The sequence below is a fragment of the Canis lupus genome, chromosome 7, assembly GCF_011100685.1.
Source record: "Canis lupus familiaris isolate Mischka breed German Shepherd chromosome 7, alternate assembly UU_Cfam_GSD_1.0, whole genome shotgun sequence".
NCBI classification, from domain to species: domain Eukaryota; kingdom Metazoa; phylum Chordata; class Mammalia; order Carnivora; family Canidae; genus Canis; species Canis lupus.
This window is the reverse complement of record NC_049228.1, coordinates 18,451,584-18,591,827: the sequence shown is the minus strand read 5'-3', so window position 1 is coordinate 18,591,827 and position 140,244 is coordinate 18,451,584. Positions and strand designations below refer to the sequence as shown.

Genomic DNA, 140,244 nt, shown 5'->3' with positions numbered 1-140,244 from the left:
TAGATTGCCTTTTCAAATGGTTGCACCAGCATGTGCTTCCTTGGATAGTATTAAGAGTCTCTATTCTTGCCAACATTTGGTATATATAACCTTGTACTTTTTGCCAATCTGGTGTGTATAATTTAGGAAGTTTTTAGTTGTAATTATCATTTATCTGATTATTACTGACATTGACATCTTTTCTTATGCATGTTACTCATTGGGGTTTCCTCTTCTGTGACTTGCTTATTCATATCTTTTTTTTTTTTAAGATTTTATTTATTCATGAGAAACACATAGAGAGGCAGAGACCCAGGCAAAAGGAGAAGCAGGCTCCTGAGGGAAGCCTGATGCAGGACTCGATCCCAGGACCCCAGGATCATGACCTGAGCCAAAGGCAGATGCTCAACCACTGAGCCACCCCGGTGCTCCAATCTTCAGTCCATTCAAACTTTATTTTTATAGATAGTATGAGTTAGGAATCCAAATTTATTTTTCTCTACCTAGTGAGACTTTAGTTCCCTAATACTATCTACTAATAATCCATGCCCTTCTCCATGTTTCTCATATACTGACTCTATCATGCCAATTTCCCATTCACAAGGGAGATGTTCTGAGTTCCCTTTCTGTTTCATTGATATAGTGTATGTTTCTGTGGCAAACCTCATTTTTATTATTGATTGCTCATGTACTATAAAGTATTCCCTCTTTTTTTATAAATTTATATTTTTGTGTACTTTTATTTTTCCATATAATTTTTAATCAATTTGTCAAAAGCTCTTTAAAAATCCTCAGATAATTTATTAAATATACATTGAGTACATACCTAATTTAAAGGCAGCTGACACTTTTAAAATCTTAAATTTCCTCATAGATGAATTCGATGTAGTCTACTATTTAGCACTCTTTTCCTTTGTAACTTTAAATAGTTTTAAAATATTCTCCATAGGGCAGCCCCAGTGGCTCAGCGGTTTAGCGCCACCTTCAGCCCAGGGCATGATCCTGGAGACCCAAGATCGAGTCCCATGTCGGGATCCCTGAATGGAGCCTGCTTCTCCCTCTGCCTGTGTCTCTGCTTCTCTCTGTCTGCGTCTCTCATGAATAAATAAATTTAAAAATATATATTCTCCATAAAGATCTTGTGCATTCTTTTTTTTTTTCTTTTTTCTTTTCTTTTTTTTTTAGAGAAAGAGAGAGTATGTGCAAATGCAAGTAGAAGGGAGGGGAAGGAAGGGCAGAGGGAGGGGAGAGAGAGAATCTTTTTAAATTTTTAAAAACACTTTATTTAAATTCAATTTGCCAACATATAGTATAACATCCGATGCTCATCCCATCAAGTGCCCTCCTTAGTGCCCATTTCCCAGTCATCCCATATGTCCACCCTCCTCCCCTTCTGCAATCTGTTGTTTGTTTCCCAGAGTTAGGAGTCTCTCATGGTTTGTCTTCCTCTCTAATTTTTCCCCACTCAGTTTCCCTTTCCCTTAGAGTCTCTTTCACTATTTTTTATATTCCACATATGAGTGAAACTATATGATAATTGTCTTTCTCCGATTAACTTATTCCACTCAGCGTAATATCCTCCAGTTCCACTCACGTGGAAGCAAATGGTAGGTATTTGTCCTTTCTGATGGCTAATACTCCATTGTATATCTATACCACATCTTCTTTATCCATTCATCTGTCGAAGGACATTGTGGCTCCTTCCACAGTTTGGCTATTGCGGACATTGCTGCTATAAACATTGGGGTGCAAGTGTCCCATCGTTTCCCTACATCTGTAATACCCAGTAGTGCAATTGCTGAGTCATAGAGTAGCTCTATTTTTAACTTCTTGAGGAAACTCCACACTCTTTTCCAGAGTGGCTGTACCAGCTTGCATTCCCACTAACAGTGCAAGAGGGTTGCACTTAGGAGAGAGAGAATCTTAAGCAGGTTCCATACCTACTGCAAGCCAGACAGGGGGCTCCATCTCATGACCCTGAGATTGTGACCTGAACTGAAATTAAGAGTTGGTTTCTTAATCAACTGAACTACCCAGACACCCTAAGAGCTTGTACATTCCTTATCTTATCAACTATTGGATACTTTAAATATCTTTTACTGATATATCTTATTTGCTTTTATATTATCTAGTTAATTATTTCTATTGTAGAGGAACATTTTAATTTTAAATTTGATCTTGTATCAAACTTGCAGAACTCTTATCCATTCCAATAGTTTATCTATTGATTCTATTAGGTTTTCTCTATTGATGAGGGTATCATCTGCAATCAATGGCAGTTTCAACTTTTCTGTTTAATCTTTATACATTCTTTTTTTTTTTTTTTTTTTGTCTTAATGCACCATCCAGAACCATAACAGATGACTGAATCTGCTTCATCTATCAATTGGCTTGAATGTTTGGCCATACTAATCAGTTCTTTTACATTTTGTTTACTTTTATGTGATTTATTTTACATTTCTGAGGTAAGTATAATAAAAAGTCTAATTACTGTTGGTAATTTATCTACTTTAAGCAAGCTTTGCTGTTGCTGTCCATATTTTAAGTGTATAAGTTGTTTGGTATATATCGTTCTCAGTTCAGTACCTACCTAATCTATTATTCCCCTTACCAAAATATACCTTTTTTCTTTTATGATTTTTTTTACTTATGTGCTTAAAAATTTACTATGAAATTCTTTGAATATTTGGAAGAATTCATTTTTAAAATGACATAAACTTATTTGTATGCATAATTTCATTTCTTTGATATTTATTGAACCATTCAAGTTTTTTGTTTCTTCTTAAATTAGTTTCAGTAAGTTGTATTTTTATTTAAGAAACTATTTATTTCAAATTACTTTTACATTTTTCCCCATAATTGTATTAATATTCTGCAGTATTTTTTAAAGATTTTATTTATTTATCCAACCCAGAGAGAGAGCACAAGCAAGGGAGCTGCAGAGAGAGAGAGAAGCAAGCCTCCCACTGAGTAGGGAGCCCGACGTGAGGCTTGATCCCAGGACCCTGGGATAACGATCTGAGTCAAAGGCAGAAGCCTAACTGACTGAGCCCCCAGGTACCCCAATATTCTTTAGTATTCTTATAACTTACGTTGCATATAGGTCCTCATTTTTGTTCCTAATCTTGCTTTTATTTCTTCTCCTTTTCTTGATGGACTTCAAAGCCTTATCAATTTTATTAGTCTTTTTGATTTGTTATTACTGACTTCTGTATCTAGTTTTCTATTAGTTATTACCCGCTTTTATTTTTATTATTTCTATACTTCACATTCTCAGGTTTACTGTGTTTTCTTTCTATCCAAAGCAATTTTATACAGAAAAGAAAAAAATTAGAGGATTTATATTATCCGACTTCAGGACTTACTCTAAAGCTATGACATATATATTTTGATGGAACAAAATTGACACTTCTAAAATAGACTATACAACTAATCGAAGCCTAAGTATCTGTCCTTCAAGAAGGGAATGACAGAGTAGTGACTGGAGAAGGCCATAGGATCAAGAGAGGTTTCTTTTCTTTCTTTTCTCCCCCAGCTTTGCTGAAGTATGAATGACTAATAAAATTGCAAAATGTTTAAAGTATACAATATGATGAATATATATATACATATATATGTATGTGTACATATATGTATGTGTATATATGCACATATATATGTATGTGTACATATATGTATGTGTATATATGCACACATATATATATGTGAAAAGATTACCTTCACTGAGTTAATTAACACACCCATCACCTCATATTTCTGCCTTATTTATTTGTTTATTTATTTAGGTAGAACATTTAAATTCTACTCTCTAAGAAAATTTCAATTATACAGTATAGTGTTACTATGGTCACCATGTTATACATTAGATCTTCAGACTTTATTTATCTTACTCTTCTTATAACTAAAAGTTTACATCCTTTTCCAATCTCTCTCTATTTCCCCACCTCCCAGGGGCACCTGGGTAGCCTCAGTTGGTTAAACATCCAACTCTTGATTTCTACTCAATCGTGATCTCAGGATTGTGAGACTGAGTGCCACATCAGGTTCTCTGCTGGATATGGAGCCTGCTTAAGGTTCTCTCTGCCCTTCCTCCACCCTCTCTAAAAAAAAAAAACCAAAAGACAGCCTATTTCCTCACCCCCCAACCATGGCAACCACTTTTCTACTCTCCATACCTATATAAGTCTGACTTCTTTTTTTAATATATATATTTTACATATAAGAGATACTATGCAATATTTATCTTTCATTTTCTGGTTTATTTTACTTATAATGTTCTCCAGGTTTATCCAGGTTGTCACAAATGACAGGATTTTCTTCTTTCTTAAGGCCAAATAATAATCCAGTGTGTTTGTGTATGTATGTGTGTATGTGTATATATTATGGACATTTACGATGTTTCTATATCTTGGCTATTGTGAACAATGCTGCTATTAACACGAGAATACAGATCTCTCTTTGAGATAAAAAATGCCCATGTCCTAATCCCCAAAATCTGTGAATATGTTATTTTACATGGCAAGGAGGAATTAAGGTAGCTTATAGAATTAAGGTTACTAATCAACTGACCTTGAGCTAGAGAAGATTATCCTGGATGACCTAGGTGAGCTCAGTGGAGTCAAAAGGGTCCTTATAAATAAAAGAGGAAGACAGGAGGCTCAGAATCACAGAGAGATTTCAAGATGCTATACTCTTAGCTCTAAAGATGAAGGAAGGAGTATAGCTGGTTTCCAGAAGTTGGAAAAGATAACAAAGCACATTGTCCCCTAGAGCCTCCAGAAAGAATACAGCCCTGTTGACACCTTGGTTTTAGCCCAGTAATACTCATTTCAGACTTCTGACCTCCACAACTGCAAGATAATGTGTTCATGTTGTTCTAAGTCACTGAGTTTGTGGCAATTTGTTAGGGCAGCAATAGGAAACTCAATGTAAGGTGAAGGTTCAGTAAACAGTGGCAAAAGTTTAAAATACTGCTTGTGAGGATTAGATGAGGTAACTGATCAAAGTTGGAGGTTTAGAAGGAGTTAAGCAGGTAGACATGGGAGAAAGAATATTCCAAATAAGGAGAAGATCATGAACAAAATCAGGAAAACAGGAAAGCTCAGCATATACAATAATCACAGCCTGAAACTTACAATGTTAAGATAGGAGCCTGGTAAATAATATAATATGTGTATTATATATTATATGTGTAGACACACGTAAATTACTTACATCGTGATCAATGACAGTAATAAAACCAAAACTCAGGGTATATTCCAATGAGTCACTCTTATTTGTAACTCTCCTTTGAAGTATGACCAATCTAGATCTTGCTCAAAACTAAACAGTAGCTTTTAAAAAAAGAGTTTAAATAATTCCCTTTGAAATATAAATTCCTTAAAAACTAATGGTTATAAGGATGGCATGTTCTGAGTTTTCATTTCAACTCCACCATTTATAAGATGTGTGAGCTTCTGCAAGTTATCTCTTAGAACTTCAACAGCCTTATCTAAAATGAGGAGGGTAATTACACTTGCTTCACAGGGGTTTTTGTAAGGTTTAAATAAGATGATGCACGGAAAGGAAATGTCACAATGCTAGCTACTTTCACTATTGCTATTTTTATTCTTGTGAAGAGTTTCTCCTAGAATGTCTCCTAGAACTCAGGCAGTTAGCTGGTTTGGAATGTTTCTGCAGCAATTTTTTTCTGCCTCTGACTTTGAACAGTAACTGACAATAGACGAATTTGTTTTCATTATACCTGAACTGAGTAACATAACTGGCACCAAAAACTATGCAAGAAATTGTCATTTTCAAAGGCAACCACAAACAGTGTGGCATCAGAACAGACTAATTAGCTGCAGGAATTATGTAATATAATTCTGAAGGATTTCTTCTTTGGTAGGACAATAAAATTCTTTATTCTCAGGAACTGTGCCAAACAGAGCTACTATTTATAATTTACACAATGACACTGAACTTTATAGATGAAAGTCAATATGTAGTGAGTGAAAGAAATAAGTGTTATGAGAGTGTGCCAGAGCATTAGAGTTACACTTTGTTGTATAAGTTAGTGAAATAACTTTATTCCTTAATAACTCCTTCTACAACAGCCTGGGCTATGTATTCAATCCCTTACCTTAAGCATAACTGAATGAGAAAATATTTCTTGCTTTCTGTTGTAAATGGAAGATAAAGTATCTGAGCTTGATTTAGCCCTTGAGATACCTTTGGCATCCATGGTTGCACAAAGGACATACAGACATGAAATCATCACCAGATAACCCAGAAGTCACAGAAACCTAGGGGAACAGAGGACTTGATAAATTTATACATCTTTATTTATAAATATTTAAAATAATTATTGGCAATATCGATTTTTTGCTAATCAACCTGGAAATGGTTATGTTTGTATGTGTGTATATACACAATAACAACTAAAAAGAGAGAAGAAGCAATGTACAATTTAAATTTCTTTTCTTGAATTCTGTAGTTTTTAAGAATGCTTCACTTGTTTTACTACAGACACCATTTGAATCTTTATCTAATAGGTTGTGAAATAGTGTTCAAATATTTAATGAGTAGAGTTAGAGGTTCTGTAGAGATTTTACAGGGAACCTTGTTGGGTTTTCTTCACCAACACTTAAATTACTAGACAGTATGCAGTTTGACTTCAGGGATGATACCTGAATACTGATACTCATGCTTGTGTTTCTAGCCCCTAGCTCAGTGTCTGGCACATCGGATTTGGATGAATGGATACCTGAGTGAATTAGTGAATGACTACTCGCTTGAATCAAGTGATAAAGACAGGACTAATTAAACAAGACGATTGCTTCCTGAGGCTCTTAAAGGCTTAAATAAAAACAATGGTTGCAGGTTATTTAATGAGGAATCTACTTGAAAGATGGTGTTCAGAAGCCCTATAGTTCTGGAGACCAAGCAATATAAGGCAGTAGTGGCTGGATCATCAAGCAGGTTGTCATGCTGCTCATGCAAGCCTTCTTATTGGATGCAAATCTCTAGATAGGTCTTCAAGTCAAAGGGAATATAACATAGAATTTGGTCACTCTCATCCTTTTAGTGTATTCATTTGCTATTTCATTTCTTTCCATGTTTCCTGCCTGACAAGAAAGAAGAATTACCACATCAAAGCCTGCAACTCTCCTGAATCGTGACGAAAATTTGAATTTAGTGTTTGAAGAACATGAGAAAAGAAGAGGAGGAGAATAGTCATGGATTTTTCTGGTCATTAACTGCATTACATGTTGGGCTGGTCACAAAAACCATCTGACCTTTATTTTCCTAATGTGTAACTTGAGAATGTAGAATTAGATATTCATTGAATTCCCTTTAAATTTTATATTCAGTGATTTTAGCTAAATATATGCTATTTGGGGGGTAAATATAAATAGCATGGTAGTTAAGACCTACCTTTATTTCCTCCTCTGCTAATTTGGCAAAAACTTCTCTAAAGTAAAGAGATTTGCTCCCCCTCCCCTTAATTTGCTGATTTATTGTCATCTGTGCATGTAATGGGACTCAGAATGATCAATGGGTCCACAGTTCACCCCAGCCCTCTGCTGGAGACCTGAAACAAAGATGAGAAAGAATGCAGAGGACAAGAGTCTGGTCACCTAACTTCTCCAAGAAAAACAGTAACAGAGGACAAACTAAATCTCCACTGGGCTATGTCTGGTGGGGAGCATCTTACATTGAGGAAGATGGGGTTAAGGCAAGAGTGTAATCAAGAAGATGACCAACAAGACAGATGAAAATGAGGAACGAAAGTGGATTTGCGGAAAGAAATCCACCAGTGAATTTCAGAGAACTGGAGAATTAGAGAAGAAAGAAAGGAGATTGTGGTCAATTTTTCTGTGAACTATATGCTTAAATTTATTTTTTAAGAAAAAAAGCAAATGTTTCATTTCTAAATTTCTTTTTCTTAAAAACAAATGTTTTACATGTTAGAATAGTTTTAGATTTTTAGAACAGTTGCAAAAATAATACCAACAGTTGGCATGTATCCCACACTCAGTTTCTCCTGTTAACATTTGAGATTGCTGTGATACACTTATCACAACTAATGAATCCATATTGATACATTATTATTCGCTAAACCATGTTTTATTAAAATTTCACAAGTTTTTCTGAATAGCCTTCACCTGTTTCAGGACCCCATGCAGGATACATTACACTTAGTTGTCATGTCTCCTTAGACTCTTCTTGGCTGTGATAGTTTCTCAGACTTTCCTCGTTTTTGATGATCTTAACAGTTTTGAGAAGTATTGGTCATGTATTTCATAATGTCTCTCACTTTGTTTTTTTGTCTGATGTTGTTCTCATGATTTCACTGGGATTATAGGTTTTGGAGAGGAAGACCACAGAGGTCAAGTGTCATTCTTATCACATCATATCAAGGGTATATGCTATCAACAGGACTTACTGCTGATGATGTTAACTTTGATGGCCTGGCTGAAGCAACATTTGCTAGATTTCTCCACTGTAAAGTTATTTCCTCCTTTTTTTCCCCCTGTATTCTTTGGATGCAAGCCACTAAGTGTAGTTCACACATGAGGGGTGAAGAGTTCTATCCCACCTCCTTGAAGGAGCAGTATCTACATAAAATATTTGGACTATTTTATGGGAGATTTGTCTTTTCTCTCCTATGTTAATCATTTAAATTAGTATTTGACCCATTCTTTATTTGGGGTTATAATCCCAAGGTTATGAATTTTGCTGCCTAAAATCCTTTATGTAGTTGAATTTATTTTCTTGAACATACCCCTCTGAGGGACGCATAACTCCTCAGGCTGCTTTTGACATCTTTTCTATGAATCTAAAAGACTGACTTGGGAAAGGCTCCTTCTGTGTCATTACTTTTTACACTCAGGTACATATTATAATATATTTGATTCATAATTCAGAAACCAGGACATTTCTATCATGGTAATAAACCATCGATTTTAGACATTCCATTCAAAGAAATTACATGCAAACGTCATGACCCCTTGACACTGGGAATTTTAGTTGTTAGACCTTACCGTGTAAGGGTGTGATGACCTCAAGGAGAGTGGTTGAGACAAGGCTTGCTAGTGTCCTTGGCAGGCTGTAACATAATCAGGACATGATCATTGAGTATATATGTGTGTACTCACCTTTTGTTCCTCTATTATTAGTCTGTTTTAAACATAAATTTAAGATTTGATGCCATTCCAATAACCTTGAAACTTATTTCAAAAGACAGCAAATAAAATATCTTGAAAAATGCATATTAAGATGGCTGTTTTTAAAGTGTGTCAGCAATACCAAATGTACAACTTAAAATTACACATCCCCATGATTTTTTTCAATATCATTGACTATACTCCCTATGCTGTACTTTTTACCATCATAAGTTATTCATTTTATAACTAGAACTTTGTACCTCTTAATCTTCTTCACCTATTTTGCCTATCTCCACTTGATATTATTTTTAGTTGTTGTATCCATCAAGGTATGTTAACTGCTATAATAAATAACCTCATTTCAGTAGGTCAACACAATAAAGGTCTATTTCTCAGCCAAGTGAAGTCTGATATAGATACTTCTGATCAGGGAGCTCTCTGTATGACTCTCCATCCAGTCCCATGAGTGGGAAAGAGAGAGCATGCACTCGATCACATGCAATGTTTTAGGGGCAGGGCCTGGGAGTAGCCTATATTACTTCCACCTCTGCCTCCTTTCCATTGGCCAGTAATCAGTCCCACAGTCCCACAGAGGTGCAGAGAGGACTGGAAAATCCAGTCCCAGGGATAAACAGATTTTTGAACACAGAGCATTGTGCCTGCCAAAGCTGCTTAAACTATTTTCCTGAAACGAAGGTAGATTTCAACATAATTCTTTTTTCCTTCATAATTTTTCTTACTACTCACTCTTTTTTTTTTTTTTTTTTTTTAAGATTCTCTTCTTTTACCTCATGATTTGGTATCCTCTGTGACTCTATCCTTAATCAAGAGCATCTCTTCCCAGCCTGTGCTCTCCCTCAGTAATCTTGTTCATTTCCCTGGCTTCAACTGCTGGGGATTCCCACCTTCATTTCTACCATCCATATTTCTCCTTTGATCTGCTGGTTTGTATTTTCAAATGCTGACTAGGCCCATGTAGATGGCTCAGAGGCTCTCAAACTGAGCATATCCCAGGATAACTTTATTATCTTCCTCCTAAATTATATTCTTGTTTATCTCTTTTTGCTATTTCTGGGAATAGACCAATTTCAAAGTGGTTTCTCACGCGATAAACAGGGATCATTCTAGGTTTGTTTTTTTTTTTACTTCCTTTTCATAACACATCTGATTTTTATGTTCTTTAATCTTTATGCCCTAGGTAGTTCTTTAAATTTCTCTTTTGTCCATAATCACTGCTAAGTGCTTAAATTTAGGCTTTATTGTCTCTCATCCAGACTGTTGTAATCACCACCTAACCATTATTACTCTCTTAAAAACCATCTCCTGATGTCAGCCTCCATTTGGCCACCAAAATCATATTTTTAGATATAGACCTGATCAGCCCACTCCTGACCTAAAATCTTTCACTGTCTCCCATCTGATAAAAGCTATTAATCTTCTCTCAAAAGAAAAAATGAGACATGTGACAAATGGCCAGCCTTCCCCATATTTCCAACCCCCTCCTCACTTCCCAGCATGACTATTCTCACCTCATCAACAACCAGGACAGTAAGGGAAAATGTCAGTAAAGCTAACTCAGGATGTAAATGGTAGAAAGTAAAAACAAGCTAAATATCATTTAGGGCAAACCACTGATGAGATGCCATGAAAACCAATTATGAACCCCCGACCCAAAGGGCCACTAGCAGTGCTAAAGTTGAAGTTCAGCCATAAAAACAACACTTGAGGTCAGCCAGTACCAAAGCATGCTGTTAATGAAAAAAGCCTGAGGCAAGTGGCTCCAGGAAATTTGGGCATCCACAGCTAGTCTTTATTGGTTGATTACTGGGCTAGTGTATGTTTGAGGGAGAGACTGGGAAAAGAAAAAAAAAAAAGAATGATTCCAAAGCAGTATGTTAGGTAGATTGAATTTAAATTCAACTCTAAGTGAAATGAATCGAAGCAAAATCAATATTATATATTCCTAATGCGCAGAAAATACAAAATATAAATTAGCTTGAAGAACTCTTCCCTTTGAAATGGAATGGGGCACAGATATAATTTGAAAGGAGACTTCTAAAAAAATGAGACTTCTGTTTAGAAATGAAAAGTCAAATAATTCTCATCATTTTTATATTTGCTACTCTTTTATAGTGTGGATAAAGGACCTTAAGTAATAAGGTTAGAAACCTACCCATACTATGAACTAGCTTTCAGTTCCATTTACTAGAACACTATATTCCTGTCTAGAGGTTGAAATCTTATAAACAACAGATTTCTCACAGAGAAATTGAAGATCAAAGTATTAGAAATGTTTAGTGAGGGTCTGCTTCATGATTTGTACATGGTCATCTTCTTTCTGTACCGTCACATGACAGAAGGGGCATTGGAGCTGTCTCGGGTCTTTTACAAGAGCACTAATCTCTTTCATGAGGGTTTTACCCTTATGACCTAGTCATCTCCAAAAGGCCGCATCTTCAAGTACCATCACACTGAGGCTTAGAATTTCAACATATAAATTTGGAAGTGCAATAAACATTCAGTTTAATATGTATACCATTGGACAGAGCTTAGACACAAGACCACACATACCTACAAATGAAGATGTGAAATGGGATCCTATTATTTAAAGAAAAATTGATATGAGGGTGTACTTAGTGATAATATCACATTCTAATGTTTTACTCTGTTCCCTATAGCTGTTACCGAGTATGTTCTCCTTTCTCTACATTTCCTTAAAATTAGAGAATACCAGATAATTCATTTCTGTAATGCAACTACTGTATATGATGATCCTGTTATACTATGGTTTATGTGTTTCTTCCATTAACTTTCTATTAGTTAAGGTTCTCCAGAGAAACAGAACCAACAAGATATAAATAGATGATAGATGATGATAGATGATAGATAGATAGATAGATAGATAGATAGATAATAATTTATTTTAAGAAATTGGCTCACATGATTGTGGCAGCTAGCAAGGATAGGCCAGAGGCTAGAGACCCAGGAAGAGCTGATGTTGCAATTCAAGTCTGAAAGCCATCTGCCGGCAGAATTTTCTCTTCCTTGTGGAGGTCAATTTTTTGGTCTATTCAGGCGTTCAACTGATTAGATGAGGTCCAGCCACATTATAGAGGGCAGTCTATTTCACTACAAGTTCACCAATTTAGATGTTAATCTTACCCAAAAGCACTCTCACCTAAAGATTTAGAATCATGTCTGAGCACACATCTGGATACTATGGACCAGCCAAGCTGACACATGAACAACCATTACAAACAGGATACAAACTTTTTAAGAGAATAGGATGTAAACTCTTAAAAAATTAAATATTGAGAATAAATCCATTGGTACACACTTTAATACAATATATAAGACATATAATGACAAATAAAATTGACAAAGAAATTAGAAAAGTCAGATCAAAAGACTTTCCAAAAATATATAACAGCAAGCTCCGAATACAAATCCGAATTTCTGGCGGCACACCTGAGAGCTAATTCTTCTTTTCACTTAAACTCATCTCCTCAAACCAATTCTCTGTGCATAATACCATAGCCATTATTTCTAACTTTAGTTGTAAAAAATCATTTTCTCAGATAAAATAAATATTACTCATTAAAAATGTGTGTATCTTTCAGTATTTGAAATATTCTTGGTGTTCCAAATTTATTCTTTCATTCTATAATCTAATATTGATTTAGGTCATTTAATACCTATTTTGCATAAAGCAAGATGAAGCAAGAATTAAGATAAAGTTATCACCTTCAATAAACAAAATTTGAAGAGAGATAAGATCTTTGCAAAAATATTTTTGTTAACACTTTACTTATTTATTTAGAGAGAGAGTATGAGCTAGGGGAGGAGCAGAGGGAGAGGGAGACAGAGACTCTGAAGCAGACTCTGCACTGAGCGTGGAGCTGGTCGCGGAGTCCATCTCACAACCTCGAGATGATGACCTGAGGCAAAATCAAGAGTCAGATGCTTAACCAACTGAGGCACCCAGGCACCCCTGCAAAAGTATTTTTAATGTAACAAATGTGATGTTATAACATAAGACAAATTCTTTGAAAGTTCAGAATAAATTTTGAGTATCTGAACATTTTCAAACCTACATTACTGATATTACTTTGTAAAGCAAGCTTAGAATAATACAAAGGTGATTATATCTTTTTTTTTATAATACCACTAATTACTTCCTCAGCTGAAGTTCTATATCTGCCTTTAGAAACTAAACTTGCTTTGAATTCTATGAGTTTCTTCAGGTTTATTCAGTCCAAAGTGGCCAGTCCTACTTTCAGATTCCAAGTGAAGAAAACCAGGAAGTTTGAAGAGACCACTGGTTATAATTGCTCCATGGTAGCCACATCACATAGCTACCGTGCACTGGATGCCCAAAGGATGCTTGTCCACTTGTAATGAATTATTTGCTGGTCCTTGCTGCATTTCTTTTAGGTCATGATCAAATATTCAGTCCCTACATCTAAAACATGACCCCAACATGTTTCTGGCTTGACCAAAAGTAGTTTCTACCATGTCCACATTTTGTGGATATGTGCCCCTAAATGCAAACTTCAGTGTCAAAAACTGAGATAACAGTTTTGCACATTTCTCAGGAGAGTTTGGAGTCCTTCCTGCCAGCAGACTTCAGTTAGCATCAACTTTGTCTAATGAAGATATTCTAATAGCATTGAAAGTCAAAAGAGATGGGGTCAGGTTCTCCATTCTTCACTCTCAGAAATCTCTTTGGCTCTTATGTAAATTTTCCTACCTCTTCCCCAAACATGCACTCTGCCTACCAAAAGGTATTGTGGGGAGCTGTTTTAATTTAGCTACAAGTATCATTACACATAGTTATTATCTTCCCTAACATGTGAATGTGTCTTAAAATTACTTTGCATTTTGTGTTTGCTCTCTGGAAAGAAATGGGCAAAAGACATGAACAGAAATTTCACAGAGGAAGACATAGACATGGCCAACAAGCACATGAGAAAATGATCTGCATCACTTGCCATCAGGGAGATATAAATCAAAACCACAATGAGATACCACCTCACACCAGTGAGAATGGTGAAAATTAACAAGACAGGAAACAATAAATATTAGAGAGGATATGGAGAAAGGGGAACCCTCTGCACTGTTGGTGGGAATGTGAACTGGTGCAGCCACTCTGGAAAACTGTGTGGTGTTCCTCAAAGAGTTAAAAATAGACCTGCCCTACGACCCAGCAATTGCACTGTTGGGGATTTACCCCAAAGATACAAATGCAGTGAAACGCTGGGATACCTGCACCCCAATGTTTCTAGCAGCAATGTCCACAATGGCCAAACTGTGGAAGGAGCCTCGGTGTCCATCAAAAGATGAATGGATAAAGAAGATGTGGTCTATGTATACAATGGAATATTACTCAGCCATTAGAAACGACAAATACCCACCCTTTGCTTCGACGTTGATGGACCTGGAGGGTATTATTGCTGAGTGAAGGTACCACGTTCAAGGCAGAGCCTGGCCAGTGTACAGCAGGTGCTCAACAAATAATATTTGGTGAATTGATGCAAAGGAAAGGAAATAGGACCCAGAACCAAGATGGTTAGGTTGAAACACAAGCAAAAACACTCTCCGTAGACCTTGGCACGTTGCTTACTTTCTGAGCTCATTTTCCCCATACTGTCAAAGAAACAGGGTAAGCACCAGTAATTCTTTTAGTTGGGCATCAAAGAGAATCAGATGATGGGGCCCTGGGGTGGCTCAGTGGCTACCAGGTCCTGGTTTCAGCTCTGGTCACGGTCTCAGGTCATAAGATGAAGCCCGGCCTCAGGCTCCATGCTGGGCATGCAGCCTGCTTAACACTCTGTCCCTCTGCCCAGCCCTCACACTCCCTAAATGGATGGATGATAGATGATAGATAGATAGATGATAGATAGATAGATAGATAGATAGATAGATAGATAGATAGATAATGGATAGATAGATAATAGATGATAGATAGATGATAGGTAAAAAATAAGATCTTTTTTTACAAAATCTTTTAAAGAGAATCAGATGAAACAGAAACAGTGGTGCTTCTCAACTGTGGGCTTTATACCACATCTACTCGTTAATCAATTTTGTTTTGACGTTTTAAGTCATATATAAGGAAAAGTTGCAAGTGTTTTATATACAAACTGTATGTACTTAAGACGCGGCCTGTCTTAAATAACAAGGCATCTGGCTGAAACCTCTTTTATCTTAACACTCTAGGCAAAAGTTGTACCAAAGAATTAACCCCTCCAAAGAATTAGAACAGAGATATTTTGTGAAGAATAAAACTTACGAATGATAAGAAACAAAACAAAAAAACCAAAGTTGTACTCTGATATTACCTAGATTGTTAACTTAGGATATATGGTCTCCTTAAGACCATATTAGATCTTGGGTATGAGGGTTGCTATGAAATTGGTGTGATATACATCTCAGTTTAAAGTCACTCAACTGGGCAACCTGGGTGGCTCAGCGGTTTAGCGAAGCCTTCAGCCCAGGGTGTGATCCTGGAGTCCCGGGATCGAGTCCCACATCGGGCTCTCTGCATGGAGCCTGCTTCTCCCTCTGCCTGTGTCTCTGCCCCTCTCTCTCTCTCTCTCTCTCTCTCTGTCTCTTATGAATAAGTAAATAAATACAAAATAAATAAATAAATAAATAAATAAATAAATAAATGATAAAGTCACTCAACTAAGCAATTTGCCGAGAATGGAATGGAAGCTCAAAGAAGCTTTCTTTCAGAAAGGCAAATGAAGCTAATGTCTTTGTATAGCAGAAGGGAAAAATGTGATTGTTAAGTTAGGTGTCTGTTGCCTGGCCGAAGCACATCATATCTATACTTTCTCTCCATCAACAGCAGCCTTGTAAATCAGAAGGATAATTTTCTACTTCATTTAAGGGAAGGTAAGAAACTGGGTACCTGGAACTTAGTGAGAAAACTAAGTAGTGAAGAAGCTGAAGACAAAAGACTGTAACAATAAGGAAGTTAAATTTTGTAGTAGTAGTAAGTGACTACTTAGTGAAGCCATTAAAAATCTCAGTACGGTGGAAAAACCCCCAAAAAAGTCTTTGATCAAGTTGAGGATGAGCAGTTCTTTCCAGATTAGAAAGAGATTGGAGCTGAAGTTGACTTGACAACAGCTAAGGATCATTAACAAAGGTACAGAAATGTCTTTGAGTTTAATCTTGCTTTCAATTTGTCATTTACTTTATTTATTTTTTCTTTTTTTTTTGTCATTTACTTTAAAAGTAATAATTGTATTTCATCATTCTGTCCAATGTTTATGCTTTACTATGTTAGTAAGATTACATTTTAATGCATTAATATTAAAGTGTACACCCCTACAACATAATTGAGGCACTACCCAGCACTTTGTGGTAACATATTTGATTGAAAATCATCCAGAATAAACGAGCTAACTTTTGATGACTGGTCTTTCAAACCCATAATGGATCCTGTGAAGAGGCAGCTAATGTCATGCAGATTAAAGGTGGAAAGAATTCTAAACTCTATCAGAGATTTATGTTATGTTTGCAATGTAAATTTTTTTCCTGTTTATCATATAAATATTGTTTATAAAACAAACACATAAATAACACATACTTTATTTTTTAAAAATTGATATCTGGATAATTGTTTAGGTTTCTGTAGCAAACCCATATTTTTGAAACATATATTTATCTGCTTAGTATATTTTGTGTTCCTGATAAAAACTGCATTTTGTTTTGCATTTGCACACTGAATTATCAGACCTTGGTTTGTGACCGTTAGTAACTCTGGGTTGCGTTGACTTAATGGAATCGAAGTATGTGGCATTACTGAGGGATTAATGGCCAGCTAAGACAAGCCATGGTATAATGATCCACAGGAATTATCTTTACCAAGGTTATTATTGCTTTCTAGTGCTGAAATTCAGAGTAAGAAAGGTGAAATAAAACAAGACGGTTTCAATTATTACAGACACAACAAGGGATTATTTCTAGGAAATGAATGAGACAGATAAGTCAATTTGAATGATAAATAATATTCTCAGTGCTCCTTTTATGTGAAAATTTTGTAGCATCAGTTCTTCCCACACCAAAGTATTTACTTCACTAATTCTCTGGAGAAATATGAGTTGAAATAAAGGAACTAAAGTACTTAACTCAAGTATTGTGATACTTGAGGAATTGGTCAAGTCATACTTCTGTACTAAATAGACTTCCATACAAACACATCTTTTAATATAGTACACATGAGAAAAAATAATTATTTTGTTTTTATTTATTTTTTATTTTATTGATTATTTTCCCTAAATCTGTGTCTCTTAGGTACTTAAATGTAGTGTTAGAGATTCAATAATGACATTTAATATCCCAAAATATCAAACATCACATTTTTGGCTTTGTTGGAACTATTTGGGATGACCCAAACATCCATTTGCTTGTGATTGGAATTCAGTCAATTTAGTGTGGAAATAGTGGTTAACTTTTAAGAATAGTTTTATTCATAGATATTGAGGAATGATTTGTAACCTATTTGTCATGGTTTGGATGATGAAATCTTCCACACCATAGCTCAGGGCAAGGGGAATAATAAAAAGATCTCTGGTTGGTGCCTGCTCAGCTTCACCAGACAATTGAAACGTAGGCCATAAGCTGGAGAAAAGGCACATGTGATTCTCTGGATCCCAGCAAGTCTACAATCAACCAGCAAGGAAAATGTAGGGAAGCAGAATTTTCCCTGGAGTGCACAGGCAGCAGCAGATTTGGTTTATAGTAAGATCCTTTTAGGGGCGAAACTGGCCTGTGTAACCACCTGTCGTCTCCTTTGAATGACATGTGTGCTAGTTTTCAACAGCTTTAAGCCCAAGAGTAAGAGCTTGCAAAGTTTGTTTTTTTTTTTCAGTCATTTAAAATACATACTTAAATAAATATTGTATACTTAAATACAGATGTATATACATATGTACATGTATGTATTATATATTTTTAGATAAATGTGCATATATACATATGCATATATATTTCCAACTCCGAGAGTGGCATAAATTTACAAAGAGATTTTCACCGTGGTTCTACATTAGTGGAGGAATCCATCTTATTACTATCAAAGAAAGAGTTAATGGAATCTTTTCCTGCAAAGTTTTTTAAAGTAACTTATACGTCAGAGGTGAGAAATCAGACAATCAGAGGCTATCCCAAGCAAGACTATGTCACCTTTGATATCTTGATGAACAGTGCTTACCTTCTCCTTTGTTTTTATCTTCCTATCTCATGTATCTTTTCTTTTTTTTCTCTAAAGATTGAGACAGAGAGAGAGAGAGAGAGAGAGCAGGGGGGAGGGCAGAGGAAGAGGGAGAGTCCCAAGCAAACTCCACTCTGAGGACAGGGCCCGAAATCATGACCCCAGCCAAAACCAAGAGTCAAAGCCCAACTCATGTCTCTTTTCTATAAACTTACCATAAAAATAAAAACTTCAATGCACTCTTCTATACTATGCTATGTGACGATGTGCTGGGGCTCTGCAAATCCTGTGTTCCCTTTGCCCTCTGCCTCTCTATTGGTTTCCACCAATCATGGCTACTAAAGAAATACTAGAAGACATGTCCTTCCTGCTCTCTTCCTGTTCTTATCACTGTTGTTTTAGCAATGGCCCTCCAGCCTGGGATGGACAACTGGTCTCTCGGTTTCCTGCTTTATTTCAGCATTCTTAGAACTAACTTGAATGGTTCACTTTTAGAGATATAGGTACCAGCACCACATGAGAGATCCTCCCAGAACCTGATGGGTAGCAGCCACCCCTACTTTCCCCTACTTTCCTCTGCCTCCCCGGGCTCCGGTCCTGAGTTTCAGCTTCTGGGGCCATAAAGATAGGATTTTGTGAGAGACTAGATGTAGGGGAGAGATGCAATCGGACAACCTTAAGAGTCTGGTCTGGAGAATTGGTGGCTTCCTGCAGTCATTCCTTCTTTGTTACTTCAGTGTCACTCTTTGGTTTTTCATTTCTCTGATGCCTGTATAACTAACCACCTCCTCATGTTAAATTCTCATTGTTGAAATGCCCATGTTTCTGTTTTCCTGGCTGGACCCTTACTTATAAACCAGTTACCTAGAAAACCATTTTCTTTCAGTGCCTCAAAGAATCAGATGAACCAGCTTTAACCGCGTAGACTTAATTAGATTCCTCAAATATGTAGGCACAGGATATTAGGAAAATTATGAGGCAGAAAATCCAGGGATGGCTGTCAAGGAACTATCTCCTTATTTGATCACTGAGTTCTAGCCACATTGGTCATATTGCAGTTTCTCAGATGCTTCATACTTTCCTGGGTTGAGAGTCCCCACACATGCTGTTCCCTTTGCCTTCCAGACTCTCTCATTCCTTGTACTCTTCCTGACATTAACCTGATTCATATCTATCCCTTTTTCTAATTTAAAGTCATTTATCATTTCCTTAGGAGGGCCTTCCCAAGCCCTCCAGAGGAAGTCAGAAGACATGCTCCTAGCATCCTGTACTTCTTAAAAGAGTAGAATTTAAAGAAATCATTGAGTAATTACTTGCTAAGGACAAGAATGTAAGTTCAACAGGGCAGAAACCAGATGTGTAGAATATTGTCTATTTTATAACTATTTCTCTGGTTCTTTTAACTACAGAAGAGTTAAGTAACAATAAGGATACAAAAAATAGAAATTATTGGACACCAGCAGTGTGCTGGGCATTGTATTAAACATGCTCCTTGTATTACTTCATTAAGCTATCCCAACAGCCTCAAAATATGAATATTATTACCACAGTGAACAGAGAAGGAGCCTAAGGCATAGAAATGTTAAGTGGCTCGAACAAGATAGTACAGCGACAGAGCCAGAGTTCCAGACACTCTTACTTCAGAGCTTATACCTGGAATACATGATGAATGAAAGAACAAAGCTGATTGTTTAATTGCAAAGACAAAGCTTATGCTTAACAGAGAGGCAACACAGGTTAAGTTGGAAAGCAAAACAGTGTAGATTTTCCGTGATACCAGAACACAGAGAAAGGGCCGATCCCCAAGGCAGGGATGATGAGAAATTTTCAGAGTGGTTGGGAAAGCAGCTAGACCTTGAAGGTAGGGCTGTACTAGATAAGGAGAAAGAAGAAAGGCGGGCCTCTAAGGCAGAATAAACAGCCCAAGAAAGTGTCCTTCAACTCCTTCACCTTCAGATAATTTTTCAAAGCAAAGAAAACTATTGGAAAAATTATAAGATGTATTTTTTTTAGGATGGAGACTTTAAAGACTCATTTCCCAGCAGCCAAAAATAAGTACAGTTACCAATTTCTTATAAAGCATGTATAATTCAAAAAGGGCAATCACAAAGAACGCTGAAACACAGGGAGAAAAGCCAAGGTGTAGATGGGCAAGTGGCACACTGCATCAGAGGGCACCAGAACATGACGCCTACTATTGGCCACTGCAGATAGAGTGGAACAGAGCCACAAAAAAACTGGCAGAGTAGCATTTGTCCTGTAGAGCCAGGCAGGAAATCTGTGTTCCAAAATTGACACTGAGCTGGAACTCAGCATTCTCTGGATAAAGCCAAGAATAAAAGGAAGGATGCAGGATTCAATCGACAAAATCTTCAAAGCCAGAACCCAAAGAAGTCACTTACAGAAATGGGTCAGGAAGTGGAGCGAGTACTATTAGCGAAGCATAGATAGAGGCAAGCTTACAGAAATGGCTTATAGAATGGAATGGCTTACAGAAAATGGGAAAGGATAAGGATCAACTAATTAAATTAATTGATTAAAGGTAAAGATTCCTGGATTCAGGTTGATTTTTTTTTTTTTTTTTACTTCACTTAGGAGTAATAGTAAGTTCAAAATTAACATGTTCCTTTTTGTGTGGGCTCAGGCTCACATAAACCGAGTTGGATTTCTCTTCATGCAATCCACTTTGATTTTGATACTTATTATCCCTTTGCAAATGATAAAATTGGCCTACCATAGGAAAGGATATGTTATCTATTTTTGCCTGGTTTTGTCTTATTTATTCTAATAGTTTTACTATTTCATATTGTTAAATTCTGAGAATTCTATTTTGATATTCTGTTAAAAGTACTCCCAGACACTGACATATGAAATAAATGAATTGAATGAAATAAATACATTGATGTATACAGTTTTGCAAAACTGAAATTATACACTATATGTTGTATTCAAAACCCTCTTTTTTCTACTCAGCAATATGTTTAGACTTCTCTCTATAACAATAAAATAGTTCTTCATCACTTACCCTACATTTTCTTTTTTTAAAAAAGGTTTTTATTTATTTATTCATGAGAGACTCAGAGAGAGAGGCAGAGACACCGGCAGAGGAAGAAACAGGCTCCCTTCTGGGAGCCCAATGTGGGACTCAGTCCTGGGACTCCAGGATCATGCCCTGAGCCAAAGGCAGATGCTTAACCACTGAGCCACCCAGGCATCCTTATGAGACATTTTCAAAATGGGATATTGAAGTCCAGAGTAAAGCAACTAGTCAAAACTCCAAAAACAGATGATTTAGAAAAAGAACTCATTAAACATCAATTTTTATGTAACACAACACAAACGAACTTACAACCAATGTGGGCCTTGATCAGTAGGTACTTACTGCATAAGATAAACAAAAACCCACAGGAATTGCAAAGCCTAGAAATGATAAAGTCCTAACAATCTTCTTAAAGTAATTTGTAGTCTACAGAGCAGTTGTGTAGAAATCATTTGATTTTTTTCAAAACAATCCAATGAGTTAGCTAAATCAGCTACTTGATTAATGATTAATGTTGATAAATGTCTCCCATTCTACTGTATCATCTCCACCTGCATAAAAAATTTCACTTCATTCCTCTGCTCTTCACTCACAAGAAATCGTATTAACCAGTGGTTCAGAACTTGCTGTCTCCACTTCCTCATTCAAATATTGTCTTCAGTACATATTCCAACCTTATTACTCTATTGACTTCCACTTTTCTAAATCCAACAGAGATTCTTCTGTCTTCATCTTTCTAAACCTTCCAACAGCATTTTATATACATTAATACCTCCTAAAAACTTGCTCTTCTTTTGGCTTCCATGGAACTGCATTCTCCTCAGTTTCCTTCACAATTACTAGCTGCTTTTTCTTATTTCCCTTTGCCAAATTCTACCCAAATTCTTAGTGTTTATGTACCTTGGGAATTTTTCCTGAGCCACCTTCTCTATATTTTTGCCTTAGTTATTTCATCTAATCCAATGGTTTTAAAAGTTACCCATACTCTGATGACTACCAAAGTTGTGTTTCTAGCCCTAATCCATCCACCCCTCAAGCTCCAGACTCATATTCCCAACTGCATACTGGACAACTCTATTTGAATGCCTAATAGAATTTCAAACTCAACAAATCTAAAATAATACTCCCCTTCCCAACAACAACAATCACAGCAGCAAAGTCTAGGTATTTCTCTCATCTTCATTGTATGAGTAAATTTTATCGCCACTTATCCCATTGCTCAAGCCAACACTGTGGAATACTCTTAGTACTTCCTTTTCCATCACCCTCTCATACCTAGTCTCTCCAAGTCTTGGGGAAATTCTAAGTCCTTAATAGTTTTCGGATTTGTCCAACTAATTCTATACCCACTGCGAGCACTCCATTTCAAGAAGTGTTTGAAGGTCAGACTGAAGATTCTCCACTTATAAGCTGTGTGATCTTGGGTAAGTTACTTAAATTCTCTGTGCCTCAGTTTCCTCATCTGGAAAATGGTCTACCTAATAAAATCAATAGGGTTGTGAAAAGTAATCAGTCAACATATATAAACAATTAACAACAGAAAATGGAGTTTTTAGGTCATGATCAGAGCTCTTGTTTCATCTTAAGTTGAAAAAAATCAACACTCCTCTGAAAAAAATCAACACCCCTCTGAAGAACTTGATGGAATCCAGAGTCCACAGAATGTCATCTATATGCTTAGGATACAACTCCCCCATAAGTACTTTATACACACACAAAAAAAGAGAAAAATGTGAACCAAATTCAAAAGGGAAGATAATTGGGGCTCTTTGGTTAGCATCTGACTCTTGATTTCAGCACAGGAAGTGATCTCAGGGTCATGAGTTTGAGCCCCTGTTGGGCTCCGTGCTCAGTGGGGAGTCGGCTTGAAGATTCTCTTCCTCTGCCCTTCTCCCTTCTTGCACACACATGCACACACACTCTCTCTCAAATAAACAAATAAATCTTTTTTAAAAAAGATTCTCTCTTTCCCTCTCTCTCTGCCCTTCCTCCCAAGCCTCCTTCCAAAAAAATAAAGAAAGAACGAATAGACGAACAATGAAGACAAACCCTAAAATGATCCAGATGTTCAAATTAACAGACCAGGATTTTAAGGAGCTATTACAGCTATATATAATATTACAAAAAACAATATATACATAATGTAAAAAAGCAGGAAAATTTGGCAGAGAAACAAACTATAACAAAGAACCAAGGGAAATTATAGAACTGAAAAATACAAAACTGAAATTAAAAAAACTTCACTGGATGATGTTAACTGACTAGAGATGACAAAAGAAAGTAAATTTGAAGAGAGATCAATAGCTTATCCAACTCAAATAACAGAAAACATTGAAAAAAATTTACAGACTTAAGGACCTATGGGATAATATCAGTAAGTCTCATAAAATGTCATCAGAGTCCCACAAGGAGAGAAGAAAGAGACTGGCAAACTCATCGAATAGTCATTTAAATTTGTGCATTTCAAATATGTATGTTTTATGACAAAGGAAAAAAAAGAATAAAAAATACAGATTCCTAGTTAATTATACTCATGCTGTCGTGTTTAGGAGTAAAGTGTGCTGATACCTGTACTCTGAAATACATCCAAAAAATAAGATGGCCTGATAGAGGAGTGATTAGAGGGATACATATACAACAAAACAAGAACAGGAAAAGGTTCATTCTAGAATCTTGGTGGTAGGACTGTAGTGTAAAACTTTAAAGTTTTCTGGATTTTTGGGCAGCCCAGGTAGCTCAGCGGTTTAGCGTGGCCTTCAGCCCAGGGCGTGATCCTGGAGACCTGGGATCGAGTCCCACGTCGGGCTCCGTGCATGGAGCCTGCTTCTCCCTCTGCCTGTGTGTCTGCCTCTCTCTCCATGTCTCCCATGAATAAATAAATAAAAACCTTTAAAAAAATAAAGTTTTCTGGATTTTTATAATAAAATGATGAAAAATTATAAATTAAGTAATATATTTTCAGTGGTTTTTTTTTGTCTAAAACTTAGAGAAAATAAATATATTATTTATGACACAAAGTGCTTACAAGAGTATAAATGCTATAGATGCATTATTATTATTTGGACCACTTTTATCCTTCCTGGACAACTATAATAATCTCTTAGCTAATCTTTTTTTTTTAAGATTTTATTTATTTATTCATGAGAGATACAGAGAGAGAGAGGCAGAGACATAGGAAGAGGGAGGAGAAGCAGGCTCCATGCAGGGAGCCCGACGCAGGACTTGATCCCGAGACTCTGGGATCATGCCCTGAGCCAAAGGCAGACACTCAACCACTGAGCCACCCAAGCATTCCTCTCTTAGCTAATCTATCTTCACTTTCTCCCTCTCTGATTTTTTCCCCATTCAGTAGTCAGAATGACATCGTAAAAATGTAAACCTGGGCACATTGATTTCCTTGCTTAAAATTCATTCATGGCTTCTCTTGCTCTTTGAATAAAATTCAGTCTCCTTAGAGGCTTCAAGGTCTACTCCCATGGAGCACATGTTACCTGACCTACCAAACCTTTTCCCGTGGGCAGACTTTGCACTTGTTGTCCCTTCTGCCTGTGATGTTTTCCCCTCAGCTTCCGAGCGGCCCAGCAATTCTCATTCTTTAGCCCCATCTCATCATCCTTTTTTATTTCCTTCATAGCAGTCAGCACAATTTGTGATTATTTTGTTTTTCATTTATTTGCTTATTGTCTGTCTTCCCACCTAGAGCTTCATAAAGGTAGAGATTTCTCATTCTTGTTCACTGCTGCTTCTGTGGGGCCTGAAGTGGGCTCTAATTAGACATTAAGTATTTTGTCTAATACCTCAAAGTTACTAAACTGCAGAGCTGGCATTAAACTCCAGTTATTCTGTGAGAAACTAGACTGTGTGATTCTATCCCCCTGAACTCTCTCATCTAGTAAGGAAAAGACCACATACAGAGTTAGAGTAACAATTGGTTCCAAGCTTCAGAAAAATCCCCTCCACTTCATTCTCCTCATATCTTTTCCCTTGAGAATCCATGTGCATCATCAATAAGCATGTATCATGCCTCTGATCTTCCACATAAAGTCTACCACTAAATACTGTGTTATTTTGCTTCATGAATATCTCTATTCTCTCGTTATCCCAGCCCAGTCTACCTCTATCCTTTGTCAAGACTACCATGACCAAATTGGTCCCCCTTTCTCCAATCTTGCCTTCTCTCTATGCTGCAGGCAAGATAATCCTGTGAAAGAGAAATCTAATCGTATGGTTTCCCCACTCCAAATCCTACAACAGGATGAAGTCCAATCTCATTTTATTTAGGCTGTATTGCATTACATAGCTTTTGCTGTGCTTTTTATAACCCCCAGAATTCTGACTCAGTTTGTCCCTTAACTGGCTCCCAACAAAGTAAATAGTTTCTAGGATCGATGGCAGCTTTGAGATGACAGGCAGAGAGCATTGTGTGATCAACAATTCAATCATTAAAAAAAGATTCCTAGAAAAGCTGTTTCGGGGTCTTCCCTGTTACAAAGAAAAGAAAGAGAGGGGAAAGAAAGAAAGAAAGAAAGGAAGAAAGAAAGAAAGAAGAAGAACGAATCCAGAAGAAAGAACGGAAGGAACAACGAAATAGAACGACAAGAGAAATACAGACAGAAAGACCAGCTTACGAAATACGTAAATAAAGAAAGAAAAAAGAAAGGAAGGAAGAAAGAAAGAGAAAAAGAAAGAAAGAAAAAGAAGGAAAGAAAAAAAAAGGACAGTAATCATAATTCATGTAGATTCTGGTGCCTGGTTGTTAAGAATATATATTAGTCTCTTGTCACTATTGTGTTCCCAGATGACAAAAATTTCTCTAGAATTACAAGCTATGGCAATTCCCAAATTTTCATTAAATGTACAGCAATCACCTGATGATGTCTTCAAGGACTGAGTTAATGAAAACAAAGTCTGTTATGGAAAAACATAGATTTAATATTTACTTTCCAGGTAAAGATACCACAAACAAACTACAATCCCCTCTAATGTTTGCATAACTATCAGGCTTCTGAAATTATACTTGTTCATTTGTAAAATTTTACAGGTGTAGCACCAAGTTCTGCTCAAGGGACTATTTAATAGATAGTGACTCTCATCCAAAGGTATAAGAAATGCAGGCGTTTTAAAGTTGCCTTTAATGTCCAGAGTACAGGAAAACACCAAGAGGAAAAATACCATTAATATTTCAACTACTTTTCTGCCACATTTATTTTATCTATAGGTGAACATCCTGAGTGTTACAGGGACATTTGTCAGATAGCATATTTTCCTGACTGCATCATGTGATGTGATATGACTCAGGGTACAACTTGCTGCCATTGAGAAGTGAGAGACACAGAGCAATGACCAGTTGAGGACACAGACCACTTGTTTCCTGGAGCATGCATGCCTCGTGCTTGCTGACCACGAGCAAGAGGGGAGAGCTGGGACTGGTAAGAGCTCTATCAGCCTGGGTCACATTTACTTGATACCCGTGGTAGAGAATGTCATGCCCACTGGTCAAATCTAATCCCCAGTGTGCTTGATCTGGTACTGAACGTTTTAGCCAGCCCTGCCCAAAGAATTTCCCCTACTGGGCTTCTGTGGTTATGCTATTAAAGAAGAGACTCTGAACCAGCAGTGAACAGATAACTGATCATATTTCAAATGAATTATAACTGAACTCCAGGTAAACAGAGTTTGGCAAAAAACAAAAAAAAAAAACAAAAAAAACACAAAAAAACACAAACCAGTGAACCCATTTAACAAACTCTCTTCTTCCTTTCCATATCTCTTCCTCTTGCTTTACGACTGAGACTTTCACATCCTCTCTTTTGTGCCTTCCCCTCCCCTCCTCCAGTCCTACCCTCTATTCCTGACTATCAGCCTACATTATTGCATATACAGGTTTAGGGAAATTCTCAACATTGTGGAATCTCCATTTCCTCAACCACAGAGTGGAGATGATAATATTGTGTCGCAATGAATTTGTGCTGTAGAGTGATTACCACAGTGCTTAGCTAAATGGCACAGAGATCAAGTTTTCTCTTAAGCCAGTGCTTGTTCATTGAAGACTGCCCCCAGTCCCGACTTACAGCTGGAGATTGCAGCTGAATGCATAAGGACACAGTCACTGAGCACCGGCCATATATTTGCATTGGAAGAAGGAGGGAGAAATCTAAGAATAAAAAAGAATGCACAAAGACATTCTAAATGTGGTACTGCAGATGATGAGGCTGATTCACCCTTGACACATTTCATTTTACAGGCTGAGATTACAATAACAAGTGTGTACTGAGTTTCATGCTAAAACCTTATTCATGAACCCGCCATGCTGCCATAATGATAGAAGACTAGACTTGTTCCAAATAAAGGAGTGAGCTACAGCCAACTTTTGATTGATGAAGGACAGCTGATCTGATTTGGAGCTCCTCTGGGGCTCCTGCAAGGCCACATTTCTGTCACATGCACCATTTTAATGTCAGCTTTCCTGCTTGGAGGCTGAGCCTGGAAAGGAGCCATAAATTACTTTCAATCATGCATATGCCGAAGCTGGCTAGAGAAGATGGGATGTCAACCCGCATTTTTTGGGGGGAGCAAGGGAGGCCAGATGTAACCCAAAACATCCCAAGAAACCATCTGAATCATCATCTTTTGCTTGTCTCCTCACTGCTCTTCCTGTCTTCTGTGTATCCTCAGATTATAGCTGAGAAACTGGCAGCGCTGGAAAGAGGTTGGGGCTTGGATGCAATCAAGGTGGCAAGGCTAATAAGTGTAATTAAACTTCTATACAGCCCCTGATTCATTCAATCAGGCATTTCATAAGCATCTATTGTATCTCCACATCTCCAGAAAGCACTACATTCAAGCCCATTCTAAGAAACTTTCTTTTGTTGGAATAATTCCCAACCATGGCTCTGTCTAAATTTCCTGTAGGATTTTTTTCTGGGGGGGAGGGGGATACATATTCCTGGACCCAACTCTCCAAAGATCTGATTCAGCATTTCTAGAGGGTTCTCAGCATCTGTGTTCAGATATGCAGCAAATTTCCCCTTAGCATTTTCCTCTCATGAATGTTTTTCTCCAGCCATACTCTCTCTGGTCACAATCTTTGTCTATTCATAGTAATAAATTCAGCTGATCAGATCAACTAAATCAGGACTTCTCTTTGCCCACACACAAAAAAATTACCATCCATTGGATAAATACATACAAACTCTGATTAGGTTGCTCAAAATATACTACATAACAATGACCAGGCCTTGTGCTGCCTCTACTGGTTTAACAATGGTCTTCTGGAAGCAATAGTCTCTACATAGAACAAACTAAAGGAGATTTTCAGACCAAGGTAAGGTGGTGCTTTCAGGAAGATTTCCAAAGTCAGGCAGTTTAGCTGACACTTAATCTGACCCAAAGTAAAGCTGGCCCTACCCCTATACCAGGCTCTCAAGATTCAGAAAGGGTTGGGGGGTACGCAGATTTCTTCCTTCCTCTCTTCAGAAGTAGGAGCCTAGGATATAGGCCTCTATTTAAGCATAGAAACCTGAATCCTAGGACAGAACTTGACCTCAGGAGACCCTAGAGAATCTGAAAAACAGATCAGCAACTCCCACATAATCAGGAGTTGGCAGAGAGTGTTGGATAAGTTTAGAAAGATGATTAGTTCGTGCTTGACTTAAATGTTCTGTCTAATTTTCATTATATAGTTGACATATTTTAAGTTTGAGATTATCCGTGCCAGTTTTTTTTTCCTTAATCTGGAATTGGATGGATTACATTGTCTAAAACATGAAATTCTTTATTATCTGATTCTGGAATGTACTACTGAGGAAAAAAGATCTATGTGATCTTGAGCCCAAGAGGTCTAAGCAAGCTGTGAATTTAAGCCTTCCATGAACAAAATATTTGAAGGTGATATTTTTTTCAAAGGCACTTCCACTCCTGTGAATCCAGGACCACTAGACATGTTGAGTTTAATAAGCAGAGGATGATCAATAAATAATAGCAGAATTTGATTCTTTAATTCTGATTGAAAAGAAATAGATGAAAGAGAAACACAAAATGGCATAGGCACTCAGATAGATTTCAAGAGTTAGAAAGTAATAACCGAAACAAATGCCTGTTAGACTAATTGAGTTAGAACTTAAGTGAGTTGGGAAGAATGGAACAAGTTATTTTTGGTTTTCTCCTACCACTCCACCCTCCCCCAGTCATCACAAGCAATGGAATAACCTGATTCAGTAAGTAAGCTTTGCATCACTGGCATATAACACAGTTTTGGTTAATGCATAACTGGCTAGATAATAAAATCAGAATACTGGCATTTAAAAAACCCAACTGCTTTTGGAAAGTAACCTGAGGGTATCTTTCATGAGCCCACTCATATACTTTAAACTTCATCTGTTCCTCATTTGACTGTGATATGATGGCATTACGTGGCTTAGGTATGTCCTAGGTTGTAACATGGAGTCGGTCACTCAGACTACAGAGCTTGGAATCAGGGTTCATGGGACAAAGCTCATTTCAAATATCTGGCATTCTCTGAATGTCAGAATAATTAGAGATTAAATGAGAGAAAATGTGAGACATAGAAAAGGGAAAGAAAAGTTTGAGATCACAAATACAAGATACCAAATTTTATTTCTTATACTTATTTCTCTTGTTGCCTCTTTTCATCTTCCTCCCTTGACTCTTCTGTTTCTTGTATACATATGCCCCCATCTGTATACATATTTATGTACATACACAAACACATGCATTCCTGTATTTATTTTCTTCCTTCATTAAAATTGTAAAACCAGTGCTACTTACGTGGGAAGAGCATGAAACTGATAAAGTAACAAAATCACATTTCGTTGCAGAAAGACTATAGCTGGGGCACATTTATTAGTTGGAGATCAGAAATAAGTAGGGAGAAAAGCATGTGAGTAGTGAGGGAAAGTCTTCCAGGCCACACTTAGCCAAGATTTATTATTTTTTCCTGCTTAAATCCAAGTGGTCTATAAAACCATTCTCACGATGAAGCTGCAGAAGATGCTTTAACAAAGGAGAGAAGAAAACACATTACAAGCATTTCCAATGAACTGGTTAACAGAATATATAACATTGGAGGGGCTTCTCATGTCTAAAATTTCATGCATTGGCTTGGGTCCATAAAAGTGAAAACAGGAGAATAAATGACTAGGGTGATCATAAAACAGCTAACTATGTTTGTGAAGTCAAACAGAAAGTCTGAGCTTTAAACACCTGCAGACTGAAAATCAAAAGCTCTGTAGCTCTGTGTATGCTTTCATTCTAAACAGTGACCAGTTTGACCAGAGCCAGCATGGAACAGAATGTGATATGGAAACAGATGAAGCCCAAGTGGAAAAATGAAAACATGAGAAATCTCTAGACTAAGGGAGAATAGTTCCTAGCAAGGAGAGGCTAGTGGTCAGAACCAGACCTGTGGCTTGCCCTCCTGAACTTGCTAGTTCACATATTCAGATATTAGTGTCCTCTGTTACTTCTGGGAGGATCTACCTTCAGTCTTGTGACATCCACATCTTCCAGAAGCTTCTCAAAGAACATAGGCCTGAGCTGGTTGCAGGCTCTTGCAGCATGGTGGCAATCTGATATTCTGGAGACCCAGTTGAGTTGAGCAGTTAAGCTTATCAGGTATATTTCTTTTTATAACATTTCCTGAGCAAAGTTAAATTTTGTTTACATAGTTTCCTCTGAACTAGGCTATGATGTTTTGGGAAAAAACCACTGTGGTCTTATTCATTCATATATCCCCAGTGCACATAGTAGATGTTCAAAAATATTTATTGAATGAATAAATGAATAGATCAACCTGCCCCCCCCTTCTTTTCATTTTTTTTCAACCTGCCCCTTAATGCAGAAGTGGCCTCACAATAAATTGTTGATGGTCATGTATTCATTCTAAATATATTTTCTGTGTGTTCAGCTATTGTACTAACTAACTAGGGGTGAAATAAGTAAATGAAAGGCCATGCATGCCCTCCAAAACTCACCTCTCAAGGGGAAGACAAGGATATCATGGGCAGAAAGAAGAGGACAAGCTCAAAAGACAGTGAGGAGACCAAATCCATAGGTCTTGGTGTCTGTTTCTCACTTAGAGGGAATAAATGCATGATAAAAAAATTAGAAGAGCTCAGATTAGAGAGATAGACATGAGAATATCTAATCTAAGAGGGAAGGCCAGGGTACTTGGGTAGTTCAGTGGTTGAGCATCTGCCTTTGTCTCAGGTCCTGATCCCCAGGGTCCTGGGACTGAATTCCACATCTGGCTTCATGCAGGAAGCCTGCCTCTCCCTCTGCCTATGTCTCTGCCTCTCTCTGTGTGTCTCTCATGAATAAATAAATAAATAAATAAATAAATAAATAAATAAATAAATTTTTAAAAATGAGAAGGAAGGCCATTTGAAAGAAAGGAGGTAGCTAATGCAGTGAAAACCCTGGAGGTCCTTCCTCCCCCTCCAAAATGAGCCCTAAAATACAAAACAGTGTAGGTAATAAGTACACCTCCAACTACTGTGAGTTCTCTGCATCTTAAAGCACCCTAGCCCATTTTTGGCAACTCTGAGAAATCGAATGTCTACTTTGATATACTTTCTTCCCACTGACCCATCCATGAAAACCATATGGAGCAGGTTAAATTCCTCTTCTATATGACAGCCCTTCAAAGGCATGCCCTCCTTTTCTTTCAGCCAAGGTTCATACAATATGATTTCCAGACTTTTCACCATTTTTGTCATTCTCATGCTTTTAGAATTGGAAAATGGAAACTCCAAGAGAATTTAAAAGATAAGAAATCTAAAAATACGGTTGGTAGGACTGGTGGGTGGAGGCAGGCATAATGGAAGAGGAAAAATTAATCACCTTCATGTTAAGAACTAAATCAAGCCTGGGGCGCCTGGATAAGTGCAGTGAGTTGAGCATCTGACCCCTGGTTTTGGCTCAGGTGGTGATCTCAGGGTCATAATCTCAGGGTCATGAGATCAAGGCCGGTACAGGGCTCTGCGCTCAGTGCTGAGTCCGCTTGAGATTCTCTTTCTCCTCCCTCTGCCCCTCCTGCCCATGCTCTCTCTAAAAAATAAATAAATGAATCCTTAAATTAAAAAGAACTAAATAAGGCCCTTTTAATACAAACTCAAGTTCCACAGGATCTGCACCTAATTCTTTGGTATCTTATTATCCTTGTCCAGTTCATTTCCCATTTACTTTCTTATAGCATTCTCTTTTGTGAGGTCAGTCAACTTGTCATTAAAATACATTAATTCTGTTTTCCTTTTCCTATTCTTCTAAATACTAAAATATTTATTAAAATAATGTTTACTGGCAGTGGGGTGACATAAGTGTTCCATAGTCTTTTAGAAATAAAATATACTGGGATCCCTGGGTGGTGCAGCAGTTTGGCGCCTGCCTTTGGCCCAGGGTGCCATCCTGGAGACCCGCCATCGAATCCCACGTCGCGCTCCCGGTGCATGGAGCCTGCTTCTCCCTCTGCCTATGTCTCTGCCTCTCTCTCTCTCTCTGTGTGTGACTATCATAAATAAATAAAAAATAATTTAAAAAAAAAAGAAATAAAATATACTTAAAAGTGAGGCCATAGGCAATGATGAGCTGGCTTTATCTTTGGACATCTTAAGTCCTTCAAACATTTCCTTTGTAGCAAATTGTAAAGAAAAAAAATGTGAATATTTTACTATGTCACATGGCTATAGTTATTTATATACATTGAAGGTAAAGGAAGGAAGAGGTATAAACTCAATTTTTTGTTACATAAATAATTAGTCTAATAGTTTATAAAATAAGGAAAGATATTTCTGCTCAATCAAGGAAGAAACAGTTTCTTCTAAACATTAAGGATCTATTCAGAAATCATCTCTTTCAACTGGACTTTCATCTTATTTCCAACATTTCAAATCACATATCTCTTAAGTAATATATTCCATTTTCATTGATTGGATAGATTCAAAAGAGTTTCTTTCACTCTTCCCCTTTTCTCCATAAAATCATTCACCTTGCAATGCAGCTTTCACCTCATCTTGTCACTCTTTATGCTCATGTTTTATAGATGAGAACCCCAAATTTCAGAATCAAAAGATACAGTGTCCAAACAAACATTATTTTCCCCTCCTTGAAGTCTTGTTCTACATGTAAACACCTTGAGAAAGAGCTAAGGAAAAAAAAAGGACTTTATTCATTATCAATATTTTAGGACCTTTTTTTTTCCTATAGGGAGCTTTAGTCTCACCATGCACCACAACTCATTCCTTCCCTCTTCAAGCAAAACCTAACATAAACAGGACAAATCCAAAAGATAGGCTTGTCATTTCCTGCAGCTCCTGTAGCCTCTAGCAGTGGAGTCTATCAACTGAACAACAGAGTCAAACCTCTGACTGATTATGATATCGTATCTGCTTAAAATTCCATCCCATGAGTTTGTGTATAGCAAAGACGAGGTCGTCTATTTGCTTAATGAAACAATCCTGGACACGCATACTATATGCCACCCTAGTGCATATAGTACATTTTAAGAATATAATGTGCAATTGAACTTGCTTCAAAAAGGAAATTTTACTCCCACTCCCATCCTGACACATCTTTCAACATACTATCCCTCTATATTATAAAATAATATATCAGCTAATATCTAGCATTATGCATCTAGTGTAGGCTTTATAACTTTCAGTTGGCTTGTGCATTTTATTATATACTTTCTTCTCTATGGTACGAGACCAGCTTTGTTTTTATGGTATTAAAAAAAAAAGCTACTGTCAAAAATTATATAAGGAAATGGTTTCCTTGACAACCATAACCACAGCAAGTTGTTTGAACCTCTTCCTCATTGTATGGATTGCTTGGTTACTAAAATACTTCAAAACATTTTGAAGCATTCAGGTACTAAATACCTGAATTTGTAGAATAAGCTGGAAGCAGAACAGGTGATAAACTATCCAAACAGTTGTAAAGTGTTAAACACTAATCATTTGCAAGTCTTATAGTTCAGTCTCATGACATAGTCTTTAAAAGGGCAAATGCCGAACACTTGATACTTGAGATCCAAAATAAATGACTAACCTATAGACACAAATTGTTTTTTTTTAATAAAGAGTAGCTAGAAATGCCAAAGAAGTGAAAAATATTGCTTATCATAGAAAGCGGCATTTTGGTTTTATTAATTCACAAATAGGTTCCAAATGCTAATTCCATAATAGGAAAGAGATCAGTCTCATGGTTATCAATAGAACAGACGAAATGGATCAAAAATGCTCCTAAAAATATATCTCTTGACAAAATTAGACACAAAATATGGAGTATCAATAAAATGGTTACTGAAAAATTGCAGAGGAAGGGGCACCTAGATGGCTCAGTCAGTTAAGTATCTGCTTTTGGCTCAGGTCATGATCTCAGGATCCTGGGATCGAGCCCTGCTTCAGGCTCCCTGCTCAGTGGGGAGTCTTATTCTCCTCTCCTTCTGCCCCTCTCTTGCTTGTGCTCTCTCTGTCAAATAAATAATAAAATATTTTTAAAAAAATTGCAGGGACACCTGGGTGGCTCAGTAATTGAGTGTCTGCCTTCAGCTCAGGACGTGATCCTGGAGCCCTGGAATAGAGTCCCACATCAGGCTCCCTGCGGGGAGCCTGCTTCTCCCTCTGCCTGTGTCTCTGCCTCTCTCTCTGTGTCTCTCATGAATAAATAAATAAAAATAAAGATAAATCTTAAAAAATTGCAATGGTAAAGAAAATGTCTATAGCTTAAAGGCTCACAGGATCTCTATCTCTGAGAGCCCCTCAAAAATATTTTCCCAACTATCAGTTTTTCATGAATAACATGGAAATATACAGCTTTAATGGATTATAAAAACTCTAGAAATAAAAAGAGGACGTTGTGTACAATGTGATTATATCCCAAGATAAAATTACTAACAAGATCATATAATTCCCACACTGTTAGAACATGGTATAATAAAAAACAGTGTTACCCCTGCTAAAGGAAACATTATTAATTTGGGGATGTCTTCAGGCTGGCTGATAATAAAATAATTGGAGTGAAATAATTTACATAAATAATCACATTATGTTCATAAGTGTTTATTAAGAAAGAATTGTGTAAAAATATGGGCCTGGAAATTTAATTAAGGAAAGTAGTGGAAACTCTATGAGGAATTAGAGCTCTGGGTCATTGGATTGGTTGAGCAGCAGATAGAGAAGACAGAGTTTCACTTAAAAGCTCTGAGTCTGTGAATTTAGATATGAATTAAGGTTGGGGGGTGGGGGTGGCAGGAAGGCAGACAGGAAGGACGAAAAGGATGGATGGAGGGAAAGGAAGGAAGGAAAGAAGGAAGGAAGGAAGGAAGGAAGGTAGGAAGGAAGGAAGGATGGAAGGAAAGGAAGAAACAAAGAAAGAAAGAAAGAAAGAAAGAAAGAAAGAAAGAAAGAAAGAAAGAAAGAAAGAAAGAATACAAAGATCTGGTCAAAACATAGGCCAATCTGCTCCATCTTGGGGACATTCAACAGTATTCTGAGAACCAAAGAAAAAGTCTAAAAGTAAGTTAAGCAGAGATCCCAGGTATCATTCTTAGGTGAATTTTGGAACAGTGCCAAAATGAAGCCAAAGCGATGTATCTGAAGTTTAGTCATAAAAGGATCTCAATTCTCCATGGACCCAGACTCCAAAAGAGCTTAGCTTTTTTTGCATACTTAAATTCTTACCATACTGTTCTATCGATGCAGAATGTTGGGGCTCTTCCACTCATCCATGTGTTGGAACACAACCAAACTTGACAGGAGAGCTTTGGCACTGCCACGACCATTCCTTGGCCCATCCCCAAATAAAGGGCCTCTCTTCAGGTGGCATCCATGTTTGAATTCTCAACATTTGCCTGAGGAATTCTATTCCATGGGTTCTAGACATAATAGGCCACGTAGCAGAATGAATTCCAGGAAGTAGTTGTCGGGGAGAATCTCATCAACTCATTGCTTTCAGTACTTCAAAGGCTTATTGGGAAACATCAATATGGAGAATTGCCTGAAGGATAGAAAACATGGACATTCCTCAGCATGCTTTATAATCTATTCTTGGAATGATTCAAGCCAGTAGAGATCATCATATCTAGCCTGCCTCATTTAGTTCTTCCTATTTTCTGAGAGGACTTTTATTTATTTTTGTAAAATATATACATTTATTATTTTGTAATTTATTATTTTGTAAAATATATATATTTATTATTTTGTAATGTATATTTATTATTTTATATGTATTTATTATTTTGTAATATTTGCAGTTCACTTTTTTTAAAGATTTTATTTATTTGACAGAGAGAGAGCACAAGTAGGCAGAGCAGCAGCAGAGGGGGAGTAAGAAGCAGGCTCTCCACTGAGCAGGGAGCCCAACATGGGGCTCGATCCCAGGACCCTGGGACCGTGACCTGAGCCAAAGGCAGACACTTAACCAACTGAGCCACGCAGGCACCCCTACTTCACTTTGTTTTGTAAAAACTATAAGATAGGACTTTTTGTTGAATTGAGCTATGAAGTTACACCATTGGCCTTTGAGAAACATTATGGGAAACTCTTCTCTGAACTCCTATCAAGGTACTACTGAGAATATTGTTCCTTATATTTCAAAGTATCCTTATGAAGACCTACTGAAAAAAAATGTCTTCTTGTCTTGGTACAAAGAAGCATTGTGTTTCTCTTCTGTCGCTGGCTTCTCCTTATCTCATGGACACTGACTCATGAACTAGACCATGTTCCTTTCTGGGCACAGAACCAATTTATGGTCTTTCTCCATCCATTAGAAACCTTCTCAGTATGTATTTTGTGAATTCACTCCTGGATTCATCATTATTTCCCTACCTCTGTTTTCTGTGCATTCAAATATTCCCATTTAAAATTTTTTTGGAATGGTTAATGTATACTGTTGACTAAGTAAAAGTTCATGAGTTCAGGGCAGCACCCCTCTTGCCTGCAGATGGAGAGAAGCAAGCATACCAAATTGAAGCTGGACAAAATTCCTACCAACTTAGATCCAGGAAGAAATTTCTCCTTGTAGAGAAAAAGTACACTATAGTCAAAGACCACCACCACCTGTCAGACCACCTCATCCATGGAGTGGGGGGATAACTTTTAAGAAATGCATTTTGGGGTCAGCCCAGGTGGCTCAGCAGTTTAGCACCACCTTCAGCCCAGGGCGTGATCCTGGAGACCGGGGATCAAGTCCCACATTGGGCTCCCTGCATGGAGCCTGCTTCTCCCTCTGCCTGTGTCTCTGCCTCTCTCTCTCTCTCTCTCTCTCTCTCTCTCTCTCTCTGTGTGTCTCATAAATAAATAAAATCTTAAAAAAAAAGAAATGTATTTTGGAGTATCATATAATACTACCTGATTCTCCTGAACATTCATAAAATAAAATACTCAGTACTTCTTTTCAATGAAAATAATAAATGAGAATTCATTACTAGAATGAAACATTTACTTCATCCCTTGTTTAAGATGGAAACAGCCTATCCCCTGAAGGACAGCACTGGCTTCTTCTGTGGGCTCTGTGAGTGCCCAGACAGGCCTGCCCTTGTAACAGAAGAAACTAAATAGAAGACCTCTGTAGTAGCCAGCTCTTCTGGAATTCTTGGAGAAACCACTCTTCATCATCTACCTAGAATGGCCCTAAATTGTTCTAATTTCATTTGGTTCTTCCATACAAGGATACTCACTCACTGCCTAACATTTTGACTTGGCCATTTTCTTCAGTTTCTCTACTTAACTCTGCTCTCGCCCTTTCCTTGATTTACTATTTTTGCCCACTGTCTCCAGGGTTGTATACTTAGCAATACATGCCTCGCACAAGTTGCCAAGAGAACCCACCCTTTCCCTGGACACAGCTATTCCCCTTAGCTGAAGTGAACAATTCATCCTGATTTTAAAACTGAAAATCTCACATCCCTGGAAACACCTCTGTCCTAGGCAAAGGGATGGTTGGTCCCTCTACTCCCAGTCCACACTGATCATACAGCAAATTGATGACAGAATCACAATTTTATTAATTTTATTCTTTAATTAGTATACAACTTTTAAAGAGCCAGCATTGTGAGCAAATATCACAGAACTAAGTTATCTACGTGTATAAGAGCCACATGATGATATCCATTGCAAAATTTAAGTCTCATTCCCATCCCAGATCACCCTGCATGTCTTGGACATGCCTCTGTTGCCTTTTATCATTGTATGCTCAAGTAATACAATTTTTAAGATTGGCCTAAAGAAAATGAGATTAAGAAAGCATATCTGCTAACTAAAATTAAACAATGAATTCTAAACCCAAATAGAAGTGATTTTAGGATGATCCAATTTTATCAGATCCACAGCTCTCTCCTCCCCCTTGAGTGTAAATATCAAGATCTGCCTATGAATCTATCACAAAATACAAAAGGAAAAACAAAACTCTCTGTCCAGGGGGTCCCTATTTTACAAACCAGGAGGAGACCAAATTTCCAAAACATCATTGCCATAACCCCTGACCAACAGGAAGGAGACTCTGGAAGCAATGAATGATCAGTACACACAATGTGACTCATACAACACTAATTAGGCACCAATCCTTTATGCATTTCCCAAATTCCCCAATGTCAGAAAATGTGTGTACACGGAGACTCTTGTTTATGCTCTGGTCTCAATTTTTGAGCAACCAACAGGGCAACTTATCTTATCCATATGTTCATTATGGTCCTTTCTAATGAATATTTCTTTATAGTGTTTAAACAAAAAGAAATTAATGCATTGGCATTTCAAAGCTCTGACCTTTGGGATCCCTGGGTGGCGCAGCGGTTTGGCGCCTGCCTTTGGCCCAGGGCGCAATCCTGGAGATCCGGGATCGAATCCCACATCGGGCTCCCGGTGCATGGAGCCTGCTTCTCCCTCGGCCTGTGTCTCTGCCTCTCTCTCTCTCTCTCTCTCTCTCTCTCTGTGACTATCATAAATAAATAAAAATTGAAAAAAAAAAAAAAAAACAAAGCTCTGACCTTTAAGTTTTTGTACTTGGTATATTGAAGAAAAGATATATATAGTATACATTAGAATTGAGAGTCAGATTAACTCAATGCAGCACTCATACAGTTGTGCATCTAATTCTGGAGGTAATATAATCATTCTGTCCTCTATGATGGATGCTTGGATAGATTTTGTGATTTTTAAAGTCCCAAATTAAGCTTCTAGTTTATTCCTTTAAATCTCCATAGCTTTAAATAAAAATGATCTCTTATATCTTTTCTCTAAGACTTGGGTATAAAACTCTCCAGCAGGAAAACATCTTCAGAGCCAAATATATCTTATAATTGATTATGTGTCCACACTATCTGACTATAGGAGACCAACGCTGATGCTGCTTTAAAATAACAATAGGAAAATTGATTTCCACTGAGAAAGCCCCAGAGATGGGAATGTCAATTTATTGTAAACATTTGTGATACAAGAGGAATCACTGGTCATTTTTCTTAAAGGGAAACTAGTCAGACACAGCGAATCTATTGGCACTGAAAATTAATACTATATATATTTAAAAGGAACTTTGTATTTTCTAAAATAAACTTGATTTTTTACAGTAGGTTTAAGTTTTTAGAGAAGAGAGAGTTCCCATATACCTTCTGTTCTTACATGTTTAATCTCTCCTATCTTTTCACGCCAGAATCATATACTTGTTACCATTGATGAATCTACACTGACACATCAATATCACCCAAAGTCCACTGTTTATATCAGAGTTCATTCTTGGTGTTATACATCCTGTGGTTTGGACAAATGTACAATGACATGTGTCCATCATAGTATCATCAGGAATAGTTTCTACTTATTTGTTCCTCCCAGTCCCTGGTAACTACTGATCCTTTTACTATTTCCACACTTTTATCTTTTCCCGGAATGTCATGTTGTTGAAATCATTTAGTAGACTTTTTAGAATGGCTTCTTTCACTTTGCAATATGCATTTAAACTTCCTCCATGTCTTTTCATGGTTTGGTAACTCATTTATTTAGAACTTCACATTGTTTTTAATTAACATTTCTTCCTTAAGATAAAAACAGTGGTTTCCATGGTTAGATGTAGAGTTTGAGTTTTACAAATCAGTGAACACAACCTACGGGAGCAGGTAAGCCCCAAATTTAGAGACTGTAGTCATGGGTTCAAGCTTCATCTCAAGTAATTTACTAGGATGGAACCTTGGAGCATTCAACAACTGACATGAGGGAAGACTGAACATCAAAGAGGCTCATTGTCCGTAATGGTTTAGGATTGTGCCCATTGTGGATCTTCCCAAATGAATGGTGACACCTGACCCAATCAAATCTTCTCTCTTGAGAAGCAAAACTGTGAAATAAACACACATAAGAAATAGGAAGAAATGACGTTTGAGGAGATGAAGAGAAGGTAGACGATTAGACTGCACGTGAATCCTAAAATATATTTAAGTTATAGCCATGCAGTGGAATAAAATGTAGCCAATAAAAATCCTGATTTGGGGTATGGAAGATGTTACTAATAGGGGATCACTCTCATAAGTGAGAAAATTATAAGATACAATGGTGTATGCACAAATTATGCTATATCTGTTGCACATTCATGGGATTATAAATAAATACAAAATACTTATTGGTGTTTACCTCTGGGTAATTGTATTACCTGGGTTTTCAGCAAGGGATGAAACTCTTAAACCGAGCACTTTGAGGAGAGCATATCAAGGGACTATTTGTAAGATACAGGGGAAGGATGTTACAGGTTACTTGCTAAAACCCATTACTAGCCAAGGCCAGTAGGGGTTGGGGGAGGGAATAGTTTCTAGAACCTGTGGAGAGAAAACTAGATTGAGAGGACTGCTGGACAGGAGCTGTGTCCTGCAGTTGAGACACATCACCAGTTGGCAGCAACCTCGCGGGGTGGATGCTGGGGAAATAAAGAGCCTGACCTCACTCACTCTGGTGGAACTCTAGGGGAACTCAGAAGGCAAGGCAGCCTTTAGGTACAGGTCAGCCTCCCAGGCCCTAAACAGGATAGAGAAGGATGGTATCTAGAGGAACAAGTAGGGTGATTTAACTTCCCTTTTTTCTTATCTGAATTTCTAATTTTTTTTTCAGAAAGGAGCACATAGAACAAACATATATTTCATAGCTTTGATTTTTTCCCCCATATGGCATTCCAATTTTTTTTCAGTCTTTGCAGTGGGTTGTATAAAAAAAAAATAGAGGTGTGGGTCAAAAAAACAGAGACTGAAAATAAACAGGAAAATGAGAAATTATGGAAAGAATATCATGAAGAGTGATTGGTCCCTCATATATTCCCCTATATAGGAAACACTTGGGGGCTAAAGGAAATGGGCTCCACACTGTTCCGTGTATTCAAGATTAAGAGTAATAGAAATAATAGTAATTTCTAAGGGAATTTTTTAAAGGACTTCTCCAGGTCTGCTTTGGCATACACAATCAGCCCTGAATGAAAACACTATTTCAAAGTGCCAAGCTCTTTTCAGAATTCTTTTTTTTTTTTTTTTAAGATTTATTTATTTGACAGAGAAAGAGAGAAAGCACAAGCATGAGGAGGTGTAGGCAGGGGGAAAGGGAGAAGCAGACTCCCCACAGAGTGGGGAGCTCCATTCAGGGCTCAATCCCAGGACCCTGGGATCATGACCTGAGCCAAAGACAGACACTTAACCCACTGAACCACCCAGGCACCCCTCTTTTCAGCATTCTTAAACCATTTTATCTTCCCTTGTGTCTGATCTAAATGCATCTGCTTTCAAACCCCAAATGGTATTTTTTTGCAAGTGTGCCAGGTCAAGTAGAATCCATATCTAGCAGATCTTACAGACATGACTAGTTTCAGTACAAACAGATGTCAAACCAAGCAAACCGTAGTCACTGGCTGATTGTAAGCAGATAGAATTAGAAATAAGTTTTGTGGTCTCCACTTCCTCAGAGCTCAGTTCTTTCTGTAAGGCTAACATTGTTCATAAAAAGTCTGCGTTGTGCATCTAGGACACCTACGCTGATCCAGTAGAGGGCAGTGATATATCTAGGAGCCTGGCCCTAGGAAACAACTCCCCTTTGGAGGCACACAGCTCAATATGGCTTCATCTATGCAAGGCAGGCAGGGTCACCTGAGTTCATTTCTCCCATCCACTCTGCTCTGCGGCTGCTCCCTTAGCAACTCTGCAGCTGCTGCCAGCAGTCATGGGAACAAGAATTATGACCTTCGCCTCAAACTGCAACCCTGAAAACAAAAGCTAGAGCACCTCCAGCCTCAGCAGCATCTAATTTATGGCTGAGTTGCCTGGCTATATATTTCAGGCCCAAGGCAGCCCCCAAGTGAGGTAGGCTTTAACTCCATTAAAGAGACAGCAGGGGAGCCCATAAGTCCCAAAGCAAATGTCCAAACCTAATCAAGAAGAAATCCAAGGAAGAAGAGAATCAATGCAGGTCTTTGGCAGGCTTGTGGTTCTTTAATTAAACAGACCCCTGACATGACATTATAGTTAGTGCAAGAGAGATGAGCTTGGTTATGGACAAGGAAAAGCATGTTTCAATTGCCAAACATCAAATAAACTGTGGAAACTATTAGCATCGATTATCAACTGGCAAGCACCTCTGGAGACTTCAAGCCTCTAGGAATTTTTTAAATAATTGATTTAAGACAATTTGGGGAAGCACGTTGTGCAATAGTTTCCCAAGTGCAACTTAACTTTTTTCCTAAGAAAAACAACTTGAGTAATTTGCATTGCACCATTTATATGCAACTAAGAGTTACTCTTCCTTTCAATAACACATAAAAGGAGAAAGGATTATAAATGTTAGAGCTGGAAAAGACTGTAGACATCACTGTTTTTTAAATTTAAGCAATAGAATTCTTTTTTAAAAAATAAATCTTATATATAACCCCAGGAGATCGAGAACAGATGAAAGAAATATTTTATCGATATAAATTTATTTTATAAGTTCACACTTCTGTTAAAGGCTATAAAGTCAGTCACGGAGAACAAGGAAGCTTTTTTAGATGAATGAGATCAGGATTTATAGATGACTTGCAGACTTACATCAGTTTTAGGATCTAATTTATTTTTGTATTTTCTTTGCAACTACTTTTGAGGGTGATGACAGTGATTCCCACGGATAAATCACTGCACATGGTGATAGATGTTTTTGTAACAGCTTTTCTTGCAACTTGAGCATATTCTTTAATTAAATAGAGCAAAATAAGTTTAATTCCAAAGTCTGCACTCAAGTCAGTTAAAATTGGCAACATATTAAGAAGCAGTGGTCTCCAAAGAATTAAAAGATCCTTAAAAAAAAAAAAATCTCTGGTAAAAACAGCTGTGTTCTTAACCAAAATCAGTTCTTTTTTCCTTTTCCACCTTCTACACAGTTAAGCCACATTGACCAGCTTTCTATGTGTAGCCATTTGTCGGAGATCTAGCCAATGAAATGCGAGCAGGAGTGCCATGTGCCACTCCCAGGCCTGGCACCTGCAAACCTGCCACAGGCACCCCTTCGACACTTTCCTCAACAGCTCAGGGTCTGCAATGGACCCTGAGGACCCAGGCAAAAGGACAGGGCCACAAGATGGAAGAAGCCTGTGTTCCCAAGGTCCATGGAGGCCACTTGCATACTGGGAATATCCTTAATAGATTTGGAATAGCAAGAAGAAAACTTTTACTGTGTTAAGCCACTAAGATTGGCATACTGTCATGACAGCTAGCATTGTTTAACCCAACTGAACTCATAACCAGAAATCAGATACATGACCTTTCATGGCTTACTGCTCTTATGTTTTTATCAATTTATTCCTAACCCCTCAACTTGTTTCCTTTGCCCTTAGGCTGGTTGATTTAAGCCAGGAAGCATTTATTTTGATCTTTCTAGTAAAGATTTCCCCCTTGGGCTAGTCAATGAAGGCTGGAAGCCCATGATTCTCTTTCCATGAGCACCCCTCAACCCCTTCATGAGGTGGCACTCTGATCCTGAAGCAACAAGGACCAGCAGGCAAAGAAATAGGGGCTGAGGGGCATGAGGAAGCCCTTCAGACACAGGAGTCACCCGTCCCATCTCCAGGGGTTCATCCAGAGCCCCTCAAGTAGAGAGCAGTAAAGAGACAGTTCCAGTCTAAACTTTGTTTCTGAGATAACTCTAGCTCCGACGTAAAAGCAGAACAAATCCCAGATTTCTGATTTCTCAGGCCTTTGTATATGAAAGGATAAGAATCTAGATGCTTAATTTTTGTCGGTGCCTTTCTCCCCTATAAAATCAGAAAAGTCCTTCATCGAGAGTTGCACAGATGTGTCGATGGCCATCCCAGCAAGAACGTCTCCCAACTCAAAGCTCTTCCATGGCTGTTTCTTGGAATCATCCTCCATTTTCCCACCACAGGTTTTGCCTTGAAATCTTTTTTTTTTTTTTTTTTTCTGGTTGAGACAGAAATGACAATCTGGATGTAGTTACCTCCTCCGAATCTTCTCCTTATTTAAGTTTTTTTTTTTTTTCCCAAAAGTTGGTTTCAGAGGAAAGAAAAGGGCAGCACGACCTCACCATACATAGAGATACAACACTGCTGCACCATTGCAAACTCAGAAATAGAGCTCAGCTGATGAGCTTACTTCAGAACATCCAAATGTTTACTAAAAGGAAATGACTCTGCCTATCGATGGGGAGAAGAGATGCCTAGAACAGATTCTGATGAGATTTGTTGCTGTGTGCACTGGCAAAAGCAACTTAACCAGACAAGTACCAGCCTATAAATAATGGCAATTACTCCCAGGAAAGTGGTGCTTCTGGAGGAGGAGTGGTTTTCTTTATTTGGTTACCATTATTTTTGAAGAGACTTGGGACTACATTTAAAAAAAGAAATTAAAAGCCAGAAATGATCAGGGACCATAATGGAAATAGCTGCTCTGAACCCAGCCTTGAAGATAGGCCCCCAGAGTCAGTCAGTTCCCCTGTTTAAAACATTCCCTTCCAGGAAAAAAAACAAAAGTGCATAATTTTATGCCACAAAAAATATGCTGTCATGACAAAAACACTAATTAGATGTTGGGGGTGGGGATGGGGGTGGTGAAGAAGCTCAGTTGTAGAATCATAAGGAAAATGTTAAATGCCCAATGTGTGAACATACGATAAATACAGAAGGAGGTGAGGAGGTGAAATGCACACTTGATACCACCAGAAAAATAATTTGTAAATATTTGTTTTGAGATAAAGCTAATGTTTCTAAAAGTTGTTCTCTGATGGTATAAATAACTAGAAATGCAAAGTCCAGAGAAAAGACTTTTTAAATGCTAATCAAGAGAGATATTTGCTTTTAATATGCTTAATAATAATAATAAAATTAACATGGAGAAGAAAGAAAAAGGACAAATGAAGTAAATATGAAAATTTTTCTTTCAAATATTGAGGAGAAAGTCTTCTAATGTAGTTTTATAAAATATAAATTACATTTAAACAATATTTCTGGGATCCCTGGGTGACTCAGGGGTTTAGTGCCTGCCTTTGGCCCAAGGCATGACCCTGGGGTCCCTGGATGGAATCCCACATTGCGCTCCCTGGTGGAGCCTGCTTCTCCCTCTGCCTGTGTCTCTGCCTCTCTCTCTCTCTCTCTCTCTCTCTCTCTGTGTGTCCCTCATGAATAAATAAGTAAAATCTTTAAAAAACAAAACAAAAACAATATTTCCGAAAATTGATGTATTTTTTTGTATTTTTAGGAAACACAGTCAATGTTTATAGCCAATTTGTTTTTTGGAAAGTCTTACTGAAAGAAGAATCACTTCTACCCAAAGCCTTACAGACCTGTTTTTACCCCTTTGAACCTTGAATGTCATACTTTACAGACTAAAAAGAGACCAACTCTCTGACTTCAAGAGCTTAATTATAAGATTTCCAAAATTTTCCAGGAAATCTAGGGAAACCTATCTTCAAATCGATATCTTTATAAATTTAATGTTAGACTGGTACCCAAAGAGAATATATTATACTTTACTTCCCCTAAATACAAATATGCCAAATAAAAGTAAGCCCAGGATTCTTCATAGCCCTCTGAGATTATATTCACATTCCATATTCCCAGTGAGCTATGGCACACAGGGCAAGCACTCAAAATGTCCATCCTCAAAGGTGACATACACAAAATCTAGGAGACTGTCTTTGAAACACACGTGTAGGGCAGCCCCGGTGGCGCAGCAGTTTAGCGCTACCTGCAGCCCAGGGCATGATCCTAGAGACCCAGGATCGAGTCCCACATCAGGCTCCTTGCATGGAGCCTGCTTCTCCCTCTGCCTGTGTCTCTGTCCACCCCCGCCCCCTCTATGTGTGTTTCTCATGAATAAATAAATAAATAATTCTTTAAAAAAAGAAAGAAAGAAAGAAACACACGTGTATGCACATCCAGGTGTATCCAACACCAGGTATTTCAATTTAAGGCCTAAGGAAATTGAAATTTGGTCAGCAGGTTTTTATTCATCTAATTGTCCACCAATCAATCATTGTTTTTATAAGCAGTACTGCATTCAACAATATGTACTGAGTAGTCACTACTTATAAAGTGCTCTTCTAGCCACTGAGCTTAGGGTAGAAAACAGGGTCCAGGGATGCCTGAATGGCTCAGTGATTGAGCATCTGTCTTTGGCTCAGGTTCTGATCACAGGGTCCTGGGATCGAATCCTGCATTGGGCTCCCCGCAGAGAGCCTGCTTCTCCCTCTGCCGGTCTCTGCCTCTCTCTGTGTCTCTCATGAATAAATAAAATAAAATCTTTTTTAAAAAGAAAAGAAAAGAAAACAGGTCCACCATATTTCCCTTCTGTCTCAGATCTTACAAACTAAACTAGAGTCAGGACTAGAGAGAGGAGGGGGAAATGTTTCCTCCTCCCTGGAGGCATTAAAGGTGTTTGAGACAGACAGTTGTTTATGGGGTGAGACCATCCTGCACATTACTGCGAAGAGCCCAGAACAACAGCGATAACCAAAAACATCTCTACATTTTCAGACCTCTTTGGGAGTAGATGTTTTCCAAGTGCTCAGATGAGAAAAACAAGCTGTGCAAGATATGAACTCCCCCATCTGGGAAGGGGTCCCAAATTCAAGACTACCTAAGAATTCAGGAGCAGTCCTAATAGAGGTTGACCCTAAAAGAGAGGAAGAGTTTTAATACCAAAGTTATTCAGCATATTATCATCTCTTATTCATTTGGTTTTCGTGCTCCATCCCAGGAATTGAGAGAAAGGGCAAAAAGGCTCTAGGCTAGGAACTCGTGTAACATAGAAAAATGTCAGATTAGCATAAATTCTGCTTGGGACTTGTATTTGCTTGTTTGCTACCTCTGTTTATTTGCAATGATTCTTAGGTGCTCTGTGGCAAAATAGTGTCATTGAATGGTGCTTTGGAACTGAAGTAAAGTTTAAGGATCTAAACCTTTAAAATACTAAGTTGTAAATCACGTTGATTCAGGTAGTTATTAAGAATTAGCTATCATAAATACTGCTGAATTAGTTCTTTTTTTTCAGATTTATTTATTTATTGGAAAGAGAGAGAGAGTGAGTGCGAGCAGGGGTGAGAGGCAGAGGGATAGGGAGAGAGTGAATCCTAAAGCCATCTCACTGCTGAACATGGGGCTTGACACAGGGCTCGATCCCAGGACCCTGAGATCATGACCTGAGCCAAAATCAAGAGATCGCAGCTTAACCGAATGAGCCACCCAAGTGCCCCCACCCTGCCCCTCACACCACCAATTTCTAATGTGTGTGATTGGCAGCTCCTAAAATGGCCCCCAGTGATCCCTACTGTGTGGTATTCAAGCCCTTGTATAATCTCCTCCTCCTGAGTGTAGGCTGGGTCCAGGAACAAACAGAATGTGACAAAAGTGATGGGATGTCACTTAGGAGATGAAGTTACAAAAGGACTGGCTTCCATCTTGCTCACCCTCTCCTGTTCCCTCACTTGCCCACTTGGATGGAGCCAGCTGCCGGGCTGTAAGCCCCCCTAGGGAAAGGCATGTGGCAAGGAACTCAGGGAGCTCCCTCCAGCCAACAGCCAGTGAACAGCCGAGGCCCTCCGTCCAACAGCTCACGAGGAGCAAAATCTTGCCAACAATCACAATGGTGAGCTTAGACGCAGATTCTCTCCTCCTCCAGCCTAGAAATCACTGGATAACTGCAGCCCTGGGTTTCAGCCTGGTCCCGCAAAATGTAAGATACTAAATGTTTGTTCATTAAGAGGTTAAATTTGTGAGTAATTTGTTGTGCAGAACTGGGTATCTAACATAATGTGGAAAAAGAATTCACTTTAAAATCTAAATTATAAAGGACATGACCATCAAGGGTGTATAGAGCAAATCTAGCACTGTTCCTACAAAGCACCAAACAACATTTGCTTTAAGACTTAGGATGGGATGCCTGGGTGGCTCAGTGGTTGGAGCGTGACCCCAGAGTCCTGGGATCGAGTCCCACATCTGGCTCCCCGCAGAGAGCCTGCTTCTCCCTCTACCTGTGTCTCTGCCTCTCTCTCTGTCTCTCTCATGAATAAATAAATAAAACTTTGAAAAAAAAAAAAAGACCTAGGAACACCAAAGCCTGGATCGATGGATGCAGATCTATCTTGGCAAAATGTGTGATTTTTTTCACTATGGTAATATCCCCCAAACTCATCTTTGCTGTCCTCAAGAAATTGGAATGGGAATCTAAAGACAGTTACACAGTCTTAATTTTTTTTTTTTTAAGAAATCAATTAAATAGAGACATATCGAGGTGCCTGGGTGGCTCAGTCAGTTAAGCACCTGCCTTTGGCTCAGGTCATGATCACAGGGTCCTGGGATCGATTCCCACATCAGGCTCCCTGCTGAGTGAGGAGTCTTGCTTCTCCCTCTGCCCCTCCCTCCGCTCATGCTCTCTCTTTCTCTCAAATAAATAAAATCTTTTTTAAAATAAATAAATAAATCGAGACATATCTGGCATGTACATGGCTCTGAGCTCCTTGCTTGGCTTTTATGAATTCACTACCTTACCCCGTGTTAGATAAGCTTTTGTTACACCTAAATATGTATGAAAAAGTGAATTTAGGAGGCTACTTATCAACACGACTTGTTTGAAACCCATGAGCTTTAAAAAGGGCAAGGTAGCTAAGTTTTAATTATTCTCCAAATCACCATTTTTCTGCATGTATTCCATGGAAGACTAATTGTATAGATTATCTAGGGATGGTATATTTCATCGTCAAATAAGTCTGAGACAAGTTGAGTGAAATGAAGTTAAAACAAGCTTCTTCTTTGCATGGCATCTGTAGGCCTCTACAGTGTGAATGAGTACTGTGAGTCTCAGACAAAAGCTACGCTATGCAATGTTTTCAAAGCTTGTTGGGGTGAAGGACTACCATTTCTTCAAGAGCATGGAACTGGAATCACATTTTGGAAACACTTGAAAATTAAGAACTTCACTGATATCTCATCTCTGAAATGTTGTTCCCACTTCTCCCCTCTACAAAGATCCCATCCCTCAAATGTTATAAGAAACCGGGGATCCACATTTAAGCAGGTTTAATATCTCTGACCCTGGTGGGTTTAGCTTCAATCCTAGGCAACATTACTAACAGTTTACCTGCTCTTAAAAAAAGGGTTCATCAGTTATAATAGTAAACCCACACTAAATGTTAGTTTTGTGCCAGGGACTCTTTTGATGCAATATAATGTATAGCTACAGATGAAAAAGTTGACAGCCAGGGAAGTTAAAGGATCCCCTGCTGCTAATATCTGTGCACCATATAGATATGGCAAGAAGTACTATTGTAATATGGGCCCGACCTGTATCAGCTCACCAGTTCAATAAAAATTTCACTGTGACAGAATGAGCACAAATTAATGTCACAATCTATTAAAATCCATCTCAATTCAATGCTAAAATTTCCAATATTGATTATTATTTTGTAACAACAGAAGTATATTGGTATAATATTCTTATGGCAAATTAATATTAATGTACCAAGAATGATGTAATCAATGCTAAGATACAAAAAAATTAATAATCCATTAGGTTTCTCTTACAGTCTTTTGAACCAAATCACCTATAAAATTCACATTATTTTTAAGCTTTATAATATTAAAGTGAGATTTTTTCTTTCAGTTTCTGCTAATATACACTGAATTCATATATAACGCCAATCAATAAGAGCACTTATAATTGCATTTTGCTTTTGTTAATGCCTGTAAATCCACATATGTTTTGCACAATGAACTTTAATACATATAATACTATATATGTGTTTTTTACAGATAAGCTTTAATTCCTTTTGAAAAGGAAAGGGTCTTAACTTTAAAGATTTATTTCTCTCAGGGGTTCCTGGGTGGTGGAGTTGGTTAAGCATCTAACTCTTGGTTTCAGCTCAGGCCATGATCTCAGGGTTGTGAGATCTAGCTCCACACTCAGCTTGGAATCTGCTGAAGATTCTCTCTCCCTCTCCTTCTGCCCTCCAGCTTGTGCTTGCTCGCTCTCGCTCAAATAAATAAATAATAAATAAATAAATAAATAAATAAATATTTTTTACAAAATTTTAAAAAATTATTCCACTTGGAATTTTTCTAATTATTAAATTTTAAAAAAGTATTTATTTATTCACGAGAGACACAGAGAGAGAGAGAGGCAGAGACATAGGCAGAGGGAGAAGCAGGCTCCATGCAGGGAGCCCGATGTGGGACTCCATTCCAGTACTCCAGGATCATGCCCTGAGCCAAAGACAGACGCTCAACCACTGAGCCACCCAGGCATCCCTAAGTATTAGATTTTTGATTGAATATCATAGTTGAGATTACAATTGATGATAAAAAGACCCCATGCTCATTGTGTAAGCTAGTAGGGGTCCAATTTGTATCTTAAAGCTAAGAGCCTATCTTTAAACATATGCTTTACTTTGTGAGAAGGTTTAAGAAAGGAAACAGGAGCATCTGGGTGGCTCAGTTGGTTAAGTGTCTGCTTTCGGCTCACGTCATGAGCCCAGGGTCCTGGGATCAAGCCCCACGTCAGGTTCCTTGCTTAGTGGGGAATCTGCTTCTCCATCTCCCTCTGCCTTTGCCCCTCCCCCAGTTTGTGCTTGCTCTCTCTCTCAAATAAATAAAATCTTAAAAAAAAAAAAAAGAAACAAAACAAAACAACTGAAACAAACAACTCTGAAAGTAGAATTCCTCTGGAGAGAAATAAAAGGACTGTATGGAACCTATCTTTTGTCACTGAAACATGAAGTAGTGAAAAGAGCTCGGGTTCTTGAGTTAGACAGTCATGCTCAAATTCCATCTCTAGCTCTTTCACCTTCAACTAGTCACTCAACCTCTCTGAGTTCTCTCATCTATGAATTGACAGTAAGAAAAGTAATAATACATCAGAAATCGCATACGAGTACTTAACACAAAACAAGTGCTCAATAAAGTCCTGAAAATACCAAATAAAAAGAGCAAATGCTGAAGCTCATTTTTCAAAACCTTCTATGAAACTGTCTCAATCAAAAGAGGAAGACCCAGCTGCTGAACGATCATACATCTGGAATGGGCTTGAAATGGCACAGTGAAATTTAAGAGATTGTTCCCCTCACAGTTAAGGGGAAACTCCTAGCCATCAGGCAGCTAATCCTGAGAGCAGACAGTAGGTGGCGGGGAGGACTATACCAGCTGATGTGAGGTGGGGCAGCAGGGCCCGGCTGAACAGGAGGGAAAGAAACCGGGAGGTGGGTTCTTAGGAACTTGGTTTACCACGGTGCCTTGTCTGTGTCTGTCTTCCTTGCTGCTTGAGAGCAACTTGAGAAGCTGTGTTTCCTTTACCTTGTGTGGGTCACAGTGCCTGGAACAGACTTTGAAACAGGGTGTTCCGCAAATACCAGGGGAGTGGAAGGAAAGAAAGAAGAGGGAGGGAAAGGAACCAGAGAGAAGGAAAATGAGAAGAAAGACAGAAGGAAGAAGAGGACAAGAAAGTGGTTATTCTCTCAAAGAAGAATCAGAAATTTATACTTCGTCAAGTTTGCTTCCCTCTAAGTTTTTTTTTTTTTTTTTACATTGACATTGACTTAATTAATATCCATTCTCTGATTCATCTGAATGAAGACTAAGAAAGCTTTGTGCAGCTGGGAGTAGAATTATTGGTGATGGTGTCAGAACTATACCAGCTCCAGAGAGATGGAGCTGGGGCTGGATATGGGGAACCAGGAAGCCAATGTACCCCATGATGGCTCATTCTTTCCTCTAACTCAAACTGTCCAATCTAATTACAGCCTGCTAACATTAGGGCATGACCAAATCTTCTCCATTTCTCCATGTAATCAATCCTCTGAAAGACTTGTCTGAACTTCAGCCTTTTTTGCTTTGCCCACTGGTTTCTGAGATTCAGAATTCTATCCTTTCAACTCCATTTAAAACATACCTGTAAAATCTTTTGTGGCCATATTCCTTGCTTTCTAACCTTCCTTAAGTCCTTTATCCTGGCTTCCTTACCTGTCACAGAAACTTTAAAATGAGTCCATTAGTTTTGATCACAGTGCTGAAGAGACTAAGGGCAAAGGTTAAATACCAGAAAAAGCTTCTAAATTCCTGGACTCACAAACATTACAGCATGAAAAGAACCTTAACAATGACTAAGTGCAACCCTCTTATTTTACAGATGAGATCATTAGGGTTCAGAAAGATCAAGTTTGCCTAGGGAAAAAAAAAACAACACATCTCTACTGTGGCCACAGAATGACCTTTAATCTTAGGCAATCATCTTGAAAATTCTTATTTTTTATTTCCAAAAGTCAGGGAAGAATGTGGATTACATCACATAATCATCACCTTCCTGCAGGCGGCCAGGAAACCTCAAAGCCCTTTTAGGTTTTCTTCCTGTAATTACCAGTACCTTCCTCACAGAAGTATTTGTCCTAATCCTTAACCCCGACTTGCATTTCTTTATTTTGCCAGCCAAGGAGGAGAAAAGCCAGGAAAAGACCCCAGTAGCAGGGAGAGTACAGCAGTGAGATGCAAGGACCCTAGAGACAAATGGGGTTACAGCACTCATATTTGGGCCAAATTGCTTACCCTCTCTTAAGCCTAGTGGGAAAAATAGGGTGACATAGGTCCTACTTTATAGAGTTTTTGTGAGGGTTGGATGAACAACTCTGAACCAGCCCTCTCCTATCACCATTTGTACCTTGTGTGTAACATGTGCCACAAGCCTAGAACCTTCTCCTTCTCACAAGGATTTCCTTCCTGGGTGAGAAAGCTGGTCTCCTTCTCTGACTTATGACCTTGGTTGTAACCCCCTTAGCCCATCAAGTCAGAGATGTTCTAAGAATATTGAACCTCAAAAGGGAAGAGTGAAGATCTCCTCTTTTTATTCCTAAAAGTTTCTTGGCACCTTGTGGAACTGTGCTTTCACTCTCCCCACCCCACATACACAGTCAACAACCACTGTATATGAAGAGCATAGAGAGGGGTAGTCATAGTTTGGCCAAATAAAATCCTATTCCCCCACCATAATATATCTGTATTTCATGCATTTTCTTCATCTTTATACTCTATCTTATAACATGAATCATAAATATTTGCCTCTATTGTCTATTCAATTGTTATTCTTTTTGTTGATTGCAGTGTAAGCATGCCCATATTGCTACATAAACAGGTATGGTTGTTACTGTACAAATATTCACATTTCTGAGAAGAGCCAATAAGTTGTTCTTCCCAGACAAAGTCTGGTCCAGGCTGACCTGGTATCTCCAAAACGAGAAACACACTTTCAAATAGCAGTTAATTTTGTAAAGTATTCCAACATTTCTTCTCACTGGGTAATTCCACCAAAATGATAATAATATTATTTATGTTACCATAACAACCTAAGGATTTTTGCAAGTGTTGCTTCATTTATTCCTCATAATCTTAATAGTTCAGTATTTTATGCCCATTTTTAAATAATGTAATTGAGGTGCAATGGGGCTATACTTCTCTATATACCTATCATCTATGTCTAATGGAATATTATTCACCCATGAGAAAGAAGAAATCCTACCACTTGCAATAGCATGCATGTATCCAGAGGACATTATGCTTAGTGAGATTAAATCAGACAGAGAAAGACAAATACTGTATGATCTCACTTGGAATCTAAGCAAATTGAATTCATAAAAACAAACAGTAGAATGATGGTTGCCAGAAGCTGGGTGTGGGAGAAGAGATATCTAAGTGTACAAATTTGCAATAAGTAGATAAATAAGTTCTAGATGTCTAATACACAGTATACTGAATATAGACATCATTTTATTGTAATGATCAAACTTGCTAAGAGACGATCTTAGTTACTCCATACCACACACACAAGAAAAGATAATTATGTGACATGAGGGAGGTAAACTATCACTACAATGGTAATCATTATTACAACATAAAAATCTATCATAACATGTTGTATACCTCAAATGTGCACGACATTACATGTCAAATATATTTCAATAAAAAATAAAATACTTATTTCAAACCAAAAACAAGATAGGCAATATGTGTGCATATGTACTCATAAATATACATACCTATATATTTATATAGATATATACATATTGTAAATATCTACATAAAGAATGTGAGTGAATGCACATATATCCTCCGATATTAAAAATCATCTGTAAAGATCAGAGAATCTATCCCTGTAGTTTGAAGTGACAAATGCTTTACAGAGTATAGCATTGACAGTGCTTGAACTCTGGACCACTTACCTGGGCAGTTATGAAAGAAACCCTGTTTTCTTTATAGATCTTGGAAACTAGCCCTTTATCTGATAGGTCATTTGCAAATATCTTCTCCCATTCTGTAGGTTGTCTTTTAGTTTTGTTGACTGTATCCTTTGCTGTGCAAAAGCTTCTTACCTTGATGAAGTCCCAATAGTTCATTTTTGCTTTTGTTTCTTTTGCCTTCGTGGATGTATCTTGCAAGAAGTTACTGTGGCCGAGTTCAAAAAGGGTGTTGCCTGTGTTCTGCTCTAGGATTTTGATGGAATCTTGTCTCACATTTAGATCTTCCATCCATTTTGAGTTTGTCTTTGTGTATGGTGTAAGAGAGTGGTCTAGTTTCATTCTTCTGCATGTGGATGTCCAATGTTCCCAGCACCATTTATTGAAGAGACTTTCTTCCTTCCAATGGATAGTCTTTCCTCTTTTGTCGAATATTATTTGACCATAAAGTTCAGGGTCCACTTCTGGGTTCTCTATTCTGTTCCATTGATCTATGTGTCTGTTTTTGTGCCAGTACCACACTGTCTTGATGACCACAGCTTTGTAGTACAACCCAAAATCTGGCATTGTGGTGCCCCCAGCTATGGTTTTCTTTTTTAAAATTCCCTTGGCTATTCAGAGTCTTTTCTGATTCCACACAAATCTTAAAATAATTTGTTCTAACTCTCTGAAGGTAGTCCATGGTATTTTGATCGTGATTGCATTAAACGTGTAAATTGCCCTGGGTAACATTGACATTTTCACAATATTAATTCTGCCAATCCATGAGCATGGAATATTTTTCCATCTCTTTGTGTCTTCCTCAATTTCTTTCAGAAGTGTTCTATAGTTTTTAGGGTATAGATCCTTTACCTCTTTGGTTAGGTTTATTCCTAGGTATCTAGGAATTGTAAATGGGATTGACTCCTTAATTTCTCTTTCTTCAGTCTCATTGTTAGTGTATAGAAATGCCACTGACTTCTGGGCATTGATTTTGTATCCTGCCACACTGCCAAATTGCTGTATGAATTCTAGCAATCTTGGGGTGGAGTCTTTTGGGTTTTCTATGTAGAGTATCATGTCATCGGCGAAGAGAGAGAGTTTGACTTCTTCTTTGCCAGTTTGAATGCCTTTTATGTCTTTTTTTGTCTGATTGCTGAGGCGAGGGCTTCCAGTACTATGTTGAATAGCACTGGTGAGAGTGGACATTCCTGTCTTGTTCCTGATCTTAGGGGAAAGGCTCCCAGTGCTTCCCCATTGAGAATGATATTTGCTGTGGGCTTTTCGTAGATGGCTTTTAAGATGTTGAGGAATGTTCCCTCTATCCCTACACTCGGAAGAGTTTTGATCAGGAATGGATGCTGTATTTTGTCAGCTCTCTGCATCTATTGAAAGGATCATATGGTTCTTGTTTTTTCTCTTGCTGATATGATGAATCACATTGATTGTTTTATGAGTGTTGAACCAGCCTTGCATCCCGGGGGTAAATCCTACTTGGTCATGGTGAATAATCTTCTTAATGTACTATTGGATCCTATCTTGTTGAGAATTTTTGCATCCATGTTCATCAGGGATATTGGTCTATAATTCTCCTTTTTGGTGGGGTCTCTGTCTGGTTTTAGAATTAAGGTGATACTGGTCTCATAGAATGAGTTTGGAAGTACTCCATCTCTTTCTATCTTTCCAAACAGCTTTAGTAGAATAGGTATGGTTTCTTCTTTAAACATTTGATAGAATTCCCCAGGGAAGCCATCTGGCCCTGGACTTTTGTGTCTTGGGACGTTTTTATTAAACTCAACAGCAAAGAAACAAACAATCCAATCATGAAATGGGCATAAGACATGAACAGAAATCTCACAGAGGAAGACATAGACATGGCCAACATGCACATGAGAAAATGCTCCACATCACTTGCCATCAGGGAAATACAAATCAAGGGATCCCTGGGTGGCGCAGTGGTTTGGCGCCTGCCTTTGGCCCAGGGTGCGATCCTGGAGACCTGGGATCGAATCCCACGTCGGGCTCCTGGTGCATGGAGCCTGCTTCTCCCTCTGCCTGTGTCTCTGCCTCTCTCTCTCTCTCTCTCTCTCTCTGTGACTATCATAAATAAATAAAAATTAAAAAAATTAAAAAAGAAAAAAACAAATCAAAACCACAATGAGATACCCCCTCACACCAGTGAGAATGGGGAAAATTAACAATGCAGGAAACCACAAATGTTGGAGAGGATGCGGAGAAAAGCGAACCCTCTTACACTGTTGGTGGGGATGTGAACTGGTGCAGCCACTCTGGAAAACTGTGTGGAGGTTCCTCAAAGAGTTAAAAATAGATCTGCCCTACCACCCAGCAATTGCACTGTTGGGGATTTATCCCAAAGATACAGATGCAATGAAATCCTGGGACACCTGCACCCCGATGTTTCTAGCAGCAATGTCCACAATAGCCAAACTATGGAAGGAGCCTCGGTGTCCATCGAAAGATGAATGGATAAAGAAGATGTGGTTTATGTATACAATGGAATATTACTCAGCCATTAGAAAAGACAAATACCCACCATTTGCTTCAACGTGGATAGAACTGGAGGGTATTATGCTGAGTGAAATAAGTCAATCGGAGAAGGACAAACATTATATGTTCTCATTCATTTGGGGAATATAAATAATAGTGAAAGGGAATAAAGGGGAAAGGAGGAAAAATAAGTGGGAAATATCAGAAAGGGAGACAGAACATGGAAGACTCCTAACTCTGGGAAACAAACTAGGGGTGGTGGAAGGGGAGGTGGGCGGGGGGTGGGGGTGACTGGGTGGCGGGCACTGAGTTGGGCACTTGACGGGATGAGCCTGGGTGTTATTCTGTATGTTGGCAAATTGAACACCAATAAAAAAATAAATTTATTATTAAAAAAATAAATTAATTAAATAAAATAAAATTGTGACACCTAAAAAAAAAAAATCAACCACCAACCCCCCCCCCAAAAAAGAAACCCTGTTTTCTCAGTAAGCCATAGTTCTTGAGAGAAGGAGCTTCCCAGCAGTCATGAGGACTTTTAGTACAGGTACAGACACTGGCAGTGGCAGTGCCTTAAGGAGGATGTTGGTTAAGACACCTTATCCAGAAAGGCATCTGGAATTTGGTCAGAAGCTATTGAGTTCCTTTGGGGCACTCTGGACACCGGATCCTCTGTACCTGGCAAATGTGAGTAGTTATAACAAGCAGCTGGATCTGGGAAGAATTTCCTCCCCCCCCAAATTTTCCACCTGGGCACCGCCCTTCCCTTGCTCCTATTTGCAGCACCAGTCCTCACCTGGGCTTCAGCCCAGCTTCATCCCTAGCTCCTGTTTCTTGCCTTTGTTTTCTTTGATGAGGCTTAATGCTCAAGTCTGTGCCCACCCTTTGGTTCTGTGAGCATATCTTTTATTTTGAGCCAACTCAATGGAGCTCTACCCTGGCTTTGCCTTTGTTCCCAGCTCTGTCTTGTCCCCTGTCTAGCACCCAACCCTCCCCAACCCAACCCCCTCCCACCAAATCCACATCCTACTTACTCCTTCCCTAAGCCTTGACTTCATGCCTGCCCACATCTGACATGAACTCATCGTCCATGCTGGCTCAGCAACCCCACCTCATTATGTCCCATCGTCCATGCTGTCCCAGCAACCCCACCTCATTATGTGACAGCCAGAGAGTCACCAAGTCCCAAGCTGAGGTCCCAGCAGAGCTAAGGGACCATTCTTTCAAAATACTTCTTTCAAATATAGTCCCAATAGCCTTCTCCAAAGTTAAAGAGATTTTGCATCTCAATAGCAAGGTCTCTAAATCCCTGTTCTCCATCCACAGTGTAGACACACCCAGGGCCCAAAGAAAGGAATTTTCTTTGGTAACCTATAGATCGAATACACATCCCAATCTCAAACACTAATCCTAAAAGCCATAATGGCTTCAAAATTTTAATTGTACAGAATAACAATGAATGGAGAGGCTGTGACAGTTATACTTAAATGTCAACTGTGTCATTTTCCCCTTACTGACAACTGTTGAAGATTGAGCTACACATATTTGATTAAAAACTATCCCATAAACAAAACTGGTTTTCAAAAACTTAGTTTTACTGGAAATTTAGAAAAACAGAGAGTGTGACTTGTCTTGCAACAGCAAACAATACCAGGAAAGTTTGGAGATTTTTCCCTTCATTATGAAATTAATAGATAGAGATGAATAGAAATTTAAAAAAAAACCTACAATTTTTAAAACTATCCCTTCATCATAATACAATGGTATTTCACATATTTACATCATCATTAGACTATATTTTTGTTTCTTACAACATAAATCAAAAGTAATTGATTTGTTATAAACTCAAATGTGACCTTGTTTATTATAATATAAGCATTTGGGGGAACCTGGGTTTTTCAGTGGTTGAGCATCTGCCTTTGACTCAGGTCGTGATCCCAGGGTCCTGGAATCGAGTCCCACATCAGGCTCCCCATGGGGAGCCTGCTTCTCCCTCTGCCTATGTCTCTCTCTATATCTCTCATGAATAAATAATCTTTAAAAAATAATAATATAAGTATTTATATAATGTTACATGGTCTTATAATTATTTTTTTAATGGTTACAGGGATGCCTGGGTGGCTCAGCGGTAAAGCGTCTGCCTTCAGCCCGAGGTGTGATCCTGGAGTCCTGAGATCGAGTCCCACACTGGGCTCCCTGCATGGAGTCTGCTTCTCTCTCTGCCTGTGTCTCTGCCTCTCTCTGTGTGTCTCTCATGAATAAATAAATAAAATCTTTATTAAAAAAAAAAAAGGTTACATAATATCCTAAAGACCCACCAAACTGTTTTACCTAACCATTTAGGTAATAAATTGGTTGTTTCTAATTCTTTCCTGTTTTTTAATTAATATTGTTAGTGTAAAATAATAGCAAATATGTATTTATTGGTCTCTGCCCCCAGTTCCTGACACAGAGCTCTTAAAACCCTTGTAATTGTCTAAGTGACAAGAGCACTAGAAGAATCTTGGTGTTTTAATAGTTGGCCTTTGATCCTGGTTCTTGACACAAAGCTCGTAAATCCCTTAGAATTTCCTGGGTGATAAAAGTAACTTCTGTTTTAATGGGATGACTCTTGGTGGTCTCTTGGATAACTTCAAGATGGAGGCTGGTCACCAGAAAGACCAAGCCATGATTAGAAGCTTAGAACTGTCAGCCCCACACCTTCTCCAAATAATAGGAGAGGGGCTGGAGATTGTGATAAAGATCATCACACCTACATGATGAAGCTTCTGTAAAAATCCCAAAAGTATGGGGTTCAGAGGGTTTCTAGGTTGGTGAACACATCAACATGCCAGGAGGGTAATGTAACTCAAATCCATGGGGACAGAACTCCTCACCTTGGGACCCTTCTGAACCCTGTCCTGTATATCTCATCTGGCTCTTCATTCATATCTTTTATTATATCCTTTACAATAAACTAGTAAACTGTTTGAGCTCTGTGAGCCATTCTTGCAAGTTTTCAAACCTAAGGAAGAGGCTATAAGAATCCTGATCTACAGCAGGTTAGCAGGAGCACAGGTGACAACCTGCGACTTGTGATTTGTATCTGCAGTGGAGGGAGTTTTGTAGGGCTGAGTCCTTAACTTGTGGAATCTGACACTAACTCCAGATAGCGTCAGAATTGAATTGAATTGTAGGACACCCAGCTGGTATAACACAGAATCACTTAATGTGTGGAGAACCCACAGATCTGGCATCAGAAGGGAAGTATTATGAGTGTAGTAATAGTGTGGGAGTAAAGGAGTAACACAGGAGGATTTTTTTCCAACTCAGCCAGTAATACCTTTACTCCATTTTTCTGAATTTAGAATATTGTCTCTTAGGCTGAAGTTCCAAAAACAGATTAATGATAGAGTATATAAATATTTGTATGGTTCTTGACCTGTATTGCTAAATTTCTTTCAAAATAAATAACTGTATTAAAGAAAAAATTTAATTTTAATCAACTTTTGTAAAAATTAAACATTGCCATTTTAAAATTATTTTTATTCAATCAATTCATTATTAACTTAGCTTTCTTTGATTTGTACAGAGCATGAAAAAAATCCATATCTTTATATATTTTTCTATAAAGTTCCCTGAGCTCTATGGGGACAGGGACTATATCTTCTGGTTTTAGCATTTATCATCTAATGTAGTAGAAAGTGAACAGAATTTGGAGGCTAAAAGGCCTAGGTCCAAGTACCTGTTTTGCTACTTATTTGATTTGTGACCTTGGGCAACTTATCCTCTCAAAGCCTCAGTTTTCTCTACTGTGAAATGAATTCTACTCCAGGTGGACTCAATGTAAAATGACTGGCATATTCCAGGAAACTGATAAATATTAGTTCTCTTCCCACACATTATATATAAGGGATAAGCAAGTGCATGCCTTTTCCACTTGATGACAGAGTTCTTAGTCTTATCAAATTGAGTACATTTTATAATATTTACTGAATATATTTTTATTTTCTAGTATTTTGAGGAAGGAGTTACTTTTTTAAAAAAATATTTTATTTATTTATTCATGAGAGACACGGAGAGAGGCAGAGACATAGGCAGAGGGAGAAGCAGGCTCCTTGCAGGGATCCTGATGTGGTACTCGATCCCTGGACTAATCATGCCCTGAGCCTAAAGCAGATACTCAATCTCTAAGCCATCCAGGCATCCACAGTGTGGCTACTTTGATCCACAAATGTTTCAATTCTGTTTTATGAGGGCAAATCTATTTTTTGTTTGTTTGTTTCTTCTGTTAGGGTGAAGACATTTAATGCATAAATATATGAGGCAAAGTCACCATAAGAAGAAAACACACAAAGGTACATGTCCAATTATGGGTTAGTTGTACCTCTCAAGGACATTGCCATTGTTGTAAACCTTTTTGAAAAGTCTTTACTGGAATTTCTGCCAAGTACTACCTCTATACAGATACACACACACAAACACACACACAAATATGCACACATACACACACACAGGCAGATTCTGGAATATGATACTAGAAGTGCAGGTGAGTACCAGTATAAAGAACTCCAACTTGAATTAAAAAAAAAAACAACAACAACATAAATTCAGAATGCTTTTATTACATGATTCATAAAGTGGCTTTTAGAAGTAATCCAAAGACAAAACTATAAAATTATTTTGACAGATTACAGACCAATTGACTGATCATCCATGTAATCATCCAAGGACAACTTCAAAGAGTGCTATATATAAATTCTGGATGTTCGCTACTGAAATCAAGTGGTGTTTTTATTTTATATTTAGTCACAACTTGTAAGTCCTGAAGCAATAAACCTGGTGTCAAATAAATACCTTTTATAAAACTCAAGAAAAAAGTAACCTTTTACACTGAAAATTGCTATCAGTACATCAATTACACATTTCTGAAGTATTTATTGAGTACCATCTGGGACATACTTCAAGAGATAGGAGATACATTTCTCCCCCAAAAGTTAATTGTGTCAGTTAATCATCAAAGAACTAATCAGAAAACATATAACAGACATAACTACACACTTGTATCCAAGGAACTTCCCCTATAGGTATAAAAGAGGCAAGGTAACACAGACATGATATAACAGCATTGGTATCTGTAAAAAAAGACCAAGATGAGGGTAAAGGACTGCAAAAAATGTTAGCTGACAATATGCTTTGTATGAATTAACAATGTGGCCACCAAAAACCAAAACAAAACAAAAAACCAAAACAACTAAGACTATATTTGCCTATGGCACTAGGAGTATAGTATTAGAAGCAAGTAACTGGTAACCACTTCACTCTAGCTTGTCAATCCCTAAACTATAGCATTCAATTCTGTGCAGAGCTCATTAAAGAGAATTATAAACAAATAGGGTTGTGTTCAGCAGTGTGCATAAAAGACAGCTTGCAGGACTCAAAACTCATGCCACTTTGAGCCTGTATAATAGAAGAGCTAGCAGAGGTAAATGATGGTGATGTTGAGATACGTCAGTCTGTCATGTGGATGGGAGATTTGACTTCTTCCCTATGGCTCTAGGAAGCTAAATACGAACAAAGGTTAAGAGATATCAGACCAATATAGATTTCAGATCAATATAGGTCAATGTGGGATGCCTGAGTGGCTCAGCAGTTGAGCATCTGCTTTTGGCTCAGGGCGTGATCCCAGAGTCCCAGGATCAAGTTCCACATTGGGCTCCTTGCGAGGAGCCTGTTTCTCCCTCTGCTTGTGTCTCTGCCTCTCTGTGTTTCTCTCATGAATAAATAAAATCTTTAAAAGTTTTGTTTAAAAAAATATATAGGTAAACATTTCCCAAAGATGACAGGGCTGCTTTCCAAGCTTCTGAGTGCCCTATCCCTTAGAAGTATTCAAACACAGGCAACAGGCATTCAAACATTGAGATCGCTACCATTAGCTAACTTCTCCTTCCCCAGGCTAAGGTAGGTTAAGTCAGTGGGTCTCAAATAGTGTGCAACAGTATCCCCAGGATGGCTTGTTAAGGCACAGATTCTAGAGCCAATCTCAGAGTTTCTAACTCAATAGGTCTAGAGAGAGACTTGAGAATTTGCATGTTAACAAGTTTCCACTTCATGGGGCTGGTCCAGAGAATCACTCTGAGAACAACTGAGTTAAAAAAACACTTGGCAGGGATGCCTTAGAAATGAAGATGTGATATATATATATATATATATATATATATATATATATATACACACACACAATAGAATATTGCTCAGACATCAGAAAGGATGAATATCTACCATTTACATCAACATGGATGGAACTGATGCTGAGTGAAGTAAGTCAATTGGAGAAAGACAATCATCATATGGTCTCACTCATATGTGGAATATAAGAAATAGTGCAAGGGACCATAAGGGAAGGGAGGAAACTAGTGGGGAAAAACTGAGATGCTCCTAGTGAATGAATGGAATGAAAAAGAGGCTAGCCTGGTTGAGGAGAATAATTTGAAAAGAGAATGAGAAATTAGGTGGGGGAAGCAAGGTGACACCAGAATATAATGGACTTTTATGGGAGAGGTGCTTAGGGTTTTTTTGTTTTTTTTGTTTGTTTTGGAGGTGCTTAGGTTTTAAGCTTCTGTGCTTAAAGCCAAAGCTATCTGACCTGTAGGGTCAGCTTGATGGCTGCTCAGATTTCTAGTCCCCATCCCTCTACCTTTTTTTCTCACAACATTAAGACAAGCTAGCACTTTTAGCATTCTTCACTGGAATACTAACAAATCATTACCCTTTGCTGAAATCTAAATTGAAAAAGAGATCTCATCTTTTTACCATCTAAGAACTTGCCCTTTATTTGACACCTGGTAATACTTACCTAATATGTTACAGAATTATTCTAGTCAACTATCACCTATTCAGAGTCACAAAAGTTACTTATAAATTAGCCTATATTTTTACATGGCTGATCTTCTTTTGGTTGATATCAGATGAATTTTGTGGATGGGTGTCTCTATTGGAAATAAATGAGTCTTATTTTCAAACAAAAAGCAAGTATTATTTTTATATTTTCTTTGTTTTTAAAGATTTTATTTATTTATTCATGAGAGATACACAGAGAGAGAGAGAGAAGCAGAGACACAGGCAGAGGGAGAAGCAGGCTCCACGCAGGAAACCTGATGTGGGACTCAATCTCGGGTTTCCAGGATCATGCCCCAGGCCGAAGGCAGGCGCTAAAACTCTGAGCCACCCAGGGATCCCTTATTTTTATATTTTCAAGAGAGTTCTCCAATCATTAGCTGGGTAATTCTCTAGACTATCTGAAAGATTTATCTGGATATTGTATGAAAAAAAATTCCAATGGCCATTAGTTCATTAAACTTAATTTTGAAAGGGGCAAAGGATTAAATAGGCATTCCTCCAAAAAAGAGATAGAAATGGCCAATACATGGGAAGATGTTCAATCTTAATTAATCATTAGGGAAATTCTTTGAATAGATACTATCAAAAAAATGGAAAATAACAGTGTTGACAAGGATGTAGAGAAACGGGAAGCCATGTGTGCTCTTAGTGGGAATGTAAAATAGAGCAGTCACTATAGAAAACAGTGTAGCGGTTCCTCAAAAAATTAAAAACAGGATTACCATATGATCCAGCAATTCTACTTGCAGGTTACTCAAAATAATTAAGATCAGGGACTTGAATAGGTATCTGTATACCCATGTCATTGCAGTATTATTCAAAATAGCCAAAAAAGGGAAGCTATTCAGGTATCCATCAACAGCTGAATAGATAAGCAAAATATGATATATACATGCAACGAAATATGATTTGGCTTTAAAAAGGAGGGAAATTCTGACACATGCCACTTCATGAATGTAATGTTATAAGCCAGTCACAGAAACACAAATGCTACATGGTTCTCTTAGATAAGGTACCTGGAGTAGTCAGATTCTTGGAGACAAAGTCATTCATTGCTGGGGAATGGAGAGGAGATGAAAAGGGCTCTGGAGATGGATAGATGGTGGTTCCTGGTGGTTAAACAACAATGTGAAGGTATTTTATGTCACTGTAACCCAAAAATAGTTAAGATATTAAAATACACAGACACACTTTAAATGGCAATTATTTTGTTAGTGAGGTAGGTTAGTTATGCTTGTAATATTGATTTTATTTAGAGTTGCATTTTGACTCTAGGGTTACTTTATTTGCTCATTTTTAACATTGGAATTGCCATTTTGTTATTAATTTTCAGATGCATGTATGTAATAAAGATAAAACTCATTATCATATTTTTTTTAAAAAGCAATTGCTTAATTTAGACACTGCTGTAGGCAGAGAGATTACTTAAGAATTGCAGACACTTACCAAGGATTGCTTTCCCAAATGTTAAATAGATTTTATCAAAAGTTCAAACTTAGAACACTTTTCAGTTAAAAAATCAGAGATCCAGATCATCCTTCTTGTCTCTGGATTTAATTTAACATCACTTTACAAAATGCTGGCTGATCTTGCAAGTGTCATTTTTTATATTTTTTTGTAATCGAACAAGAAAAATAATGATAGACTGGATACACATAGATTTATAACAGTGGGCTTGCCTTATAGGATATTAGGTGAGGTGACTTCCATCTCATTACTCTCCTCCTCCGAAAACTAATATCTACTTTGAAAAATTCACTTTATCTTTTGTCTTCCCCTCTGTGCATGAAATATTTATTTATTTGGTTTCCTGAACGAAAGTTTAAAACATTATTCTGAGAATTGGTATTTGTCATTCAGAGTCATTCACTTACCGACTGCCAAGAGAGAGGCTGAGGGAGAGGGCAAGGGAAAGGAACAGAGGGATGGCAGACTTAACAAAAGAGCTAAACACAATTTTCAGGTTAAACAAGGTAATTCATTTCTAAAATTCTGGCTTCAATTTTGCAGTTTTAAAGAATATAAAACACTCATGTAGGGGCTAGAAGTTAGAGTTATTGCACTAGGAGGGTAAAGAGAAGGGCAGGAGGAGTTGGCAATGTCAGTGTAAAACTTAGACAAACAACAGCTCTTCCATGCTCCTGAAATAAATCTTAAAGCCAAACCAGAATCTTGACCAGGCACACCGAGCCAAGGAAAGTATCAAAGCACACTCCACGTCCTACACCTCGTGTCTATCTCTCATAAGGCCAGAGCACAGTGCTCTCCCCAAAATGATCTTAGATTCACAGTAGCAACACATGAAACCTTCTGTCAACAGAGCCGTGAAAATAGTGTTGGCCTTCCTGTCCACTGGCCCACGTCCTCAAAAAAGTCAATGGGGAACTAAAAGCAAATGAGTGCTGTGCCAAAGAAATTAAGTAATGGACTTTTGACACACTTTATGACTTTCAACATTCAGCATGTTTTTAAGAAAGAAATCAATGCTTATTCATAAAAAATTGTTTTCCAACAATAAGAGATACATTTTTTCAAAATGATATATTCATTTCATAGAATATTTATGGCCTTTAAAATATATCATGATATAGAAATATTTTTAATATAATGTCAAAGACTGTACAAACCAATGAAAACTATTAAATTACATATTTTTTGAAAAGGTAAGATCATGACTGATATGAAAAAACATTTGTCAAAGATTTTTATTTAACTCACTTTCAATTATTAATGAGGGAAGTAGGCAAATGTCTCAATGCAGAGAAAAAAATTAAAGAACCACAAATTTACATGGAATAAAGGAATGTTGAGATAAATTTACAAATGGACACAAAACTGTCTTTTTCCTGATAGTGGGTGTCTGGGGTGGGGGTAGCATTCCCCTGTGCAGATGTCATTTCCAAATCTATGGACATGACTTATTTGCATAGCTAATTTGTCAGTTATCCACAAACTACAGAGTTGAAAAAGAGCCTAATCAAAGACAAAGGTTCATATCCCTACAATTGTGTTTCTCAGTCTCTTTTTCATTATTATTTTCCAAAGCAGACTTTTTTAGACATTTTTACCTCATCCTCTCCCCACTACCAACTTAACTACTCAAGAACAAGATTTGTGGAGTAAAGTTGAACTCTGGAAAGCCACAAACCATTCTAATAACTAAGAATTTTTTCCATCCATAAAGAATTTTTACCACCTTTGGGTGATTGAGAACCCATGCCGTATAGTACGACAATCCCCAGAGGTTCTGATATTCCTGAAAGATATCTAGCAATCTCTTGTGATGTAATTTTTAAAAGTCATTCTATATAAAATAATAGAAAATATATGTTACATGTGTATATTATGATACACATATATTATTATACATATTACATATACATGAGCTTCAAGAATAGTCTATGCAAAGGTCAGCAAATGTTAGCCTGGAGGCCACATCCAAACTGCCCGGTTTTGTAAGTAAAGTTTTATTTGGACACAGCCATACACATTTTTTACAGAGTGTCTTGTCTTGACTATGACTCCTTTCACACCACAACAGCAGAATTCAGTGGTTGCAACAGAGACCGGAAGGCCGGAAGGGTCTCAAATATTTACTATTTATCTGTTTACAGAAAAAGTTTGCCAACCTCTGGTTTATGCTAAACTGTTGATAGTAATTAACTCTGGTTAATAGGATAATGAACTACTTTTTAAAAAATCTATATTTCCTATAAATGTTTTACTTGCTGATGGAACAAATACTTTTAAAAATTATTTATTGTACATAAATTGTGTACAAAGCACTTGAAGAATAGAAAAAATAAGAAATGGTTCCTGCCTTTTAAAAAGCTTTAACCTAATGATGCTGAGGAAAATCAGTGTGTTTGCAGTGGGAAGGTTGTTGTATACAGTTACTGTATACAGGCTAAAAATAGGAGTAGATGGGGATGGCTAGAGTGGAGAAAAGGTAGTATTAATAAATATGAGCTGGGTCAATGTAAATTTTGGATTAAATTTTGGCCTTCAAACCTTAAGTATTAAAGAAAAGCAGATTTAATAGTTGATCATGACTGAAGTATTTGCTTTAAAAAATTATAAAAATAAAGGAGGAAATGTGCAAAAAAAGCCAAAAGGTTCACACCCTGCAGACCTGCTTTCTCAATACAGGAGGGGCACAGTCATCAGCTGAAAGGGAAGGGGCCAGAGTGGAACATGGATGGATGGCTGTTGTAGAAAGAAGAGGGGATGAACAGGAACAGGTAAAAAGAAGACAAAAAGACACAAACTGTCTGGAAAACATTCTCTTTCCATTCAAATTTTATACTCACTGAGGTCATAAAATTTAATGTTATCCTAAAAGCCACTGTGAGAAGATATACAATATTTCAAGACCTAAGCTGCTCTGATTCACATAAATCTCTAATCTATTCCTATCCAAGTTTCAAGATATTGTAACATAGCAGAGAAACTCAAGTCAATGTGTAGCATTCCATTTAGTTTATCCTTTCCAGCTCCCAGAAACATCCTTTTCCAGGGACACTATCCTTGAAAATTCTCTTTAATACCTGAATGTTAATATTGTAGTTCCCTTAGAGGCTGTTCATCATAATATAGGACTCCTGGGTACTTAAACCATTAACACCCAGACAAATGATTTGTCTTATTCCTCAATTCCAAGAACTCAAGACCAGCAGCTCTCTAATTCCAGTACAATTACAAAATAAGGCCTTTACTTATTTGTAATATAAATAAGGCACATTAATGAGTCTTTTGGAAGATTGAAAAAAAAAAAAAAAGCACCTTTTTCTGGTTCAAAATTTTCCAGGAAGTCACTTTACAGTTACTAACATTACATTCAAATCAATTCAACAATCATTTAAACACTTGACCTGTCAGCCTTTGCCCAATCATGTTATCATGATAACCTTATTGTGTTCCAATCAGTCCTGAGGTGTTTCTCCAGTAATGTGTCACTAATAAAGGTTAAAGTACTGAAGTTTGCAAATTATTTACTTTTTTCAGAAATTTAAACTGATTCAAAGTTATCTCTATAATAACCATTCCCACTCACCTGCTGTTTAATACACATTACTGAATGGGCCAGAAAGAAGACAGTAAGGCCAGCAATATGGACACTTCTCTAGGAGGTGTCTGGTTGGTGAACAACACCTGCCATTTGTCCCATGCTGTGAAAACAGGTTTTAAACTTGTAGACAAAAGGAGAGAGTCAATGGGGAAAAAGGAAAAAGGAGGAGGAGGAAGAAATAGAGGGAGATTGAGGGCACTGATGGAGGGGAAGAAAAACAACTTGAGGAATAACAAAGAAAGAGGAGAGCCCAAAGGAAACAAAGAATGATCAGGAAATATGAGAGAGTGGCTTAATAGAGACCAAGGGAGCAAAGTCTCAAAAAAAGGCGGTGAGGTGATCAGTGTCCATTGCTATTGAGAAATCAAGTAACACTGGTGATGCAAGGCAATTAGATGTCCCTGGAAACCTCAGCAGGAGCAGAAGGCTGACATTAGAACATGAGTTGAAGAGTTGAAAAAGAAGAAATAGAAAGAGCATTTCCAGACTCTTCCTGAAGCTTGGCCTGTGGGGAAAGAGCAAGATAGGATGGTAGCTAGAGAGAAGGCTAAGTAGAGGCAGACACTCTTAAGGATTGGAGAGACCTGTGCATGTGTGTAGGTGCCAAACAACAAAGCTGGGTAATTTGAAAGTTTCACATAAAGAGGAAGTAATCAATACAACAAGGCTCTATTTCCAAAAAGGATAGAATGGGATAGGATAAAGAACAAGGAGTGGTCTTGAACAGAAAAAGTCACACTTTTCTTTCATAAACTGGAGAGGGGGGTCACAGTGAGTGCATTTAGAGGTCAATTTGTGGACAAAAAGCCAAAGGGTTCACACCCTGCAGACCTGCTTTCTCAATACAGGAGGGGCACAGTCATCAGCTGAAAGGGAAGGGGCCAGAGTGGAACATAGATGGATGGCTGTTGTAGAAAGAAGAGGGGATGAACAGGAACAGGTAAAATTACTGCTGAGGAGTGGGGGCTGGGGGGAGGCTCCTGTGGCCCTGACTGAAAGAGGAGAGCCAGAAAGAAAAGAGAAAAGAATCACAGACACAATCCTAGGGAATGTATACATTTTGCAGAATAAAGAAAGAAGGCACCAGCACACACATCCGAGAGAGAATGGACATTGGAGTGGGAGGAAAACTATGATATTTCTGTAGAAGCCATGGTAAGGAACACTCAAATGAAAGATCAAATGGGGTAAAGATGGAATTGATTAACAGAATCCAAAACTACAAAGAGCTTTGGATGATAAATAGAAAAATACACTTGATTTGACAACAAGAAAGTTATTAATAGGGACTCCTGGGTGGCTCAGTGGTTGAGCATCTGCCTTTGGCTCAGATCGTGATCCTGGGGTTCTGGGGTTGAGTCCTGTATTAGGTTCCCCACAGGGAACCTGTTTCTCCCTCTGCCTGTGTCTCTGCCTCTCTCTCTCTCTCTGTCTCTCATGAATAAATAAATAAACCAGTCTTTTTTTTTAAAAAAAGAAAGTTATTAATAACAAAGAGCTTTTTTACAATGGTAATGATTAAACCCGATTTCATGGGTGGTAGTAAAGAACTGAGGACAGCTATGGGAACACATTCACCTTTCAAGAATTTTAGAGATTAATAAAGTGTGAGATAGACATAACAGTTTGAGGAAATGGTAGTGCTTGGTAGTATTTTTTATATGAGAGAAATCTGAACATATGTGTGTCTATGTGTGTATATGTTTCTGGGTGTGTGTGTGCATGCTGCATGCCACTGTAACTCAACAACTCCACTACCTTATAGGATTATTATAGGAATTAAATGAAAGCACGTAAAATAAATAAATAAACTAAATAAAATAAAATAAAATAAATAAATAAAAATCTTTTAAAAATAAACAAACAAACAAACAAGCAAACAAACAAACAAATAAAAGCATTTTATGAACTAAAAAGCACCATACTAATACTAGGTGTTATTTTCTTCATTATACATAAATTCTAACATACATTTATTTATTTATTTATTTATTTATTTATTTATTTTTAAAAGATTTTATTTATTTATTCATAGACATAGAGAGAGAGAGGCAGAGACACAGGGAGAGGGAGAAGCAGGCTCCATGCAGGGAGCCCGATGTGGGACTTGATCCCGGGTCTCCAGGATCACACCCCAGGCTGCAGGCGGTGCCAAACTGCTGCACCACCGGGCTGCCCTTATTTATTTTTTTTAAAAGATTTTATTTATTCAGTCATGAAAGAGAGAATGAGAGAGAGAGAGGCAGAGACACAGGCAGAGAGAGAAGCAGGCTCCATGCAGGGAGCCCGATGTGGGTCTTGATCCCAGGACTCCAGGACCATGCCCTGGGCCGAAGGCAGGTGCTAAACTGCTGAGCCACCCAGGGATCCCAAATTCTAACTTTTAGAATATAAGAAATATACTTATGTTTCTTACCATTCAAAATTCCATTCATGTTTTATGTGAATGTAGTCATGAATCAATGAATTTTATCTTCAGGGTTCTCTCCTTGTAACTACTAGAATTCTTGACAGCTCTGTAAGATGAAATCCCCAGATAAATTGAAACCAACAGTTGCCATCTCAGAAGTTGAACAGAGAAAAATGGAAAATTATGTTAAGCTGATTCTGTGGTCCTCATACACCTGCAGATTATAGGACAAAATACTGACTCTGGGGATTTGCTTGATTTTTCTTTCTGCTTTGGGATCTGTTGTTAATTTAGTGAAAACATATTTCTGCTGGGCAAGACTCAGGTAAGGCTTAGGTCAAGTTATAAAGCCAAGTCTTTTATCACACTCTGACAGAAAGAAAAACCATGTCTGCACAATGTCACCATCAAGAAAAAAATAGTGTGTTTTGCTTTGGGGCCTTTGACTTGAGGTTTTCTTCATATTTTAAAAACCACTAAGGAGCTAGAAAGTTTATAGCTAATGGGTAGTAATTAAATTGTGTATAGGCAAAACTAAATAAAATCCATTAAGTAGTGAGATTGCATTACACTCTGTGATTTTGTCCAAATATTTTTGTAAGAGTAGATTCTCAAACTCTTGATATGAAATCAGTGGAACAATCTTCGTGTTTTGTTACTCTTTTACATATTCAGGAGCCAGTAATTGAACCTATCTGAATCTCAGTGTCTTCATCTATAAAATCAAGATAATAAGAATTATCTTATAAATCTGAACATTCATAGACACAGGAGGCAATGGACATCTCACCCCTGTCTTCATAGAATTTTAGATATTCAAAAGGCAGTGTTACTAAAATAGCATTTTATCTCTTAAGCATTGAAAAACTTTGGCACTCAGATTTTAGCTCTGGGTTTGAAACAGAGAATCTGTGTAAAATCTAATTACAATCCAGGCCACGAAAAGATAAGATGAGACATACAACAGACTCTTCATGTTGGTCACATTAAAGAAAATGGGAACAAGATGGAGGTTAAAAAGATTTGAATGTTATTTTAATACAAGTCATCACCCTGAAAATCCATTGTATTTTATAAACTTCAGAAGGGTTTTTCTAAATATTTTTAAATTAATTTAAACAGTCTGTGTCTCTTTACACCTTTTAGTACAAATTAACGCACAGCTTATTAAGTCTGCATTTTAGGAACTATAAACAAACATAACTTTATGGAAGCCCATATTAGTTTAAGTGAGACAGCTTTAAATTAGAAGACTTACATAAAACTATCAAATGTAATATTTGGCTATCACATATTTTCTCACATCTAGTGAATTTCTTGGGCTGTCCCCAAAAAGTCTACTCTGAGTAAAAAGATGCTTAGGATGGAACAAGGACAATCTTTCAGGCTAACCTTACATAAGAAGCACATTGGCAGCAAATCTTCCAAGCCATCCTTGTCATATGCTGCTCTCTGCTAAAGACGTGAACAGTGCAGCACACTCCTGGAAGAGCAATGAGTCACAGGCAATACCTGCCACATGCATTATCCTCAAGGTAAATGCGTGTCATGAGACAAGGCCACGGAGACCTAAAATAGGCTGAGCCTGTCACTTAGTACCCGAAATAATTACTCAAGAAATAACTCTTTCTAAGAGGACAAATTACCCCATCAGCATAAAATGACACTCTTATGAAATTGTTGGATAATATCTTTTCAAAAACAAAAAAAAAATTCCTGGTGATCACCCTGACGTGAAAATTATCAATTAAAATCACACCAGCAAAAGGAGGTCAAGAATTGTTTTCTAAAATCTCTTCTCAGTTCCAGACTAGACTCGAAGTCACTCCCTCAGAAGGACCACAGTAGGAAGTGGCCAAGAGAATCCAAAGGAATCAACTACCAAGTAAACCAAAAAGTAAGTACCTTAGAAGGACCAGAAAGACTGCAGGGTTCCCTGGGGGAAGAAGCCAGGAAAAGAAGTCGCACAGTCCAGGTTCTTAATACACATGCCTGCTGAAGACACATGCCCTTTCACAGAGGACATGGAAGGGATGACTGAACACAAAATTTTAAACATGGTCAAGATTAACTAAAGCCAATTTTTGCCAGGTATATTAGTTTCCTAGAGCTGCCATGACAAATTACCACAAACTGGTTTAAAACAGCAGCAATGTATTATATTACAGTTCTGGAAGCTATAAGTCTGAAATTAAAACATCAGTAGGGTTGTTTCCTTCTGGAGGTTGAGGGAGAATCTGTTCTATGTTTCTCTTGTAGCTTCCAGAGGTTGCCAGCCGTCCTTGGTGTTCCCCGGATAGGAGATGCATCCTTCCAGTCTCTGCCCCCACTGTCACATGGTGCTCGCTCTCTCTCCCTGTCTGCGTCCAAATTTCCCTCTTCTTATAAGGGTACCAGTCACTGGATTAAATTCCACCTTAATCGAGTATGACCTCATCATAACTTGATTATATCTGAAAAAACACTTTCTAAATAAGATTACATTCACAGACACTGGGGATAAGGACTTGAACATGTCTTATTAAGAGATGCAACTCAAGCCACAACACTAGGTCTTTCAGAAGTAGCCTGACCCTCCATTACCAATATGATCTGGGACCATATGGCACAATGTGAGGAATCAGAACGTTAAAAAACTCAGCAACCTTCAAAATCACCAAACTCAACTACCTTATTTTATAGAGGGTTAACAGATCTTTCGAAAGCAGCAATTTACAACCAACTATAATTTTGAGATCCAGAGTACAAACAACTATGAAGATTGAAACAGTAAACTGTTTTTATTTATTTTATTTTATTTATTTTATTTATTTATTTATTTATTTTATTTCATTTTATTTATGTATTTTATTTATTTATGTATTTATGTATTTATGCCCTGCTCCTGCAGGGCATGGAGCCTAATGCAGGGCTTGAAGTCCCAACCCTGAAATCAAGACCTGAGCTGAAATCAAGAGTCAGACACTTAACCAAATGAGCCAAGCAGAGGCCAGGAGGCTGTAACTGTTATTAATAAAAAGCACTAAGTTGGGGCAGCCCCAGTGGCTTAGCGGTTTAGCACCACCTTCAGCCCGGGGCTTGATCCTGGAGACCCAAGATCGAGTCCCACATGGGACTCCCTGCATGGAGCCTACTTCTCCCTCTGCCTGTGTCTCTGCCTCTCTCTGTGTGTCTCATAAATAAATAAAATCTTTAAAAATAAAAATGAAGTCTATCTTTAGATTAGGTTAATTGTATGTGTGTGGTGGGGGGAGTAAGAAGCTGAAAAACCATGTGGGGCTTCACAGACATTCAAGACTAAACCATTTTAAAGCAGCAGAATGTAACCAGGTAAGAGACACATTCTTTATTTTCACATTTCATTTTTACCCATCTTAAATACAAGGCTACAGAGCCCTGATCTCAGCTGGAAATCGGGGCTGAGCTTTCAATAGAGCAGGACCGTGATGTTGTATCGTTGTATCTTCTAAACAGCCCAGGTGCATAGTGAGTGCTTGTTCCTTACATGCTACAGAATCCACAGTGTTTTGCCACAGCATTGTCCCCAAAGGAGAGAAGATGGCTTGGAGGATCACTAAAGATTCAATCTGTAATGTATGGACAGCTGTAAATAGAAAAGAAAACCAACCCCATTGTTATATTTGTCTTAGAGTGGGTCATCTGATTGGAGATGGATAACTTCATAGATATAGTCCAAGTTTATTGGGTATGATGAAATCTTCCTAAATAAAGCCATTTCTTCTGTTGTAACAGTTGTCATAAATGCCTAATTATAAAGTAAGAGAAGTCTTTTCAAAGTTGGCTTTCTTCAAGGGGGTAGCTTATTAAGGATATTCTGAATAAGTACTTCATGTCATAAATCTTAGCTGATGATTGATGCTGATAATTTGCTTAATGTTGATTTTCCTAAAAGGCCTAAATTGTGAATCTAATCAACCTAATAATCCCCTGACTCTAGACCCGACTGTAATAAACTCACCCATAAAAGATGACTAGCATGTTCCTAGGTCTATACACCAATAGCATGTTCAGAATTTCTTTGCCTTCTTTATCATGAAGTTATTTCTTACCTAAATTCATTCAAAGTGGCAAATCATCCCCTTTATCTTCTTTTCAGTTCATCTCCACCTCAATGGCCATTTCCATTCTACAGTCATCTATGCATTCATTGTTAATCCTGGATTTCAGACTTCTATTTTAAATTGTCTAGTAGCTTTCTCTACAAGGTAGTCCCATAAGCATCTCATAAGCAGTATAGCTGGGTGATTAGGAGCATATCCCTTAGCGCCAGATCCATCTGGATTCGAGTCTATTGCTTATAATGAGACTTAAGATGCTGATTCGTCTTGAAGCTTCCATTCCCACATCTATAGGATGGGAATAATATGGCATCCACTTCATTAGGTGGTTGTGAGAATTCATATATAAAATATTCACACAGTACCCAGTTTATGTCAAGTGCTCCATAAATAAACATTATAAAATATAAAACTGAATTCATTACTCCACCTATATGTCTGTGGCTCTCACTCAGTCCCATCCTCTTAAATTCATTTCTTTCCATCTCTATTATATCCTATGGGTCACTTAGTTCCATTCATTTCTGTTCTTTTATCTTCTTTTTCTTTTTTAAAAAGATTTATTTATTTGAGAGAGAAAGAAAGAGAGGGAGGTGAGGGGAAGAGGGTGAGAGAGAGGGGAGAGAGAGGGAAGCAGACTCCCTGCTGAGCATGGAGCCCACTGCAGGGCTCAATCCCACAACACTGAGATTATGATTTGATCCAAAATCAAGAGTCAGATGCTCAACAAACTGAGCCACCTCAGTACCCCTTTTTTTTCTTTTAAAGACTTTATTTTTCTAGATCAATTTTAGATGCACAACAAAACGAGAGGGAAGTACAGAGATTTCCCATATACTCCGACCTCACACAGGCACAGCCTGCCCCATTATCGACATCCCCCAGAATGGTCCATTTGTTACAACTGGTGAACCTATATTGACATACCATAGTCATTCGAGTCCATAGTTTATATTAAGATTCATTCTTGTTGCTGTACATTCTATGTGTTTGGACAAATGTATAATGATATGTTCCCATCATTACAGTATCATATAGAATATTTTCATGGCCCTAAAAATCCTCTGTGCTTCACCTATTCATCACTTCCCCTAGGAATCACTGATCTTTTTACTGTCTCCATAGTTTTGTCTTTTCCAGAATGTAATAATTTGGACTCATGCAGCATGTGGTCTTTTCAGATTGTCATCTTTCACTTAGTAATATGTGTTTAGGTTTCCTCCATATCTTCTCATGGATTGATAGCTCATTTCTTTTTCATGCTGAATAATATTCCATTGTCTGGATGTACCACATTTTATCTATCCATTCACTTACTGAAGGTCATTTTAGTTACTTTCAAGTTTTAGATGCTATGCCATCCATGTACAGGTTTTGGGTGGACATGTTTTCATCTCGTTTGGGTAAATACCAAGGAACATGACCGGTGGATCATATGATAAGAGTATGTTTAGATTTGTAAAAAACTGCCAAAGTGTCTTCCACAGTGGTCGTACCATTTTATATTCCTAGCAGCAATGAAGGAGAGTTCCTGTTGCTTCAAGTCCCCCTGAGCACTGGGTATTGTCAGTGTTTCAGATTTTGGCCATTCTAATAGATATGTACTGGTACCTCATTGCTGCCTTAACTTGTATTTCCCTGATGACATGTGACATGGAGCATCTTTTCATATGCTTATTTGACATCTATAAATCTTCTTTAATGAAGTATCATTTAAAGTCTTTGGTTTATTTTTTTATGGGTTGTTTGTTTCCTTATTATTCAGTTTTAAGAATAATCTTTGTACATTTTATACAAATTCTTTGTATATTTTAGATAACAGTTCTTTATCAAATGTGTCTTTTGCTAATATTTTCTCCCAGTCTGTGACTTGTTTTTTCATTCTCTTGATATTCTTCTCCCTTTATTTTTTTAAGGTTTTATTTATTTATTTATGAGAGATACACAGAGGTAGAGACTTAAGCAGGGGGAGAAGCAGGCTCCTCGCAAGGAGCCCCATTCAGGACTCAAATCCCAGACCCCAGGATCACACCCTGAACTGAAGGCAGACTCTCAACTACAAAGCCACCCAGGTGTCCCTCTTCTCTCTTTAGAATATAGAAAAATAATTATATGAAATTACATTTTTTTTCTGAGATGAATGTTGCCAATTGAATAATATAACAGAGAAAGACCAATTTGTTTTGTTGTTGTTGTTGTTGTTGTTAAGATTTTATTTATTTATTTATGTGACAGAGAGAGCACAAGCAAGGAGAGCAGCAGAGGGAGAGGGAGAAGTAGGCTGCTGGCTGAGCAGAGAGACCTATATGGGGCTCCATCCTAGGACCCTGGGATCATGACATGAACCAAAGGCAGATAGATACTTAACCAACTGAGTTGCCCAGGTGCCCCATGGGAAGACTATTTGTAATGAAACTTGAAGTAAAAAACAAGATATACTGTCTAAGGGTTTAGTTGTTGTAATTTGAAGGTTCAAATATAACAAAGTAAAAAAACCTAAATATTTTATTTCATTTTAGGTATAAGAAAAATTATAATTTTTTAAACCTTGAGAAACATTTTCCTAAATGCCCTAGACATGGCCAGTGCCAAATTGTATAATGCATCATATGGCCTTGGAAGGGGTACTTAGGTAAAGTGTTCTGCATAAATAGCAGCATTGGAAAAACAAAACAGAACAAAACCATGGGAAAAAGATAAAGAACAATCTGTATCTTTGCTCTGCCCACCTAAAAAGCTCTGTAGCAAAGTGGCTAAAAGCATCCATTCTGAGGCCTGTCCTGGCTCAGTCTCAAAGTAGAACAAGTTACTTTGTCTCCGTTCCTTGGCTTCCTCATTGATAAAATGAGGACAATAATAGTAATAAGGGTTGTTCTAAGGATAAAGTTAATAGATGGAAAGCACTTAGAAGAAGTTCCTGGCACAAGGTAAACAGTTAATATAAGCAATTATTTTTACATTGCTGTTTATGAGGATCAAATGAAACGTTCATAATCTTTGAAAGCTATACAAATTGATATCTTATGTCAATAATAAAGAAGAAAGATATTTTCTTTAAATCAGATTATTTGGTACTTGACAAGAATTTGCGGGGCTCTTCTCACATATTTGCTTGCACTTAAACTCAGCTATAAAAATAAATACTGCTTTTTGAAATTCATGTAACTGCATTTTTAAATGTTTTATATCACTTAACACATTACATTAGTCACGATTTGTGTAGATTCATTATTTTGGAATCTTGCAGTCTTTCTAAATGTTCTCTAAATTCACTCTATTTGAGTTAAAAAAACAAATCACGTTAGACTGGTAATAAGAATCCAGGGTTCAAATTCCAGTTGGCTATGAACAAACGGAATGTCTTTAGGCAAATCATTGAGCTTTTCAAAGCCTCAGTCTCCTTACACATAAAATTACCAGGTAGGAGCAGATAATCTCTAAGGTCATATCCAATTATAAAATTCCATGAGTTGTAGGTTAGGATAAACATCACTATCTTTGTTTTCTGTTGGAATAGATTTTAAAGGACTTGCCTTACGTCACACATTTGGAATTTTAAACAAGCAAAAAATACCATTCTCCTGGCTCTCAGACTGAACTTTTAGTGCAGTGAATCTCGGCTTTTCAAATAAAAATGCCATAGAATTCCTCTACTCTGTAAAAATATTGAAAATAAAGACAATTGAAGCAAAACAAACTGTACAATTCTTAGCAACCTGATACCACCTGAAAATACTTCTTAGCTTTAAACTCTCTCAGACAAAATAATACCTCTACCAGCTTAATGGAAGCAAAAATCAAAAATATTTCCAAAAGTACAGAAGTCAAGTCATCTTTTTTATATAGCCTGAGATCAACAAACTGCTTGTGCTGCTTCCCTGCACTGGTCTCAATACTGCCCAATTTTAAGAAAACTGCAGTGACCAGTGCAGTACCTGACACCACCTGTGCCCCACCAATCAATATACTAACATGCCTGGCAAAGGACAGCAGGAGGGACAAGAGGTTGGCCGATAAAAGAAATAAACATAAAGCATTTTAAAGTCTACTATTTTCTTACTAATTATGTTAATATCAGACAAAATAGACCTCAAGACAAGGAATATTACCAGAGATAAAGAGGGATACTCCATAATACTTTTAAAAAGTCAGTTCATTAAAAACATATGGCAATCTTAAATGCATAAGTAATATATGACAGGGCTTTATAATATGTGATGCAAAAATTGACAGAACTAAAGGGAAAACAGACAAATCTATAGACAGAGATGGAATATACATTTTTTTCTTTCAGTCATTATATTAATGTATCAAATAGAGAAAAATCAATAAGGATAGTGAATTTTTAACCAACACTAACAAGCACTGAGAAGAAGTTCCTGGCACAGGGTAAACAGTTAATATTAGTGATTATTTTTAAGCACATTGATGTCCTTGATGTTTATAAAGCACAACCGACAACTGCATAAAGTACTTTTTCTCCAAATGCACATGGAACAAATATCTAGAAGGACCATATGATAGGGCATAAATCAAATCTCAAAATTTTTCAAAGAACTTAATTATACAGTGTACTTCTCTGACTACAACAGATTTAAATTAGAAATCAGTTACCAATAGATATATGGAAAAACCCCAGAATCTGGAAATTAATAAACCTATTTTTAAATAATCCATAAGTCAAAGAAACCATTTAAGTATAAATTAGAAAATATCTCAAGCAAAATGCTAAAGAAGTCAAATTTGTGTATGTAGCTAAAATTGTGCTTTGAAGGCAATTTCTAGCTGTATATTGAAGAAAAGGAAGCATTTTAAAATAATGACCTACACTTCTACATAAAGAAGCTAGAAGAAGATCAGTGGTTAAACTCAAAGTAATTAAAAGAAAGAAAACATTTAAAAATGGAAAACAATGATATGATAAAAAGGCAATAGATAAAATTAAAAAACCAAAAGTTAGATCTTTGAAAAGATTTTTCTAGTAATAAACTCTGTCAAGACTGATCAAGGGGGAAACAAGGAGGGGAAGAAAGAAAAGTCACAAATTCTCAATATCAGAAATGGGATAAAGATATCACTGCAGACCTTATAGACCCTTAAGAGAATAAGGGAGTATCATGAAAAACTTTGTCAATAAATTTTCCAACTTAGATGAAATGGGAGTCTATTAAAAACAAAAATCATGAAAACTGGCACAAAAGGTAATAAAAAAAATCTGGACATTGCTATAACTGTTAAAGATATTTAACTCTATGGGAACATTTAAACTTTCCCACAGATACCTCAAGGCTTAGGTAGTTTCATTAGTGATTTCTTTCAAACATTTAAGGAAGATCTAATATAAATTCTATGCAAACTCAGAAAATAAAGGAGGAAACTTCCCAATATGTTTTATGAAGCTAGGATAAACCCAATAGTAAAACCTGACAAGAACATTTCAAAAGTACATACCAATAACACTATTGAATATAAATGCAAAAATTATTGACAAAACATTACTAAGTCAAATCTAGTAATATAGAAAGAGTATAATAATGCATCATGACTAATAGGCTCTTTCTTATGAATACAGGACTAGTCATTCAGTGTAATTTATTATAACAGTATCTCATTAAAAACATAAAATATATTAAAAAAACATAAAATATGACAAAAACTAAATCTATAAATTTGGAAATCTAGGAATAGAAAGAGAACATCTTAAATCTGATTTTAAAAAATCCTAGGGGACGCCTGGGTGGCTCAGCGGTTTAATGTCTGCCTTTGGCCCAGGGCGTGATCCTGGAGTCTCAGGACTGAGTCCCACATTGGGCTCCCTGCATGGAGCCTGCTTCTCCCTCTGCCTGTCTCTGCCTCTCTCTCTCATGAATGAATAAATAAATAATTTTTTTTTAAATCCTAAAAAGAAACCATGGTTTTCTTTCCTCTGCTCTCACCAACACTTTCGACACTAAATGTATAGGGTTTTCCCCCATGCTGATGCATCTGATACCAGCTAAGTATCCTACAGTTCATTCTGATACTATCTACCTGGAGTTAGTGTTAAATCTCACAAGTTAAGGGCTCAAACCCATAGACTTTAACCACTTCACATGCAAGACACAACTCTGGACCTCCTGTACTCATAACTGAGCAGCTATAAGTTAGAGTTTCCCACAATCAATAATTTTCTGGAATGGCTCACAGAACTCAGAGAAACACTTATATTTGCCAGGTCATATAATAGAATATAATACAAGATACAGACAAACAGCCAGATGAAGAGGCACATAGGGTGAGGTCTAGAAGTGTCCTCAGTTTAAGAAGCTTCTGTCCCTGCAGAGTTAAGATGTGCCACCCTCTTAGCATATGGATGTGCTCACCAACCAGAAATTCTCTAAGCACTGTACCTTAGAGATTTTTGTGGAGGCTTCATCATGTAGGCATACTGCATTATTAATTAAATCTCTAACTCCTATAGGAGGATAGGAAAAGCTTAAAAGCTCCAAGCTACTAATCGTGGCTTAGTCTTTCTGGTGACCAGTCCTCATCCTAAAGTTATCTGGATAATATTTGGCCTTTCCTATCACTCCTATAATTCCAAGGGAATTAGGAACTCAGTATCAGGAACTGGGGTCAAAGACCAAATATTAGAACATGAGATTGTCTTAGCATCCCTATCACTCAGGAGATTACAAGCTTTCTAAAAGCTCTGTAAGAGGATTTGGTGGCAGATTATATAATAATATACATCTTATTACTTACCAGGACATCTATAAAAAACACAGCTAACATTATACTTAGCAGTGAAAGACTAACATGTTTCTCTTAAGATTAGAAACAATTTCTCCTAAGAATGGCTCTTCTATTTAAATTTGAACTAGAAATCTTAGCCAGTGAATGAGGCAAAAAAAATAAGAAACATAAATATTAGAAAAGAAAAATTTAATTGTTTTTATTTGTTGATGATGATTTTTGTACATAGAAAATTCTAAGAAATCTATAAAGAAATAAATGTAATAGATGATCTTTCAGGGTTTCAGGTTATAAAGTCCATATAACAAAATTAAAGTATTTATACTACTTGATTTCAAGGTTTACTATAAGCCACAGTAACTAAAATGGTTTAATATTAGTGTACAGATATCCACTAAGGTGGTGGAATAAAATAGATTCTAAAAATAGATCCATGCTAGGTGGAAATCTGTTGACAAAGGTATTAATGCAATTGAGTAGGGAAAAAATGTCTTTAAACATATGGTGCTGAAAAAAATGTACATCCACATGGAAAAGAACAGTCTGAACTTCTGTCTTACACCATACAAAAAATTAGAGATTGAGCATAAGACTTAAAACTGCAAAACTTCTATAAGAAAATTTCAGAGACTATCTTACAACCTTGAGATAGGCAAAGATTTTGTAGACAAGACAAAAAATTGCTAATCATAAATGAAGAATAATCAAGTGGATTTCAACAAAATTTAAAACTTCTGCTCATCAGCAACACATTAAGAAAATGAATAAACAATCTAGAAACTGAGAAATATTTGTTACACATCTGTGATAAAGGACTGGTACCCAGAGTATATAAACTACTACTGTAAATAATAGAGACAATCTAATTTTTTAAATAGCCAAAAATTTGAACATATACTTAAAAAAAGAAACACAAGGCATGTAAATGACCAAGTAGCACATGAAAAGTGCTCAACAGCATTAGTCATCAGGGAAATTCAAATTAGAACACAAGATGCTACTACTATATACCACTCAAATAGCTAAAGTTTAAAAACTTACATTATAAATATTGGCACAGATACGAAACAATTGGAACTCCCATATTACTGGTAGGAGAGAAAAATGCAGCAACCACTTCAGAAATTTTAGTTCTTTATAAGTGATACATATTCCTATTCTATGACCCAAGAATTCTACTCCTAGGCATTTACCCAGGAAAAATGAAAACATGTCTACACAAAGACTTTTTTTTATAAGAACATTCATAGCAACTTTATTTGTAGTAGCCCAAAACTAGAAAATAAAATGTCCATCAATAAAAGATTGGTCAAATCATGATATGATATCACAAAATGGAAAGCAGTACCTGGGTGGCTCAGTGGTTGAGCGTCTGCCTTTGGCTCAGGTCATGATCCTGGACTCTTGAGATTGAGTCCTGCATCAGGTTCCCTGTGGGGAGCCTGCTTCTCCCTCTGCCTATGTCTCTGTCTCTCTCTCTTTTCGTCTCCTGTGAATAAATAAATAAAAATCTTTTTAAAAAAATAAAAAATCAAATCAAATGGAAAGCTGCAAAGCAATAAAAAAAATGAACTGATATCCAGAATCTCAAATATCAAAAACATTTTGTTGAGCAAAAGAATCTAGATGCAAGAGGGTATTTTATTTATAGAAGTTTCAAGAACAGACTAAAGTGTGATAATAGATATCAGAACAATTGTGGGGGGGGATGAGAAAGAGGGGACTGATTGCAAGGCACATAAGGCAATTCACCTTCACTGGCATGTTGGTCACATAGGTACATACATTTGTCAAAACTACCAAGATATACAGTTAAGACCTGTGCATTTTATATTTCAACAAATAAAAATCTAGCATTTTCAAATACTTAATCTATGTTAAATACAAGGCATGTCTGACCCATTTTTAAGAAAAAAATTATAAAATAGCTAAATTATATTATGATTAGTCAGAGTACAAGATGATCTTTGCTCTGGATACTTGTGTGGGAATTCCTCTAATAATAAGGTCCTATACTACACTAGAAATGATGAGATTTACAAAAATATAGTTTAAAATAGCTTTTTAGGAACATATATGCTGATTTAGGACCCTGAATATATCCTGCCAGCCCTTTCTGGCCTGCCAGGTCTCTGTGGAGAGGTCTGCTGTTAATCTGATATTCCTCCCCATGTAAGTCAGGGATTTCTTGTCTCTTGCTGCTTTAAGGATCTTCTCTTTATCTTTGGAATTTGCAAGTTTCATGATTAAGTGTCGAGGTGTTGAACGGTTTTTGTTGATTTTAGGTGGGGGATCTCTCTATTTCCTGGATCTGAATGCTTGTTTCCCTTCCCAGATTAGGAAAGTTTTCAGCTATGATTTGTTCAAATACATATTCTGGACCTCTGTCCCTTTCGACGCCCTCGGGAACCCCAATTAAACATAGATTTTCTTCCTCAGGCTGTCACTTATTTCCCTTAATCTATCCTCATGATCTTTTAATTGTTTGTCTCTTTTTTCCTCAGTTTCCCTCTTTGCCATCAACTTTTCTTCTATGTCACTCACTTGTTCTTCCACCTCATTAACCCTCGTCATTAGGACCTCTAGTTTGGATTGCATCTCATTCAATTGATTCATAGAATCAACTCAAAAATTAGAAAATATCCCAGTCATCTTGGTTCCAAAGAATCTCTCAGGCATTTGACTCAATTGTCGCAGAAGTATGGGTAACTTGAGTTCATTTTCCAAAGAAATAGTCCTCATAGTAGGCATGTCGCAACTGGTGAGCTACCCATGTAAGGGTTCTTAAGCACACAGGGAAAGCACATGTTTCAGAGGATTAAAAAAGCTGTAATAAGTCAATCTAGCTTACATATGACATTTTCCTGCATGGGCAAGTATCTTCAGTTTTATCTTGACATATCTACTGCTATCTTTTCTAAAAAGCTGCTTTTGCACATGAAAAATTGCCATTTCACATATAGCAAAACACTTAAAGTCTCCCTCACACATACAACAAAAAGTCATATGGTCTCTGGAAAATTGGTTATATTTTTATCATTACTGAGAACTGGTTAAAATTAAGTTATATAAGTTTATATGAGCCTAACATACTGTCTTATTAACTAGCTATTGGTAATATGATCTACACATGATCTATAGTATAACCAAGATGTTTCCAATACTTGCTTCCTCAATGACCTGACTATGTGAAGTCTAATCATATCATAATTTACATAAAAATAGAGAACAGGGAGTCAAAAAGATGTAGTCAGGACTGAGCTACTTGGAATAATGCCTTTCTGTCCTCAGGAACAGGCAGACACCAATCCAATCCTACCAATGACTTCCCCTTCCACAAATGTGAGCTAAGCGGCTCTTTTTGGATTCAGTACAACTTACCACTGCCATGGCCAATGTCAGAGCTTGTGGTCAGGGTTGGGCAAAAAGTAAAAAGAAACCAACAGATCCATGAATGTACTGGTCATGCTGTACTGGGTTTGGTCAAGCAGAAAGCTTTGTGGTGCCACTCCCAGCAACACCTTGATCATTCACTCCATACTCAGCTAATACTGAGTGGGTGACAGAGGAAAAGTGACTTAGCCTCATTGGACAGAGACACTACATTTAAATATTACTATTCATTAATGGGTAGATTTGGGGTATACCTAAACCATTTGGGGCCATATCCAACTTAGTTACTAAAAAACCTGGTGGTGCTTTGTAGAAAATTTCACTATTAAAAGCAAATATCCCCTATTTTGACTAAACTCTGAAAAAGAAGTTATGGAACACTTAGTCCTACTATATAGTAGGCTATTAAGGTGTATTTGTTGAATGAATGAATGAATGAATGAATGAATGAATGCTATAGGGCTCTAGTACACTGCTGAGCAGCTCCAATATTTATGCACCAAGTTAACATTACTTATTGGTTTCATCTGAATATGTATATTTACTAAAATGATAAGAATAGCTTGTTACCAAGTATTGACTGCAGAGCTAGTGGAGCAGGGATACTATTTTGAAAATATTATACCGGTATGCTCATCTGGGGGTTCCCCTCCCAGTAAAATCGAGAACCTTTAACACCTTTAAAGAGGAGCGAAAAAGAACAAAGAAGTTATTGTTCAGCTTTAACTTGCAAATTTTGTCAGTTCCATTTTCGTTTTGATGCCCAGTTTTTGTTAAGAAGGAATGGAAATTTGTTGGGTGCCTGGCTGGCTCAGTGGTTGAGTGTCTGTCTTAGGCTCAGGTCATGATCCCGGGGTTCTGGGATTGAGTCCCGCATCAGGCTCCCCACAGGGAATCTGCTTCTCCCTCTGCCTATGTCCTTGCCCCCCCCCTCGATATCTCTCATGAATAAATAAAAAATCTTTTAAAAAACAGAAGGAATGGAAATTTGCAAACTCCAAAGGCTTTCCTTAAAATATGAAGAATTGGAGCCTGAAAGAAAATGCAGGGAAATGAAGCCAGAAAGAATTCAGAATACAATGAACTCTCAAATGAAAGGAAGGAGGAAAAAAAAAAAAAAAACCTTTTGGTCTCGGAGAGAGGTGGGGATAAGAAGAGATAGTGAGAGAAAAAATGAAGGAGTTCAGACTCAGGGCATCCTGGCTGTCCTCTAAGAGTCAAACCCCTGGGTGGGGATACAAGTGGGAATAGAAACCCCCAAATAGGACTAGAGGAATTCAAGTACAGAGGGACTCATTCCTCAGTTCTCAAAAGAATAATTTTTGTTTTAAATGCAAACTCCTTAAAGACGACTAACATTTTACATGCCATTTCAACATGATGCCAGGCTAACAGTGTGGGAATGGTGGAGGGTGGTATTTCATACCACAGTATGTAGAGAGCAGAAAGATGGAAATCCTGGGTGTTCCAGGAAAATTGAAGCCAAACAGCTTGGAGGGTAGGATGAAGGGCCACAGTGAGCAAAGACTTCATATCTAGAGGCTGTGGCAGGACTCACATTCTTTAGGGGAAGATAAAAGTTTGATGTCCCAAACCAGGCAGGACTAGCCATACTTCAGCGACCACCAACTCAAGACACCTGGGCACAAGATATGACCAGCCATACCCATGGAGCTTCAGAGAAGACACAGGAGACGGCCCAAGTGCCATCCTGCCACCATGATAATCGACACTTTGTCCCTGCATCCAGTCATACTGGGGAAGGAAAGAGGAGGGAGGTGAGTGAGACAGCTTTATAAGGAGTTTCAATTTTAAACTGATGGCATTTACATCTAAAAGTCACTACTTAAGTCACCTCTTACTAGCAATTTTTAGTTCCCCTCCCACAACCCACCCCCCTTCCACCATTAGCAGAAAGAATTTGAAAGCTAGATTAGATTAGTTATATAAAAATAATTTTAAGTTCCTTTCTTGGGGCACCTGGGTGGCTCAGTGGTTGAGCATCTGCCTTTGGCTCAGGTCATGATCCCCAGGTCCTGGGATGGAGTACCACATGAGGCTTTCCACAGGGAGCCTGCTTCTCCCGCTACCTATGTCTCTGCCTCTCTGTGTGTGTGTCTCTTGTGAATAAATAGACAAACCCTTAAAAAAAAGTTCCTTTCCTTGTGTGCCTGAGTTATATTAAAATACCAATAATTAGTGATAGCAATTATTATGTACCAGGCACTATTCTAAGCTCACCACAGTTGTTAACTGATGTGTTAATGGCAACTATTCTATGAAGTAGGTACTATTCTTTCTTTTTTAAAAAAAGATTTTATTTATTTATTCATGAGAGACAGAGAGAGAGAGAGAGAGAGGCAGAGACACAGGCAGAGGGAGAAGCAGGCTCCATGCAGGGAGCCTGATGTGGGACTTGATCCTGAGACTCCAGGATCACGCCCTGGGCTGAAAGCAGGCGCTAAACCACTGAGCCACCCAGGGATCCCCCTTTTCACTTTTTTTTTTTAATTAAATTAAATTAAATTAAATTAAATTAAATTTTTTTTTTTAGTAGGTACTATTCTTATACTCATTTACAAAGGAGAAAATAAAACCACACAGCTATTAAGTGACAGGACCTGGACTCATACCAGACAACCTGGCACTAGAATCAGGACTCATAACCCCCCTGGTAAACTGCAGGTAGGTGTGAGTAAATACAACTTTGCAGAGGAGCAAGCAGTACAGCTGGGATTCAACTCAGATGGCCTAGTTATAATCAGAAGTGCTTTTTGCCATGCTATTGCTTTTTTCCCCTTTTCCTCTTCTTCTGATAGGAGAACTGCTTTTCCTTTGGGTACCTGCACCTTTCCACAAGAGCCTGTCAGCCAAGGATCCCCAACAAAACCAGCTGATTGGTGAACTTCTACTCACCTTAAAGAATAAGGCCAATCAAAATCCTTCTCAGAGATTGAAACAGACCCTGGGAGACAGAGACAATCTCTCCTCTTCTGGGATTGTAGGTGCTAGGGTAGATGGTACTCATTCATTTTAGTAACCGGCATGTGAATCACCTTCTTATGTGAGGAATCCACCACCTTGGCAGCAGATCAGAGAAGCCAGATATATCAGATATTCACTTTTTCAACCTCCCTTGTAGCTATGGTGTCAGCATAACAGCCAAGCCAGAGTAATGAGATGTACAGACTCCAGGTTTTGATTAGAAGTTAACGAACTAAAGAAGTGGAGACTGCACAAAATCTATTTCTAGAGAGGACAATACACGGCAGCATCTACATCCCATTTCTAGAGAGGCTGCAGTTCTAGCAAGGGTGTTGGAGGCCCAGGGTCCAGCACCTATACATTGCCCCCAAGGGGGCTATATCAGGTCACTGAGGGGTGTCTGCAGGAAGACTGTGTTAAGGCTTCTGAAAGGGAGCCCCTGGAGCTTGCCTTCCAGCCCTCCTGGAGGTTCTGTGAGCTACTTGATAAATCTCTTTTCATAAGTCTCTACTAAAAATAACCATTTAGTTTCTTGTGCTTAAAACGAGGGAATCCGCTTTAGTTTTCTATTGCTGCTGTATTAAGTTACACAAACTTTGTGGCTCAAGACAACACAAAATTCTGGGGCACCTGGGTGGCTCAGTCGTTTGAGCAGCTGACTCTTGATTTGGGCTCTGGTCATGATCTCAGGTCCTGGGATAGCCAGTGTTGGGCTCCCTGCTTGGTGAGGAGTCTGCTTGAGGATTCTTTTTCTCCCTCTGCGCACCCCCCATGCCCTCGCCCCCTGCCACTCTGCCCCCCCCCACACACACACACTCTCTCTCTAAGATAATAAATAAAATAAAGCTTTAAAAACAAAAAGACAATGCAAAATTCTGTTATGCTTCCAGAAATCAAAAGCCCTAAAATCAGGGTATCAGCAGGGTTGCATTCCCTTCCGGAGGCTCTAGAGAAAAATCCATTTCCTTGCCTTTCTCAGCTTTAAGAGGCTTCTTTCTTCCATCTTTAAAGCCAGGAACATTGCAGTTCTCTGATTATTCTTCCTTATCGCATCTCCTCAGATACTCCTTCCCTTCTTCTGCCTCCCTCTCCCACTTCCTAGAACCTCTGTGATTATACTGGGTCCACCTGGAGAATTCAGGCTCTCCCTATTTTAAGGTCAGCTGATTAGCAACATTAATTCCATCTGCATTAATTTTTCTCTACCATGTAACTCAACATATTCACAAGTTCTAGGGATTAAAATGTGGACATCTTCGGAGGCATTGTTCTGCCTATCACAGAACGTCAATGACACAGATACCTCTATCAGGTATGCTTACAAGCAACAAATGGTTAAGGAAACAGGGGAAATCTGGAAGCTACCATCTGACCTGACTGTGGCTAAATATGATAAAAATCTTCTTGGTATTAATGGTGTGGCAAACAAAAGGCTGATTTGAGCCACTATAATAGGAAGCCACTCTCCTCATCCAATTCTCTGATCATTCCGTAGACCTGGAAGGAAAAGAAAGGCACCTTTGAGAAAAAAAAAAAAAAAAAAAACTTGTCACCACAGAAAAGCAAGTATTGTCCACCCTCTTCCTAGCTTTTCCTATAGAAAATATGGGAAGTAAGCAATATGACAAGGTAACTACATACTGGGAAAAGGGAAACATTCAGTACTTTGAATCTTTATTGACATTGGCTCTAAAATGTGCTAATTACTAGAGACCCATCCTGTGATACACCACTCATAGTTAAGGATTATAATATCAGAGAAGCCCACTACACATAGGCCCAGTATAAACCATAAAGCCATCATGTGATTATACTCCAAGTTGAGTGTATAATTGAAATAGGTAGACTCAGAAGTGGGCAGAACCTGCACATGAGTTCCCTGAACTGTGGAGAGATTGAAATGGATGATTAAAAACTCTTTGAACTCCCAACAGCTAATACAAAAACTAGTTACACCACCAAAGATGAAAGATGCATGGGTCATGATTCTTATCACATTTCCATTTACCTTACCTTTTGATCATTGTAGCAGCAAGTTGGGTCTTATAGAATAACAGTGGATTATTATAAACTTAATCAAGAAGCATCTCTAATTGTACCTACTCTTCTAGAGGTAGTCATTTTGCTTAAGCAAATCAACATGATCCTCAGAATCTGATAGTTATTAGTCAAGAAAATACTTTTTTTTTCCTTTTCTTCAGTATGCAGACTCAAAATCCCTATCTGCATGTTCCCTCAGTTGTCAATTTCCTAGATCTATGCTAAAATCTCATCAATGGATCCCTTAATAACACCATCTCGTATCTCATTGATCCTCCATATGACAAAAAGAGGTATGTTACACTAGATACCTGAGTAAGACAATGTATATAAAAAAGAATGAAGAAAATCTAGGATGGTATCAGGAACTGCAACTTCAATAAAGTTTCTGGGAGTCCACTGATCTGGGACAAGTTGAGATACCACCCCCAAAGTGCAGGTAAAGTTACTAACCTTATACCCCTTCTCACAGGAAAAAAAAATGCAAAAGATTTCTTGGCCCTCTTCTGGAATTGGCAGGCAACATTCCCATAAATGCATTTCTCTGACACATTGACTGGACCTAAAAGCTACACACTTTGGGTGGGGGGCAAATCAGTAGAGAGCTCTCTATCTGGTATGCATCATAGCTCAAGCAGCTCTGCTACTTGGTCTTTATGACTCAACAGATCCAAAGTGTTTAAAATATCAAATGAGGCAAATAGGGATGCTGAATAGAGCCAACGGCAAATCTCAAGGCAAGAGTCGTAAGGCGGTCCTTAGAGGTTTGGGTGAAGGTCATGCCCTTTTCAGCAAGTCATTATTTCCCTTGAGAGAAATATCTTGCTGCTGAACTCTGACAGAGACTCATCATCAAATCACGGGACACCAGATGACCATTGTGACTGGGTTATCTCATCTGCCTCACCATAAACTGAGTTCACCTTGGAGCATATCATCATCAAGTAGAAGTGTTTTTCTTAGGTTTCAAAGCACAAACACATTCTAAAAGCATAAATTGCATGAGCAAGTGGTTCATACTTTCAGCATATCCATTCCTTTTTTTAAAAGATTTTTTATTTATTCATTTGAGAGAATGACAGAGAGCACAAGGCAGGAGGAGAGAGAGAGGGAGAGGGAGAAGCAGACTCCCTGCTAAACAGGGAGCTCGATGTGGGGCTTGATCCCAGGACCTGGAGATCATGATCTGAGCTGAAGGCAGGTGTTTAACCATCTGAGCCACCCAGGCACTCCCAGCATATCCATTTCTGACTTAATCCAGCCATCTTCAGCTTATACATAGGATTCTGGAGAGTAGCCTGTGAATAACTGACTACGGTTAGAACTGGGTTTAGAGAATGCTGTGCATGATTTTCTGGAAACAGCTAAAAGGTTTGTTGAAATGTTTCACATCCATTTAAGGGTGCTGCTAAGGGATAGTGAAGAAGGGAAAATGCCCTGTGAGTAGAAACTTGAGGTCTCTATGTCCAGTTTTCCTGTCAATAGCAATGGCTTGAGATTATATCTATACAGATGCATTGGGATCTGCTAATGGTTTGGACAGACATTCATATATTTGGAAGGAACAAGATTGGAGGATTAAAGGTGAAGTTCACAGAATGGTATGTAAATATCTGAATGGATTCAGATTGTGAGAATATCCATGGACTTCATGAATGCTCCCCAAGAGACCCCACCAAGAAACTGAACAAGATGACAGGCCACATCCTCCCACTGTGTCCTCAGTGTTTGCTGATTAAGCTCCTGAGCAACATGGTGATGTTGGCAGAAATAAAAACTATACATGGACTCCATGACATGAACTTAACACTTGTAAAGACTACCTGGCAACTAAAGAATGAAGTCATCAAAAACAAAAACAAAAAAAACAGAGCTGTTTGCCCTTTTCCGATTGACTTATTTCACTCAGCATAATAAGGGCAAACATTATATGGTTTCATTCATTTGGGGAATATAAAAAATAGTGAAAGGGAATAAAGGGAAAGGAGAGAAAATCAGTGAAATATCAGTGAGGGTTGCAAAACATGTGAGACACCTACCTCTGGGAAATGAACAAGGGGTAGTGGAAGGGGAGGTGGGCGGGGGGTTTGGGTGACTGGGTGACGGGCACTGAGGGGGGCACTTGGCGGGATGAGCACTGGGTGTTATGCTATATGTTGGCAAACTGAACTCCAATAAAAAATTTAAAACATTAAAAAAAAAAAAAAAACCAGAGCTGAAAGCTGTGGGAATAGAAAAGTTTTGTTGCTTAGAACTCTAGATCCAGCTATACCTGAAGTCCAGATTTTTCACTTATAGGGGCCAATAAATTCTCTTTTCAGATTTCACTAGTTGAATTGGTTTTCCAACACATATTACAAAAAAGTACTCTTCTCTACATGCCATGATGTAGAATTACCACACTCAGCTAATTTGTGGAATGCATAAGCAGGGGAGGGGGAAGAGGGAGAGAGAGAGAGAAGCAGGCTCCCTGCTGAGAAGGGAGCCCAAAATGGGGCTCAATCCCAGGACCCTGGGATCATGACCTGAGCCGAAGGCAGACACTTAACTGACTGAGCTACCCAGGTACCATTCTCTTATGGAAGTAAATTTGCAGTAAAATTTACCAGTTTTAAATATAGGTTAATGAGCTTTGATATATGAAAAAAGTTGTATAACCACCACCTCAGTCATGATACAGAATCTATCCATCGTTGAAAAAATTACCTTCTCCTTTTCAATCAATCAATTTCTGAACTTTTGTCCATTTCCAAAAAAATTATTTTTTGCTCTTTCTTCTTACCTTTTTCCAGGATTGCATATTTCTAGTAACACATGTATTAGACTGCCTTCTTTTGGCTTACATATCACTGATGCTTTTTTCCTTTATAACCTTTTCTCATCTTTGCTTCATTTTGGATAGTTTGTGTTGCTGTATCTTCAACTTGATCTCTTTTTCTAGAATGTCTAATCTGCTATTAGTCTGATCCAACATATTTGTCATTTTTATTATTTTATTTCCCATCTCTAAAAGTCTGTCTTATATCTTCAGTTCCTCTATCATCATGTTTTCCTTTACTTATTTGAACATATCAAATATATTTATAACAGCTGTTTTTATGTCCTCCTGCATCTTTGTCATTTCTGAATCTCTTTCTATTGGCTGAGTTTTCTCCTGGCTGTGGATTATATATTCCTACTTCTTTGCGTGACCAATAATTTTTTATTGATTGCCAAAAAGAGTGAGCTTTATATCATGTGTTGTTGAATTTTATTCTGATGTACAGTTATTTGCAATCAGCTACAACCTTTTGAGTCTTGCTTTTAAGCTTTGTTAGAGCGGGTCCAGAGTAGCCTTGAGTCAAGTCCAATTTATCTCATTATTCAAATGGTAACTTGTAGAAACGTGAATATTTGCCAACCCTGTGTGCTCCAAATATTATTATACCCATCCTCCTAGCAGTTACTTCCCTGGCCTCAGTTTCCTCTCACATGTGCAAGATCACTACTCAGTCAAAGCCTCAAGGGGATCCCTCTAGAGATCTCTGGAGTTCCGTGTTTAGGCAGTCCTTTCTCCTCAGTACTCCACTCTAAAAATTCTGGCAGCCTTGACCTCCCCAAACTCTGACCTCCACCTCTTCAATTCAGCAGGACTAGCAGAGACATCCCCTCCCACCCCACCCCCTAATCTCATTTCCTCTAGATAGTAACTTGGTATAATCTTAGTACTCATCTTGTTTATTTCCTTTCTGTCAGTCCTACACTGAAAACCATTATTTTTTTGTAATTTCTCTGGTACTTTTCAGTTAACATAGTATGGTAAATCCAAACCCTATAACTCCATCCAGGCTGAAGCAGAAGTCCACAGTATCATTCTTAATGAGTGCCTAGAATTCCACTGAATGGATATATCATCTGGGATACAGGTATTTGATAGGAAAAACCATACCTTGTTCATCATTGTACCCAATGATTCTGAGGAATGATGGAAATTGACATATATCAGGACTCAATAAATATGTAAATACTGAATAAATTATTACTGAGACTATTTCTCTTTACTTCTTAGTATAAAACTGCCAAGTAAACATTTTTGTTGCTAACTTCTACCAGAATCCTACAGTAATAACTATTTATTTAGGATATATTTCTCTAAATATAAATTCTGGCTCAAAGAAAAGACAGATTTCAAGGTATTAATGTTTATTTCCAAGTTGACCAAATGGAATCAGTTTAATGTTCACTGACCAATACGTTTTTAATGAATACTTATTTTTCTATATCTTTGACAAAACTGATACTTCAAGTATCTTTGTTAGTTTCATAGGTTTGAGGCTATCTAATTTTAGTAGTTATTTATATTTATTTGATTACTATTTAGGTGGGTCATTTCTTTGTTTTTGTTTTCACTTCTAATCCTGAGTGGTTATCTATTACACAAAAGTTTTGTGATTTTTTTTTTTTATTAACAAAATAGACTGGGAATTCTTAATCCCTATAACATTCATCCTATATTCAGTGCAACGTCCAAAGTTTAAAGGGATATTTGTTTTTAATTATTGTTTTCCTATCATCATGTTTAAGTCAGTTCAAAACCAAAGAGCTCATTTTCTACTCCAAACAATGAACAATATGTTCAAAGGATTGAGCAGTCTAGTAGACTCAAACAGCAAAAAGTCAAAGAAAAAGACTATAATTAAAAGCACTTTTCACAGGTCAAAAGTATAAGCTCATTAATGTTTTACCGTGCAGATGGCATTAATAAGTAACCAAAGATACATGTTCATTATTATTGTCCCCACCATTATTCCTTTGATATAAATGGCTCAGTAGATGTGAGGCACTTACCCAGATGATGAGATTCAATAGTTAACACAGTACCTAGACTCTCTCCCTACAAAAACACTCAGCGGGGTCAGTAAAAAAAGATACATATTATTCAAGAGAGAAAGAAATATCCTCACCTTATAAAAGAGATAATTTACCCCAACATTATTTATACTTGCAATAACATTGGAAATTTTCAATAGTAGTAGTAGAGTAGTAGGGGGACCCTGGACTTGCCTCATCCCTCATCCTTTAAACACAGCTAGCTTATAGTAAATGGTTAACTAAATTATGAGACCATGTCTAACTAAAGAAATATGCTGTCATTAAAAACAAGATGTTCCTTTAAAAATTGTTAGAAACATGGGAAAATGTCTATAATATAATGTTAATTTTTTTAAAGATAGGCAACTGTACCTGCACTAAAATTACAATTATGTAAAATGTTTATTATAAATATGTACATAAAGGACTAGTAGGAGATATAATAAAATATCTATCTCCATGTAGTGAGATAACAAATGGGTGATTTTTCTTCTCTTTCCTTTTATAGTGACAACATAATACTTTGTTAAGATAAAAACAACACCAGAGGCCACTTCTAAAAGGGACAGATGCATACCAAGCTGATAATAGTAGTCACCTCTAGGAAGAGCAATGAAACTGAGGTAAGTACTTTCTCTGTGTGTGTCTCTCTCTCTTTCCTCAACAGATGAAGAAACTGAAATTTAGAGAAATAACCTGACTTTGGGAAATTTACATAGAAGTGAAATAAAATCCCAGACATTCAATATCTTACATACTGGAAGCACCAAACTTACACTAATATATTAGATGTAGTAGGACTATGACTTCTCTTCACATTAACCCCCACCTACCTACTACATCTGCTCTTATTATTATAGAAGAACTGCCTGAGTTATAAGCAAAGACCATCAACTCCAATTGTGTGCTAGTTCTATTCTTTCTTGACATCACTCCCTAAATCTTGTTTTTCAGTGCTATATTCTCAATTTTTTCTTTTCTACTTGATCATTGTCCAATTTGGGGGAAAATGCTCTTGACTCCACTTTCCTTTCCACCTATCACTTTATTTCTTTTCTCCCTGTTAGAGAAAATCTTAATGAGTTATCCAGGTTTGCTGTCACCTATTTCTCTCCTCCCATCTTTTCTTAAACCCTTCTATTTCAGACTTTGCACCCATCACTCCCCAGTGACCTCCATGTTGCTAAACCCAATGATCAATTCCAAGTCCTCATCTGACTTGATCTATCAGAAGTATATAAGATAGTTGATATTCCTCTTTCTATTAATAAATATTAATTTGTTTTTCTCCCAGGGCACTTTGTTTTTCCTTCTACCACTCCAGCTGCTCCTCCTCAATATCCTTTGCTGCTTCCTTCCTTCTCTTCCACCTTCTCTTTCAGTCATGCTGAAAGAAATGAAAGGCTCATTTCATGCATGCATGGCTCAAGCATTTCATGAATGAAAGGCTCAGCCTTTGGATCTCTCCCCTTCTCTATCTACCACCATTCTCTTGGTGATGTTATCTGGTCTATATCTTTCATCTGATGACCTCCAAGTGTACATCTCTAGTTTTTTTTTTTTTTTTAGATTTTATTCATTTATTCATGAGAGACACAGAGAGAGAGAGAGAGGCAAAGACACAGGCAGAGGGAGAAGCAGGCTCCATGCAGGGAGCCCAACATGGGGCTCGGTCCCGGGACCCCAGGATCATGCCCTGGGCCGAAGGCAGGCACTAAACCACTGAGCCACCCAGGGATGCCACATCTCTAGTTCAAACTCTCTCCTAAACTCAGACTTCAGTATCTTATTCAATACCTCTATTTGGATGTTTAATAGACATCTCAAACTTAACATTTCCAAAATGGAACGCCTGATCTTATTCCAAAATCTGTTCCACTTGCAGTCTTCCCAACCTGAGCAATAGCAGTTTTATTATTTGAGTTACTTAGCCTCCCCAAAACTTAAATTCATCCTTAACATCTCATTCTCTCACCAAAAAGTCTTATAGGCCCTACCTTCAAATTATATCCAGAATCTAACCTTTTCTCATAATATTTATTACTACCACTCTGGTGCAAACTAAAACCATCTTTGGTCTGGATTATTGCACCAGTTTTCTGACTGGCCTCCCTGCTTTCATCCATGTCCTCAGAACTTGAGTATATTTCAGAGGGATCACTCTGGTTGCTGTGTTAAAAAGAACTGTAGAGGAACAAAGATATCATCTTGAATTTTATAGTTGAGAAAACCAAGGCTTAGACAGAATGAGCTCAGGACCACATAGCTAATAAAACATCAGAAGCTATTCTTTTTTTACCTCATACCCTTTACCACCATGTTACACTTTCTCAATATGTAGGATGCCCATACTTAACTGCTTTACCTGGGGCAGTCCTGGTTTGCATGTTTTGTCCTAGTATGATTTAACTGTGCCCTCCTTTCACCCACAAATAAATCCTGCTCTGGAAGACAAACTACATGACATAGATAAATAGATTGATAGGTAGGTAGACATATGTCTGTCTACCTATCTATCTTTATATAAAATATAGATAACATATAGCAAATATATTTTATCCTATCAATAAGCAGGAGTGGGACTAGATAGGTACAAATACAGATTATCCTGCTTACTGTCATTAACATCAAATGTTGAGTGAGATGAGTATCAGATCAATAACTATCAGCTCCCTTCAGCTGCCAGAGAATCATTTAACTCTAGGAGATCAATTAGAAATGTCTCAATAAAAAGAATCAGTGGATCTTGGTCAATGTTTCACTTTAGAGTTCCCACATCCTCTCCTCTCCCTTACCAGGGCTCACACATTGAGTCTTTAACTCTACCATTACCTTAGTCTCAGCCTCTGGTCCTTCACTGCTACTATCTGATGAACATTTTGAATCAGATTTGCTACCAACTTCTTGGCCCACAGTCAAATACCCGCCCCCTCCCAAACCAGCTCCCCCTTTCAGACTTCCTGAATCCTATGAATGAAGTCATCTATTACCCACACTTAAGGTCATCTTTCACCTCCTCATTTGCTCTGCTCCACCCCATTCACCTCATCCAGCTACCCAGGTTTACTTTATATCTATGTCATATAGGGAACTATAATAACCTCTGCCTCTATCCGCTCCCTGCAAAAGCTTTATTTGGGAAATCTTCCTCAAGTATTGCTATAATTATAGCTGTCTTTTTCAAAGCACACATTCTCCAGAGTCCAGTCCAACTTAAAACTCCTCTAAGGAAACCTTCCACCCACAGAAAGGCATTTCTCCCTCCTCTGAATATCTATCAAGTCTCTTATCTATACCAATTGCTCAATACTCTTACCACCTGGTATTATCTTTTCTCTCTAATTAGGGTTATGACATTCCTGAGGGCCAGCCTCCTATCTCAGATGTTGTTTTTAAATCTCCCTCAAGTCTAATACATTGCTTGGTGCTAAATGTTTTCCTTGTTCGGTGGCTGGAAAACTGAAGGACAGCCAAATTAGATGAAATCTACATGAGACAACTTCAAAAACTAGGATTGGAGTAGGCTTCTAGGAACATCTTTCTAATCTTCCTTAAAATAGTTATAAAAATATTCTCAAGATCAGTCATTAAACTCTAGTATCATTTCATCAAACTCCTCTGAGAAGATTCTCTCTAATCAATATATCTGAACAAATAGTTTTGAAGATGAAAATATATGATTCACTGCTGGACTTTCTGATCTTGAGTATATTTTTCATTTACATATATCTTCATTCTGAAAATGCTGTCTGAATTTTTATTTCTTAAAAAACAAAAGGGGATAAGTTAATTGAAAGAAAATAAATTTTATTTTTCATATTCAATACACCGAAAGAGTACTGTGTCACTTAGCTCTCTATTTCTTTGAAATAGTCGTTTAGACAGCACTTTGGTAAAGCAGAAAGAGAACTAAATTAGGAAGGATCTGGCCACTTGATATAATGTATCCCAGTCTCTCTAACACTTACCACCATTTACTTTGTTGTTCAAGTATGTGTGCTTTGAGTCTTTTGTGTCCCCTTTCAACTAAAATGTGATCTTCATGAGATCAGAAACATTGTCCATCTGCTTCTTCAACAGTCTGTGGGTGGTAAAGCTTAAGTAAATCATTTAGCTTCCTTGAGTATAGTTTCCTCATAGGTAAATTTTAAAGACTAAACTAGATAACCTTTAGTTTCTCTTTAATTCAACCACTTTATTATTTAAACAATATAATGAGAAGCATAAAAGACAAAGCTAATTGGGGTTTATGGTGGCAAAAAATCTTCAATTAGGGCAGCTATTCTAGCCAACTGGATATGTTCCATGAAATCTTTACCCTCCCTGCTTAAAGAGAAACGAACTATAACCAGGAACTAGTCCTATCATATTGATTGGTTATTTCTGTTATTGCTTTTAGATTTCTCAAAGCTAAACCAGATTCTCTTAAAGCCTGAGACACTTTAAAAGTTGACTATCTCCTTTAAACTCATTGAGATCCTACTTAATAGACTAAGTTAACTTCATTAAATGATCTCCAGTGGTTTGTAGTTTTGAATTATCTTCTTTTTTTTCTTAAATCTTTCCCACTATCCATCATTTTCCTCATTCTGCGCATTTGTAAAAGTAAAGCTTTAGTGTCTATGTTACGGGGAAAATCAGATAATTAGAATTCCAAGTTTAAAGATAAATTAGTGAATGACTATTTACATTGTAAAATTCCTAATGCTTATCCTCTCAAAAAAACATACTATATAGTTATCAACTCATGAGCTATCTTAAAATTTTTAAGGAAAGATTCAATTCATAAAAAAGAAAACCAGTTTAAAGGTAACGATCAAATGAAACAAGGAGAGTGTTGCAAACCATATTTTTGCTTCAAGTAAGAAGCTGCAAATGTGGGGATCCCTGGGTGGCTCAGCGGTTTAGCGCCTGCCTTCGGCCCAGAGCGTGGTCCTGGAGTCCTGGGATTGAGTCCCGCATCAGGCTCCCTGCATGGTGCTTGCTTCTCCCTCTGCCAGAGTCTCTGCCTCTCTCTCTCTCTCTCTCTCTCTCTCTCTCATGAATAAATAAAATCTTTTTTTAAAAAAGAAGCTGCACATGTTCTCTCTTCCTCCATGCTGCTTGCAGAGGTGGCTGCCATTTCCTACTCAGCACCATGGTCAACCTCAGACCTCAGGTGAAGTTCAAGATTGTTCAAAAGAGAACCAAGAAGTTCATCCAGCACCAATCCAACCATATGTCAAAATTAAGTGCAATTGGAGGAAACCCCAGAGGAATTGCCAACAGAGTGCACAAAAAATTCAAGGGCCAAATATTGATGCCCAACAGTGGTTATAAGAGCAACAAAGAAGCAAAGCACAACAGAGGCTCCTAGTCCAAAAAAAAAAAAAAAAAAAAAGGAAGCTCCTAGTCCACAAAGTCAAGGAGCTTAAAGTGCTGCTGATGTGCAACAAATCTTACAATGCAGAGATTGCTCACAATGTCTCCCCCAAGAACCACAAAGCCATTGTGGAAAGAGCAGCCCAGCTAGCTATCAGAGTCACCAGTCCCAACCCCAGGCTACATAGCAAAGTAAAGGAATAGATAGTTTATGTGCACATCATATTTATACCATAAAACTACAAAAAAAAACCAGAATTTGCAAATGCTATCCTACATTTATAAAGTGAAAGACCACTAGGAAATCAAAAGGCTGATTTGTGGGCTCAGAGAGAGAGGAAATAAATGATTAATGGAAGCCATTTTAGATTCACAAAGACTACTCACTTAAGTGAGCTTCATTCTTTGATAGGAGTACCAACTAAATGGATATATCAGAAGACTATTATAGGCACGCAAGGATCTGAACTTCAGTATTTCTAGATAACTTTATTGAAAAAAAAAGCTTATTGAAAGCATGGTGAAATGTGGGCTGATAATCATATAGTTAGGTTAATTTCAGAACTGACTGAATGGCCTACCCAAGGATGCCAATCAAAGTACTGATATCAACTTAGAGGGGCTTGATACCACATTCTATCCACATCCCTGTATTACAGAGACTTGGAGGATAAGCGACATAAATAAAATGAGTGGGTAACATAAGGCTAGATGGAATCTCGAACTCATGGGATAACCAAGTAGCAATCCAAAATGAATTCAATGAAGTTAAATCAGGAGATTAATTTTCCATGAAAATTATATGGATAATCAGTCATCAGAAAAATCCAAAATAAAACAATGGTGTGAAAAAAAAATCCAAGAATGAGATAACACCTTATATCTCTTTAAAATGACTAAAACCTAAAGGACTTACAGTAACTAGTACTGGAGAAGATATGGAAAGCTGGAATTCTACACATTAGAATTCCAGCATAGACTCGGGAAACTCTCTGGCAGTATGTACTAAGCAAAATAGGTACATATCCTAGGACCCATCAGTTTTACTCCTAAATATATAACCAACAGATATGAGTACTCATATCTTCCAAAAGTCATATACTGTAATTGTCATGGTAGCTTTATTTAAAAAACCAAACAGTTGAACAGAGAGGTAAATTGTGGTATAATTAATACTATGGAATGTTACATAGCAATAAAAAGAGTAAGCTTCTGACTTGCTCGACAATATAAATAAATCTCACAGACACCAAGGTGAGAATTGAAACTGCACAATTCCACTTACATGAAGGTCAACCAGGCAAAATTAATTCAGGGTAATTGAAGTCAGAATAATGGTTACATTTGAGAAGCTGCTGGATGTGAGAGAACCTCTTGGAATTCTGGAAAAGTTCTATATGTTGTCCTGGGTGGTAGTTAGATGAGCATTTATAAATACAAAAATGCAGATTAGTGTTTGTTACTGTATCTAAATTATTCCTCATCAAAGGATCATACAGGGGCACCTCGGTGGCTCAGTGGTTGAGGATATACCTTTGGCTCAGGTCGTGGTCCCAGAGCCCTGGGATCAAGTCCTGCATTGGGCTCCCCACAGGGAGTCTGCTTCTCCCTATGCCTATGTCTCTGCCTCTGTGTGTCTCTCATTAATAAATAAATAAAATATATAAAAAGAAAAGATAATACATATGAATAAATGAGGAGCTGGGAACTCTATTTAGATTCAAATAAGCAATTCTACAGGATAGAGAAGAGCCCAAGCCACGCAGATGAAAATATGAGTGGGTTTTAGTTATATACACACACAATCTAGGTAAATGGCATAGATAAAAGCTAACAAGGTCATAATATTCCTGAAATTGTGGTGTCAAGAATGAACAATCCTACCAGGCCTTCTCTGTAATGTCTAGAACATACGCAGGGTATTGCGGTCATTTTATTCTGAATTCTTTAAGGAGCACATCAACAAATTGGTGTGCCTCCAGAAAAAAAAAATAACCATATGTTAAACATATGTTGAATGTCTGAGGAAAGTCTAAAGGAGCTAAGGCTTTTCAGCCTGGGGAGAAAAAAAGAAGACTTACAGGAAAGCTGGATTTATTCTACATGTCCTCAGAAGGCTGAAACGGAATTAATAGGTGGAAGCTGCAAGCAGGTTGATTTGTTCTAACATAAGGAAGAGCTTTCTAAATAGTAGAGCTTCCAACATATTGCCCCAAGAGATAAATAATAAGCTGATCAAGCAATGACCAGACATCTGCCCGTACACTGAGAGGAGATGTCTGTCTCAGCTAGTGAGTTCAAGACGATGTCCTCTATGTTAATTCTGTTTTCTAGTATTTTTCAAATCAACATTAGTGTCTATATTGGGAAAATTTGACAGGACTAAAGAAAAGCCATCAGCTGCTTATCCTGTGCAGCAAGTCACCAACTGCATCCTTCCACTTAAACAAGAGAGGCTTCTCTCCTCTGCAGTGTCAGTCACATTCAAAGGCTTCACTACTTAGAAAAGCTCTCCTAAGTGGATAAAACACATTTCTGAGGACGGTAAAACAGAAGGGGAATCTCTTGATGATGGCTTTCCTGATTACCCGTAATTTAAACTATAACCATCTCTATATAAATTGCTTTCTTTTTTTAGATTATTTCCTCAAGCTATATCCCATAATGTGAGTGACAGCTGAGTAAAGGGGCATAAAATCAGTTTACAGCTCTTCTTATAATTGGACAAAATGCGCTCCAGAATTACTGGAGCGATTTAAAAGTCACTAGCAACATATGAATGTATCTATTTTCCCACACCTCCACTAGCATTGGATTTTGCCACTGTCACTTATTTTTGTGTCAACTTAATTAGTAGTAGTAGAGCTCAGAGTTGTTGTCATTAATATTTCTTTAATTTTAAGGTAGGCTGGACACTGAAAACAATTCAAAGACTTTTTGAAGAAAAGAAAAAGCAGTAAGCAATCCCATAGAAATCCCACACTGTTTGGTTTGTCATGCTGTGTGGCTCAGCCTGTGTGAGCCAGACTGTTGACTGCTCTGACAGGGACCTCCTCTGTGCTCACAAAGCCAAGTGGTTCCACAGGACAGCAAACAGCGCAACTGGTGCCATCTTCCTTGGGCACAAATTGCACATTACACCGTGGTGTTACCTCTTTCTCATCCTGCTATCCTTAGTTTCAGGAACAGTTTGTCTCTCCGTGGTTATAATAACATTAAATTCCATACATAGACCCACAGTAGACCGCACTCTCATGGAGTTCACAGAAGTTGATGTGCCAACAGATCCCAAAGAGAAGATTGCTGTGGATGAGATGAGCACTGGGTGTTATACTCTATGTTGGCAAATTAAATTTGAATTTTTAAAAAAGAAAGAAAAAAGAAAATTGTAACCAAAACAAAAATGAAAACAAAAAAGATTACTGTAAACTGAACTGGTCACCTCTGTGTGGTAAAATTTGGGGTAACTTTTTTCTTCTTTAGCTACTCTGTATTTTCTAAGTTTTCCACAATGCACATGGAGTGCTTGTATACATTTTTTTGGAAAATCATCTTGATAGAAACCGTGACAAGTGGGAGGCGTATGAATAGAAAGAAGGAAAAAATTATCTCCAAACTGTATTCCCTTTGTTCTTAATTTTTTAAAAAGAAAAGACTCCCATAATAGGCTCCACTGATGCATAAATTGTTCAAAGCCGTGGATCAAGATGAAGGAAAGAGTGCAGGCACAGAAATCCCACAAAGACTGAAAGATGGCTGCAAAAGCACCTGCTTTTCTAAGTCAAGAGTTTAGGGAAGAAAAGGAGGGAGATATCCTTATGGGCCCATTTCAAAGCCAATTATATTGAATTCTTTGCAAATGCTTTTCTGTTTGAGTCCTGAAAGGTTCTGAATGCTTAGTCCACTGTGCATTACCAGGAAACACTAATATGTAATCCAACAAAAGGAGGTAGAGACTACAGGCACTTTGACCTTGTTATAGGCTGTCTAATGACCCTTTTATGTTTACATTTTCATATATAATTAAGCCTCAAGAGAATTTATAACTCAGGCAGCAGGGGAGAAGGATCCAAGAATGGTCAGTGGGGTGTCCTCCCTAAGTTCTAAAAAGTCAGTATAGTTCTCTAGCAAGACTGAAGGCAAATACTGTTTCCTTCCCCTCCCCTGCTTATTAAGACTGCATATGTTAGACACGGACCACGCCGATGCTTCCCCACTACCTTAATCCTCCATGTATTTGCAACCAAACCAGAATACATGGCACGAGGGCAATTCCAAAGAGCCTTTGTTTTATAATAATAGAAAACCCATCTTTACTAATGCACATGGGGACGTAATTATTAGGATTTACCTCTTTTAAAAATTAGAGCTAAAACTACTTTTAACTATAATTGCTAAAGTAAAAAGACCTGGCACATCTCAATTTAAAGTTCAAAATGCACATTCAAAATTATTCTGAGTGCTTTTTATAAAAATCATTTAACCATAGATAGGTAGGTAGATAGATAGATGATAGATAATAGCACATAATATTCTTTAACAAAACAGTAGATATTTAAAAAGAGATACTAATAAATTTGGGAGTTCAGATACTTAGAAAATGTATATAGAGTATAAAAATTTTGAAATAAAAATAGTAACCTTTAGAAAAAAAACATCAAAAAAGTGAGCCCAGCAAGGTGCAAGGGCAAAATCCAGAGACTGCTAACTGCCTGGGGTTCATGTAGCATTAAGAGAAAGCACCGCAGCCTGCAGCTGAAGTCTAAGCCCACACCTAAATGGACTTTGCTTCTCCAGAAACTTGAGGCAGAGAGAGAGAGAGAGAGGTCACCGGAACAAGTCCAGGCCAGCTCTGGATCGTTTGGGAGTCAGGATTGAACAGAAAGGAAGAGTTCAGTATTATAGCCTTCTGCGGAGGGGTTATCAGAATGTGCCTTGACTTCCTTTAGCTAAAGCAGAGGGGCAGAATTAGGGGCTTCTTAATCGTTGACTCCAAGCAAAGGAGGAGAAGGTTTGCATGAAACCCATGCCCTGAAATGTCCTCTCAGCAATTAAGGAAATTCTGCACTAAAATTAGCTGACGAAGATGAACTTTCTGTCTCCACTGTGCATAAACAGTAAGAGGGCACAGTGCACCCATCCCTTCTCGCCAGGGGAGAAGAGATGCTGGTCCACTGGGATGAAGAGCAAGTGGCCCAGAGGTGGAGGAAGTCTATCACAACAAAGAGTGAAAGAAGTGGACTTCAAGTCTCAGATGGTCTTTCTGGAGGCAAATCCCCTTTGACTCCTCTGTAGGGTGGGAGTTGCCCTGAAGACAGTCCTGAGCAACTAATGTTTGGGGCCTGCTCTGGGCAATCTGTTGGCACAGGTGTGCCAGCCCCTCAGGCATGGCCAACCTGACATGTTTCATCTCATTTTCAAGTTTTTCAGACCCGTTCCTAAAGCATGGCTTCTCTTTAAAGACATCTTTTATATTCTGGATTTCCTTGACTCTCGCTGCATTTGCTAGCCAGTAAGGAATGTGGGCAGGGGGAAGCTCCTGCTACAGTGCAACCCTGTCCTGCTCCTTTCTTGCCTCTGTGAGTTATTTCCCCCCTGTTTCCACTGTCACTTGGGAATCAGGCCTTTGACCGGCTACACAATCAGATTTAGAATGGGAACTTGACTTTCTGTCTAGATCCAATATGGCTGGATCTCAAGGCAGCCGGAGTAAGCTTCTAAATACACAAATTAGATCTTGTGAACACCCCTCTGTGTAAAACACTCCCCTAGCTTCTTATTACTCTAAGAATAAAATTCAAACTCCTTGTGATGACCTCCAAACCCTGAACAATCTGGTCCTCTGCAGCTTCCAAGCTCCTCTACCACCTCCCCTTTCTCTCTCCCTTCCCATCCGCAAAAGGCCTGAAGAACTGTCATCCAAGAGGTTGGCTTGCAGTCAAAGACCTAATCTGATTTTCTTAATTTACTAAATTATTTTTAAGCCTGCACTGTTCCAGAATAATTTAACATAGCTCTTAATCACTGTGTAAGCAACATCATCAATAAACTTAGGCACACAGTTATTTTGACAAGCCTAGATTAAAAATTACTCTTCCGGTCTTGGTTTATGATTACTCCATCCCATACATTGTTACCTCTTATTATTCATGCAGTTGTCATTCTTAACTTTCTGTGATTATGAGAGGGGAGAGTATTATCAGAGCTAAGACCTAAAGAGTAGACATTAACGTTTTCACAAATATCACCAAGCAAAATGTCTGCCCTTGAAAACCAGGATCTCTCTCATGACAGGACACCATCACATTACCCTAACATAGCACACCTTACTTTCCTGCTGAAAGGGACTTGGTCTGCAGAAGGGTGTTGTTTTTGTTTGTTTGTTTGTTTGTTTGTTTGTTTTTCATTATAGCACTTGCAGTTGGTGCCCAGCTCATGACTGGGTCCTCAAACAGGCTCATTGCCCATCTTACCAACTGCTGCCTTCTTTCTCTCTCTCACAGCCGCCAAGAGAGCACTGCTGATTCAGTATTCCAGGTGAAAGTGTCAGAACACAAACTCTGGGAGCTTAGGAATCAAGCTTCTTCATGTGATCCCTGCATGGACACAGCAAGCTCTAAGTGACTCACAATGAAGTTGAAGCTTTAACATTAGTGGTGGTTGACCAGAGGCTGGGTGATCTAGGAATGCCCTGCCTGCTCCTGGTGAGGGGTGGAGGAGAGATCTCCCCATCTGATAGATAAATACCAGTTTTCCATCATCATCATCTCTTTAAGACTTGCTGAGAGCAGCAGACACTTCACTTGCCAGATTCTAAGAGCATGGGAGGTAACTTTCCACAGTGCCCAAGCAAGGAAGCTTTCTGTCTAGGCTTAGAAGCATATTTTGGCTCTTAGAGGAATTAGCCCATTTTCCAGGGCCTCTCTTTGGTCTCTAGGTCATCTCCTCTGAAATTGTCAGTTTGTAGAAGTATTAGTAACATGAGGGTTATCCCTTCACCTTCACCTTAACCCTGGCTCACACACTATCCACCATGCCACAGGCAGCCAGCTAAGAATCACCTCACTTTTGACCTGTTGACTTTGATCCCTCTCTCTCAGGCTTCGACCCCTTTGATTTAATCTTCCATTCCTTTTCCTCTTGGCCCCAAGACTTTATCACTTCAACCTCCCCATCATGACCTTTGGCCTTCTCTAAAACACAAGTTTATGTTCATTGTCTCTTCCCCCTCCTGAGCTACTTGACCAATGTCCCTGATTCCCTCCCCATTGTGGTCTGCAACTCACCAAAAGAGTGTCCCCAAAATGAAGTTCAGACATTAGGCCTTCAACAAAAGATATAACTTGCCAGCTCCATCAACCCTGAAGGCTAGACCTCCAGTCCTTCCACCCTCCCATTTGCCTATCCCACATCTCTGCTTTTTGCACCTGCAAGTCAACATTCTTTAAATCAAATGTATCCTTCCTCTAAAACTGATTTCTTCTGGTCCGGATGACTTCTCTTTTCCTGTTCTTAGTCTCATCATTTTCCCGCTAACTCACAAATTTCAGCATATTGGCTTCCTTTTCATTCCTTTTTCAACTCAAAGGCACCACACACCACTGCTCCCTTTGCCTGCAGCACTCTGACCTTCCTTCACACCTGGTCACCTCCAGCTCATCCTTCAAGTCTCACCTGAAGGACCCCAGACTCTTCCCCAGGTACTGAGTAAGTAGAATCTCCTCCCTCTTATTACCATTATAATCTGAATATTTTTATTGTGTGATTATGTATAGTGTATCAATCAAGCCTGCCTTGCCCAGTCCAGTAGCCACTAGCATATGAGGCTGTTGAGCACTTAACATGTGTAAAATACCAAATTTTGAAGACTGAATACAATAAAAAGAATGTAAAATATCTCCCTAGTTATTTTTATATTAGATGTGTACATTTTAAATATCAATAATATTTTAAATGTTAAGTGAAATATATTTTTAAAATTAATTTTACCTGCTTCTTTTTGCTTTTTTTTTTTATGTAGCTACTAGAAAATTTTACGTTAAGTGTGTGCATATTATATTTCTATGGGGCAGCGCTGCTGTCTACCTTAAGTTCCATGAGGTCAAGGCCATCTTGTTTACCAGTGTATTTCCAGCTGTATTAGCACAGTGCCTGGTACACAGTAACTAGTGAATAGATTCTGAAAGAATAATTTTTTTTTAGATAATTGGGATTTATGCCTAGGATCCTTCTTTGCAGAAAAAGAGGAACCAAAGATAAAGAACTAGAGATAAGAGAGTTTAGCAGCTCACCTCTCCAGTGTCCCATGCTCTCCACCCCTGCAGTGGACACCAGAGCTTCTCTCAACCTTATATATTTAGTCATGAGATAGGGTCTAAACTGTCAGACTGAGGTGGTTTCTCAATAGTTCAAACTAAGAGCTTATTAATCTGTAACTAGTGAACATGTAGATATATTTTTCAAATTATGAACAAGCTGCCAAAACATAAAATAATAAAGAAAAATCTATATGGCAATAAAGAATTAAAGGGCTATTCACTTGATCTAAGCCACTTTCACAAATATGATCTCAGGGGTAATATCTTTTACTTCTCTCAATCCTTGATATCAGAAAATTCTTCTTTACCTGATTTCATTACACAGCCAAACATTTAACACAAATGTGGGAAAGATGAGAGTGTCTGAAAAGTCTAGTAATGTCTTTAAAGACTGTTTTACTTTCATGCTGTTCACTCACATTCACGGGCATGACCATTACTATGAAGTGACTCAGCGATTCCAAGTATCTGTATTACATTACACCCAGTTCCCTACGGTTGGCATTAATAGCACTTGCTCCAGTAAGGAAGAAGCCAAGCTGTCCTGTGATCCCTAGAAACTAATCCAGCAAGAGAAGCTCTGGTTAGTCACGGACAAGAGCACAGGGATTAGGCACTGTTCAGCCAGATGTATCAGGTGACCACTAGAAGAAAGCAGCTGAGTGCTGGGATGCCAAGAAGGCAATCCAACACCAAGATTCTTAATGCGAACATCCATTTTTATCTGAGGCATCAAGCACTCATTACTTGGCAGTATCACTGCCTTCTCCAATGAAAATTATCAGTTTAATAAAGTTTACACATGCCCAGGAAGCTACCACTCTCTCCATCTTTCCTCATGTTTCAAAATCCATAGAGCTGAGAGACAACCAGATGGCATATCCTCAGAAGTGGCAGAGTCAGCCTAAAGCTTTCTTGAGAACACAGAAATAGTACCAGGCTAGAAATAAGAAGTTGGGATTTCTATCGCTGCTATCATGTATTAATTTCAGAATCATTGAGATGACATGTGTCAGGCCTGTTGTCCAAAGCTAGAATCAATGCTACAGTTGAGATCCTACTCACAGCAGATGATTTAAACAGCAACAACCATACAACTCAGGGCACTCAGCTTCCCTGTGTCTGAGGATACTTCTACCCCAAGGGAGTCTTGCAAAATCACAAGACCCAACTGGACACTTAAGCCTCCATGAGACCTTACCAACCTAAACCTATATCCATTTCCCCTTACATCCCCAACAGAAACAATTTTTTTTTTTTTTGAGAGAGAGAGAGAGAAGGGGAGAGGGTGGACAGAAGGACAGGGGGAGAGGGGGAGAGAGAGTCTCAAGCAGACTCCATGCCCAGTACTGATGCAGGGCTCAATCTCAAGACCTGAGCCAAAATCAAAACTCAAAAATTGGACATTTAACCAACTGACCTATCCAGACATCCCCCCAAAAGATATACTTTTAAAATAAAATCAGAGGAAGGAAAAGAACTCAGTTGATTTTTTCTTAAAAGGATGGAGACATGTAGAAATGAGCTGATGGTACTAAGCTAGAACAGTTTGAGCAACAAAACAAATAGTAACAACATTAAATGATGACTCATAATAACAAAGTAAATATCCATCCAGGAGTTTACATTGAAATTACTTAATAAGTTATTTAATTCAGGCGAAGAGATAGCTCTTTTTTACAGAAGAAGTCCATTTGACAAAAGTAGAAGAAATAAGAGAACTAGAAAATCACCATTAGAACACCACAGCAATAATTATTACAGGTAAGATCCACAGATGGATCCTAAACTGAATAGACATAAGTTTTAGGAGAAATAGGATTTGCAAGATCTCAAAATATCCCCTCCAATATATTTATTAATTAGAAAGAGGAATACAGTAACTTTGCAAGAAGAGACATGCAGCAGATGCCATCTTAATGAAGTGATCACAGTTAACATCTCCAGTGATAAGACATAACTGACATCATGAATCCTACATTATGATCCACGGAGAAAGGCACTGACCTGAAGTCTGTTGTATTCTTGCCAAAAACATATAACCTCAATCTGCTGAATAAGAAAAAAATCAGGTGAATCAGAGGGACATTCTTCAAAATAATTGACCCATTCTCTTCAAAAGTGTCAGCATCATGAGAGACAAGGAAAGGCTGAGTAACAATGTTAACAGATCAGAGAGGAGGACTAAGGAGACATGACAGCTAAATGAGACGAGAGCGGGATCCCAAATTCGATTCTGGAACAGAAGGAGAACACTACTGGAAAATGGTGAAATGCCAACTGAGTCAACAGTTTAGTTAATAGCATTTCACCAATGTTAATTTTTTCATTTTGACAACTGTGCTATGGTTGGGCAGGATGTTAACATTTAGAGAAGCAAGGTAAAGAGTATACAGGAACTCTCTATATTTGCAACTTTTGTGTAAATCAAAAAGCATTTCAAAAGAAAAAATACAAAAATTGGAAATTAAAAGTCTGAAGGAGGGCTGAATTCTAAACTCAAAGTGATAGAAGATATTAAAATGTAAAAAATCAACATATTGAACTAAATAAAATTTCAAAACTTTGTGCAAACCTTAGAAATAAAAAATAAATGTCTGACAGAAAAATATGAGCAGATACAAAAGCCTCGGGCTATTTAACATCTTTATATATAGAGAGAAATTTCTATACAAGATGATACAGATTATTAAAATATCAGAAGACCAATCATTAAATAAAAGAAAAATGAATGCTGGCACTCCACAAAACAGAATTTTAAAAGGAGCAAAAATATGGAACTAATATTCATCCTTATTTGTGATTAAAGAAAAGCAAATTAAAACAATATAATACCATTTTTGTCTAACCATTAACAACAATGGTAGGAACAAGAACACAAAATAATGATGAACACCCAGAAAAAAAAACTACTCATAAATTTCACTGTCAATGCTGCCTGTCTGACCAAGTCTTTGATTTGGGTAAGTCTTTTTTCTTTTTTCTTTTTTTTTCAAGATTTTTTAAAGTAATCTATACACCCAACACAGGGCTCAAACTCACAACCCTGAGATCAAGAGTCAGATGCTCCACCAACAGAGCCAGCCAGGTGCCCTGATTTGTGTAAGTTTTTAATTGCCTTCCTGGACATCCCAAGTTCCATCCCAGCCTGACAGGACAGGAAATTGTAAAATATTACTGGATAGAAATTACTCGGCATCAGTTCACACTGGTTATTTATTTTAATCCTCACAATTAGACTAAAGATGAGATATTATTATCCCATTATCCAGTAAGGAAACTGAGGCTTAGAAAAGACAAATAATTTGCTCAAGAACACATAGCCAGAAAGTAATAGAATAATGATCTAAAAACAACTCTGTCTCCAAGCTCCTGCTCTTTATAATGCCTGGCTGTTCAAATGCTAGATGATCTCCCCCGTGGAATGTGGTGAGGAGACTCCTGCCCACGTGCTCAGTGTGGCTGAGTGAGATCAGATGACTCTGAGACACTTCCTACCTCTACAACTCTAGGTTCCTATAAAATGTATTTTGATATTGGAACAGCTTTTGGAACTTTTCAAGTCTTACCTCTGAAAAAAACAAATCTCAGTAGGAAGAAACTAGTTTCTAGTTCAGGAAGGACCTGGATGCTTCAAAATTATCATGGGCGATGAACAGATTAGGTTCCCCCTGCCCACCCCAGCTCCAATCCAAGGGCCTTTAAAATGAATGTAAACAAAAATCCAGTGATATTATCATCCTGACCTTTGGTAAATATACACAAACATTCACCAACCTCATCATAAAACAAAGACTCAGAAAATGAAGGCAGCTTATATTTGAATAAAAATCATAAAGTCACTATGGGCATATTCACTAATACCACTGTTTTCTTATTGTTGTCCTCCCTCCACCCCCAACCCTCCCATCAAGCAGCCCTTAATGACCGTTTCACTATTCTGCCCACCAAAAATGGCTTTTGAGTGTAGGAAAGTATCAGAAGGTCCCTGCTGAGTTGCCAGCTGGGGAAGTGTCACAGGCCACTGAACTCTAAAATGAGCTGTCTCTGTAACAAAAGGTCCCTTCCCCTTGGACCAACTTCAAGGGGATCACACTCTGTAGCCCCCATTGCTCCTTTTGTATCCCAGTTTGATTAAACTGGGAATTGTTCTGTGCTCAGGGCTGTTGAGAACACCAGGAGGGGGATTCTAAAGATAAAGGATTATATAGATCCTTTGTTAGAAACAGACGTCCCCATTGTATGCCTTACAACATTTGAGCACAAACGCTAGGAGATTCCCACAGCTCCTAACGGTTCTGCACAGGAGACGACCAATAAATCTTGGTCCCAGCTCTCTTAGGGCAAACAGTTGCTGCCGGTGGCTAAACATCATCTAGCCACTGGCTAAACATAAGAGAAATTTTAAAATGAATATTTATGACAAAAGATATGAGCCAAAGCAAGGAAGAAAAGAAGAAATGTATATAAAATACAATAACAGTTGATATCCATAGAGCCTAGACATCAGAAAACAATGAAATCGTTTCTCTTCCTAACTATAAATCCTTGAGAGCCAGTCCCATATTTTAGTCAACTTTGATTCCCCATTGCTGCATGCAGTACATGGTTCATGGAACATGTTTAAAAACAGATGTAATAATGATACCTAGTATTTATTATGCACTTGTGTAGCTGTATTAGTTTTCTATTGCTGTGTAACCAATTATCACAAGCTTGGTGGCTAAAAATAATACCCATCCATTGTCTCACAATTCTATGGTTTGGAAGTCCAGGCTTGCGTGACTGAGTTCTCTGCACAGGGTCTCATGAGGCTGATGTCTACATATCAGTCAGCTGGGCTTATTGGAAGATTCTGGGAAGAATTGACTTCTAAGCTCATTCATGTTCTTGCCCTGCAGCTGTGGGACTGAGGTCCCCGTTTCCTTGCTGGCTGTCAGCCAAGGGTCTCTATTAGCTCCTTAAAGCTGACCGAATACAGTCTTTCTCACCTGGCCTGTTCCATCGTCACCAAATGCACATCACGTCCTTCTCACACCTGTAGTCTCTCTGACTTCCTGTTCTACCATCGGCTAGAGAAAGTTCTCTCTGTGATTAGTCTGGGGCCACCACATAATGTCCGTATCTAGGTCAACTATGTCTACATAACATGGTCATGGGAGTGATATCTCATCAGTCACAGGTTCTGGGAATTGGGGCAGAAGGAGAGGGAGAAGCTGGCTCCCTGCTGAGCAGGTAGCCTCACGTGGGGCTCAATCCCAGGACCCTAGGATCACGACCTGAGCCAAAGGCAGACGCTTAACCAACTGAGCCACCCAGGCACCACTAGCACAGGACATCTTTGAGAGCCATTTAAGAAGTGGCCACAGACACTGTTCCAAGGGCTTTACATTTAATAATTCATCAATCTTCACAGCAACCCTAAGAAGTAGGCTCTATTATCATCCTCATTTTATAGATGAGGTACAAAGAAATTAAATTATTTGCCAAAGTCACCCAGCTAATAAGTGGCAGGATCTAAATTTCAACTCAGCCAATCTAAACTCAGAATCCCACCTCCTATCCACTATTCTACATTGCTATTCAATTTACTATTTCTGAAATGCATGGATACATGAATAATTACATTAGGTATGGGATTAGGAGACAATGCTAAGGATGAGTAAACTCCTGGATTTATTTAGAAAATTTTGTTCATACATTCTTTTTTTTTTTAAAGATTTTATTTATTTATTCATGAGAGACACACACAGAGAGACAGAGGCAGAGACACAGGCAGAGGGAGAAGCAGGCTCCATGCAAGGAGCCCGACGTGGGACTCGATCCCGGGACTCCAGGATCACGCCCTGGGCCATAGGCAGGCACTAAACCGCTGAGCCACCCAGGGATCCCCTGTTCATACATTCTTATGCTAATCATCCTCTAAGGAGATTCACAGTCTCAAAGCTACAAATCTTAGAGAACTCTGTATACCTGTCCCCTCCCTTTTCACACTTCAATTAAAACCTGTGAACTATAAACATTTGAGGCCAATATGAAAATAGAACAACTGCCTTTTGACAAGGAGGTGGCATTATAGATAGCCTTTGGCGTCAGTCACTTTCTTCCACAACAGGCATGGCTGTGCCCCAGGTTAGATATTGATAGTCACGCAGGACAATGCCAACATGCTGATTTGGATTCCACAAATAAAGTGTGAGAAGAAAAATCAAAAGGCCAAAAATTAGAGTTGAAAGAGCATAAGAAGGACAATGATCCAAAACTGAAGTCATTCCTCATATCTAAAATTGGTTTTATATGCAGCTGAGTCCTTATATGCTTCTGTGTCCTGGTGTTGCTTAGCTGAGATGAGGTAGAAATAGCACTGCATCTGAAGTCAGAAACTTAAGTGCCACTCCTGGCTCTGTTTCTTAGGTGAATTTGAACAAATCATTTAATTCCCAAATCTTACTCATCCTATCTGTAAAATAGAATAATAACAATATCCACCTCATAAAATTTTATTTTTTCTTTTATTTTTAAGTAGGCTCCACACTCATCATGGAGTCCAACATGCAGCTTGAACTCACCACCCTGAGATCAAAACCTGAGCCGAGATCAAGAGTCACATGCTTGCCGACTGAGCCACCCAGGTGCCTCCCACCCCAGCCCCACAGAATTTTAGAAAGAATCAAATAAGATACTCTCTTAGTCCGTTTGGGATTCCCTAACAGAGTCCCACAGACTAGGTGGCTTATAAACAGCAAAAATGTTTTTCTCACAGTTCTGAAGGCTGGGAAGTCCAAGATCATGGCTCAGGTAGTTTCATGTCTAGTGAGAACCGACTTCCTCATTAATGGCCATCTTCTCACTGTGACTATGCATGGCGGAAGGGGCACAGGATCTTTCTGGGGTCTCCCTTTATAAAGATTCCATTTACGAAGTCTCTCCCTCATGACCTAATCACTTTCCAAAGGCCCCCTCCTCCCAATGTCAGCACGTTGGGGGTTAGAATTTCAACACATAAATTCAACACACAAATTATTAAATGTAAAGCCCTTGGAACAGTGTCTGTGGCAGGGTCTGCGGGGTGGGGTAAGATATAAACTTTACTTCCATTGCAGACACTGAATGGGTCATGTTCCATTTGTAAACTATAACATGCAATGCAAATGTTACATGTTATTGTACCAGGTATCCAAAGGATTGATGCAAGGAAGAGATGAGGCGTGCACAGCCACCTTGCAAAGAGAATACTTCTCCCAGTGTGAAAATCTGAGATGAACACTGGTTTCAGAAGAAAGAAAGTGAGATCAAAAGCTCTATACCATCCACTGGGCCTCTGCTGAGCATGCATTTTGCAAAATGAAATATACATAAGGAGTAAAAAAGGTAATATCAATATTATCTTTAGAGAGAGAAATGGAGACAGGGAAAAATCATTTGTTCAAGCGGCAGAGCTGAAAGCCCAATTCAGATATGCTCTCAGTGAAGCGCTTTAGTCGGGGAAAAGATGGCCTGCTGGCTGACTACAAGAAGAAATTATGTTACATGAATAAATACTGAAACTCAATAGTACTAAATTAAATGGAAAATCAAAATGCTCATCCTCTCAAATCTCTATAGCCAGGTTTTCTGATATTAATATCAAGTGGCCTTGGATTGTCCTTAAAGTGGTTGTATAATCTCTAGCTTAGAGAGGTGAAAATATTTTCCATGTACAATCTCCCAGGACACCTTGATGTTAGCCTTGTGAGACCACGCAACACAGAAGCCAGTCAAGTGCATTCAGACTCCTAACTACAGAACTGTGAGATAATGAATGGGTATTGTTTTAAGCCGTGAAATCTGTGGTAATTTGTATACAGCAGTTTGCCTTAACACTTTCTTTTCCACATAGAAATCAGAAAGCTTAAAGAGAGTCACTTTTAGAGCACATTAACATAAAAGCAATGACTACAATCCATCAGTTCCTGGAAGCTGACCATTGCCAACCAGTAAGTTCTGGAAACCCAAAAGTTAAGTGGATGGCTTAAAGGCAGACAATCCAGAGTTCTTCAAGCATCCCATCACCAACGATGTGAACATGAATCCAATAACTGCCTTGAAATTAAGCTGATCATCCATGAAAAAACTTAAGCTTAGAGACTATCTTCATTATGTGCTACAAGTCCTTATAGGATACAAACCCTTAAAATACATTGCCAAAATAATCTGGCACAGCAAGTACTGCAGCTCAATGGGGTAGCTGATTTGAGTTGACCTTGACAGGGTTCTGATAGTCCTACTCCACAGAAAACTTCATGAGACATGGTACCTATGTGCAACACACACCACACACACACACACACACACACACACACACACACACACACACTTTTCCCATCTAAGGTGTTAAATGCTATACTTTAACATCTAATAATACTAGAAGGGTGTTATTGAGATGAACAAAGTTTAGTGCTACTTACCGATCCTACATATATGGTCCTTTGGAATGATGAGATTAAATATTTTAAAAAGAATTCTTAATCCATTAGCTACTCCTACCTAACATTAACATTATAAACACTCATGTCTATTCATATATTTGAAGCAGTGTAAAAGAAAAGCTAAATCAGAGAGGTTAAAAAGGAGAAGAGATCTACCAAAAGAAAAGTCATCGGTTGAACTAATTCACAGCATGCAGTGCTTGAGGGTATAAAGGCTCAGGGTTGACTCTGAGGAAGCCAGGCTGGTATAGTAAAAAGAGTATGCTCTAGAGTACGGTGGGGCCAGATGGACCTGTCTCAAACAGTTTCTTCACAGCTCATGAGCAGTGTAACCTGAGGTCAAGTCCTTACCTTCCTGAAACTTGGCCTCTTCTCCAAAAAATGACAATAATAGTAATTAAGTGTGGTTGTGAGGATTCCTGAGAGAACATACGTGGAGAGCCTCACTCAATGCTTAGGCTTATCCTGTATTACACATTAAGAATCCTTCTCCCTCCTTCTGTGCCCCACCCCTTTTAGCAGGAATAGCAGTGATAAAGAATTTGATGCCCCAGATGAGAAGAATACTCTCGGGATACCATTCATGGGAAGAAAAAAAAAAAAAAGATGCTTCTTCATCTAACCGAGGGCCAGGAGAATGGTAAGTACACAATGCTTGAAAACCTAGCTTCACTCTTTACTAACTGGGTAACCTTGGATGAGTTGTTGAACCTACCTGCACCTCAGTTTCTTCATCTGTAAAATGAGGATAACGATCATATTTCTCTTATAGAGCCTGTATGACAATTAAATGAGCTGATAGATACTAAGTACTTATAACAGTGCTGGTACAGTAGATGTTAGCTATTATTATTAGAAGTTATTATTACTCACAACAGCCTTATACGTGCAATGCCTTCAGGAGAATAAAGAAGAAGGCTGGTGTGTGGCACAGGGCAGAACAATGTAGAACAGGGCATGGCAGCAACAAGCAGGCCAGCCTATAGGGGGTGGGAACCAGTGAATCATGGAAAAATGAGCTGTGAAAAGATAATAAACATCTACATAATGTTCACTGAATGCCAGGCACAATGCTAAGTATTTCATGTATTAAGGCGTTAAGTTATTAACTCACTTAATCCTCAAAACAAGGCTTTAAGTTATTAACTCATTTAATCCTCAAAACGAGCTTATAAAGGCAAATACAATAATTATTCTATTTTTAAGACAGAACAAAGAAGTAACTTGACCAAGATCACACAAGCAGTGGCAGATCAGGATTCAATCCCAGGTGATCTGGGGCTAACATCTGTCCATACCTGTACATTAAATCACCAATGTAGACTGCTACATACCCACCAAGGTAGACACACTAACATACCCGCATCCTATCCCCTTGGAGATGTGAGACAGCTCTGGAGTTCTTTCAAAGATGTATGAGGTGAAATCTCAAGCCTTTTTTCTAAAAGAGTGGCTCAAAAAAACAAACAAACAAACAAACAAAAAACCCTTGAGGACATTCAAGCCAGCGACATTGTGGGAAGAGAAAAACAGACAGACATGGATAGGTGGATGGGAAGATTTTCTGAGATAGGTCTCTATATTAAAATCAAAAGAGAAATCAAAGAAATAAAATCAACTGCAAAAATGAGAATAAAAATTATGTGCTGTAAAATTTTATTTAATTTGTATTTAAATTAGTAATGGTGTACATTTAAAACTTAGCTGTCTAGGTTCCCAGCCCAATTTCCTTCCAACCTGAAGTGTCAATTAGAGAGGAAATCTGGTTTCAAATATCATCTACCCCTCAATGCACTCACACTGAAATTAGACTTATTCCTAAAATAAGAAGACAAATCCCCAGTGATATGGACATGCTTAAGAATTTCATATACCCAAAATTCCAATTCTTTTCTATCCCAAGAAAAGAGCCAGCTGACCCCAGACTCAACACCCTTAGGCATCAGGCCAAGACCCGAAACGCCCTCCCCAAGGAACCTGCACCACCAGCTGCAGGAGATGAGGGCAGGTTTCACCTGCTAGGGGAGCACAGTCAAGTTCTTGAAACACATTGCCTTTGTTACACTTCAGATAAAAAAGGAAGTCTCACAGAAAAGCCTCTTCCTACCTATTTTAATAAGCTAGTCAAGTTTGCTGGGAGGAACAGGTTATGAAGAAGGGCCGGGCCATGTCCCAAAGTGAGATTTCCCAATTCTGCTGATTATTAAAACAAACAAAGGCACTAAACTTCACATTGGTAGAACCGATCTTGGAACAAATAGAGAGAAAGGCAATACCAGTGAAGATTTTCTTTCTACAAACCTTGAAGAGAAATGGGATCAGGGTTTCAGGAAAGAGTGAAGATGATGAATTAGCTTTGTCTCTCAACTGTTGTGACTTCTTTATCTCCAAAGTATTTGCTAGGGGGAGAGACTTAAGCCTCTGTCCAGAGAACCCTAAACATGAACCTGGGATGGGAGTCAGCTCCTGCAGTAACTTCCTTACTGGGCTCCTGCTCCCAGATTCATGCCCAACTACCATCCTCCTCGCCACGACCCCCAGTCAGATTTCTAAAAGATGAATTTGCTTTTCTTCCTCCTCTGCTAAAATCCTTCAAATATTTGCTCTTGGCTATAGAAAATTAGTCAAAATCTTTAGCATGGACTGCATGCCCTTCATAACCAAACCGCCTTTGACAGCTCATCCTTCCTCTCCCACTGTGTGGTCCCTTGAAGAAGGAAAGGGATGCTCACTGCACTGGCAGAGTCTTATTTACAGATGATGAGGTCTCTGAAGCCACTTCCCCAGTCTTAGTCTAAAGAAGTTGGTACATGTAATCAAAAGATCCAAGTGGGGATCCACTGAAGGGGGAGGGAGCAGAGAGCACGTATTAAACGTATTTTAATGTACATTTGTGAAACTTCTTCTTAGGCTTTCCCAAGTCGGTACCTACAAATTCTCTTGCAAGTACATATTGTGGATTAATGAACACATCCTTTAATACGTTAGCATTTTAACTACCTTCTTTTTTAAGCTCTGACCTTTTAAATTTTAAAGTATTTCCCTTTCCTAATTCTGGTAAGACTGGGTGGGGGTGTTTCATTTAGAAAGGCTGTCTTTTCCCTGATTAAGGCAATCAAAAATGAAAACACCAATTGAAAACAAACTTTCTGAAAAATATCCACCCTGTTGATGAGACAAAAGATGACTGACCTGCTCCTTAGCTTCTTTTGTGTTGTTAATAATAGCCTGGGTCAGAAGAAAACACTTTTGTTATTGTTGCAGAGCCCATCACTGGGCTCAATCTCATGACCCTGAGGTCATGCCCTGAGCTGAAATCAAAAGTCAAACACTTGACCGACTGAGCCACCCAGGTGCCCCAGAAAATACATTTTTCAGCATCATGACTGGCAGGGCTCGGTATAGAAAGTGAATTATCTGTTCTGGGTATTAACGTTAATATTTAATACATAAGAATTCAAATGCACAAGCATGGTTCAGTGAAACTAATTATATGTATTATTTAATAGGTAACTCTCTGGGCAAAACAGACTCATGCTGGTTATTCCAAGCTACAAACTCCCGAAAGCTCAAAAGACACTAATTACATTTACGGAACATTAACTAACACAAAACTCCTCGGAACTATCTTTAGCAGAATGGTGAGACCACAAGCACTCCCCACTAAAGCACACGGATTTTCCCTTCGGCTTCTCAGCCTTGGCAGCGCAGTGCGTTACATCACCGAGAAGGGCCTCTCACTCCACCTGAGGAATCTATCAGGAAATTTTATCACAAACCTTAGAAGTGACATTTTGCTCCTTCTCCATGTGGCATAGAGCTATTTCACACCTGTTAGTGAAAACAGTGTGCCTGTAAATAACATTTTTCAAGAGAAAATTAGAAATCGACTCCAAAGCATCTGTAAACAATATCCATCTACCACAATTATTGTACCACCAACTGATACACGAGTCTCAGGCTATCTATAGATATAATGAAAATCAAGTAAAAGAAAAAGGAAAAAGAAAAATGGGTTATTATAATGAAGTCTCTTTAAACACTATTCTTATAATTAATCCCATTGGAGAGTTCCATTTTTAATTAATACTTTTAAAGATTTTTTTAAGACGTAGAAGAAAAAATAAAATAAATGCTTTATTAAATATCTAGTTCTGGATACACATTTCATTCATGCATGCATGCATTTTAAATTCTAGGAAAACAGGAATTTTTGTCTGTCTTGTTCACAGCTGTGTCCTCAGCTCCTAGAACAGTACCTGGCATAGAGTAAGACCTCCCCAAAAGAAAAATTAAAATAAGAGAGAGAGAGGCAAACTATAAGAGAATCTTAACTATAAGAAACAAACTGAGGTTGCTGTAGGGGAGGTAGGTGGGGGATGGGATAACTGGGTGATGGGCATTAAGGAGGCCATGTGGTATAATGAGCAATGGATGTTATATGCATCTGATGAATCATTAAATTCTACCCTGAAACTAATAATACACTGGATTGAATTTAAATTAAAAAACAAATACCATCATCTAAAAAAGAGACCTCGTAAATATTTGTTGAATAAATTCATTCATCAAATATGTATTGAGTACTTGCCATGTACCAGACCATGTAATAGGGCCCAGAGATAGAAAGATTTGCTCACAGTCAATAAAGAACCCACTCCTCTCAATTCATGAGAGGTATCTGAATGCTTCTTTGAAATATCTAACAGGCTTCTCACACTTGACATGGACAAACCAAAACTTGTTCTCCACAGCTGCCCTCTCTTCCCTTTATGCCAAATTATTCCTACCCTTACCCTTCCTGTCTCAGTGGACAATACCGGCATCCACTTGATTGTTCAAGCCACAATAACATAATCAACTTCTCTTCTACATTTAGTTCCTTCATTTCTCCACCATGATTCAGCCACTGGTGTCTCTCCCAGAGGCCTCCACTAGTCTCCCTGCTGCCACTCTGCCACAATCCAATAGAATAATCCCTTTCAAACATGCAACAAATCAGTATACTACCTAACTTAACATTCCTTCCATTGTACTGAGATCCACTGACTCCCTACTGTGAGTCACCAGCCCTAATGAGCCCTGCCTCCAATCTGCCTTCCCCATTTCGCATTGTGTCCCACTTCCCTCCTGCCCATTGAACTCCAGCCTCAATAGCCATCTTGTGGTTTCTTAATATCTCCAAATGTGTCTTCACTTGTACATGCTCTTCCCTCACTGGAATGTCCTTCGCCACAATGATGGACTCTTTCTCAAGACTCAGGTTTCTCTTCAAATGTCACCTTCTGAGAGAAGTTCTCCATGACCATCTGTCCAAATTTCTGATCTTAAATTACCACTCATGTTACTTAATCATGGGTAACCAACTAAGAGATCTCCAAATACAGTCAAGCCCAAGCCTCTGCTTCCATCCCCTGCCTCCCCAAGAGGTAGAGGAATTCCTCCACTAGCATCTAACTGCCCCTCCTCACTCTCTAATTCAGTAACCTCCATGTTTATACTTTATGGGTGTTTCTTTACATACATTATATTGGGGGAGGGAAGGGGTTAAAAAAAATTAAGGCATGTCCTTGCTAGGTGGAAAAGAACTGCAAGAGGACCTCTTGTCAACTCAATGTGAATAAATTCCAATCTATTAAGCACTATTAGAAGATTTCCTATACTATAGCCAAAACCCATTCTAGCTGATAAAGCATTCAAAGGGTGGACAAAAGAAGAGGGGAAATGAAGGAAACAAATAAACAACAACAACAAAAGTATAATTAGAGTTAATAAAAGAACCAAGAAAGCAGATTAGATTGGAAGGTCAACTTGAGACCAAGGGACTCCCATCAAGTGGTCAAATAGAATGAGAAAATACAGAGGCCATTTTACTTGGCCATTAGATGGTTAGTTCCAAAAGGGGTGAAAAGAAGAAAACTAGATTAATGTACCTTCATATTATATGTGGAGAGATAGTACATCTATGCTTTATTGATTTATGAAAAAAGGAGCTTGGAGGAGGAAAGGAAGGGTGGAAAGAGGGCAAGTCTGGAGGGAACAATGCAATGTATTTAGAATAGATGGAAGCAGAAGCAGCAGTGGACATATATACAAGAGAGTCAGGAAAGAGTTCTCAGCAGAAGCTGTTTATCTGAGACCTAATGATGGCAGAATTTCCAAAAGAGAATGAAAGGGCCAGATCAGGAACGACCACAGGAAGGATGTTAAACATGTCAGAATCATTTTAAACATCTCTCCCAAGGTGTCTTTCCATCAGTGTTCTCATTCATACTTAACAGGTAACCCACTGTTTTGAATTATGCCAACCTGATTTGCCTGATAATCTGAAACACTGGCCATCATCCAGTAGTCACTAACCCGATTCAGTGACTTCCTACGTCCTGGAAATACCACCGCTCCTAGAACAACATCTGCTACTACTCTATCAGTTAGCATCAGTTACCGAGGTGACACAGTGAGAGGAGGAAAAGCAAACTCAGACGTCACCCTGGCCACCGAGGGTGAGTGGATGCTACTCCTGGTAGGAGCTGGGACCAGGGACCAGGGCGGCCTCCTGCCGCAGCTCCCACGCACTCACTGCGCATCATTCAATGCCAGGGGAAGCACCTGCAGTGGCTTAAATGTAAGAGTTTGTAAACAAACTTTTTGTTTGTCCCTAATATACAACTGGAAAATAATGAGAGGGAGGAAATTTCCTTTTTCCACCTTGCCTTTCTTCTTCCTATTTAAAAATTGGTAGAGATCAGGGGGCAACTGGATGGCTTAGTGGGTTAAGCGGTTGCCTTGGTTCAGGTCATGATCCCAGAGATCTGGGACTGAAACCTCATGGGGCATCCTGCGCAGTGGAGAGTTGGCTTCTCCCTCTCCCTCTTCCCTCCCCCTGCTCAGGCTCTCAGATCTCACTCACTCCCTTGCTTGTTCTCTCTCACATTCTATCTCAAGTACCTAAATAAAATCTTTTTTTAATTGTTAGAGATTAACACAATGTGAAAGCAATCTTTGATACTTTGAATTCTCAGCCATTTACTTCCTGGTAATAGGTAAAGGAGGTGGGGAGGGGAGAATTTAACCAAGTTTTTGTTTTTTTTTTTTTTTTTAATCACCCTGTAACATAGTATAAAAAATTTAAAGGGCCTTCCTCAAATTACCATGACTAAACTATTCACAACAGCTAAGACTTCCCTAAGCAGCTAAGACATGCTTATGCCCGGCTAGAAAAACCAATGAGATGTTTCGCAACACATATGCAGTTACTAAAGTTTTTATGAACTTTGCATAGAATAGGTCTTCAAATATTCATTAAGTGAGTTAACCAGTGAAAGAGAATCCACGGGTGAGGGGAAGAAAGGGAAAGAAATTCCACTACAAGAATTAGCAAGGTATGAATATGCTTTGAGTATTAGACATTAAATACAATTTAATTCAAAATCAGCATCCAAATAGCTGATGCTCAGGAGACGACAGATATAAAATCAGCAGTGGTCTCAATGAAACTGTTAAGAAGGTAAGTGAGTTGACACTGGGTATGATGTAATATCCTCTCTCTCTTTTTCCTCACATTCTCACCCTCTAATCATCTCTCTCCCTGTTCTTCCATCCCACGCTTCCCTAATCCCTGGCCCCTAACATTTTTGCCCTAGTTTCCAGAGAGGCAGAGGCCCTCCACTCTGTATCCTAGCGATATTTACACCTTCAGTCTACCCAGTCTATACACTCATTGCTTAATTCACTCACCAGCAAGTTATTGAGCTCAGCAAGTGTCAGACACTGTTCTTAGTCTAGAGCTTGAAAAAAAACCACCACAACAAGAAGAAGACATACTTGGTCCCATCTTTAGGCTGTTGAGAGTTTCTGTTTAAGCCAGTTCCAATACAAAGAGACATATATTTGGGGCTCTGGGGATACATGGCCTAACATTAGAATTTAACAATCCAATTGAGGAGAAAGGACATTTGAAATTTAAAGGAAGTTCATATTGGTTAAGAGTTTAAGAAAACCACTTAACCTAAGAAGACTGCTGGTGAGAGAAATGAAGGTCTAAGATGGAATATGAACAGGAGCAAGGATTGGCCAGATGGAAAGGCAGGTTAAGGCAGGCAAGGACATGGTCCAAAAGTAGAGGTAACTACTGCGCAAAGGCCCTGAGCCAGGGGGTTAAAATTCAGAAGACATCTTTCTGGATAGGACCTTTGCTTTATATAAATCAGGCAAACTGACCACTTTCTAAGCAGGCACATTGTACTCTTCTGTCTCCTCACCAGAAGCCACATGGGAATATCCTTCTTACTTTGTCCTTTGTCCTATACTTCCTTCAAGACACAACTTGATAACTCATCGTGTCTTGCCTTAAAATCTGACTTTTTAAAAAAAAAAATTTATTTATTTATTGATGACAGACACAGAGAGAGGCAGAGACATAGGCAGAGGGAGAAGCAGGCTTGCAGGGAGCCTGATGCAAGACTCGATCCCTGCACCTGGGGGTCACGACCTGAGCCGAAGGCAGACACTCAACTACTGAGCCACCCAGGTGCCCCTGACATCTATTTTTTTTTTATGTGTCTCTTTAGTTTATTAAGGCTTAATTTTTTTTTACACTAAGTCTTTTCCTACAAAGAGTTTAAATGGCTTTCCCCTATATTTCCTACTTTTTATTTTTCTTTATTTTTTTATTTAAATTCAATTAATTAACATATAATGTATTATTAGTTTCAGAGGTAGAGGTCAGTGATTCATCAGTCTTATATATAATATCCAGTGCTCATTACAACACATGCCTTTCTTCGTGTCCATTCTTTTCATCTTTCCTTTTCTTTCTTAAGATTTTATTTATTTATTCATGAGGGACACAGACAAACAGGCAGAGATATAGGCAGAGGGAGAAGCAGACTCCCTGCTGGAGCCTGATGCAAGACTTGATCCCAGGACCCCGGGATCATGCCCTAACAAGCCTAAGGCAGACACTCAACCACTGAGCCACCCAGGTGCCCCTCATCTTTCAAAGAGTTGTCACCTAAGTCCCTTATCCATGCTTGTGGTATCTGTACTGTTTCAAATGTCCTTTCTCCTCAACTACATTGTAAGAAGTTGCTTAAGAAGAGCATCCAATTGTCTGCGTCTTTCTTCCTAGTACAGTACTTTGCCAGAGCAATGCTTGCTGTTTATTAATTGTGTAGTTACATGGCTTAAATGAGCAAAAAAGAACATAATTACTACCCAAACTACCCTGTCATCAGGGTTCCTGACTGCTTTCAAGGAAGAAATGGAAAACAGTAAATTTTCTTGGTGTCACTTCCAGTGGATCTAAGGTAGGGATCTGTTCTGATGAGAAATTCCCTAGGTGGCTTCTGTTCTATAAACATGATCAATTTGGATTTAGGGGTTCAAATAGTCAGGTCAGCATTTTTACGACAAGAATAATTTAGGCTTTCAGTCAGAAATTCACCCTCTTTGCTGAGATGCTACTGACACCTCAATCTTCAGGACCTCTGAAATTTCCACAGAGAAAAAGAGGAGTCTCTTCAATTACCACATGAAGAGAGAGACATACTTGAGGCCTGTGGCAGTGAATTTCCAAAAGATTGGTGGCCAGAAACTGAAAGTAAAATGTCTAGTCATGATAAAAGGATACATCTAGCTGACTCCCTTAAATAAGATTTTTGAGAGCAACAACAACAACAAAAAAAAATCAAGTTTGAACTTTGAGAAAGATTATTTTCCTAGAGGCAACATCAGAGGACTTTGTGCATTTATTCAGTTCACTGGTTTACAAAGTCGTGGAGGCACATAGTTCAAAACAGGCTCTGGTTCCCTGTGTGAGATGCCCAGTAGTGAAAATATCCACTCCAAGGCTCAGAGCTGTCTTTTCATTAAATGGAAAATTCCAGTAAAAGTAACAAGGATGCTATCATATCAGCCTACTAGTACCGATGAAGTGATAACCCACAAGTGCATTTCCACATCTGAGGACAGTCTAGCAGGGTCAAGGGGCAGCAGGTAGTAATTAGTATCTGCCTGATGTAACCAGGTACATATTTTGCCACTTAGGACTTAAAGCAGACTTGAGTTGTCCTGAACTACTCACTATTATTAATACACTGCCTCTAAGAGTTAATTTTTTTTATTAACTCAATAAACACTTCTAAGCGCCTACTATGATTCAAGCACTGAGCTGGAGCACGGGTAATTAAACTCTCCCTGCCATCCAGGACTAACAATCAAGTGGTAGAGATAAATGTGTAAAACAGATAATTTTGCTAACAGGTGATAAGGGCTATAAATAAAAGTGAGAGGAGAGAACACTGGGTTCAAGTGAAGCATCAAAGAATATTCATCATACTGGTAAATGTTAGACAGCTAAAGGGACAGCAGTAGTGCTAACAACAAAGTCTGTGAGATCACTGCAATCATTCTTTAATTGCTTACCGAAAAAAACACATCTTAAAACCACTTATTTTTCTATCAGAAACATACTGATTGACTCATTCATTGGTCATAACACCCAGAAATTTAAAATCAGAGAGAGAGCAAAGCACAAACTTCACCATCTCCAGGTACTCCACCTATCTCTCCAGATAAACCTCAGTTTGAGTGTAGCAGGTTCAAACTTGCTGAAACAACCCCAGAAAAGCTTGTGTGTCTCCTGGTTGCCTTTGATCAAAAAAGCAAGAGAGACCAAATCAATCCCAAAAGCAACCTAAGACACAGCTAGAGCTCTCTGCACTCCCAAGGCCCTCAAAGCGGACCTTCTCACCTACCGTCCCAGACCACAGTTAACCAGACAAGCTGCTGTTCTTTCATGGGCCATCCCCTAGCCAGAGAGTCAACACTCCCCAACTAGTATCTAACTCATGAATCATCTAACTTTTATATAGTGTCTTGCACCTAAGAGCTCACTTGGATTTGTGAATGGATGAGTTTATCTACTTCTTTTTATCAAATTGTTCCTTCTGTGTCAGATGCTCTTTCCATGTCTCCCCTTTCTTCCTGTCCCACCACAAATCTCCACCCGACCTTTCATCATACCCATCAGTTGGAGTAATACTTGAAGGAAGATGGTGTAGAAGGAAGAACAAGAATTATGGAATCAACATTTCTGACTTAAACACTGACAGTATCACCTTATTAAGTCACTTAGTATCTGTGACCTCCAGTTTCTCCTATAAAATGGGAATAATTCCCCCAAATATATAGCGTTCGTGTGGAGGGAAAACTGAGATATGCATAAAGTTCCTGATAGGCTTTGGTGTCAAGCAGCAAGTTATTATTCGATACATGCTTTCCTTTCTTAAGACCCAACTGAAATGTCTGCTGAGAAGCTCTCAGCTTCCCCACTGAAGATCCACCTCCATAAGAGCATAGCAGTGCTTCCCTAGTCTCTGAAAGCCTCTAGAGGCAGAAAATCTGCAGTTAAGAAACTTAGACATGAGGGAAAGCAGGATTAGGAAACAGAGCAGCATTACACCTGAACTGTTTTGAATTCAGGAAAATGAAATTGTAACCCAATTTGCTAAATAAAAACAGTATGGATGGCATTTAGACTCCTTTAAAGAGCAATTATAATTACCGTAGTAGTATTTTCCATTTAGTACTCCATGCTCATTAGAAAATTTCTAAAGAGTTTCCTGCCCTGTAATTTATAATGCTGCTCATAAATTCATCTGGCTTCGAGGCAAATAATCCACATACTGCCAGAAGGTGTGTTTTATCTGCATCCAAGTGTTCGATGCCTATCTGATCTCATGGCTCAAGGCTGTTAACTCCCAAGTCTCAAGTTCCAACATGGTCTCCCAAACAGGGAAGCACATAGCTGCTTGAGAGGAAGAGCACTTTAGATAAGCTCTAATAAACTACCGTGTATTGCCAAATAGGCATTCTACTATCCCACTTCCCAGGACTCAGATCAATGTGGCTTTCCTGGGTCCATAAGAATCTCACGCCCAAAGGTTTCTGAATCCCCCAAACCCAAGGCTGCAGTTCCACAGTCTGAAACCGACCTTTCGTCAGCCTCTTCTATTAGCCTCCTTCAGGCTTCCCGAACAATACAATTGGTCCTATCCTGCCTTTTCCTTAACTCTCTTCCCTAGTACCCTTACCTGTGGCACTTAACACTTGACTCCTCCACATCCAGTGACCATACCCATAATTACTTCTACTTTAAAAACCCAAAACTAACATTGATGTGCCAGGCCCCATCCCAGCCTCAGCACTTCAAATGTATTAACTCAATTAATATTCACAACAAAATTAGGAGGTACCTCCTACTACTATCCCCATTTTACAGCAGGGGAAACTGAGGCTCAGAAGTCGTAAAAGGTAGAGTCAGGATTCTAACTTGGACAGTGTGTGGTTCTAGCAGTCAACATTTGCTAAATTTCCCATAATTCATCACCCACACCTCAAGCCACATGGCATCTATTTTTGGTCTAATACTAAGGTGTATGTTCAAGTGGGGGCTCAGTTAGTTGAGCATCCAACTCTTGGTTTAGGCTCTGGCCTTGAGATCAAGCCCCACATGGGGCTCCATGCTCAGTGCAGAGTCTGCTTTCCCTCTGCTTCTCCCCTACTCCCTCTCTCTCTCTCTCTCTCTCAAATAAATTAATTAGTTAAACCTTTAAAAATAATAATTTAAAAAAGGTGTACATTCAGGTGAAATAAATCCTTCCAAAATCACTACCTGTTTCCTTCTCCCTCTCCCTCTCCCCCTTCTCCCTCTCCTCCTCCACTTCCTCCTTCTCCTCCTTCTTCTCTACACTTTCTAATGTCAAATAAATATTGCTTGATCAGAGCCCCACGGTGTCACCACAACTGGGTAGATACCCAGATGTAAGAGAAATGGCTCCATGTCATATCCCAAAGTCTCTCCCTGCCTTATCCCATGTCTAGCTGAGAGGCATGCCCTCTCTCTGAGGTCAACAATGAATATGTGATACAGAAAACAGAACAAAACAAACCACTATTCTGGATCAGACTGCAAATAATTCTGTACAATATTTTGCTTTCTGACAGGAAAAAACGAGTTATTTTGTAAAAGACATCTACAGCTGCAAACTACAATCTTTACTGCCTTTTAATCAACTTTAATAGATCACTCACAAATATATCATGCCCCCCAAAAAATAAAATAATAAAATAAAAACTAAATAAAATATAGAAAGCAAACAGTAATAGAAATGTAAGGAGAAATAAACAAAACTAAAATTATAAAAAAAAAAAAACAAATATATCATGCCCTTGTGAACCAAGAAATGCTATCTAGGTAAAAAGCCTGTAGATTTTTTAAATAATATCTCTAATGAACATGAAAACTAACTTTTAGTGTCAAAATGTCTCCTGCACTTCTGATTTGATTCTAGGACTCACCAAGTCAGCCATGTTTACTCCATTCAATCATTCAGTAAACACTTTTTGAGCACTGGAATACCACAGTGGGCAAGGTAGGCAATACTTCTTCTTTCAGGGTGCCTATTGCCAGCATGGGACATAGGCAATAAGCAAATACTCGACTACAGATGACGATGAGTGCTATGAAGGAAATCAGACAGGATAATGTGAGAAAGACAGTGAAGTGAGTATAGGGGAAATTAGTTTCAATTGAGTTATCAAGGAAGGCCTCTCTAAGGAGGTAACATTTAGCTAAGGCCTAAAGCAAGCATGCACAGTCCAGGAAGAGGAAATAAAAATGCAGTCTTCAGGTGGGAACAAAAGCAAAGAACCTCTTCCCTTGGGACAGCTCACCATAGTATATACTTCTTCATGACTTTATACATAAATCCTCTCAACCTTAATCATCGTGGACTAAAGAATGCACATCACATCCATAAATGAGTTTCTATCCCTCGTATCGTCATAGTTGCCAAATTCCCAGGACTATTGTGTCTTGGTTCTCTCTGGAACACTCTTATCAGGGCCAGCTGCCCAGTAATACCTGTTGATGATTAACGCCGACAGACCATGGAAAACAGATTTTGCAAGTCAGTCAGCCATAAAATTCTTACTAAATAAGACTGCAGGAGATTTAGTCTAGTTCCTAGGGAGCTGGGCCATTCATTCCTGCATATCCACCATCTTGCCCAGTCCCTCACCCCCTCTCACCCCATCCCCAGGAGCCTGATAGCTGTGTCAAGTGATAACCTTTCTCAACCTATGGGATGCCAGTAGTTAACAACTGAGGAAGGTCCTTCTCATCACTTTATGTTGAAATTCTGCTAAGACCTCAGGCTTGTAACTCATACCAGATAAGTCATTTAAAAATTCTGACTTAACTCGATAAAGAGATAATTTACAAAAAGCTTGACTAGAAATTCCTGCTGAACCTATGTCCTAGGATGTACTAGACATTCCTGATAAGCCTATGTCCTAGGTTTAAAAAGCATCATAAAGTTTAAAATAGGTAATTTTCCTTATCATCACAGTAGGAATGGATACACTTTCTTCACATTCAGTCTTTTTATTATCCACATAGATGAATTTATTGGGCTTGAACTGTACAATTGCCTTAGATTATTTTCCTCCAACCCAGTCTAAGTCTCCACATTCCCAGGGCTTTGGGAAGCTCTATCACCCTTACTAACTTTACAGTGTGATATTCTCCCTCCCTTCCATCTTCACTCATTGGTCTGCATACCTCTGGAGAATGGTATAATCTTTTATACTTCTATGTTTGCAAATAACCATCTTATTGAAGAATTTTTCTTAATACCTCCAAAGTTTGTGTTTCTTAAATTGATATAATTTGCTTGTTTCTGTCCTATAGCTTAGGTCGTTTTTAATCCTAGAAATATTATACCTCATAATGATACATTTGAGAATGACAAATACAGCCAGGAGACCTAAATTCCAGTGCTATGTTTATTTATTCATTCAAAAAATGCTTACTAGATACCTATTATGTACCAGACTCTGGATCACTGATAGGTTTTTCAGTTTGGACAAGTAACTAACTTGTTCTATGCCCCAGTCTTCTTATTTGGACATATCTCTAAAGAGCACTTTGTACTAGATAATATCTACTCCTTTGCAGTTCTAAATATCTTTGCTTCTAAGTCCAGTTCTAACCTCCATATTGTCTCTAAATCATATTTGTTTCTAAGTAAACTGACGTTGGGAAATGTCCCATTAAAATAAAGGCTAGTACTCAGGGCACCTGGGTGGCTCAGTTGGTTGAGTGTCCAACTCAGGTCATGATCTCAGGGTCCTGAGATTGAGCCTCACATAGGGTTCCCCAGGGAGCATACTTAGATCTTTCCCTCTGCCCCTCTCCCCACTCACACACTCTCTTCCAAATGAATAAATAAATCTTTAAAATAAAGGCTAGTACTGGTTATACCAATTCACTAATATAATTTAACTGAGAGAGAAAAAATATACAATAATCAATATCTCTAGAGTTTAGATGATTATTTATAAGAATAATCAATAAAGAAATCATACTCTATATACTCATAAACAAGAGTCAGAAATCAGTAATGTTATAGATGGCTCAGAACCAATTTCCTCAGAAAGAAAAACCAAGCACTGGGGCACCTGGTTGGCTCAGTGGTTGAGCATCTACCTTTGGCTTAGGTCATGATCCTCGGGTCCTGGGATAGAGTCCCATGTCAGGCTCCCGACAAGGAGCCTCTTCTCTCTCTGCCTATGTCTCTGTCTCTTTCTCTGTGTTTCTCATTAATAAATAAATAAAATATGTTTTTAAAGTAAATAAATAAAAAATAAAATAAAACCAAGCACCGAAAATATAAACAAAAAATGTAAAACCCAAAGCTGGCTAGATTATGTAAAAAACAAGCATGTATATATTTATATATACATGTATATATGCAAATATATAAATATATATACATAGTACTACTGTATATGCTTTCTAAAGAATAATTAACAATATGGAACAAGGATCATAAAACTGGTTGTGGATATTAATCACAGAAATGGTCCTTCTGGGCTCATTCATGTAATTTTCTTTGACCAATGAACTTGCTTTCTTTCCAATTATGCCCCTTTGCCATAACCATGAGAATATGCCCAGGTTAGCCTGATGGATAGATGTATAAGACACACGGAGGAAAGCCAAGACTTTCCAGCTGGGACTGGCAGTTCCCCTGAGCTAAAGAGCTGGAGCTGGGAATCCAGGAAGGCTAAAGCAGCTAGAATTTTGTAGGAAAAATACCAGAGAATAGAGAGTTCTGGAGATCTGCAGTGGGTCCCCCTTGAGTCTTCAGCTAGTCAGAATACATGTGTGAGGAAACTATCCATGGTCTGAGAAACAACCACACGAAAGGATTAGAAAAATAATTCTCAGAGCTCACAAAAAGCTAGAAATAGTTCCTGTTTCCACCAACTGGGGTGGAAAAACTAATAATTAAAGAGACATCAGACTGAGTGACCAAAAGGGATTGGTCTGTGCAGTGGTATAAAATCTGCCTTAGACAAAATACTGCTCTGCTCCCACTGAGAAATACTTAAAGGCAAGACTAAAAGGATCAAACAGCTTCCAAGTAACCTAACTGAATCCCGGGACCAACATCAAAATATTTTTAGGAACGCAAAATATCTAGCTCCCAACAAGGTAAAATTCACCATTTCTGCATCCAATCAAAACCTACCAAGTAATTAAGTTTGCTAGGGCTGCTGTAACAAAATACCACAAACTAAGTGTTAACAGAAGTGGGTTGCTTCACAGTTCTGAAGAGTAGAAGTCCGAGATCAAGATTTTGTCAGGGTTAGTTCCTTCAAGTAATGGAGAGATGTGAGGGAAGGGTCTGTGCCAGGGCTTCTTCCTTGGCTTGTAGATGGCCCTGTGTCACTTCACATGCTAATTCTGTGTATGTGTCTGCCTCTAAATTTCCCTTTTCACAAGGACACCAGTCCTTGAATTAAGTCTTCTCATAATGAACTCATTTTAATTTGATCAGCTATGTATTCGCCCTGTCTTCAAATAAGGCTCATTCTGATATACTGAGGGTTAAGACTTCAACATATGAGTTTCTAGAGCAACACAATTCAACCCATTACACCAAGCCTGCAAATAACCAGAAAAATATGGCCCATATTGAGAAAAATCAATCGAAATGACATGAATCGTAGAGTTAGAATTTGACAAAGATGTTATAACAGTTATTAAAACTGTATCCTACTTGTTGAAGATGTCAGAGGCAAGTGGTATAATTAATGTTTCATATAGACTTGGAAGACTTACCAGGTCTCAAGTGAAACTTCTAGAGATATAAAAATATAATGTCTGAGATGAAAAATAATAGCAGATTGAACACTGCAGTAATAATTAGTAAAGTTGAAAACATAGCAATATAGAAATGATCAGAAATGAAACTCAGAGGAAAAAGACTGAGAGAAACATGAGCAGAGTATCACTGAGCTATGAGATGACTTCAAGCGGCTTATAGCTATGTAACCAGACTGTCAAAGGACAGGGATGGACTGAAAAATTATTTGAAGAAATATAGCTGAAATTTTCCGAATATGACAGAAACTAAAACTACAGAGGCAAGAAGCTCCACAAACTCCAAGTATGAGAAACATGAATAAAACTACAAGAAGCCATATTGTTATCAAATTGCTTGAGACCGATGATAAAGAGAACATCTTAAAAAGGAGCCAGGAAAAAAACGTGTTAACTTCGAATTCTAAACTCAGTGAAAATAGCTTTCAAGAGTGAAGGTGACAGGGTACCTGGGTGGCTCGGTGGTTGAATGTCTGCCCTCGGCTCAGGTCGTGATCCCAGGGTCCCTGGATCGAGTCCCACATCAGGTTCCCTGCATGGAGCCTGCTTCTCCCTCTGCCTATGCCTCTGCCTCTCTCTCTCTGGGTCTCTCATGAATACATAAATAAAAAATCTTTTTAAAAGATAAATAAAAATAAAAAATGAAGGTGAAAAAAGTCATTTTCAGGCATTCAAAAGCTACAAGAGTTTATTAATAGCAAACCTGCCCTACAAGAAATGTTAAGGGAAATCCTTCAGGCTGAAGAAAAATAAGACTGAATGGAAACCTAGATCTATCAAAGGAATGAAAGCACCAAAATGATAATTATGTGGGGACTAGAGAGAAACTTCTTCACTATTTCCTTCCTCTCCTCACCACTCAGCCCATGTCCCTCTTAGAAATACAACTGAATGAGGCTTAGTTCCATATGCTCAATTTATATGAACATTATCTATGTAAATTACATTCATCAACAGTCATCAACAAATATTCCTTGAGTCTACTCTATATTTCAGGCCTTGGAGATAAAGTGACCAAAACAGATTAGCCCCTTTTAAAAGTTCGTTGAGCTCACATTCCAGCTTTGATTTTCTGATTCATGAACATGAGAACACAGTATTACAGTCACATCGCAATCTGCTGATATTGTTTTATTTATACGTTGTAGTCATTCCCTCCAGGCTGCAAAAACTTGGTTGTTTCTATCATCTTCATGATTCAGTCCATGAATAGTCCAATATGATAATCCAATTAATAAAAGGCCACTAAATATTGTCAGAACTGTTAGTTACATAGGCCTATATCATAATGCACTACAAAATGAAGCAATTTTACTATTTTCATTAAGTCATATTTTATCAAGCTGTTGGAATTGGAATAGGAAAAAAGGAGAAAAGGGGATAAAGAAGACATTAGGGCTGAAATAAGTTTCTATTTTTTTGTAATCCATAAATTTTGCAAAAGGATATAATGGCGTTCACCATAGACATACACAATAATGTCAATATATAATAATTAAAATGGAAATGGAAAAAGCAAAGCCATGAATATCTAGAAGAAGCAGATATACTAGCTTCAAGTGTTTACTTAGTTAATATAATTATTAATAAACATGGTTTGGAGCTTCCTGGTAGCCTTAGCAAAAAAAGGGGAAACACAATTTGTAAGAAATTGTGCTCTGTGTTAGGGAAAAAAGTTATTAATGCACAAATACTCACTGCCTTTTTTCTTCCCTTCTCCTAGGTGTCTTTAAATATTACTTATCCCAGCCAGGTTTTTGAAAGATATTACAGCTGATAAAGGGGTGGGGAGAAGAAACAAGAATATACACCATGAAGAAACTCAGGTACTCTATGCCACCATCTGAAAGAATAATCATATATTCCGGAAACAAGTAAGTATTATGAAAGTCATTCTCTCACCCAAAAAATAGGTTACTCCTTCAAAAGCCTATGTAAATTCTACTCTACCATTTTACACTGGTTAAATGAACAAACAAGTGCTCTTTGGTAAAACTAAATAATTGGAAATCAAAATAGTGAAATGCTGAAATCACCATCTTCAAATTAGCAATGGCTATTTTTATGCTAGGTTTTGATTTGAGGAGAAAGGGAAAAAAGTATATTCTAATCTACTTCCTAGGAACAGCTGTAATCAGCAGATGCTTATAATGACAAAACTCAAGTAATTAAACATCTACATTTAAAAATCTGTTCAACGGGGGTGCCTGGATGGCTCAGTCAGTTATGCATCTGACTCTTGATTTCGACTCAGGTCATGATCTCAGGGTGGTGAGATCGAGCTCTACATAGGGTTCCACACTCAACAGGTAGTCTGCTTGAGACTGTCTCTCTCCCTCTCCTTTTGTCCTCCCCCCCCCCAATAAATAAATAAAATCTTTTTACAAAATCAGTTCAACAGCAACAACAAAAAAGTCATCTGTGGATTTTTACTTATCAAACGTCTAGAAAATGGCCTATCTCTAAATGGACTGTCATCAAGCTTTACAGCAGATGTGTTTAGGCAAAAAATTTAACAAACAAAAAAACGAAAATGAAGAAAGAAAGCAATATTATTACCTTGATACTGCCTAGCTGCCTCTTTTACGGTATAAATATATAGAAAGAGACATTACTATGGAAGTATCAGTCTATCTCATGGCTTTTGTGTGTTTTTGTCAAATCCCACAGAAAGCAAGATGGCATTAGAACACTTGGCTATTTCCCTATGCTCCATTCTGTTTTCACAGCCTTAGTAACCCTTTGTTAGAATTTCAGCAACTTCTGAGTTCTCTTGTTGGCCCTTTTGCAAATAGGTAAATAAGTTACTGGGGAAAGTTCCCATCGCCATTCATTCATTAAATTAATATCGGTTGGCTCTCTGATGGGCCAAATAGGATTCTAAACAGAGAACAAAATGAGCTAAAATCTCTGCCATCATGGAGCCTACATCCTAGTGTAGGAAGAGAGACAATAAAAGAAGTAAGTAGAGACTATGTCAAATGGTGGTAAGGGTGATGAATCAGGGAATCAGGGAATCAGAGAAGGGGAAGAGGAAGCTGCTGAGGAGGAATGGCAGTTTCAAAGAAAGAAAGGTCTCAATGAGAGAATATTTGAACCCAAACCCACAAGATGTGAGAGAAGGAGCCATATAAACCACTGAAAGAAAGAGGATTCCAGATAGAGGGAACAGGCTGCTCAGGACGGAGAAATAGCAAAGACCAGTGCAGCCAGAGAAGGGGGGTGGGGGGGATAAGTCAAGCCATGACAGAAGGAACAGAGCTACATAGCAGATCATGCAGGTCTCAGAAGCCATTGTTAGTATTTTGTTTTTCACTCTGAGACAGATAAGAAGTCATGAGGGGTTTGAATAAGGAGAACCATGAAATGACAGATGTATTTTAAATTCCCATGTTGGCTGTTGTGTTGAGCACAAACTACAGAGGATCAAGGGGAGAAACCAGTAGCCTCTATCAGAAACTACAGTGTTTCTGGCAAGACCAGGGGTTGTGGCATCCATCCATGGTAAAAACAAACAAACAAACAACCTCTTGTAGATGGCTGCCCATCCAGCAATTTTTGGCCTGGGTGCCAGGGGTTGACAGTCATATGAACTTTTAAAAAATGTTCATTGATCTTTAATAAAGGTATCAGAAAGTTTTGGAAGCCAATACAAGTCTCCAGTTTACACATGGAGACTGGTATGAAGATCTATTGCCAGTGAAACTCGAACCACAACAATACCTCTATTTTTAAGGGCTGAGATTTATTCACTGGAGTTTCTGCTTTGATGACAAATAAGGATTCTCATTTGTTTCTACTTTTGCTATGGAAAATACTTTCTCAATATAATCAGATCATGTCCTTCACTTAATAGATGTTATACAGTGAGCAAAATTAAATTAACTTATGTTTTGATGACAGAAGATTTACATTAGTTCAGTATCCTAATTCTTGCCAATAATTCATATTAAGTGGACATTTGGATATAGAAGTAAATGATACATGAGGTTGGCATGAATTTACACTGAATCCCAGGGTACACTTGAGAAATGTGATTATTTTTTCAAATGCCTTTTGAAAACACATGTTTGTGTTTTGTTATCATACTTTTTTCTCCTAAGAGAAGACTGAAGATGAAATCTGGTTAATGAATTATGGCTAATCAAGATATGGTTCCCTGTGATCCCAGCCTTTGAGGGCTACAGTGCACATCATTTGATGACTCTACAGCTGATTATGATACACACCAAATAATTACTGAAATTCATCATCTTGTTTCTGAAATAAACATATCACTAAACTCAACCGTGATTCAAAATATAGATCAAAATACTCTCTCCCATGATAAGCCTGTACTTTTATAGCCTTCCCTGCTATTCTCACTACAGCAACATTTTTCTGGACTGACAGGACTGTTAATCATATTTTCAAGCCATGGGTTATTTACATCCTCCAGTACATTTCAGTGAAATTAATTTGAGTTGTCCTCCTTTCTTACCAGCTTCTCAATAAATCTTTCTGGCAGTTTAAATAGAAATATCATCAAGACAGACTGGCTTGTGGCAAAAATCACCACTGTTAAATGTTCTGCCGAGAGCATACATAGTAAAACGAGAAAAAATGGAAAATGAAGAATTTTTTCAATAACTATGAATAAAACAGAAACCAGAAAATATGTGAAATGACACATGATATGGATAAGAACAAAATTCCGAAAGGAGTATTACATACCCACTCTATTAGTTTTCTAGGGCTGCCAAAACAAAGTACCACAGACTGGGTGGCTAAAACAACAAAAATTTGTTTCTGACAGTTCAGGAAGCTAGAAATATA

At 38.1% G+C, this 140,244-nt stretch overlaps 3 long non-coding RNA genes across 10 annotated transcripts; 1 reads left to right on the top strand and 2 right to left on the bottom strand.

Annotated features, from left to right (window-relative positions):
- Nucleotides 1-6,129: 6,129 nt before the first annotated feature.
- Nucleotides 6,130-32,422, bottom strand: LOC119876430. 5 transcript variants are annotated; one of them, XR_005362022.1, is made up of 6 exons: nucleotides 32,252-32,422; nucleotides 31,384-31,483; nucleotides 30,890-30,986; nucleotides 30,179-30,403; nucleotides 9,006-9,070; nucleotides 8,008-8,314 (listed from the first exon to the last, which is right to left on the bottom strand). It is a non-coding gene; the product is annotated as an uncharacterized LOC119876430 (long non-coding RNA). The 5 variants fall into 5 exon arrangements; XR_005362021.1 differs by having other exon boundaries at nucleotides 30,890-31,483; XR_005362020.1 differs by having other exon boundaries at nucleotides 30,179-31,048.
- Nucleotides 32,423-75,294: 42,872 nt separating this feature from the next.
- Nucleotides 75,295-138,127, bottom strand: LOC102152855. 4 transcript variants are annotated; one of them, XR_005362013.1, is made up of 9 exons: nucleotides 137,989-138,127; nucleotides 137,128-137,272; nucleotides 131,556-131,717; nucleotides 104,560-104,710; nucleotides 90,529-90,652; nucleotides 89,087-89,250; nucleotides 87,729-87,925; nucleotides 84,126-84,266; nucleotides 75,295-75,567 (listed from the first exon to the last, which is right to left on the bottom strand). It is a non-coding gene; the product is annotated as an uncharacterized LOC102152855 (long non-coding RNA). The 4 variants fall into 4 exon arrangements; XR_005362016.1 differs by having other exon boundaries at nucleotides 137,128-137,202; nucleotides 137,989-138,095; XR_005362015.1 differs by lacking the exon at nucleotides 104,560-104,710.
- Nucleotides 138,128-138,183: 56 nt separating this feature from the next.
- On the top strand, nucleotides 138,184-139,733 carry LOC111096875. The gene is made up of 2 exons (XR_005361623.1): nucleotides 138,184-138,390; nucleotides 139,533-139,733. It is a non-coding gene; the product is annotated as an uncharacterized LOC111096875 (long non-coding RNA).
- The last annotated feature ends 511 nt before the right edge of the window (nucleotides 139,734-140,244 follow it).